General features: G+C 36.8%; 9 protein-coding genes across 15 annotated transcripts in view; 4 read left to right on the top strand and 5 right to left on the bottom strand.

The window, feature by feature from the left end:
* Positions 1 to 573: 573 nt before the first annotated feature.
* LOC137046199 (phosphatidylinositol-binding clathrin assembly protein-like) lies at positions 574 to 18587 on the bottom strand. 5 transcript variants are annotated; one of them, XM_067423312.1, is made up of 19 exons: positions 17812 to 18587; positions 15155 to 15297; positions 14821 to 14896; positions 14634 to 14736; positions 14384 to 14477; positions 10823 to 10934; positions 10516 to 10622; positions 9461 to 9502; positions 6952 to 7037; positions 5440 to 5473; positions 5147 to 5289; positions 4880 to 4977; positions 3289 to 3405; positions 3162 to 3192; positions 2908 to 3055; positions 2694 to 2717; positions 2524 to 2580; positions 1362 to 1478; positions 574 to 1261 (listed from the first exon to the last, which is right to left on the bottom strand). In XM_067423312.1, the coding sequence occupies exons 1-19, from the start codon at positions 17939 to 17941 to the stop codon at positions 1247 to 1249; spliced, it is 1677 nt and encodes a 558-aa protein (XP_067279413.1). In that variant the 5' UTR covers positions 17942 to 18587; the 3' UTR covers positions 574 to 1246. The 5 variants fall into 5 exon arrangements, with proteins under 5 accessions (XP_067279413.1, XP_067279410.1, XP_067279411.1 ...); XM_067423309.1 differs by having other exon boundaries at positions 3289 to 3421; positions 4881 to 4977; XM_067423310.1 differs by having other exon boundaries at positions 2908 to 3040; positions 3289 to 3421; positions 4881 to 4977; positions 17812 to 18586.
* A 228-nt stretch (positions 18588 to 18815) lies between these two features.
* Positions 18816 to 22774, bottom strand: rab38c (RAB38c, member of RAS oncogene family). The gene is made up of 3 exons (XM_067423532.1): positions 22208 to 22774; positions 20859 to 21139; positions 18816 to 19440 (listed from the first exon to the last, which is right to left on the bottom strand). Exons 1-3 carry the CDS (start codon positions 22398 to 22400, stop codon positions 19273 to 19275), a joined length of 642 nt encoding a protein of 213 aa, XP_067279633.1. The 5' UTR covers positions 22401 to 22774; the 3' UTR covers positions 18816 to 19272.
* An 827-nt stretch (positions 22775 to 23601) lies between these two features.
* Positions 23602 to 33672, top strand: rab39ba (RAB39B, member RAS oncogene family a). Of its 2 annotated transcripts, none has more exons than XM_067423319.1 (3): positions 23602 to 23943; positions 24653 to 24874; positions 31192 to 33672. In XM_067423319.1, the coding sequence occupies exons 2-3, from the start codon at positions 24660 to 24662 to the stop codon at positions 31616 to 31618; spliced, it is 642 nt and encodes a 213-aa protein (XP_067279420.1). In that variant the 5' UTR covers positions 23602 to 23943; positions 24653 to 24659; the 3' UTR covers positions 31619 to 33672. The 2 variants fall into 2 exon arrangements, with proteins under 2 accessions (XP_067279420.1, XP_067279419.1); XM_067423318.1 differs by having other exon boundaries at positions 24649 to 24874.
* Positions 33673 to 35887: 2215 nt separating this feature from the next.
* slc7a3a (solute carrier family 7 member 3a) lies at positions 35888 to 56610 on the bottom strand. The gene is made up of 12 exons (XM_067423317.1): positions 56494 to 56610; positions 44203 to 44648; positions 43959 to 44120; positions 42723 to 42894; positions 42463 to 42581; positions 42118 to 42340; positions 41878 to 42017; positions 41421 to 41523; positions 40448 to 40674; positions 39274 to 39440; positions 36262 to 36370; positions 35888 to 36162 (listed from the first exon to the last, which is right to left on the bottom strand). Exons 2-12 carry the CDS (start codon positions 44567 to 44569, stop codon positions 36017 to 36019), a joined length of 1935 nt encoding a protein of 644 aa, XP_067279418.1. The 5' UTR covers positions 44570 to 44648; positions 56494 to 56610; the 3' UTR covers positions 35888 to 36016.
* Positions 56611 to 61463: 4853 nt separating this feature from the next.
* Positions 61464 to 69601, bottom strand: snx12 (sorting nexin 12). Of its 2 annotated transcripts, XM_067423321.1 has the most exons (5): positions 69204 to 69601; positions 68644 to 68739; positions 65833 to 65957; positions 65568 to 65658; positions 61464 to 62764 (listed from the first exon to the last, which is right to left on the bottom strand). In XM_067423321.1, the coding sequence occupies exons 1-5, from the start codon at positions 69366 to 69368 to the stop codon at positions 62759 to 62761; spliced, it is 483 nt and encodes a 160-aa protein (XP_067279422.1). In that variant the 5' UTR covers positions 69369 to 69601; the 3' UTR covers positions 61464 to 62758. The 2 variants fall into 2 exon arrangements, with proteins under 2 accessions (XP_067279422.1, XP_067279421.1); XM_067423320.1 differs by lacking the exon at positions 61464 to 62764 and having other exon boundaries at positions 65556 to 65658.
* Positions 69602 to 71799: 2198 nt separating this feature from the next.
* Positions 71800 to 100363, top strand: afap1l1b (actin filament associated protein 1-like 1b). The gene is made up of 19 exons (XM_067423839.1): positions 71800 to 71929; positions 86284 to 86409; positions 87317 to 87400; positions 87648 to 87736; positions 88910 to 89024; positions 89105 to 89203; positions 89291 to 89502; positions 89644 to 89823; positions 91335 to 91427; positions 91566 to 91644; positions 93492 to 93647; positions 93736 to 93947; positions 94028 to 94173; positions 94290 to 94356; positions 95859 to 95961; positions 96108 to 96275; positions 99304 to 99479; positions 99570 to 99698; positions 99792 to 100363. The coding sequence occupies exons 1-19, from the start codon at positions 71908 to 71910 to the stop codon at positions 99816 to 99818; spliced, it is 2283 nt and encodes a 760-aa protein (XP_067279940.1). The 5' UTR covers positions 71800 to 71907; the 3' UTR covers positions 99819 to 100363.
* Positions 100364 to 100933: 570 nt separating this feature from the next.
* grpel2 (GrpE-like 2, mitochondrial) lies at positions 100934 to 107278 on the top strand. The gene is made up of 4 exons (XM_067423406.1): positions 100934 to 101083; positions 102737 to 102896; positions 105428 to 105509; positions 105609 to 107278. Exons 1-4 carry the CDS (start codon positions 101007 to 101009, stop codon positions 105941 to 105943), a joined length of 654 nt encoding a protein of 217 aa, XP_067279507.1. The 5' UTR covers positions 100934 to 101006; the 3' UTR covers positions 105944 to 107278.
* A 147-nt stretch (positions 107279 to 107425) lies between these two features.
* On the top strand, positions 107426 to 108743 carry nhp2 (NHP2 ribonucleoprotein homolog (yeast)). The gene is made up of 4 exons (XM_067423408.1): positions 107426 to 107701; positions 107846 to 107915; positions 108010 to 108115; positions 108215 to 108743. The coding sequence occupies exons 1-4, from the start codon at positions 107551 to 107553 to the stop codon at positions 108338 to 108340; spliced, it is 453 nt and encodes a 150-aa protein (XP_067279509.1). The 5' UTR covers positions 107426 to 107550; the 3' UTR covers positions 108341 to 108743.
* Positions 108744 to 136935: 28192 nt separating this feature from the next.
* Positions 136936 to 139130, bottom strand: part of foxi3a (forkhead box I3a) — a 2230-nt gene continuing 35 nt past the window's right edge. The window contains exons 1-2 of the mRNA XM_067423478.1: positions 138020 to 139130; positions 136936 to 137916 (exon numbers count right to left, since the gene is read on the bottom strand). The exon at positions 138020 to 139130 is cut by the window's right edge and continues 35 nt beyond it. Of these exons, the coding sequence (XP_067279579.1) occupies positions 137402 to 137916; positions 138020 to 138572 (1068 nt within the window). The 5' untranslated portion in view covers positions 138573 to 139130 and the 3' untranslated portion in view covers positions 136936 to 137401. The remainder of the gene's footprint in view (positions 137917 to 138019) is intronic.

The raw sequence follows: 139130 nt of genomic DNA, 5'->3' as shown, positions 1-139130 counted from the left end.
GTTAGTGAGTGAATTCAGACAGCGCTTAGAGTATGTATTCTCTAGTTGTTGAGTGTGCATTGGCTGTACACTCGTTATTGAGGTGCATTATGGGAGTGAATGAGTGCACATAATGTCCAATGCTATGGGCCCTGTCCTAAATGGCACACTTCATGTGCACTTTCGGTCTTGTGGACTTAAAATGGCTGCTGTGTATGCATGTCCGTTAAGTCCACAAGACCTTAGGGTGTCCCATTCGTAATTTAGGCGTAAAGAAGGGTGCTCGTGAGCGCCCCCCTTTGCGGCGGCTATGCAGCCTCGATGCACACTTCAGCTGAGCCCGCAAGTTCGCAAGCTATGCAGAGGACTTCTACCCGGCAGTCAAAGCGGCATTACGTTGTGAAAGTGCGGACTCAGAGGAAGACTGTGAGGGTTTAGGGTGCCATTTGGGACGAGGCCATGGTTTTGGACATCACTATAAACATCTCCTCAAATAGTGCGCTATATAATGTTATATGGGGTAATTTTGGACACGACCACAGTCATCGCCTTTATCTGACGTGCACTTTTTGCCAGATATTTAATAAAGAAACATTCTGCTGTATTTTACTTTAATCCAAACAGCCATACCTTACCATACCTGAATGAGGCATTACAAGTCATGTAGAAACAAATTGAACTTTTAAGGTGAAATCCAAAATATTTGGGGACAAGACAAATGTACGAAAAGTGACCTGTACACATTTCTCCAAGACTCAAGAAATCGAGATGCCATCCGCTGTGGCACAATCAACATTGACAGTGGTTGATTCGAAACACTATTCAGGCAATGTGCATACAAAACCTTGGCTTGGTTTAGACATTATAAACATTGATTCAAGTGTGCACAATTACAACAATCACTTTTCCAAACAGGGGGGAAGGGGAGGGGCTTGACATCATGACAACTTTTCATTCCACTGCAATTCACTGTACACTGTCATTCCGTTTGCATCAGCCAGTGACATCATCAAAGAGGGCTGCCTAAAAACACTAAATTTTGACACTTAGAAATTAAAGGTAACATGTAAAATGACGGAGGACTGTTATGTCGCTGGATGGAGGGAGCATGTTACAAACACACGGGCTAAGGGGAAAAATGCCACATGAACATCTTCAGTCTCTGAGCCATTTGAACCATTTCTCATGTCTGCCTTGCCATTTTTGGTTTTGGATTGGTTGATGTTTTTCCTCGGGCGTATGTGTCAGTTCAACATGCTCCTCAGTGCTACATGAAGTGCATCTGGAAAAAAGGCATCTTATTATCACAGATCACATGCAGAGGTACGTACAGAAGAACAGCCTTTAATGTAACAAGTTAGGACGCTCTTGGTCGGGAGTACCTGAGCTCCAGGGATTGGGGTGAAAGGATTGGTGGTGCGGAGGATGGGCTGGTTATATATCACAGGCTGGGGAGCCATCAAGGGCATTGAGCCCATCTGCCCCACAGGAGGAGGAATCTACAGAGCAGAAAGTTCAGCATGAGTGTTGGTGGAAGTAATGAATACTTTATTTATCAGTGATGGATTAAATTGATCGAAATACATAACATTTCTATTTAGAAATGCAGTTCTTTTGAACTTTGTGTTCCTCAAAGCAGGGTTTCCAAAATGGAGGGCTTCATGATAATCGCGACATCGTTTTCTGGGGTTATCAAATCAAAGTGTGTAGTCTGACGCATGCTTTTTGAGTGAAGCATGCAGTGAGTTTCATTATAATCAAATAATCGTTTTTTATTTTACAGTACACCAGGGTTGTGCAGTCCATATAAGGTGCGAATGCTCTGCATACCCAAGCCATTCGTGGACACACTAATATGAACTATAAATTACTATATTCCTTCGTTTGAGATGTACCACAAAGCTTACATGATACAAAAATTGTGTAATACGTATGCGACTGTCTATCATTTATTTATTTGCCAAACAACATTCATTTTCTGCAAATCTGCCAGTTACGGAGGGTTTCAGGCAAGCGGATCCACAGCAGCTTTGGTGCACCTGCTTGGTTGTTATGTATCGTCATCATTGAGCTGTGTGGATTACTTTTACAATGGATGGATGCACTTTTATGGGCTTCAAATTTTGGGCTGCCAGTTACTGCCATTATAAAGCTCGGATTAGTCAGAACATTTTTTGAATATATCTCTGATTGTATTCGCCTGCAAGAGAAATGTCATATACACCTAGGATGGCTTGAGGGTAAGTAATTATGAGATCATTTAAATTTTTGTGTAAACTATCCCTTTAAAACATAGGACAACAACTACTACTAATAATTATTATTATTATTGACATCAGCGGATGTGTTGCTAAATTATACTTCTACTATATATATATATGCTATAATACCTATATATCTAAGGGGTTCAGGGGGTCCCTGCCTCAAAGAGTCCTGAACATTTTTTATCAGGGTTTCCATAAAATAATAATAATAAATGTTTTTCTTATTGAAAAACAATAAGAACATGATGAGAAATGATCTGACATGATGAGAAACACATACCATCCCATACACAGGCACTTGGGGGGTTGTCATCGGAAATGCAACCGGAGCTGGTGCCTGAGACAGACAGAAAAATGTCAGAATTAAGTGTGCAGAAAAATTTGTAACTGGTTTATTTTGATCTTTGAATTTTGTTGATTAAATCGTGTTTATGTAGAAGCAGGACTTACATAGCCAGTATAAATCATTCCATTCTGTATCATAACAAAAACATGCAGAAGAGAGAAAGGCATTACTGACAATCACACAGAAATTATGCAATAATTAGTTGCATAGGCCGTCGCTTGGATTTGGAATCGCATACATATTGTATTCAAATATAATTAATAATGCTTGAACTTTTCTAACAGATGTATGCCTTGAACAATGAGTCAATTTCCATACCATCTGTGGCATCGGTATGGGAGCGGGGGCCAGGTGTGTGTGGCTCCAGGGTGCCGTCCCGTTCATGGCTTTAGACTGCCAGTGAGAACCTCCAGACGCTTTCTTCTCCAAATGAGTCCAGTGAACTTCTGGCCTAAAAAAAAGTGTACTTCATACATTACGTCAGACTGTAGCTGTACTTCACATTGCATAAATTAGTGTTAATGTTGTCTATAAACCTAAAATATCATACGCTTCACATGATAAAGCCTTACTTTTTGGCCGGGGGTCCTCCAAAATGTAAATCTATGACAAATAAAACATGCATTATGAGCGCAGGTATCATAGTCTGTAGTTTAATTGCCATAGAAACAAAATAAATTAGACGAGTGAAAGACTCACTGCCCACAAGATTAGCCAAGGACGAATCCAGATCATTAGTAAGTAATTTTCCTCCATTGTACAGCTGTGTGCCTTGACTTTGGACCTGCGAGGAGAGGGTGGGCTTCAAAAGTGGCCCTACGGGAAAGCCAATCTGGAAAGATAAAAACAAGGAAACAAGGCAATTATTTTTCAATATTAAAGCTGACAAAATACCAGCTCAATATGCACAGAGACATATAAAGGGCTGGGTATCAATTTCTCAGTTCAGATTTGATTTGATTTGATGCAATGCTGAGACGCATTTCAGACTGATTTAAACCGAAAACTCATCTTTTTCAACTATTCATAAAAGAACACAAGTTGTAAGAGTTGTTTGTACCTAGAATGGGGCATACGTTTTTAAGGAGGGTGAGTTTTTGATACACTGATGAGAACCGGTTGATAAGAGTCATTTATCCATGAATTGTACGACACTGGTCATGCTGTATGTTTTTGATTCACTAAACAGAACAATTTCACAAGAATAATTTATTTGTGAATTGGACTACACTGGTTGGGGTGTTTTCGATCCAATAAAAATAACTGGTTCATAAGAGTCATTTATTCATGAATCAGACTACACTGGTTGGGCTGTCTGTTTTTTATTCACTGCAAAAGAACTGGTTCATAAGAGTCATTTGTTCATTAATCGGACCACACCTGGCAGCACTGTATGTTATTGATAAAATAAAAATAACTGGTTCATAAGAGTAATTTGTTCATTAATCGGACTACACCTGGCAGCACTGTATGTTTTGATTCACTAAAAGGAACTGGTTCATAAGAATCATTTGTTCATTAATCGGACTACACCTGTCAGCACTGTATGTTATTGATAAAATAAAAATAACTGGTTCATAAGAGTAATTTGTTCATTAATCGGACTACACCTGGCAGCACTGTATGTTTTGATTCACTAAAAAGACCTGATTCACAAGAATAATTTATTTGTGAATTGGACTACACTGGTTGGGGTGTTTTTGATTCCCTAAATAACTGGTTCATAAGAGTCATTTATTCATGAATTGGACTAAACTAGTTAGGGTGTGTTTTTGATTCACTAAAAAGAACTGGTTCATAAGAGTCATTTATTCATGAATTGGACTACACTAGTTAGGGTGTGTTTTTGATTCACTAAAAAGAATGGGTTCATAAGCCTTTTATTCATGAATCGGAATATACTGGTTGGGCTGTATGCTTTTAAATCACTAAAAAGAACTGGTTCATAAGAGTAATTTATTCATGAATAAGACTACAATGGTTAAGCTGTATGTTTTTGATTCACTAAAAAGAACTTATCCAAATACAGGTGTGTTTTTGGGGTGGAATTATCTGTTTTTCTGAATTGTTAAATTTAGCTAAAGGTTAAAAAATTACACACTTTAAAAGTCAATTAACTCATTATAACAATATGTAAAATACTCACTTGGTTGAGTCCCAAACAAGTGGAGAATGTGCCATATAATAAAGAATTTAAGAAGAGCAAGATTAAAATTGTGTCAAAGAAAAATGCTAAAACACTCAGAATATAGAAATAGTAAAATGGACTGTATTTGGCCAGTTTAATTACCTCCCCAGCTGTTGTTAGTGGCTGGCAGGGTGGTTGTCTGAGCAGGGGTGCTGGAAATATGTTGGAGATCAAAATGGTCATTGGTGAAGTTGTGCACACTGTTCAGGAGAATGAAGAAAGTCCAATTAAACATGGTAACGGGCAGAACAATCAACTCTTTGGATAAATGCATTTACTAAGTGGATAAATGCACATATAGCAATACAGAGCAATGGTATTTCATAAAGAAGTGGCACTAGAAATACTCCAGAACATGGGCTCATGTACCCGTTTGTGATGGTTAAATCAGGTGGACTGGACAGAAGCTCGGTGGCACCGCTGCTGGTGCAGCTACTGTTGGCACTGCCCACAGACTGCCCGCTGGGGGATACTGTTGGGGTCTGCATGCCAATGTCTTTGAGCTGAACAGCCTGCAGAGCAGAAATAACAGCATAAACCTAACAGCAACATTGATGCTAACAGTTTCAGAGAACATGTAATTGTTTGGATGAACGAAAATGTTCATGCTGTTGTGAAGTCTGTGCCTATTAGCAATTTGACAGAGAAATGAGATTTTGTACCTTTGCAGGCTGTAGTCTGTCACCGTCCACCTCCCTATGAATGCAAAAAGAAAATGATTTACTGGAACGTCTGATCGCAGTGGATACACAAACTAACAAATCAATCGCTCTGTTTAGACAAGTTTCAGTGGGTAGATTATGAGGATCTGTAAAAACCTTACTGTAGGAACCACAATCTCCATGACAACGTTGATTATGAGCAGCACTGTCATGCCCATTCAAACTGGCACCTGATTTTTGAGCCAAGTGCTTTTGAATGCAGCTTAAAATTCCCTCTTAGCTAATTTAAAAGAACAATATTTTTTGCAGTAAAGTCGAGTATATTATATATTTGTTTACATTTTGAGTGTATTACTATTTGTTATTATTTGTTATTATATGTTGAATTCATGTTTTTGAAAAAGACGCTTTGGAGTTACGTATAACGACCATTGCTGTGTCTGAAGAAATCTTGCATGGTCAAAATCTAGCGTGACCACGGCTTAAAAGGGTTAGTTCACCCATAAATAAAAAATTGATGTTTATCTGCTTACCCCCTGCAGGGCATCCAAGATGTAGGTGTGTTTGTTTATTCGGTAGAACACAAATTAAGATTTTTAATTCCAACCGTTGCTCGTATAATGCATGTCAATAGGGTCTAATTCTAACACCTACATCTTGGATGCCCTAAGGGTAAGCGGATAAACATCAAATTTTCATTTTTGGGTGAACTATCCCTTTAAGACATGCTATAGCATACATGAATTACACGTAGCAGATCTATACAGGTGGAGCTGGGGAAGAAGGAGGGTATCTGAAAAGAGTGCTACAACTGCTACAGCAAAGTTGACCAGTGTTTAAAGGCTGAGCTGCAAGCTCATTGGCTACTGTTACAGCAGGAACCAATCAGCTGTTCCCTATGGATAATTTAAGGACCTATCAGCCCGCGCCATCAAGAGTTTTTATTAAAAACACAAAACAGATAGAACCTATTACGACCCTCACAACTATGTGTTCAGGTCTGTAACTTTAAAAATGTATATGAGATCTTTATGGAAGGGGATGTTTGGTTCGTGTCAAATGGATTACCCCACTATTAATAAATAAAATAAATAAAATGAATTAATAGAAAATAGAAAAGAATGTTTTTTTATACACAGATGATATTAAAAGCAGTGGATTTCAAAGAGGGGGGCTCAATTTTAATTATTTTTAAAAGTGTGTTTTCTCGACCTGGAAATGTCATGTAAATTAATACAATATTACATATAAATTGAATATACATTGTTCTGGTTGTGCTAGAAACATTTTTTTAAAATAGTGTTGCGAAAAATGAGGGACGTTGGAATCAAAAAGGTTTAGAAACAATCAAAATGCTGGATTAGATTATTTGTTTTAAATGAATGAAATCAGCATGAATACAAAGAGTGCAATTACAAGAACTCAGCCGTTGCATATAAACTAGATTTTTCATTCCTCGCAGTTGTATTTGTCAATGACCCTTATACAGAATCCCAGCGTATATTCAAGTACCTGCTGACAGTAGAAGCCTCTTTCATTTTCTTGCCCTCCAGAGAAGCCAGATGTTGTTCCAGAGCTTCTAAGAGACTGTTGGGAGCCTGGTGGTGAGGTCAAGAAGGGATGAGGCAACACAGATTTTAGGCAACACAATAAAATGGTTAAAAGTAGCAGCAAAAAAATGATCAAAACAAAACACACACACACAAACATTTGCACCTAACATACTTCTATGTAGTATAAAAAAAGGAATTGATATATGTATATTCTACTGTTCTGTCTTTTATTCTTTCTCTCACACACTCATACCTTCACACACACAAAGGCTGCGTAACTAAGAGAACCTAATAGTGGTTATGAGTCTCTGAAAACAAAGGGGAAACACAACAGAAGTAATTCAAGTGGAAAGGGCTTAAGCTTAAAAGCTACACATGCAAAACAATATTGTTTCCCATGCAAGTTCTCCGACAGGCCGTTTAAGACCTGCGAGGTCAACTGAGATCACTTGAGGAAGAATTACTACTATGAAAAACAGAAAGCAGATTGACCTACAAGGAGAATGTTCTAATCATGCACAGGATATAAACACACATACTGCACAGGTATCAAACGCCACAGCGGAACCTGCTAACCTTTGGATTCCACTTGGATTTCTTGGAAATAAATCAGGGGTAAAATTATAGCTATGCCGCTTTTAGTGCTGATTGCAATGTCTGCATCGACATTTTGATAGAAGCCCAAACACTTGGAAGCCAAAGCAGGTTAACCGAAGAAAGGCAAACATTGAGTGAGACCAGACCACGCTGCCAGTATTTTATGCTTGTATTGCACTTTCGTCCAAAAAAGAGCAACGTCAATTGAATCGAAATGTCGGCCGAAAGGATTCGGCACGCAGGCACGTGCGTCTGTCCTTATACAACGTTTGCCTTTGGGCCATGAGCTGTGTCCGGTGTGCATGCCAATTCAGAGGAGGAAATTTCATGAATAACAAAAGAGCAGATTTCTCAGACGTGTAATTTGAAGGAAGACACAATAGAGGGAGCATTCTACTGAGAAATCTGAAACATATGCAACGAAACAACACACTATTAAAGGAGAGATAAACAAGGAAGAGAAGTTAAGACAAGGGTACTACAGGAGCAGGAGTATACAAAAGGCCGTGATTGATATCTATCTTACAGACAAGAAAAGGCACTTAAAATAGGACTTAGGAAATAAGCCTAATCAATGGTGCTAATGATAGAGTACTTGAGAATAGAACGCAGGCCTTCTGAATACTGCTTCAGCTTAAGTAAACAAGGCACTCCTTCCAATAAAATGTTTTGTTGACATGGTTGAAGTACCACTTTGTAGTGTGCCAGCCCAACACCTTCAGGAGTCCCTGTCCAATGTAAATGAAAATGTCAAATATGCCAAATGGTGGCAAACTGAAGGGGGACGTCAATGCCCGGCACCCCAGCAGAATTGTTAAGAGACGCAGGAAAAAAGCAGGTCTATATTTGGCAGCGCCGCTGACTATAAAACTTCGGGAGGTGCCAGGCAGAATTTAGTCCCCAGCTCCAGTTTTAAGGCATTCGTTTTATTTGTGCACATTCACTGTTCTTCCCAAGAAGCTATCCAAGCAGAATACCCTACCAGTACAGAGATATATGGCAAAGGTGAGTGCTTACAGGTTAGGAGATGTCTTTGTTTAGCGAGCCCGTGCCCGCGCCGTCAGACTGGCCACGTACAACGTGGCAGAGATCATCGCACAAGCACCGTTTAGCCATATATCAATCCGTGTAAAAGCCGCCTTTTCGCTGTCTCTGACAAACGACAGACCGGAAGTCATTCATTCCCGATGGGAAATTGGACTGGATATGAGCTTCGTTTGAGTTTCAGACAATTTCAACATCTGCGATTAGACTGCATGCAACGGCCGTTGTGTATTCCAATCAAATTATCAGCACGACGTGAGAACTCTCAGTAAGTATTTTATATATTGTATATTGTCATTTACATGGACAAGCAGTGGATCAAGATTTGTGGATATACAATTATTCCTTCCAACCAAAGTGATGGTGAATAAGCGGAGGGTAAACGCTGTTGTGTCAGAGACAGTGAAAACGCGGCTTTTGTAAGTACAAGCAGTCAAATTTCTCATGGGTATATGCCAGTAAGAAATGGCTTGAGGGGCAAGCACTAAGCTTTAATGAGACCTTAACTGACTTTTCATTACTGATCAAATGTGGCTATAATCAAGGCAACGGCTATCAGAGATAGCACCTGTAAAAATTCACATAGACTATAGCTTTGGTACCCATTTACCTCTGGCGACAACAGAAAATGCAAAACAGCACATCTGATTCCTTGGGAGTGCGCGGGTATGGAGTAAGATTCTTGAGGCCCCTATCCTAAAAGTCTGATAGATGAGGGGGAAATCAAAAGAAATCAGGGCTGGGGATGATGGTCTATGGGGTGAGGCGTGAATGAGAGATCAGGGTGAAGCCACATGAGAGAAACTGAGATGAAATGCACCACTAACCTGTGAGAGATCTGGGATGTCAACCTGATCAATTCCAACTTGCTGTGACACAAAAGAAAAGGAAGGGAGGGAGAACGGAAAACAAAACGTGAAACCAAACGGTAAAAAGAGAAAACCGAGGTACGTGGAGAAGGGAGAAAGAAGAATTAAGAAAAAGAGCCATTACTCCATGCAGTGTTATGAGAACCAAAAAAGAGAGTATGGACGACTGGATGTTACACACACAGACATTGAGGTTCTGAGGGTGGCGTAGATGATGAGTGAGAAGACACTTGTAGGTCAATGGTGAGATATTTACATGACTAGGTGAGAAACATCCAAAAGAAACACACAACTAATGTTGACTTTGGAAAAAAGACAAGAAAAACAAATGGCATACACACATTGTTATACAAAGAAAGAAATGTGCTCTTAAAGTCAACTTTAGTCAGTTTTTGGATAGCACTTCACCCTTTTTTCCTGAAGAGTCATATTATTCAGCCAGAAAGCAAAAGAAGGATTTAAATAAAGAGAGAGAAGAGAAGAAACCAAACGAAAAACTCAAGAAGGATGTGCTTAGCATTTTTCCCCATGTATGCCTCCATACACATCAAAATAATGGGCTTTACAGACAAAATTAAACAGCTAAGTTCCAACCATCACACTGGCACAGTTGTCAAAAATATCAGGTGCCCGGTATTCATTCGTCTTCTCTACAGTAGCAAAGCTTTATCTTTGCAGCTTATCTTATCGTGTCATTTATGCAATTGTTCATCCAAAATTGACAACTGTGCCTGTATCCAAACTGCAAAACAAAGGTTCAACTCATCGTTTGCACATTTAAGGACTCGTTGCAATCGTGTCATAGCTCTGTTCTTGCTGTTGTTGAGAGGGACAGATAGATAGAGAGACTTTCTGCTAAGGCATGCAGTGCAGGCACCAGAACAGGCAGCATGAGGGGGGGCCTCTGATACAGGTTCTTGGACCAAAAGGCAAGAGGGACACTTAGCAAAAAAGGGCCTGAATAAGATGAGCCCAACCATCCCATGCATGGATTAGATCTGGAGATGTTTTACCTCTGCCACCTTGAGAAACTCGGAGAGCTTGGTCATCCGGATAAGAAACCTCTTGTAAATTTCCAGCGCCTCTTTGCATTGATTCTTCTTCATATTAAAATATTTCTCTTTGAAGTGAAGGAAAAAAGTCCATTTAGCAAGTTGCAGTCAACGTCTCTTTGAAGTACAAAATATATTTTTAATACACATAATATATTCCAATATAAAAGCTGCTGTGACCAACAACGTTTGCGCTGCATACTCATAGGAGTACACAAACTACTGAATGACTAAAATAAAAATCTTTGCTCTGAGGTGAATGTATTACCTAGCAGATTAATGACGCCCTCGTTGTAAGCAGCAAAGATGCGGATAGAGTCCTTGAAGAGCAGCGTGAAGGCACAATTGATCACCCCATTGGTCAGTTCATTAGAGCTGGCCTGCAGGGAAGCACAAAATCACAAATGTAATCAAAACATGAGCCTTTAAATGCCAGCTTGCTGTTTTTCTGCATTCCAACTAGGCGTCTGTAAATCATCAAGCAATCTCAAGCTTCTACAATCCTCCTGCTGTTGGTACAAAAGCCACATCTGAAGCACCATAAAGGGTACAAGAGTTGTATCTCAGAAGCTGTACGGGTTTGATTGCACAAATTTGTGTTTTCTCAAGCAGGGCTTCTGTAAGACCACACTGGTATACAGTCAACACAATACAGGGATTTTAATTCAGAGGTTGAATTATCTTTTAATAACAGGAATGTTTTTCATAAATGCCAGAGTGTTTTTATGAGCTTTATATATTTTTGTATTTTTTTAAATATTTTATAATAAAACAAGTTTGGTGTTGTAATAATATTTGCATTGTTTTTGAAAGTCTCTTATGCTTACCAAGGTTGCATTTATTTGAAAGTAAACACTAATATTGTGAACTATTATAACAATTTAAAATAACAGTTTTCTATAATTAATATATTTTTAAATGATGTACCTGTGAAGGTAAAGCTGAATTTTCATAAAACCTTGATAAGAGTTACATAAACCTTTAGAAATCCTCCTAATACGCAGATTTGGTGCTCAGTTTTGTGCAACTTAATATTTTTGCGGAAATCATGATACATTTTTTCAGGATTATTTGATGAGCAGAAAATTTGAAATGATATAGATATCTTCTGTAACATTATAAATGTCTTTACTGTCACGTTTGAACAATTTAATGCATTTAACCGTCACAGTTAACTATAGACCCGAAATAGTCCGACTATGAGTAACCCACTTATAAATAATAACCTAAGCCATAAATTAAATAACCTTGAATTTAGCTACATGTTGTTTTTGCCAAAATAACATGCGAGATGTGTGATATTCCATCATGTAAGCAAAGTCAACAGTGATCACAATGTGTTTGGTTTCATTTCTACGGTTAGACATCTATTACATTTTCACAGACAGCACAAATTTTGTTTAAGCCTAGACGTCAGGGCTGTGTTTGGACGGCTATTAGACGTTTTATTAAAAAAACGTCTAATAGTCGTCCATTATTAGGCAAAAGTGCCCCTATTATGCAATTTTCCTAATTTAGTTTTGGAGGTCTCCTACAACAGGTTTACATGCATCAAAGTTCAAAAACACTTTCATTTTCTTATAATATGCATTGCACATCACCAAAATGTTCAGTGATTCTCAAATGACTCCACGGATGAATCAGTCTCTCTAAATCCCTCCTTTCCGCGAGCCTTCTCTGCTCTGATTGGCCACTCGGCCCAGATTGGTCTACCGCTTACAGCGCATGCTACGGAAGCTAAAATATCATTACCATAACTGAACTCCAGCTCTGGAGGCTTCCTCAGGCCTCAGTGTTTACACACACTGTTAAGACAGTAACAATGGCGTTGATTTTACCATATTAATCCGAGCACGAATCAGATGATGAATAATTGGCAGAACGAGTTATTCACCCTGAACTTCCATCGCAAGGACAACTCGAGCAGGACGTTCCTCAGTGATACGGTACTCAGTTTGATGTACATTATGAGATTAAGCAACTGTAATCAACATCAACAAACCGATGTGTATATTTCAAATGTATTTCTAATTTCGCACATGTGGGAACCTTATCAATAACGGTGCATCTGTTAGCCGAGGACTAACGTGAATGACTGATGTAACATTAATGTTTGTAAAACAAATCTTGCTTCATCCTTTATCTTTACTCAAAGTAGTAAGAAGAACAGACAATCTGCATTAATAGACACAGTTTTAGGTAATAGTGGCCCACAACGAATTTGCAAAACTATTTCAGTAAGAAAGTAATAAACCAAGTTAGCTGGTGACCTGCACAATGTAAAACACAAAACTATGTAGGTTATTTTGAACACCTAGTAGAAAATGTATACATCAATAATTATTCAAAGGTTGTGATTCTGAGGAGCAAGCTTTTCCAAATAATCTGGGTACTGACAAATCTTTAAAGTGGAAGCGTTCACTGAACTCAAAGATTTGAGAAGCGGTCGTCAGTAAAATGACAAGTTTACAGGCGGGTGAAGTTGTTTGCGGGTGGACAACATAGGCAGGCATTATGCAAATACAATTTCTAGTGATGTAGAACCATAATGCAGTGAGATTCAAATTACAGAAGACTTGTTTATGCGGTTAAGAGTCAATTCTTTCTTTTGGGAGAAAAGCTGTTTTTTATTTATTGTGCACTTTATAACTTTGTAAGAACGTTTACATTCACAAACAGCTGTATTACACACTGCATGAAAGGGAATATTCAAAAAACATTAATTTAAACAATGCCCAATTGGCACTAAGGGGCCTAAAGTGTACCAAGTAAACATCCCCCACACCATTACACCACCACCAGCCTGCACAGTGGTAACAAGGTTTGTTGAATCCATGTTCTCATTCTGTTTACACCAAATTCTGACTTTACCATCTGAATGTCTCAACAGAAATCGAGACTCATCAGATCAGGCAACATTTTTCCAGTCTTCAACTATACAATTTTGGTGAGCTCGTACAAATTGTAGCCTTTTTTCCCTATTTGTGTGGAGATGAGTGGTACCCAATGGGGTCTTCTGCTGTTGTAGCCCATCTGCCTCAAGGTTGTGTGTGTTGTGTCTTCACAAATGCTTTGCTGCATACCTCGGTTGTAACGAGTGGTTATTTCAGTCAAAGTTGCTCTTCTATCGGCTTGAATCAGTCTGCCCATTCTCCTCTGACCTCTAGCATCAACAAGGCATTTTCGCTCACGGACTGCCGCACATTAAATGTTTTTCCCTTGTCACACCATTCTTTGTAAACCCTAGAAATGGTTGAGCGTGAAAATCCCAGTAACTGAGCAGATTGTGAAATACTAGCAACCATGCCACGATCAAAATTGCTTAAATCACCTTTCTTTCCCATTCTGACATTCAGTTTGTAGTTCAGGAGATTATCTTGACCAGAATGCATTGAAGGAACTACCATGTGATTGGTTGATTATATAATTGCATTAATGAGAAATTGAACAGGTGTTCCTAATAATCCTTTAGGTGAGTTTATATTTTTATAAAAAATAAATTGCTGCTGAAAATTCTATAATAGGCTGTTTGAAGACAATATACCCATTGAGACATCTAACCCCCAGACACTGACAACATGCCCTGTAATTAGGAACATATGTGTTTTTATTAAGGAAAAATTACTTTTTAAATTCAGTGTGTAAAATTGCAGAAAAGGAAGGCCAGATTGAGGCAGAGAGACTGAAGAACCGGTAGATAGTAATCAGTAGTCATAATTACACTATTCTACCTACCATAATACTGATAAAAATCATGCATTCGATTTGTTTTATTCCCACACAATGTTCACTTTTAGATCTGGAAACTGAAACATATTGTTCTCTGTACCTCAAAGTCCAGAAGAGCGTCCAGTTGATTCTGAATGATAGGTAGAGTCTTCATCAGCTTTTCTATGCTCATGGTGCGCATCACTCCATCAGTCCTGTGCAGAACATATTGATGTGTGAGCTTACACATAGTTGAAACTGAAAGCTGTGACCAGTGACAACAGGTACACCTTCAAAGGCTGCCGTTTCAAATGTCGCCATTTGTCTTATTTGTCTTATTATGGACTATTTCCCCAGAGCAGATGTCTCACCCTCTTTTCATCTTGGTGAAATCAACTGCAACGAGTCTGTAGGACAGAGCCCTCTCGGTCAGATACCTGCTGTAGCGTCTAATGTAGATGGACATATCGTAACCTAGAAGAAACGTTCAATAGTACAATTTTTTTGCCATCTGGTACATGAATGCACTTATGCTGAAGTATTAACAATAAAAAATACCTTGTAATGCGCCTTTATCTACAAAGTTATTCAAGTTAAAGAGTGTGCTTCTTGATGCAAGGTACTGGATAAACCTCTGGATGATGAAATGTAAGACACAGACAAGCAAGTGCAGGGTGATCAATAAAGCAAACTGAGTAGAATAATAACAATATATACCTTCCGAAAGAGTACAAAAACAAGGAATTTTATGTTTCGTAGCTACCCGAAAGATAAAAAATTTCAAAAATCTGACAGAATGGTCCTGTAAAGTACTGTTACATTGATTTTGTGACATACTTTGGTCCACTGAGAAACTGACAAGAACAAGAGGAATTCAACCAGCAACTCTTACCTCATTGCCATACATCATGAGGTGGTGTGTAGTAATAAGAGCTTTAAAGACCACCACCCAGCTTTGATTCGCTGTCCTCTCAAACAATGTGTCAGCCAAGTGAGGTATATTCACGTTCAGCTCATTGGTGCAGTGCATTAGATCTGTGCAAAACAGGGCAGGAAAAATGAATGTACATGATCCAGAACAATTACGTTGAGGTTGAATAAGTGTGTGGACCTACTTATTAGATGATATACACTACCACTTCAAAAGCCTGGGGTCAGAAAGATTTTTTTAAAGAAATTAATACTTACATTATTCAGAAAGGACGCGTTAAATTGATCAAAAGTGTCAGTAAATATTTTTACGTTGTTACATAGAATGTATGCTATTCTTTTGAACTTTCTATTTATCAAAGTATCCTGAAAAAAATAAATCACATTTCTATTGAAATATTAAGCAGCACAACTGTTTTCAACATTGATAATAAGAGATGTTTCTTGAGGACCAAATCAGCATATTAGAATGATTTCTGAAGGATCAAGTGACACTGAAGACTGGAGGAATAATGCTGAAAAAAATCAGCTTCGCATCACAGGAATTCATTTCATTTTAAAACGTATTCAAGTAGAAAATGTTTTTTTTAGATTACAATAATAATATTGCGCGACCAACAATTTTTGAGTAAAGAAAAACTAAAATATAAAAAATCCATAAAAATTGGGCACAATGTACTCTATTAATTTGACTGCATTTTCCATATTTATTTTAGACAGGTGTTTTATCTGTATTTTGAAGTTTGAACTTGTGTTTTAGGGTTAACGGAAGTATATGTAAAATTACTGGATAATGTCCTGGTAATTTTCTGCCATGATCCATTTTCTTTATGGAATTGTTCACGGTGTGTGATACTGTACAACAATAAATATGGAACAAATCTGGCTATTTCAGCTACACCCACTACTAGCAGGTGCATAAAAATCAAGAAAAGTCGTTGAATGTACTCGGGTGTACCAATGCCCCTGGGGGTCCATAAATGTGGAGTCCATAAAGAAATTATGTATGAGTGAGTCTTGTGAATAGCCTATGTATCTGGGCTACAAAGCCCAGACCGAAACCCTTTTGAACGTCTTTCGGATGAATTGGAAAGCTGACTACGATTAAGAGATGCTCTTCTGGAGCAAATCCATGCATTCATGTTCTAACGTCTAGTCTAAAGCCTTCCTAGAACTCACTGTTAACACCAAACTAAATGTCCACATACCTTTTCATTCTATATTTAACCAATAAATTTGGCAAATAAGAATTCTAAAGGCATTACCTACAATGTTTATCTGTTGTCTACTTCAGTGGTTCATAATTATATTAAGGTAAACTGCCAGAAATGCGATGTTTCGCCGTAATAGAACAATCCGTAGTGATGCCGGTCTGCTATCTGACATGACATTGCTTGAATAGCGGTTACTCAAAAGTTACACTTGATTTCTCCCTAATTAACTGATGATAAAAGCTGTGTCAGTGAATGCTAGCACATATTCAGAGAACACCTGCTACCTTTATTACTTTGAAGGAGCGTGGCAGTTTATTAGATCTGCAGGCTGGTTTCTTTATGTCCCCCCACAGGACATCTGCTCTGGTCTCATTAACTGACAGCTTAATTGATAATCTGCTCCATTAATCAACTACACTTAGTTATTATTAGTGAACTGAAAAAAAACTCATCGTGACCTATAAAGAAAGGCAAACCCTCACATCCGTACTGGTGGGGATGATCCAAAAAAACACACCTGACCGCAAATATTAGTCCTACCATGCCAAGATTAGCAATAGTATTTCCATTTCAGAATCAAATTAATCTCCGTCATTGTGACTCATATCTGTAGATAGGCTAAAAATATCTACAATGTCATTTTTTGTTGTTGCATTTCCCCATATTTAACAAATGTCTACTTTAACAAATGCAACACAGAATATATGTACAGATAAAACAGATGAAGGTGATGCAATATGAAACACCTAAGCTACAAACATCACTGCATTGATACTGCTGTCACCTTCAATGACTCACACTAGGATAGCAAACACTGTAAGTCAACAATGGACAAATAGCAACAACACCATTGAAAAAAATTGAAAACAGGAATAAAGGTTAAAGCCACGAGCAATTTGCACCTACGCAAGCGAATGTTCATCATGCTATGCCCTTGACATTGTGTGTTTCCTGTAAGGAATCAGCCATAAAATGATTTGTACACGTTGTCTACATGAGACTCTGCTTAATTATTTAATAAGCACCTAGTTGTGATATCTCAGATGTGGCATGCATAGAGTCCGAATTTAAATGTATTTCGAAAAAAATAAAAAATAAATAAATAATCGGTCATGAGGTCCCTGTCGTATGCAAATTGGTCAGTGTGTCAATCACGCATTCTAATCAGCATTACGTCCGTTCTGGACTGTGAACGTGCCACGGTGACCTTCAGTTAATTGATGAAATGATCTCTAATAATGGCTGTCAAGAAATATAAGGCTAATTTACTGTAATCATGGGTTTGGCTGTAGCTAAATAACAGCAAACGATCGCCCGGCAAAGAGTGATTCTAAATGGAAGCCGAAGCACAGTGCAAAACACAACGGGTGACATTTCGCTGCGTTTTTTTTCCGCTTTAACCTACAATCAAGGTGCTTCTTCTTGGGCGCGCTGACTTCGTGCGTAGTGGCCTTGCACACGGCTTTGCTGATGGCAGATCCGGTCATGCTGTGCTGAGCCGCGGCGATCCGGTCCGTGATGGACTGTCCCGACATATTACGATTTTCAATAAATCGTCTCTCAAAAAGATCTATTCACTGCAGGGGTGTGTGGGAGCCCGCTCCGTGGGTTGAGTCGGTTCTTGCGGAGAGCGCTACCCTGATACGAACCGGACACGGGCGAGGATGCTCTGACATTCAGATAACGGCAATCACCGCGCGCTGAAATGATGACAATATAATGACAGATCGTTATTTAAATAGGCCTACCCGTTCAGCACGCGCAAAAAAGGACACTATGTTACTCGCTAGCCTCCGGTGTTGCCGGTTAACCATGTAATTGCTGTTTAAACGAAGCTGGCTACGAACGAAAACGGAGCAAAACCGGTTCAAACGGAGCGTTATTGATGTCTAGGCGCGGAAAATCTCGCCCTGATTCATTGCACGAGCGAAGTAGGTGCATCACGGAATTTGATACCAAGCATCATTGCCCAAATTCCTTCAGCGCGCGTTCGCGTTATATAAATGCATGCGCTACTGAGAATATGAAATAGGATATTCTATGGATCTAATCCCAGTCAAACAGTTGCAGCAGTGGTCCTAAATGTGAAAATTCAGCATCTCGTCGATGACATCTTTGATGAAGCAACAATTCCAATTTCCTATAGTTAACAGTCGGACGCTCCGCGCAAAATGGCAGTATCAGAATCAGGTGACTGGAGAGGGGGGCGATTGGCCTGTGTCAGAATATCTGGGGTGGGCACCTTAAGGTGGAATTTCCGCACTGCTTTAAACCCCCTCTGAACATACATAAGAATGCATCAGACGGCCATTTCAGAGTCTTTAACGGTGCGTCTTGCTTCTTTTCATTGCACAACCCTGGATTGCGCAGGACTACAATAACACATTCAAGAGCTTACATGGAGGAAAAATGCTGCATGCTTTATTTTTAATGCAAGAGGTTGCAGGAGAACATTCCTACATACTGGAGCTTAAGCCATTCTGTGTGCACACATAATAGTTTTCAACTGAATCAGAGGCCACGTTTGAATAAATATTACACCCTTTACAAAGTGTCCAAAAAATACATATTTGACCTAGACTTGTGTGATGAAATAGTTGATACCTGGCTAAAATCGCAGAGCATTCACCTGTAAACAGAACACTTATGAGTCAAATGGTTCAAACTGAAGCGGAACCAACACTGTCTAATTTTGAGATTTCATGCTCAGCACAATCCTTTTTTCACCGTCCCTGCCATTTTGTTGCATTTCTTGTCTCTTGAAGATGAATCTCATTGTTTTGGGTACCATTCAATGGCTGAGTCCGCTTAAATCTAAAACAAACTGCTATATATTTTCATTTCTTTCTCACTGACTTTCATTCATTTAAGATTTGGAACACGCCGTGCATTTGCCTCGGACCCGCTCTTTGGTGTTGTTGTTGTACCCAGGGAGGGCCACCACATCTGGGTCTGTGTTGCTGATGATGTTCTCCTCATGGGCTAAAATGTGATCCACCAGACATTTAGCTGCCGCCTCGATGTTTGTATTCTCCTTCGGTGGGCATAAAATGAAATACAGAGAATATGAGTGTCATTCAGGCAATAAGATCACAAAGCACAACCCTGAATTACGGTCACATGCATGAAATATATACATCACCGTTCAAAAGTTTAGGGTCAGTAAGATTTTTTAATGTATTTGAAATAAGTCTCTTATGCTCAAAAATACTGTTAAAAACTATTATGAAATATAATTCATAATTTTGTTATTTATTTGATGGCAAAGCTGACTTTTCAGCATCATTTAGCCCAGTCTTCAGTATCACATGATCCTTCAGAAATCATTCTGATGATTAGCTGCTCAAGAAACATTTCTTATTTTTATCATTATATGTTGAAAATGTGTACATTTTTTCTGAAAAATTATAATTTTTATTCAGGATTCTGTGGTGAATAGAATTGTATTTGAAATAAGGTTTTGTAAGATTATAAATGTCTTTACTGTCAATATCAGTTTAATGCATCCTTGCTGAATTAAAATATGAATTTTCTTAAAAATCTTACTGATCATAAAATAATGAAATATTATTCTAATGCATACTTAACTGGATATGCCATTTATGTATTGCTATCACATGCAAACCTCATTTTGTCACTTACATTTATTATAGCGCATGCACATTTTTGGTCAGTCATATGTAAGGAAAGCACTGTCTATTCAGCTCAGATCATGTGACATTTACACGAGGATGAATGCAACAGTTGTTATGGCATAAATTTTAATGCAACCCTAAAGGTCCATTAACACCAAGAACGATAACTATATATATATATATATATATATATATATATATATATATATATATATATATATATATATATATATATATATATATATATATATAACTGTTCCAAATATAAAATAATAAATAAGAATAAGAATAAAAGCACACCACAACTATAACAGCACAGTGAAACGATATTGTTGGAATCATTTTCAGAACAATTTTTTCTCTCCCAGAAGAATGATTAAAACATTAGCAGCCAATCAGAATCCATCCTGCTTTAAGAGCTTGAGCAGAATAAATGATATGGTCCGCTGGTGTGGATGTTAATCCAGTTATCATTATTGTTCATGGTGTGAAGCTTATGTTTGAAAATATATATAGGCAAGGCAGTTGTAAACGGCCTGGTAGAAATTATTAGAAAATGGTATTAAAAATAGAATTGTGATGTAAAAATCAAAAGTGCACAGTCATAATGTGATTAAAGGTGATCCAGAGTTAAAATGTTTCAGACATTCGGGTGTTAAGCCATTTATTCCAGGAACCACTTTATAGCCCCATCTGCCTTATGCACACCAGTCCCCTTTCACACACAACTGCGACTCATTAAAGTGAGCCTGTAGATGGTAAACAGAAGCCTTCCTGCTAATGAGAACAATGCATTTTTGCTAAATATACCCCTCACCTTTGCAGATGTCTCAAACCAGCCCACAAATCCATTCTCTTTGCAGAACAAATCAAGCTTCGGAATCTGGGAACGCAGCCCCTCGCGTGATTGGTCGGATTTGTTGGCTAGAAGCACAGCTGGGACAGGTTTGCCATTGCTGAGAGTAACCTTCATGTCCAGGTCGTCTTTCCATTTCTGCACCGCATCAAACGTGGAGGCTCTGGTCACATCAAATACTATGAGGGCTCCCACGGCCTCCCGATAGTAAACCCTTGTCATGTTCCCATAGCGCTCCTGTCCTATGACAAATGTGGGATGGCAAATTGGGAGGTCAAACATCACTCGGACATAAATAGCATCATGTTTTTAATCATTGAGTGTGTTATTCTTATAATAAATCCTACAGTATGAGAGCCCAATGCATTTATCAAAACTGTGTGTGTGTGTGTGTGTGTGTGTGTGTGTGTGTATTTGTTAATATTAGTAGTAGTACTTATTAGTAGTACAAGTAATATAAAACTGAGATCACCTACACTGTGTATGTAATGTAATTTATAAACATAGCTACTAAATTATGTTTGTTTTTTTTGAAAATGTAAAAATGCAGATTGTTTCCTGTTATGGGTAGGTTTAGGTGTATGGGCAGGGGCAGTGTAGGGGGATAGAATGTACAGTTTTTACAGTTTAAAATCCATTACACCTATGGAAAGTCGTCACAATTCACAAAAACACAACATCAAGGTCAAACATCCCTCGGACATTAATAGCATCATGTTTTTAATCATTGAGTGTGTTATTCTTGTTATTCTACAGTATGAGAGCCCAATGCATTTATCAAAACTTATCTCTCTCTCTCTCTCTCTCTCTCTCTCTTTCTCTCTCTCTCTCTCTCTCTCTCTCTCTCTCTCTCTCTCTGTGTGTGTGTGTGTGTGTGTGTGTGTGTGTGTGTGTGTGTGTGTGTGTGTGTGTGTGTGTGTGTGTGTGTGTGTGTGTGTGTGTGTGTGTGTGTGTGTGTGTGTGTGTGTTTATGGCCTCAAACTCTCATGTGACTTTAGCACGAGTATGAGACTAGCTGAGATTAACACAAGACACATTCCTTCACATTCACAGAAGACAACTCATTGGGAAGAGATTTCAGAGAGGCATACTTATAATGATTTGTCTTACTATACGGACGTACATTCAAAATAACTATTGACTGTTGACTAACTAACTTGTCTAATATATCATATCCATTACTTAATGCCTTTTGATAAGCACCTTAAATAATGTAATGTAGCATCTAAAAATAACTAAAGAAACAGTGTGTTAAAAAAAAAGTTGAAACATAATTTTTTTACATTAAACATATTAATGGGATGACGTACCTGCTATATCCCATAACTGCAGCCGGACCACCGTCTGACTGTCCCAGTGAAGGACTTTAAGAGCAAAATCCACTCCAATAGTCGCGCGATAATGTTGAGAAAATATCTGATGAACGTATCGCTTGATTATTGACGTTTTTCCAACTCCGAGGTCTCCGATGACCAGAACTTTGAACAAATGTTCTTTCTGCATGATGACTTAAAAAAAGGCAAATAAACAACCGGATCATAAACGCAGTGACCTACTTTTTGTACAGTTTGTAGCACATGAGTGCTTATGTATCACAGCCTATCCATTGATCATTGTTGACGGATTACAGTTTGTAAGAGGCACGCGCTCTTAAAAAGTTTATATAATGCTCAAATGTTAGGTCAAACTGTTCCCATGTTACTTCGAAACGGTGCTCCTTCCTAATATAGCACACAAGCACAGGTTGTGTGTTTACCCTATTTAAATCCACATATGAGAAAGAAAACAAATGAATAATAATAATAATAATATGAATATAAATGTATAAGTGTTTTCTCCAAAGAACAGAACTGGTAAAAGCAACGGATGAACTCAGCTTCTTCAGATACTGTCAAGTATAGAGTGATGATGGAACGTGCCACGCCCATTAACTCACGCTGCCTGCGTCATAGCCACGCCCCGTCTAAAATGGTTTGATTAATATTATTCAATTTGTTTTAGCCCTTCGAGAGAAAATAATTAGTAATAATAATGAATTTTATACTTTAAACATTTTATATATTAAAGCTATACCAGACGTGAGGGTTGCAACATTTTCCAATGTAGCCTATGTCCAAGTAGGGTAGCCTACCAATAATATTTTGAGTAGGCTACATATTGATTAGTTAAAGTTGGTCTTTAAACGTATTTATTTTTCTATTTCAGTCCATGCTGCTTCAATTTCTTGTGTTTTTTTTAACAATGGTAATTCCTGTTTGTTATTTGAGGAGGTTCGCACACTCAAATAAACTATCTATCTTTATTGTTTTAGTGTAAGCCAACAAAACTATGGTTTATGATAGTTTTTAAATGAACATTTCAATTAAAATGTTTCTATTATTTTCAACTGAAACTATGCTTACAATGAAATGAAGTAGAAGACAATACTTTGTAATACTGATCTAAAAAAAAATATATATATATATATATATATATATATATATATATATATATATATATATATATATATATATATATATATATATATAATCTGTAATTCAACTAAATAAAAACAACAAGAAAAATTAATAAGGTGGAAGCACAAGTGATGGAAAATCTGAATAATTTTGAACAAGTAGCCTCCATGGAAGTGACAGCAGAGATTTGAGACACGGCCAACAATGCGTCGCTCTAGCAGTTATTACGGTAATGGTACTGATGAGGGATGAGTCAGGCTATATGATGCTGATACTGCCATTTCATCAGCACATTTTCACAAACATCTCTTTATCTCTAATCATTCGATTGACAATATGAATTTACAAAGAATGTATGGGCATTCTGAAAGTAACAGGTCTTAATGCAAACGTTACCAGACGATTATGGTCATTCGTTTGGTCATTTAGTACCTATTCAAAGCGCGACTAGTTGCACATTTATCCACACACACATTCGGGTGTGCTTGGATGCCTTGCCGGGGAACGTCACGGTGATACACGCTTTCTGACGGAAAGACAGCGAAGAATATGGGGCTTGCCGTCCGCAGACATTGAGACGCTTAACCAAGGTAATAACTACACAAAAGATACAATAATATGCATTCACAGAGCGATTTCTCTAAACAAGTGCGATGCTAAACTCATAGGCCTGCAAGCATGTACTATGCTTTAGCTAGCTTGAGGGACTCGTTATCAAGAGACGCGATGTTGTTATGAAATTCTTTATCTTTTGTTTACTACTAAAGATGTGTTAAACAATTCATTAAAAGCAGGCCTATTATTTTATATCAAAATGTAATTTAAAAACACAGGTCTGATTGCTACTAATACAACCACTGAAATTTTGTTTCATTACAGTTCGATCAATTTTCTGAATTTGACTTCAGTTAGGCTATACAATTAGCAAAATCATTCCGATGTATAAATATATTTAATACTTTGGACTTGCATACAAATGAATGGTCACGCATCATATATGTAATAAGGTAATTATACATAACACCTATTTAAATGATACTACTCATCCATTTAAAGATGGAGGCTCAGCTGTTAGTCTGTTCTAGTGCTCATCTACATGATCTGATCCTCAAAACATGACTTTCAGAATAACAATGTCTTTGAGTTGAATAAAGCAAAAATCTAAATTCAAGGATAAGTGCATTTTGGCAGAATTGACATTTTTGGTTGAACTACTCCTCCAATTAAGTACATGGTTAGGTTTACTCAGTAATCTATCTTTTTCTCTGACAACATATACTGTTATTCCTTGACAGATAGATAAGACATGGAAGCTATATGGCTGTACCAGTTCCGGCTGATTGTCATTGGTGACTCGACGGTGGGGAAGTCTTGTTTGATCAGACGCTTCACAGAAGGACGTTTTGCACAGGTGTCTGATCCTACTGTTGGCGTAGACTTCTTCTCCCGTCTGGTGGAGATTGAACCAGGCAAACGCATCAAGCTTCAGATCTGGGACACGGCAGGCCAAGAGAGATTCAGGTACATCTGATGGTATTTGATTGCATTTATTTTAAAATCTTATTGCATGAGAAGGAAGTTCATTTAAGAATGGCCTTCCATGCCAGTTTTTATGTGTGTGTTTCAAGGCCATAACCATGTCTTGAACATTGGGGAGGGGGGATTTTTATTTTTTATTTTTAATGAAGCATAAAGAAACAGAACAGTGAAATAAATTCTAGGTCTAATTTTAGTTTGAATTTGAATTTGCAAACATTTGCATTAATTTGTGTCAAATGTACGTGGTCTGGGGGTAGAATTTCCGTTAACCATGACAAAGGTTCTGAGTTCTAATTGGCCTTTGTATACCAGTAGGTTTTTTTTCTTCATTAAAATCAAACATGTTCATCAATGATTGTATATTAGGAACAGGGACACGTTTGTGTGAATTTTTATTTTGCGATTTCACAGAGAAGAATAGAGTCTCTCTCCGCAACGGCATTAAGCGATAGATTGACGCGCGCTCGTCTGTGTATGAACTAGACTGTGGGCACGAACCAAAAGAGAACGATATCCCCGCCTACTTTGATTTGATTGGCCATCTCAATCATTTTGACATTGAGGAGTGCCGCTAGACCTGAGGCAAACCCAAGGGGGTAATCTAGCAGTCGGAAAGGGTTCCTCCCATAGGGGCGGCCATTGCTAACCAAGCCATCACCTGCTGTTAGCATCCCATTGACTCCCATTCATTTTTGCGTCCCTTTGACAGTGAATAACTTTACATCTGAGGCGTTTAAAGACTCCATTTGTCCATTGTTTAGTTAAAAAGAAACACAACACTGCATAAAAGGCTCAATTACCTTGTATCTTACAGTATCGCCCCGTTGAAACTATTTTTGTAAAAATAGGCTAACAATTGCTTCATAACCAACGCGACTCTGTCGCACAGTTGAGAAATTACCGTATAGACAGGAGGAGACGCTCAGATGCAATCTTTTACTGTCTATGAGACAGTCAGGGGGACGTGGAGACATAAAGTCTGATAAAGTCAAGGGAGAAGAATGGGGAGAAGCCCATAGTGAGCTAAATCGGGACAAAACATTTAAACAACGTGATTCAGATTTCACTTTCCACAACAACTAGAAGACCTAACTGTCAGACAGGTTGCTTACGTCACATCTACGTTGTCAAGCTCAGTCTGAGCCTGCGCAGTTCGCTCAGCCATCAGGAAGTGAGTGCCTCTTATTGACCTCCTTATCCACCGTTGAAATCTATGGGATCGCTGTGTCGCTGTGTTCTTTTACTGTCTATGTGCAAACAAGACTAAAATACAACTTTTAAAACATTTGTCATCCTAACATACAGAATGCTGCGTAATGAAGCGCAGCAGAGCAGTGCAAAAAATGTCAAATTTTGGCCATTTCTAATTATCGGGGGGGACTTGTCCAATGTCTCAATGTCTATGGTGGTTAAGGCCCTGGTATGTTTTCAAATAAACCTTAGAAAATAAGGGACCCCCATATCTAACCTTTCATTTCTACTTAGTTACTCACCTGTTTCAATTTCTGTTGATTATCTTTCCCTCAGTCCCCTGTGTATTTACAGTTGTAGTCAGAATTATTGGGACCCCTGGTAAATATGATCAAATATGGCTGTAAAAAAATCTGTTTTTGTTTTTTATCCATGTTTACACCAACCCTTCTGGTGGGTTTGCTGCCGGGATTGTTGCCGGTCCCTGTTGAAGTTCCAGTTGTATCTGACTGATTTGTTTTTGGATGCGCGAGAAGGATTTTTCTTTAAACCCTCCCGAACAACACGTGGTGATGTAGGGGTTGTTTGATTTGTTTTAGGCTTGAACCCCAAGACTCGATCTCTGCAGTTCTGTGATCCTTGGAGAGTTTTTTGCCACTCAGTCTCTCTCTTTTCGCTGTGCATTAGGACAATATAGATACACGTTCTCTTCCAGGCTGATTAGTAACATATTTATTAAAGAGTGTAACTTCTTAATTATTGCCCAGGGCTGTATTTCCCGAAACCTTCTTAACACTACGTCATTCTTAAGTTATACCTTAAGGTATCCCTTAACGTTAATATGTGTTTCCCGAAATGAACTTAGTTAAGAATACCTTCTGTAAGTCATACTTTTGTAAGGTTGGTCTGGACCACTCTTAGCTATACCTTATCACTATTAACAGTTAATTCCACTAGTGGCCACCACTGTGCAAAAAGCTTCTATATGTCAGTCTATACTCTCCACCAATCAGCTTGTGTGTGGTGAGCATTCTGGTGCAATATGGCTGCCATTGCATCATCACGGTGGATGCTGCACATTAGTGGTGGTTTGAGGAGATTCCCTTTCTATGTAAAGAGCTTTGAGTGCCTAGAAAAGCGCTATATAAATGTAACAAATTATTATTATTATTATTATTATTATTATTATTATATGAATATAATTCCGAAGTTGTAATATATACCCAGTGTTCAAATAGGCTAGTTGAATTTGTTTTTTTGTTTTTGTTTTTTTGTTGTTGTTTTTTTTATGCAAGGATTAAAATTGTCATAAAAAATGTCATTACAAACACTAATGGTTGTTAGCTTTTTAATGATATTATCCAAAGGTAGCCTGGATGCCAGCCAAATTTAGCCCCACCGACAAAATGTTTAGGTCGGCGGTTCGGTCTGGCCTCGCTCCATAGAGGAGTAATTATCTCCGAACAGAAACTGATTAGACCAATGAAATCATCAGGGCGGGCGATTTAGACGATGACGGACAGATGATCAACAGTAACGTAATCATGCAGGTCATCAAAGGGGCTTGGATTATATTTGTTCAAATCTTAAACAGAGAGCTTGTTTGTATATGCATTCACCTTCACTATTTCTCTCAAAAATGATGATCATGTTGGGTAAGTACTCTGTGTAGCATTAAATTCTTTTATTTTTTTACAACACTGGCAAAGATCATTTATTCCAGCGCGTGTGCAGCCAGGGTTGCCAAGTTTTTACAACAAAACCCGCCAACTACTAGTACAAAAACAATAGCTTCTCGGGGGGTTCTCCGGGGGAAAAATGGTGTTTGGGGGGTAAAATGTCTGTTATTTTGGCAAGGTTGCCTTCTAAAATTCGCACTCATGGGTCTATATATCACATAAGCCCCGTTTCCACCACAGGAACTTTACCCAGGAACCAGGAACTTTGGGTGGTATTCGGTGTGTTTAGACCGCAGGAACCAGGGTCTAAATGAAGTTCCGGGTAAATATTTCCCCCTCCAAACGGCCCTGCTCGCGGGGTAGTACTTTTTCAAAGTTCAGGAACTTTCGAGGGCGGGACTTGGACGCTGAACATGCTGATTGGTTTAGCTCACGCAGCATTTTATTTCAACCGGCATTTTTAAGTCTTTTGCGAGGTTCGGTCTACGTTCAGTAAATATCAGTCTTGCTCTATTGCCCCAGGCAGTTTTTACTTTAACTGCACCTGACAGAAGATTTTTTTTTTTCTGAGATGATTATTACACTTTACAACAAATAAATAGCTATAAATAATACTGTATTATTCCTGGTGGCCGTTAAGAGTTGCTATGGCTACAGTAAACACATTCCAGCTGCTGGAGAAAACAGCGTTGACATTTTTGATGCGGCAGACAAACTCCATGTGACAAAATGATTGCGATTGAAAGTCATCATGTAAACACCAGATCGGTTTAGATAACGTCTCATGTAAACAGTCCACTAAATCTTTCAGTCGGTACACACAAAAATGATTACTGTCCGTCACTGACTTGGAGGAGCAGTCGCGCGCAGTACATCACTGGACTAATTTGCCTAATCTTCTCGGAACTTTAGATCACGGTGGAAACGCAGACAGTTGCAGGTTTGTGGGGGAGAAAAGTTCCTGTAAAAAAAGTTCCTGGTACAAATTGTTCCGGGTAATTTTGGTGGAAACGGGGCTATAATAGTCGCTTCAACCCGCGAACATAGAAAACAACCCGCGGGAAAAAAACGTGGATTTGGCAACACAGTGCAGTTGAACTCTGTTGACGTCGCTTGGTTGCTCTGATTGGTTGTAGGTCTATCCAATTGAGGTCTTTCCTGGTTCGAATGAAACACGCTCCATAATCACACCCCAATGGAGCAGTTTCAGACTCATATTCTGACTAGAATTGAGTATGACCATGTCAGGCTAATCCAAAGGTACATCAGCTGGCTAACCATTAGACAGGAGAGGCTTAGGAGCATATTTAAAGGGAATGATTGTGGAGGGGAGTTTTGTAGAATTGTGCTTAATCAAAGACGGCGCCGTCCGGTGAGCCATTTAGTGTGTGTACACTCTGGTGAAAACTTTAATCCCCTGGCTAACATGTCAGAAGCTGCTATTCAAAATAAATTTCGCCTATACCATGACAGCAAATTCAGCAGCTTTTAGGTCTTGTTGGACCAACTTTGTAGAGACAAACTAGACGGAGCTACCCCCTCAGCCCTGAAATCCAGCTGCTGCTCTCCTCTTTCTTTTTTCTCCGCCATAGTAGCAGCTGATTATATGTTTTGCGTGTTGCGTTTTTATTGACTAGGCCATCTAATAATATCAATTAGTTATTTACACAATAATGTGATGCAGCTGCTGCATGGGCAATCATCCCTGGTTGTGGAGTAAATCAAGACACTATGGAAAATATATTGTAATAATTTAAATGACGCGTGATGCTCATGATGCGGTTGAGCATGAGATTGCTGGTTTGTGCAATCATTTCAGAATTATGTCCAATTTAGGTGCAATTTTGTATGATAAATGAAAGTTCAACTATTACTGAAGTGCTTATTTTATAAAGAACATACATTTTTTGCATAACGCAAAAACAGCCCCTGCATAGAGTAAATAAACGATTCTTGAGCCATCGATATAAGCCAATTCAGCATCGCCGCCACGGACAGTACCTGCTAACATCCACTTAAGAAGGTTTACCTTAAGCAACCTCCTAAGGTATAGTTCGGGAAGCACGCCTAGAAATGGTATACCTTCAGTTAAGTTATACCTTTAGAGTCTTTGTAGCGCGCTAAGAGACAACATTATCGGGAAATGCAGCCCTGATGGTGGAAATAGGGATTTTCAATACTTTTTCTTACAGCTACTTTCTATTTTGTGAAGCTCATCAATCCTTTGCTGCACATCAGAACTATATTCTTTGTTTTTTTCCCATTGGATGAATGATTAAGGGAATTTGGCATTTGAGTTTCCTCATATTTATTATACTCCCGTGAAACAAGAAGCCATAACTAGATAATGTCATGTTCCTAGTCACCCTGGTGTGCTAAAATTAAATTCACAAGTTCACACTTACATCAAATTAAACAGAGTAAAGATTATGTGTATTTGGCGTGCTGTCCGGGGGAGGGCCCGGAATTTGGCCCGAACCCAGAGTACCCCTCTCCCCCCGTGATAGATACCCTACAACTAGACTGAAGTGTATTATAGATTGTGTTGACTTCTAATTAGAGTTTGTTAGAATCAAGTGAGGACGGTGGAGGGATGCTAAAATGAAAATGGTCAACGAAAGAAGGTAAATCTGCAGAATATATACACACCCCTTTATCGTTGATTAGCTTGGTGTGCTCCACTTGTGTTTAATTGGGTTTAATTATCTGAACATGCTCCTCCCGAAATTTTGTTATTAAAAACATCACTAATCGTGTTTTAGAGAAAAAGTTTTAGTTTTTTTTTTAGTTTCATAATGTGATTTACCTCTACTTTCAATTAGTTTTCTTCAATGAAAGGTTAGGTTTTTGCAAATTTTTGAATTGCTAGATCAAAAGGATAAACAATGCAGATTTTTTTTTAATAATATTTCTTGATCATATTTACCAGGGGTGCCAGTAATTCTGACCACAACGTTAGGTCCTGAGTTTAGTTCTGTTCTTTGTCTGGTATTTTATGAGATGTTAAACTATCCTGTGATATTCAAATTAAAAGTCTGCTGCTAATATATCCCTTCTTCTGTTCATCGTTTATTTACAAAGTGATTTTCTTTATTAATCGTTCATAGGAGCATTTTGAAAAATGTCTTATGTTCACATTAGGGATCTCTGTTCTAAGTGGAAAAATATAATCCACTTATTCTGATTCAGAATTTCTCAGATTGTAAACAAAGATTTGTTATTCCATCGTTTATTTCTGGAACTTCAGGCTCAGGATTTTCCTGTAATAGCTTTCTAACAGGTTACCAGCAAAATTTCCATAACGTACTTCCGTGCTAGTTTTAATATTATTTAATAAATCAATTTATAATGTAAATGTGTAATGTAATGTGCAATGTGTTCCCCCACTTGTCTGATATCATCTGCTCTTCTCCCCTGTATGTGATCTAGATCTATAACAAGGGCTTATTATCGTAATTCAGTGGGTGGCCTTTTGCTTTTCGACATCACCAACCGGCGCTCCTTCCAAAATGTCCACGAGTGGCTGGAGGAAGCGCGCAGTCATGTGCAGCCGCACAGCATCGTCTTCTTACTGGTCGGCCACAAGTGTGACCTGGAGCAGCAGCGGCAGGTGAGCCAGCAGGAGGCAGAGAAACTGGCAGCCGCTTACGGCATGCGCTATGTGGAGACCTCGGCCCGCGACGCCATAAATGTAGAGAGGGCTTTCACAGAGCTGACTCGGGATATCTTCGAGCTGGTCAAATCTGGTGACATCAACATACAGGAGGGCTGGGAGGGCGTCAAGAGTGGTTTCGTTCCCAACGTTGTGCATTCATCAGAGGAGGTGACCAAGAGCGACCGCCGCTGCCTCTGTTGATCAAGTGACTCCTGACGCCGTATCAAGCTCCTTCACTGCAAAACCAGTGCTGTCGATTTCCCTTAGCTTGACATTCCCACTACTGCAGCCCCACAAATACTCTCATCCCCAAAATCAATGTTTTCTGCTTTCATAGTTACTTCGAATAAAGTTCTTATTCAATTCAAATAATGACTTTTAAGATAAGCAAATCTGAATTAACTGGAGCTTTGGCGAGTCTTCTCGGTATACCTGGGAAGATGGAACTTGGAGAACTGAGTTGTGAGAACTGTTTGAGGAGCAAAGACAGACAGACCAAAAGTTTAGCCAGTAATGAGGAATCATTTGGGAGCATGTATAGGAGGACCATACCAATCCAAAAATCCCATTGGACTAAATAGCCCCTAATGTGTTCACTGAAGATACTCATGAATAATAATTTCCTGTAATTCCTTTTTTACATTTTATTTAAAGAAATTAATAATGTTATTCATCAATGATGCATTAAATTGATCAAAAGTCACAGTAAAGACAAGGATTTCTATTTCAAATAAAAGCTTTTCTTTTGAATGTTCTCTTCATCCAAAAATCTGGAAAAACTACATCATGGTTTCCATATGTTGTTCCATTCCACAACTGTTTCAACATTGATAATAATAAGGAATATTTCTTTAGCAGATTATCTGCATATTAGAATGATTTCTGAAGGATCATGTGACACTGAAATCTGGAGTAATGATGTAGAATATACAGCTTTGCCATCACAGGAATAAGTTACAGTTTAAAATATATTCTAATACAAAACAGTTATTTTAAATTGTAATGGTATTTCACATTTTTGTAATGTATTTTTGATCAATTAAATGCAGCCTTGGTGAGCATGAGACTTCTCATTGACCCCAAACTTTTGATTGGTTGTTTATGTGCAACCTCTAGGGGGAGAAATTCTGTTATGATGTTATTGTTATTATGATCAAACCTCATTGCCTGACAAGGAGAAGATGACAGATTCCACCTGCAGATGTCATAACAATCACAGGGAATGTGGCAAGTTATTCTTTCTTTTAAAAGGCACCCTCGTGATTTAAAATGTTTTAAATTATTCAATACGTAAATCTAACGACTAAATAGGCCTAAAAGTGAAACATTTTGAATGGCTACATTCAAATCTTTGATAGCCTACCTATTGACGCTCGTTTCCGCCAGAGAATAAAACAATAAAAAAGGTAGGCTAATTACAACCAGTTTTTTTTTCAATGACGAGTGCACATTTAAACGTCTGATATAAACTCGCAATTCCGATGTTATAACACAATTGCAAGTTGTCTTGTGAGATACAAACTCGCAATTCTAAGGAAAAAAGTTTTTCCCCCCTCATAATTGGACTTTAGGCTATAACTCGCAATTGTGAGATTAAAAAGTCGCAATTATCTTTAAAAATGTTTTATTCTGTGGCAGAAACAAGTTTCCGTACATATATAATCTATAAGACTTCCAGAAGACATGCAATTATAGAGAGCCACATTTAAGTTTCCCGCCTTTACTCATGTACAGTGGGTCATGATATCCCTAGACACTTTTCCAGGACTTTACCAACATAGGCTAGCCTACTTTAAAGCACCAATAAATCATTTTTTTCTGGTTAGGTTCTTATGGAATCTTGTTTCCGCCACAGAATAAAAAAAAATATCACATCCTTCCCCCCTCACGCAATTGCGAGAAATATATATATATTTTTTTTTAATAGAATTGCGACTTTATAATATGCAATTCTTACGTTAAAACCTCGCAATTGCAACTTTATATCACGCGATTCTGAGATAAAAGGTCGCAATTACCTTTTTATTTTTGGTCTGTGGCGGAAACGAGCTTCCACACAGGTTCTTCCTAGTGAAGTTCACTCTTTCGTAACTGTTGCCTGTCACTTAAAGTTATAGTAGCTGCTGAAATAATGTAAATTTTTTGACTTACAGACTAATACAATGTCATTTAGCCGACTGAAATGACTATCAACTGTGTATTTATTGATCTTGTGGGAGAGGTGAGATGAACTATCAATAAAATGTGTGACAATATTTTGTGTCTAAAAATGATTTTCTTTTGCTTTAAAGCCACAATGAATTCAGCCTCAGTTGTTTTTTGTGTGTAAACATTTTATTTTAAAAAAGAACAGAAAAAACATTAGGAGAATATTTATAATACAGCTAATTTTCTTTGTACATGGCATGAATATTTACAGTTTAAAAAAAAACAAAAACAAGGACAAACAAAAAATACATATTCATATACTGATAAACAATCACAAGTGTAGCTCAAAGGCAAATTACTTGGTGTATGTTGATATCTACCAACCATCTTTGAGGTACATTTGAAACTTCAGGCACTGACGTCTCCAAATATAAATCAAAACTGTAATGCCTGGGATCAGACACCGATGCATTTACATGCTAAACTTTACATGTCTGGTACATGTAAACAAAACTATTTTCAGCTGATTGTAAAACACAAATATAATAGTAAAGCTATACAAAAATATGCTTCTAAATAAGTCACAATGTTAATATATTAAAGACAAAAAAATGGGTTTACAAATAGTGGTTTTAAACAACTTCTATTCTATTCTGTCCTGTCCTGTGTAGACAAACCTCCATTGCTCTCCGATTATCTGATTACACTTAGGTTACACAAAATGTTTTTGCACAACCAACCAAAAACGGCTGAAAAAGGGAGCTGAATTTCAGCATCCCGAATAGATAAAATATTTATACTATAATATTATCAAAAAGGTATGATAGGAGCACAAAGTAATTGACAAGTAAACTAGTATTACACTACATTAAAAGTTCTCTACAATAAAGAATACAAGTAATAAAGGTACATGAGCTCAACAGCCAAGCTGCCAAGAACAAGTTTCAATGGAAACTAAAACAAAAAACATAACAAATCTGGTGAAATATAGTGACACTTATTTCTCAAGTATCTACACCTTCAGATATGAAAGAAAGGCCCGTTTATTTAGGTCTTCCACTTCAGGCAAGTTTAGGTTCAACCCTTGACCTATGAGTTGTTTATTATTGCAGACTAATGCTCAAATATTACAGCTAATACTGTTCAAAATAAAAGATCATTATGGGATATCCTTCAAACAATATAAGTAGCTTTCAAAATCGTTCAAGTCGCAGCGGTTTTTATTAAAGTACTAGTTGGTAAGGATAACCATAGATACACAAACATTCAAAAGTTTGGAGATTTTTTAATGGTTTTGAAAAGAAAGAATGCTCACAAAGACTGCATTTATTTGATCGCAAATTGTGAAAAATATTTTAATTCAAAATAACGGTTTTCTTTTTTAATATATTTTATTCCTGTGACACAAAGCTGAAATTTCAGCATCATTACTCCATTCTCCATTCGAATTACTTCTACTTCAAATAAAAAAGAATAATACGGACTCCAAACTTTTGAACGGTAGTGCAAGTCGTTTTGGCAGAAACAGCAGTTATCAAGGAACTTTTGATAAACATCGTCTGGAAACACAACTGTTAGACAGTTAGTTTAAGAAAAATGATCAAGTTTAAGGAAGTTGGATGGATGGGTAAACTATACATGTTTATATAAAACAGCTTTTCTTTTCAAAAAATAATTTAGTATTTTGTAAAACTGAACATTTTCTGGCGTAACCTCATATGCTCCATTCAAAACTCGCACACACGCTTAAAAAAAACCTCATTTTATACCCAATATCATTATCCCAAAATACAGTATTGCTAATGCCACACTGTCATTCTTAGGAAATGGAAACATTTTCTACCCATGCACTCTTTTAGTCAACTCTCATACACGTGATTCTAGCCATGCCAAAATACCTAAAAAGCTCTTCAGTTTTTTTTCAGTTTCAATTCTTCAATTCTTCTGACAGTAACCAATGACCACAAATACTGTCTAACGGTTTCACATTCTGCATGGTGAACACTAGGGGTCCCTGTTGTAACTCACAACCTCGCACTGAAAATCCAGGAGGCAGGAGGAAACCATTTTGGATTCAGAATCCAAATGCTTTAGAGCACAAACCATGTGCTTGGAGTTCGATTTATGAAAACAAAATACCCTGTACACAGTCAGCTCATTGTCCACCAGACAATATGGCCATTACAGTACTAGTGATTACAGCAGCAGCCACAGGGACATTTAAACCAGCATCTACAGTACTGAAACGCCAACGCTCCACAGCGACCTCTAACGGAAAACTCTTTTCTAAGAGGAACCAGATAATTTTTTGAGAGGAAGAGATTTCCTTTTTTTTTTCAATTGAGATGGTCGGGGGGAATCTCTTGAATAAATGAGCCATTATTTTCACAACAAATCTGCAAAGTTATACAAATATTTGTAGGACAATATGCCCGTCGTTCTCTCTCTCTATCAAGGGGAAATTCCCTCCACTTCACTCTCCTCAACGCCTAGATATATAGGGCTTTTGTTCTGTAGGGCTGGCTCGTATTTTCGGAGGGAGCTGTTCATGGCCTCTGTACTGTTCCGGATACCATAGCCGAAGTAGATTATGAAACCTGGGAATGGACATGAGAGAAGAAAAATGGGAGTTTTGGAATGAAGGAAACAAACAGAGCGCTATCGCAGCCACAAGCTAAATAAACAGATGTACTCACCGATGCCCATCCACACGGTGAAGCGGCACCAGGTGGCCATGTCCAGCTGCATCATGAGATAGATGTTGACAAAGATACTGAACAGAGGCAGCCAAGGTAACAGAGGCACCTGCACACAGAAAGATTTAGAATTAAAGGGACACTTCACTCAAAAAAGATTCTGTTATCATTTCTTCACCCTCATGTGGTGAGGTAAGACTTTTGTTCATCTTTGCAACACAAATAAATTTATTTAAGTGAAGAGTGAGAGATTTCTGTCCCTCCATTGACAGCTACACAACTACTTTGACGCTTCAAAAAGTTCATTAAGAGATTGTAAAACGAATCCATATGAATTAAGCACTTTAGTCCAAAATTTCTAAAGAGACAATCGCTTTATGTAATAAACAGACTTAATTTAGGCTTTAATTCACAAAAAAACATCAGCAAACATGGAAGCTCATGCTTGCTTGATGTGCAAGAACCAACGAGGTTCATTCTCATGTGTTACGCAGCACGTTTGAGCTTCAGCAAGAACCAACGAGGTTCATTCTCATGTGTTACGCAGCACGTTTGAGCTTCAGCAAGAACCAACGAGGTTCATTCTTGTGTTACGCAGCACGTTTGAGCTTCAGCAAGAACCAACGAGGTTCATTCTTGTGTTACGCAGCACGTTTGAGCTTCAGCAAGAACCAACGAGGTTCATTCTTGTGTTACGCAGCACGTTTGAGCTTCAGCAAGAACCAACGAGGTTCATTCTCATGTGTTACGCAGCACGTTTGAGCTTCAGCAAGAACCAACGAGGTTCATTCTCTTGTGTTACGCAGCACGTTTGAGCTTCAGCAAGAACCAACGAGGTTCATTCTCTTGTGTTACGCAGCACGTTTGAGCTTCTGAAAGAACCAACGAGGTTCATTCTCATGCGTTACGCAGCACGTTTGAGCTTCAGCAAGAACCAACGAGGCTCATTCTTGTGTAACGCAGCACGTTTGAGCTTCAGCAAGAACCAACGAGGTTCATTATCATGTGTAACGCAGCACGTTTGAGCTTCAGCAAGAACCAACGAGGTTCATTCTCGTGTTACGCAGCACGTTTGAGCTTCAGCAAGAACCAACGAGGTTCATTCTCGTGTTACGCAGCACGTTTGAGCTTCAGCAAGAACCAACGAGGGTTATTCTCTTGTGTTACGCAGCACGTTTGAGCTTCAGCAAGAACCAACAAGGTTCATTCTCTTGTGTTACGCAGCACGTTTGAGCTTCAGCAAGAACCAACGAGGTTCATTCTCATGTGTTACGCAGCACGTTTGAGCTTCTGAAAGAACCAACGAGGTTCATTCTCATGCGTTACGCAGCACGTTTGAGCTTCAGCAAGAACCAACGAGGCTCATTCTTGTGTAACGCAGCACGTTTGAGCTTCAGCAAGAACCAACGAGGTTCATTATCATGTGTAACGCAGCACGTTTGAGCTTCAGCAAGAACCAACGAGGTTCATTCTCGTGTTACGCAGCACGTTTGAGCTTCAGCAAGAACCAACAAGGCTCATTCTTGTGTAACGCAGCACGTTTGAGCTTCAGCAAGAACCAACGAGGTTCATTCTCGTGTTACGCAGCACGTTTGAGCTTCAGCAAGACCAAACGAGGTTCATTCTTGTGTAACGCAGCACGTTTGAGCTTCAGCAAGAACCAACGAGGCTCATTCTCATGTGTAACGCAGCACGTTTGAGCTTCAGCAAGAACCAACGAGGCTCATTCTAGTGTAACGCAGCACGTTTGAGCTTCAGCAAGAACCAACGAGGTTCATTCTCATGCGTTACGCAGCACGTTTGAGCTTCAGCAAGAACCAACGAGGTTCATTCTCATGCGTTACGCAGCACGTTTGAGCTTCAGCAAGAACCAACGAGGCTCATTCTTGTGTAACGCAGCACGTTTGAGCTTCAGCAAGAACCAATGAGGTTCATTCTCATGCGTTACGCAGCACGTTTGAGCTTCTGAAAGAACCAACGAGGCTCATTCTTGTGTAACGCAGCACGTTTGAGCTTCAGCAAGAACCAATGAGGTTCATTCTCGTGTTACGCAGCACGTTTGAGCTTCAGCAAGAACCAATGAGGTTCATTCTCGTGTTACGCAGCACGTTTGAGCTTCAGCAAGAACCAATGAGGTTCATTCTCGTGTTACGCAGCACGTTTGAGCTTCAGCAAGAACCAACGAGGTTCATTCTCATGCGTTACGCAGCACGTTTGAGCTTCAGCAAGAACCAATGAGGTTCATTCTCATGTTTTGCAGCAAGAACTAATTTTTAAACCAAAATTTTACGATCTCATTATGAACTTTTTGAAGCATCAAAGTGGTAGCTGCATAGACTCAATAGTGGGACTGAAAGCTCTCAGATTTCATTAAAAATATCTTCAGTTGTATTTCAAAAGATGAAAGAAATTCTTAAGGGTTTGGAATAACATGAGAGTGAGTAATTCATCATTTTTGGATGAGCTAACCCTTTGAGGCTGGAATACACTACATGACTTTTAAAAATCTAAACAGATTTTAAAGCACCAGGCATCATACATCAGACTTTGTAAATGGTTGCAGACAAGCATTTGGCATTATACACTAGCATTACACACTACCAGACGTCACATAATTTTAAACACAACAAACTCGCGCAGAAACATGACAAATTATTTATAAAATGTGTTATAAAATTGGCTCAAAACATCAAAAAAAATGTATATCGTCAGACTGGATGGAGTCAACTTGTCTGAAGCTAGAAAAAGTCAAAAAAGTTGTGTAGTGTATTACAGCCTTTAATGTGGGGCAAGTATTTGGTGTTCTGCTGGAACGAACATGAGAATATAATGACATGAGGGTGACTACATGCTGGCACAACCCTCATTTTTGACAGAACTCTCCCTTTCAGTCTAAGAATTTGTGTTCTAATAGCACATTTCCTTTTACGTCACTTCAGTGCTTACTTCAAGTCAGGGCAAAGATTTATAGCATAATAAAAAGGCAAATTCAATAACAAGGACATCTGGTACCTTGAAGGTGAGAGCTTCCTTGCTCTCAGGCTGCCTCCAGATCACAATGACACACAGGATGCACAGCAGGACCAGAATGACACACGTCATCACCCACACAATCTCGAGATTCATGATGGCTTCCAGACGCAGAGCCAAAACCACACACAGCACGGTGATCAGCACAGCTACACAGACAAGAGGATATTGGAATTAGTCCATCAGCTGATTACGGATCAGCCAAATCACTGCCAACTACATCACTGAATCAGATAAATACAAATAACACAGAAACAAATGTAGGTCTATGTAGAGTTTAAATACACTACCGTTCAAAGATTTCTTTTTTTATGTTCTTGCAAAAAAGGTCTCTTTCTCATCAAGGTTGGATGTATTTGATTAAAGAGTAAAACTAATGAACAATTGAATATTATTACAATTTAAAATAACAGTTTTCAGTTTCAGTTGTATTTCATTTAATAGCAAAACTGAATTTTCATCAGAAATCATTGTTAAATGCTTATTTGGGGTTTAAGGAAAACTAATTATATTATTCTCAATGTTGAAAACAATTTTTGTGGAAACCATGATACATTTTTTCTAAATTATTTGATGAATAAAATTGTTTAAAAGAATGACATTTATTTGAAATAGAAATCTTTGTAACATTAAAATGTCTTTACTGTGACTTTTGATCTATTTAATATGTCCACACATTCACACACCAGAGATATTTCAATATTTCTCTACCATATCAGTTTGAGCAATATTAGTTTTTTACATTCTGATTATTTTGTGGTTACACCTTATTTTAAAGTGACAGTTACATTGTACTTACTCTAGTAAGTAAAGAATAATATTACATAACTACATACTTGCTATAGAGTTACAGTTACGGTTTGATTTTGGGATAGTTAATTGTAGTTATGCACAATTTACTGTAGTAAGTACATGTAGTAATGTGTAACTAAGTCACCTTATAATAAAGTGTTACCTGTTTTGTTTATCATTTTTCACTCACAAGTTAATATTTAAAAAAACACAAAACATGTAATAACACTTAAATTATACTATTATACTTAATATTATTACCAAATATCAAAATGAATATCCATTTTCAGTCTGTACATGTTGTGTTGTGATGCTTCAACACACTTTTTTTTAAACAGTTTTTGAAAGCAAAATCTTCACTCACAGATAATAGCAGTTGTGCAGTAAACAATAGTTCCAGACATTTCAGTTGGCGAGTCCTTGGAGGGAATCAGGAGGAGTTTCGGAGAGAATTTTTCTTTGCGGGGACTGTCATCCAGCTCTATGCCATATTCATCTCCACTGTCTCCACATACGGCAACTTTCTCGCCACCGACCAGTTCCACCAGTTTCTCAGTCTGACTGGAAGAGCTCAGATTTCCTGGTTGGTATCTAGAGACATAAAGATTGAGTACAATTACATCCTTGACATGACTGCAAACCCACAAAATTAAGCACCGTTACATATAGTAATATTCAAATGTTTGGAGTCAGTAAGATTTTTTTGAAATACAAAAAAAAAAAAAAAAATTCAGCAAGAACATATTAAACTGATCAACTGACAGTAAAATATTAATATTTCTAATAAATGCTTTCTAATCATAGAATCCTAAAAAATAAAAGAAATCACAGTTTCTACCAAACATTTTAAGCAACACTGTTTTCTACATTGATAATAATAGGAAATGTTTCTAGAGCAGCTAATCAGAACATTAGAATGATTTCTGCTGAAAATTCAGCTTTCATCGCAGGAATAAATTGCATAAAACAAATTTATAACTAATTTATTTTATTTTATAATTTCTATAACTAGAAAATAGTCATGTAAAATAAAATAATGACAGCTTTTGGATTTAACATTATATATAAAAATTCTGACCCTTCCCTCCCTATTCTAGCTTTTGCTACTCTGAGTAATATCCAAAACTTGGTATTTAAGGCACTTTTTGCATTTTTGCCTCTTCATGAAAGATCGCTCCCTGTACTCCATAGTTGTAAGTCGCTTTGGATAAAAGCATCTGCAAAATGCATAAATGTAAATATATTCACAGGAAAACGTTTTGTTTTGACAATATGGCCTCCCTAAAAACTTTAGTCAGTATGTAGCTGTAGACTATATGGTGCAGGTTTTAACATACCTGAGAATGAGGACACACACGGCCACCAGAGAGTATGCAAGCAATGTCCCTATGGACATAAGGTCAACCAATGCAGCCAAATCAAACAGAAATGCCATGAGAGCTAAAAGAAGACAAAACAAACAAGTTTGAAATTTAATCTCACTATAACATATCAAATATTAACATTATCTACTACATCCTAACTAGATGCAATGTGATAAAAGCTACCATGTAAATCTGAGTTTTTAATCAGAAACACTTGACAACAACAACACACTCTTCTCATACATTTCTGCAGTGTTGCACTGGGTGGCCCCGCACACAGTGAAATCTCATTGGTCCAAAATCCACATACAAGTATGTTCTGATTGGCTGTTGTTGTGCTGTATCTCTTAACAAAAATTATGAGACGCCTGTAATTTGTGCAAATTTAGGACTAATGTTGTATAACAAACAAATAAAGAACATCGCTCACATGCCACTATTCCAGACACCACAGTCGCCAGCAGTGGAGTTTTGGTTCTCTTGTTCATCCTGGAAAGGGAACGGAAGAGCAGCCCGTCCTCAGCCATGGCGTAGATCACTCGAGGCATTGGGAACATGGAGCCCAACAAACTAAGATAATAAAGAAAAATAAATGAATTAAAAAACAGATTCAGATAAATGGAAACTGTTGAATGAAAACACAAGACAAACAGAAAAGTCCTTGATTTACCTTGTCGAGAGGGCACAGAGTGAACCCACAGCTACAATATAGCGTGCCGGTGCCCATCCCACATAACTGAAAGCCTCTGGCAGGGGACTCTGAGTGTTGAGTTTGTAATAGGGCATCATGAGCGTAAGAGCAGCTGACACACCGAAGTAAGCGAAGAAGCAAATGAGCAGAGAGGCCACAATGCCAATGGGGATGGAGCGCATCGGGTTCTTGGCTTCCTCACCTACCGGAAAATACAAGGTTAAAGGAAATCACATACATTTATGACTCACCTCACAGATGGTAAAACAAAATGTTCAGCAATTGGTATTTGTGCTCTATAACAGCGACATTTATGAGACGTACTTGTTGTAGCAATGCAGTCAAAGCCAACAAAGGCGTAGAAACAGGTGGCTGCGCCAGATAAAACGCCACCAAAGCCGAACGGAGCGAAACCTCCACTTCCAAATATCTTTTCCACCCGTCTGTGAGAACAAAAATTTGTCAAATCTAGCACAAGAAAATCACATTATCCACCTCACAACTGTAAAAGATCCTCATTTGCTCCATTTTAAAAGCAGCTTGTGGATGAAACATTGAGCTGGATTTTGTCATGTCGAACTTACTCTGGTTCGGTGATATTTGTATCATTGACAAAGTCTTCATATGTGAGGTTCCAGTTTGCTGTGTTGCCCTTGACAAAGCCAGAGATGATGACAAAGCCCAGCACAATCAGGTTGATCCCAGTAAAGATCTTGTTCACCAGAGCAGACTCACTTACACCAAAAGCAAGCAGCCCTGAGGAGTAAATTGCAATTTTTTAAATTTATGATTTAACACCATATAAGCAGCAATGGCTATATTCATGGCAATCAACAGTATTTACATTTAAAAAAAGTAATTATGAGTACAATATCACAATACATCACTTACAGTAATTTAACTATTTTGTCTTAAAAATGATCAATATACAAAAACATACATTTATACCAATAACAACAACAGTAATAATAACAATTACATAGAATCTTTCCATTTAATATGTGAAATGAATTATAAAATTATTCCAAGAGAAACCTTTTTAAAAATGTCCATTAATACATTTTATGAATAAAACTTATCTAATTTCATTTAAAAATGGACATTCACTTAAAATTAGTTTTACCCTCAAGAAATTCGTACATAGATCACAAACTGGTTTATTAAATTGCGAAAATCAGAAATGCCTTATTTAATTATTTACCTTTCAGTTTGTTTTTCACTCACATGTACATAAGTATAACGATTACTCTGATTAAGCTGAATTATTTAGGGATAAATATTCATCGTTTTAAGATGTCAGTGTTTAAATGTATTACCTGATAAAAATTAGCGAAAATATATTCGATTTTTTTTATGCATACACATTTCCATTTTTTCCCAGTCATTTTTTTCCATCATCTAACGTTCATTTAAAGCTAGTATTTAACACGTTAACTTAATAATCTTTCATCTTTAATTTAATAATAACAATGTAAATGTAATCTTTAGCCAATCTCCAAATTAAATATCCATATTGTTGTGATGTTGTTTGATTCTTGAAGCATTTCAAACTATTGATTTTATTTGCTAGTATTTTATTTATTCACACAAAATAGTATAGAATTGTAATCAATAACGCATTAGTTATTGGCTATAAAATATTAGTTTTGGCTTATGGGTTTTAGGTCTTATGGTTCATATTGATGTATCCCTAATTATAAATAATATAACTTTTTTATAAAAAGTTTTAACATCTTATTGTATCATCTTAGTGTTTGTGGTTGATCTGTTTATCTCTACCTTTCTGGTAGCCTCATTTAGATGAAGATTACATTTCTCACCAGTCAGTAGCAGGATGAGAATGAGGGCAAATAGGTCTGGATATTCTGCAAGAACCTTTCCAGGAACCTTCATGGCCATGGATGCTCTGAAGAAGATAGAGATCTTCTGCTCGATTAGGTTATCGAATGTAGAGCTCCAAGCTCGCGCCACACTAGCTGTGCCTGAAAACAAGAACCAGCTTTTATGTTTCAGTTACTGTGGATTTCTTTAAAAATGGATCATCAACTAGTACAATACACTTACCTATAACATAAGAGAGGATGAGGTTCCAGCCGGTGATGAAAGCCCATATTTCTCCCACTGTTACGTAGCTGTACAAGTAAGCAGACCCTGTCTTAGGGACTCGTGCACCAAATTCTGCATAGCACAGTCCAGCCAGCATGGAGGAAAGTGCGGCCACAAGGAAGCATAAGACTATAGCAGGACCTGCCTTCTCTCTTGCAACCTCCCCAGCCAGCACATACACTCCAGCGCCAAGTGTGGAGCCCACGCCGAGTGCCACTAGATCAAGAGTGGACAGACACCGAGCAAACCGTGTTTCCTCCCCAGAGCAGTCCAGAGCCCGACGGCGTAGCAGCGCATGTCCAAAAGAGGCCATTTTGTTCACCATGGTTAATGCAGAATGAGGTGTAAAATCTGATGAGGTTCTTGGTTGTGCTGGTTCTTAGAAGCTCTTGTTACTTATATGTCTGAAAGAGCACATAAAACAGGAAGGAAGAATTAGAAACATTTGGGTGTGTGAGAGTTATTGCGTAAGGCAGTATGCTTAGGTTGGATCTTACCGGTCTAGTCAGGACATAGTGTATTTGTTTTTCCTGTTGAACTTGACTGCGTTTATCACACCTTTTGCCAACATTCATTCTCAGAATTCTTACCACATAAGGAAGGATAAAGCTGCCCAGAATTCTCAGAGGAGTGTCTCAACTCTCCAGATTTATGCCCTCTAATTAAATAGTTGGTTACGGTCAGATTTAAAAATGGAATCTATAACACATTTATCAAGTAAAAAAGTATTCCTAGAGGAAAGGACCGGCAACACACCTCATTACATGAATGTGGAAGTTTTATCCACAATCAAGGGCACAAAAAGTGTACAATTTAAATACATTTTTCAATATATAATTAAAAAATAAAAAACAACATACACTACCATTCAAAAATGTGGGATCAGTAAGTCTCTTATGCTTACCATTTATATTGTGAAATATTAATACATTCAGAACATTATTAATGTTGAAAACGGTTTCATATATTTTTGAAGACAGTTCAAAAGAACATCATTTTCTAATTTTAAATAAACAAAATAAAGATATGATAGATAGATAAAAGAAGATAAATAAAATAAAGATTATTTTGCAATATTATAAATATTGTCACTGTTACTTTCAAATCAATTCAAATGAATGCATACTTAAATAAGTAAATGTATTAAATACATTTTTTCTAAAAGTAATAATTCCCCAAATTTTGAATGGTAGTGTATAAAGTTTTCATTTTCAAGACAGCCAGTTCTGAGGTTTTACTGCCATGATATAAGGCCTAGTCCACACATACATGGGTATTTTTAAAAATAGAAGATTGAAAATTGGTCTGGGGAGTCTGCTATGTATATTTATCTACTCCACAAGAGGTGTGATAAACAAGCATAATTCAAATGATAGTCCTTCAACCAGTCAGACCAACGATCTGGGTGATGTACTTTGCAAAGCCGGTCAGTAGTTAGGCAAACACACACTTCTTTTGTAGGAATTGTTCCAGGGCAAGTTTCTGCTTCATTTTCAAAGAAAACTAGCCTTTGAAATCTTTTAAAACAGCAGCGAGTGACAGCGGCATCAACTGGTTGCTGCGCTTCGGTGGCCACCATGTCCAATATAAACAAAAGGCTGCACTAACCCTACCGATCAAAGAAAACTATCTGCATTTTTACATTTAAAAAAAAAACCTCATTCAGTGATTTATAATCGTGCTTCCTTATTAGGGACCTCAATTTATGTCCCCACAGTGACAAAAGTCCCCATGAGTCAGTGTGCATTCAGGTTGAAGTGTGTGCATTCACCAGGATAGAAAAATATGAACACCCGAACACACACAAAACTGTATTTACAGTGAAGAATTACACCACTCCTGAAATGGCTTGGATCTACCAATAAGATGTTACCGTAGAATAGAAGAACCATGACAAATGAGCTCAGCAGTGAACTCCCTTTCTCAGGAAGAACTGTGGAAATATGACTCTGCAATCCGAAGCTCAGAACTCAAGTATATCCCTAGAAAATGAACTCAAGTATATCCCTAGAAAATGAACAGGATAGACAGATCTGCAATCCATCTCAATCCATACAAAGTCAAAGTCAGCTTTACAGTTAAATGCACTTTAAAAGTGCGGTCAAATTTACTGTGTATCTGCAAATTACCGCAGCCAAAATTCAATTTCAATAGGAATCCACACGACTGGGAGTTTGAACAACCATGAAGGCCAAATATTTGCAACAGGTTCAAGTTGGTCACACAAATTTGCTGCATTGACCAACAGAAAGCTGCTTGATTTGGAAGTGACTTCTGTGGGTAGTGCTTCACTACACTTTTGACAAGAGACAATGGACCTTTGATTGATGGACCTTGAAATTGAATCCTTCTTAAATTAATATATTGTCATTGTATTCTTTAGACTTGCCTACACAAAAACGAGTTTTATCTCAATTATAACCACATGTAAACTAACTGTTGCACTCTACCAACAAGATTCACAATGTTCTGTGTGAACCCTTCAGTATCTTATTGACCCGCTCGGCTCCTTATCAGAGCTGTCTGATTCCAAAGCACTGCTGCAGCAGCATCATGTTACATGGTCATGTTTATGTCTGAGCCAGCGGTAGTACTATAGTACACTGTTGATGTTCCAAGCAGTTCTTTACCTAGGTCATCATTCTTAGTGGTGACGTTTACAGTGATGTCTAACAGAAATGATTTGGAAACACAAGCACGAACAAGGTCACAACATAACCTTGAGTTGCAGCAACAGCTATCAAAACCAAACACTGATGCAATGACAGTGAAGAAAATCAGAACATGGAGTGCTCTGTCGATTCAGTGTTCTTACATTTCGCACAAACTACCATGACGACTCGATTTCCCGTCTCACGGCGGAGATCAATTACTTAACATTTATAGCAAAAACTTGTCACATAAACAACAAAACTAGAACAATGAAATCGCTAAAAATGGCCTCATGAAAGTTGTGTGAATGCTTGCAAAGAATCCTGCGTCTTGGATCAAAGACAGGTTTGACAAAGAGGACAGAGGAGGGGGGGAAACAAAAACATCCCTGTAATTCACTGTACAATAGAGGGGCTGAAATAGACTCTTTTTATCTATAAGGTGGTTTGTTTCACTTGGCACAGCAGCTGGCAAGATTCTTAGCAGGTTGAATCGAGCTCAGTCTGGGCAGGAGCTCAGAACTTTAAGCCACTGTTGAGGTCTTGCACAAAACACACAATGGCTCCTTTCTTTCACTACTTGCTGCTTTTTGTTATCTTGAAATGAATATACGCATACAGCATATTAATGTGGCACTGATATATCTAGCAGTTGAGAAAGCTTGGAATCATATCTTTCTTTGTTTCAGGTTGGAGCGTTGACCAGTTGTGGAGGTTATAGGGTGCACCGATATCAGTTGCCTTGAAAATGTTCCCTACCAGGAGATTCTTTTTGGGCTGTACAGTGTTTGATAGGCCACAGTGAGGGCGGCTGTACTAATCTCTTTCTTGTGGTCTCCACGAGGATGGCTGGGTGACACGTAGGCGAAATTAAATCTGTAAGGCTTTTGATCTGGCCATGAGAAATTCATGAATGCCATGACGTCTGTTATCCTGAGGAAACTGGCACACCAGCGAGACCTACACATTTCACTGTAACATTTCTGATTACTCAATACTGATGACACTTGACATGGGAGGAATGAAATATAAGAATATTTCCATAATACAAAAACAAAATCTTATTATAAAGTAATTAATTGTTTCCAAAGTACAGCGAGGACCTGTACAATGAGCCAAATTCCTTGCATTATCTGGAATTTGAAAACCTACTTTACTTGGAAATTAAACCTGATTCTGATAATTAGTTTAAAACACACAGGTGGCAAGTTCTTAAAAAAAAGTGCCCTTTGTATGCAGCTTTTATAAGGTTTTGCTAAACTTTCATACCATTTTCAAGAAACATTGACACTTAAATGTCATGTGGTGTAACCATTATTATACAGAAATAAATAAATTGACATTACTAGTGTGATTTTAAGATTTTATTATTCAAAAAAAAAAAAAAATTTTATATATATATATATATATATATATATATATATATATATATATATATATATATATATTCAATTCTAGTATTTTCTAGAATTCTAGAAATTCAATTCTAGTATTTTCAAATATTTTGAATTAACTTTTAATATTTTCCATTTATTTTGAATGCACACATATTACTTAGTAAAAAAGTAAAAAATTACACACACACACACACACACACACACACACACACACACACACACACACACACACACACACACACACACACACACACACACACACCACCTGGTCAAAAGTTGTTAGGTTTTTAAGCAAATGCTTAAGAGTCAATAAATGGATCTTTATTGCAGTGATTATTATGTTTTTTGCAAGTTATATGTTTGAGAACAGTTTTCCTAGCCCTAATTGAGGGAGTGTGTAGCATTCATTTCTTCAACACCTCAGAAGACAAATCATGGCATATTCCAGGATGACAATTTCAAGATGCATCAGGCACTCAAATTGTAAAGACAAGATTTTGAAAGATGTAAATTTTTGGTCAAGATCTTGTATTGACAATGCAAGAGTCCAGCACTCTGTAAAGTCTCTTCCAGCACACCCCAAAGACTTTCAATGAATTTAAGTTCTGGACTCAGAGGTGCCAATTCATGGTTGAACATGATTCTTTAGGTTCCCTCTCAACCATTCTTTCACAATTTGAGCCTGATGAATCTTGACATATGAATTTTTATGTACTTTTAAACAAATCAATAGTTAGGGGAAAAACAACGTGTCATATCATTGCCCTACTTCAAGTTGTAACACTAGATGTGCAGGCTAGTAGCAACAACGTTGATCAATGAATGCACAGGGCAGACTTAGACATGAAGGAACAGCGCTCATCGTGTCTGGGTTTATGTAACCCATACATTAGTGTGAGATGCTAGTGTTTTGAAGTGACTCACTGGGCTTTTCTCAAAATAAATACCTCAATGGATTCTAAGAGGCTTACATAAAGACCCACCAACCGGTTAACCTTCTTAACAGGAGAGTAAGGACTTCTATTGGTTTACATTAGGTGTTGTTGTTGTTTTGGTTCTCTTTTTCGTGGAACAGATTTTGTACGGCTGCAACTCAGTAAATGTGTTTTCCCAATATCTGAACTCTCAAAACAAACCCCACTAACCCCCTATTCAAGGTTTAATCAGTTTCCCTTAAATAAAAAAATTGGGCAATTCCATTTGTGACCCTTTGAGAGACATTAAAGGCCTATTCAGCCTTATTACTGTTACTTCTCATGACGGGATTTGAAAAAAAAAAACATGGTGGGAACAACCATTCCCAGGCTCATATTCTTACTAACTCAGGGTCACTATTACTTCTTGATCATTCTAATAACCCTTAAATTTGATTTAGCAGTCTGATAAGACCTACACAAATAAAATGATATCTGTGGGTAAATGGACATTTCATAGTCTGCATGCAGAGCAAATAAACACAGAACGGGAATATATATCTTCTCACACCAAACATCAAGATATGCCGTTGAGGAAGGAGATACTACGAAACTGTTTAAGGATCCACAGGATCCACTGGACACTGGTGCCATATTACAAGCAGAGACCAGCATGAGAGTTTCATTCTTTGAGAACTCAACTGTTCATGGTTATGAAACGGACTTAGTCAGGCCTCAGGGTGGCACATGCCGCTGTGAATGAACCTGGCAACCTCTCAAAAAGGTGGCTTAATGCCATCACACACCCCCATTTAGTGCTCCACAGACTGTGCAAAATACCAGCCAGAGATGATTTATCATACTAAACAAGCTTGAGGTTTTCACTATTATTAGTGTAATTATTAACTGACAATTACCAATTTCTTCAACCAATATTATTTGCAAAAAAATAATACTAATATATGTATATAATATTTAAGTCAGAATGAAACAAAATGCAATCGTCCTTAGAGAAACGGTATCTTGAACAAAAAATGTTGGTCAGAACATGATTCTATTGGTCTATCAGTAATTGAGTGAATGGATGGTTGTGGTTTGCTAATTGCTGTGATCTGACGTGAGTGACAGGTTTCCCCACCCTCGTCATCAGAGAAGAGAAGAAGTTGCAAGATTAAAGGTGTTGCATGTAATTTGTTTTAACTGTACTAAAGCACAAAAATAACATTATATGTTTGCAGATATTTAGGAATGACACATACTTGTTTCTCTATACGGCTAATTTCATGCCAACTGTGAGGGGTGAATTTTTTTTATTTGTTTGCATTATATAAAGCCTTAAAGTTCTGCATAATTAAGGGTGTGGTCACTTTGAGTGACAGGCGGATAGCCATTGAGCCGCTGTCTGTTAGTCATTGCGTCACCTCAGCTCCGCCCACGTCTGGCCTCTTTGCCCATTTTCTGTTATCCGGGCGTTATATGGCGATGGCCAGCTCGTCTCTACTTCACGCTTCAGAACTGCTCTTCGGAATCCTATGGGTGAAGTCAAGGACACTCTACATCAATTTTTTTTACAATCTATGGCAGGGGTCGGCAAGTATATTTGGCCACGGGCCAAAAAAAAAAAAAAAAAATCACCACTAGGCGGGCCAGAATATAGTCAAGGGATAATTTAAGAAATAAATAACTGAATAATACAACTAGAATTGGCTGACATATTGTAAAAGTGTCTTTTGTAACTGGCAGTGAGGTTATAATTTTTTTAAATAAATTAATAAAGCAGTCGCCTAGTAACATGTAACTTGTAAAACATTGCTGCAAAAACGTTGCCATATTTTTTAAAGGCAAAATCACTGAAGAGAAAATTGATTAAAAAAATCTAAATTGTAAGTAAATGTTGTTATAATTTCCTAGGTTTGCACCCGCAGGCCGGCAGTTGCCGACCTCTGGTCTATAGTTTCATGTCAGAATGTCTGTTTTTGTTTAGGTCTCTGTGATCCCGCCCACGGCCAATTTACCTAATAGTATTTCGACACCCTGGGTTGCCAGATGGTGGAAAACACAGCATATTGTAGCTACGGAAGCCAGCAAACAAACTAGGTCAGATATCGCTGATTCTACCCGTCCTAAAAATCCCTGGCATCAATCTAAAAAGTGCTACATCCAGAGGCATACTAAAATACAGATAAATCAACTCATCAGCTTACAATGCAAGCCTCATTGCTTTCCAATTGCATTTGTTCTTGTTGTGTCCTCAATCTGGCAACCACCATCAAGTCTGTGGAGGAGGAGGCAACAGAAACAACCCTCTCCTATATTTTGAATTTGGATTGCAGTACCCATTTCAACCACTAGAATATATTAAGTTGAATATACGGCCCAATATTACATACTGCACCTTTAAAGATTACAATGGCACGTTAGTTTTTAAAAGCAATAATTATGTGCACAGACAAATAATTTAAAATAAATACTGCAATATTCCATTAAATGTATGGGTTCTTGTACAGCTGTCTAGCACTTTTTCCCTCATAATCTGTGATTAGAAAATATGAAAAGTTGAGTGTTTTTTTAAACATTATTTGCACATTTCTACTTAACGGTAGGGTGTGATATAAAACACTTTTGTCCAAATTTGTCAATACATAATTAAAATTTAAGTACTCTGAAAAAGAGAGTATAAAAATCGAGTGACCCTAGACTTTTTAATCTGCAATAACCACCGCTCATTATTTTCGTTCGGGACGAAACAAATGATTGGCTTGGGCGACTGTCACGCTCTCTCGCTACCATGGCTACAGGATCTGCCCACATGCGTGCGCTAGTTTGATTTGAGCAGTTCAAGAGGCAAGAAACCTAGGCAAAATAATGGCAGAGAAAGAGCATTCAAAATTCCCAGTGCAGGGTTTTACAGTCAGGCAAACAATGCAAAAAAAGGAAGACAGTACAAAAAAAGGCATTGCACAAAAAGTTTTTGGATAAACAAAGAAATCAAACGTGAGTAAATATCTGCATGGCTTTCCAACGATGTTGAAAACTGAGGGACCTAAAGGGGCTGAAAAAACGACTCATTGCTGGCTGTATTTCTGCTGGACAGGTAATCTTTCATTTTGATTATACATTTTTTTGGTTTGTGTTTTCATGAAGCATGTATCAAGAGCACATGAAGCTGCCTAATATAGCTAACACAACATTACTTAGCATAGTTACAATGTTGTATTGAATTTCGTGTTGAATTTCGCAAAATGTAACTTTTAGATAACAAAATGCATGTGTAAAAGCTAGTACACCACATCCAGGAACTTTTTTTTAGAACTAAGTTAGCTTTAGCTACTACTACTCAACAATGCTTTCATCATGGAAACTCTTACATGCAAAACACAGTTTATGTTATGACTCTTACATAGAATTCATCTTCATCACAGTAAAACTGATGTTATTGGAATAACGTATCGTCAATGCGACCCATTTTCTTTGCCTTATAAATATAACTAAAGTTAGCTCGTTATCGAATCAAACAAAAATATATTTTAAACTTTACCAGTATCGGTATTCTAGCTTGATAGTGAGTACTAAAAGATATCTTATTTGTTTATATTCATTCTGATAAAGTTAGATTTTTTATAACATGTGATTCTGACATGATGTGACTACATACACATCGCCAGCTCAGGTAAATAATGCGTCTTCCAGCTGAGCGGTCGGTGAGGCGCGTTCATGTATTTTGGGGGCGTGGCTTTGGAAAGAGCCCAGAAGGGAGAAGGTGGAGTAAATGGAAATAATGAGCTGTCTTTAAAACAGTCGTGAGAGGTCTACAGACACTCAATGTTTATACTTTCTTTTTCAGAGTACTTACATTTTAATTATGTATTGATATTTAAAGAAAGTTTAAACAAATTTGGAAAAAAAGTTAACCAATTCTTACCTACCCTACCTTTAACCGATTAAACTGATCCACAGCCAAAATGCTTCTGAAATAAATGTAGTCAAACTACACTAATTCTACGTCACTAAGAATGAAAATTATGCTTAATATTGTTTATTGCTCTAGTTATCAAGCTATGAGTCAGTATATGACCCTTGTCTTGGGGATAGGTGAGTAATGAAAAAAAATCTGGTTTTGGGCAGCTTTGAATGATGCAATCTGAAGCTGGTATTGCATCATATATCAAATGAATCACATTATATTATACCCAGAAATCATGGATGATGCAATCCTGAATGAAGCGTACATCACTTTACTAAACACATTTCCCTATATCAGCTGCAGAAATCATACCACAGGGGTGCAAAACTCAATTCTTGGCAAGCCATAGCCCAGCAGAGTTTAGTTCCAAACCTGCTCCAACACACATACCCGTAGTTTTCAAATAAGCCTGAAGGACTTGATGAGCTGAATCAGGTGTAAACTCTGGAATTTTACACGCCTTTTAGTGTCATGTGTAAATTTCAGTTTTGCCAAAGAGAGCAGAGATGCCTCATACTTGTATGAACAAATAACTTTAAATAAAGCCCATCAATGTTTGCAGACTATTTCTGGACAGTCACAAGATGCCAGTCAATGAATTCAAGAGACAAGCCAAGAAACAGAGTATACACTGAACAGGAAGTATGTACATAATAGTTGTTTTGTTTCATAAGAAATTTGATCAAACACTTTGCTGATTTTAAAGTGTTAAATAAACAAGAAATACTAAAAAAAATCTGTTGAACGAACAATTAAATTAAGGAAAACTTTTCCACAAAATTGAATTACATTTTTAAAACAAAATAAAATTGGTTTTAAATAATTTGTTGTAATCTTGTTTTATAAGCTTAAATTAATTTAGTCAAGACTACTACTAACTAACAGTGTTATTCCTACTATATAAAGTAGGATAAAGAGGGGTAGAACTGATGACCATATGTAGACTATGGGAAATATGTCAATCAAATTTACTTTATTTATTTCTATAAAAACCATTAGTCAACTCAACACTTGTGCACTGCACATACTAAGTGTAACATTCCATAGCATGTAAGTAATGATCAAGTGAAAACCTTCAAATCACTGGAATTAACAAAGAATAAACACTTTTAAATGTCAGATATAACATCAAACTTTAACAGGTCTTTTCATTTACTAAAAACACATAAACAGCACTTAATTTCAACATTTACTTTCCCAATCCATACCTAGGAAAAGCATGCAGGGAACCAGAAATCCACTGCCCAGTTTCAGTCAGTGGAACAGAAATGATTCATGTAGTCCAATACAAATGTTTTAGGCAAACTTAACATTTTACGAATTTTATTGCAAAAAGTGCAAAAAGTAAAAAAGACCAAGAGGTGTGTTGTTTCAGCTTATTGTATTTAAATAAACTGAGAAAACAGCTAGAAATGTTTTTTGAGTGATATCTACACAATTTACATAGAGGTGAAATGTAAAAAAACGTATGATATCTTGGAAACAGTAGACAATCAGTAGTTTTAATAGTCATATTTGAATTCAGCACATAAAATACATAATGAATAGCACGTGATCTATGACGCAGAAAAAAAAAATGCAGACCAGTGTTATTGGCACTGTAATATTATGACTACCAATGTTGGATGGTCTCTAAAGAATAGCACCCAAAAAAATCATAACACCACTGTTCAGTATCCTATACATTTAATTTCTTAAATAGTAATTATTATTGTTGTCAAATGATTAACCAAAAGAAAAGTTTCTGTTTACATTATATATGTGTGTGTACTGTGTATAATTATTATGTATATATATATATATATATATATATATATATATATATATATATATATATATATATATATATATATATACACACACACACACACATGCATTTAAAAATTGCTATATTTATATGTAATATATATATACAGTATATACATGCAAATATTTCTTAAATATATACGTACGTATATGTGCGTATTAAAAAATATACATAATGATAATAATAGACATATATTATGTAAACTCAACCCAAATTTTTATTTGGGATGTAATTAGTCGCGATTGATCGTTTGCCAGCCCTATTTTACATTCATAGGATTTAATAAAATAATGTGTTATTTGCAACCATTAATTCTCAAGTGGCCAATATGTAGTATTAACAGTAATTAATATTATTTAATTATGTACATAATGTGCATAATACGTTTTCTGTTGTGAAATCTAAAAAAAATGTGTTTAAAAGCTGTGTAAAAAATAAAATATCTGATGCAAATTATACCTGCAAGAAACCGAGTTTTATCTTCCAAAAGGGTACAATAGATACGATTATTTTAACAGAGCGCCTATATTATACCCTATATGACAAGTCACACAAAACACAATAAACGTCACGGGATGAATAAGGTACCCCTCTGACGTAATATTCCAACAGCATCATTTGTTAGGTTTGAGATCTGGTCTGAACTGGTGCCAGTCAGGCAGTTCTGGGCTGATGCAACTGTTACAACAGATAAAAGTACAACTTCCGGTCAGTGACGCCGTCGTAGCGTGTCTAACGATGAGCGGGAACTCGAGTGAATGAATGAAAACACGACGCATAGAGACTAAAAACAGGAAGAAAAAAATCTAACACATCAAATGTCGGAAACAAAACCGAGGCATATTGTACATTTATATAGACAACTTGTATAACATTTAAATGAGCGGTGTTCGTTCTTCCCAGAGCCATTGGCTCTGGTTCTTCCAAGCTCGCGACGGCAAACATATGTTTCACTTCTCCGAATAATAATCCTGCAAAATAACTGATTAAGAGACGGGCGAATGGTTGTAACCAACATAATTTGAGGCATGTCATTGCATGTCATTTTATATTAAGAAATATCACAATTCATCAACTGTAGGATATACAGTATTTGCAAACATAATTAGGCTACATGTAGGACTATTTCGTAGGAATCGTATGAAATATTAATTAGTATATTGACAATTGATGCACAAAAATAATTTGTTCCAATTGTTCTGCTGACAAGAGTGCACTAGCCCAATATACATTCTACAAATATTTAGTTTTTTTTTCTTCTTTTTTTTTTTACAATTATACGTTTAATAATTGCATGCAAATATTGCATTCTCGGGTTAATGTCCGTCTGTAGGTTTATTTGTAAAAATGATTACATGCACATTTCGATTGCATCAGATATTTTACCATATAACGTTAGCCTAGTGGATCCATTCTGCACCGTGGAGTCAAGATGGACTAAATCGATCTTTTAGTTATATTAAAAGCCTAATATATGTCTAATATATTGCAAAGGAGTAAAAGGTTGAAAAGTTACCTCTTGGTATCTGATGGGAAGGTGCCAATAAGTTCAGTGTGTTGTATTTATCTCGCCTGGCTGCGTGCGTGCGCCCTGTGCTCATCCTCAGCTTCTGTGTCTACGTTTAGACGCTCGATGACGTGAGTATAAACAAACCCTGACAGTCTCCGCCCATCCGCTGAAGGAACCAAACAGCTTTGAGGGCGTTTCCAAGCGTAGTATTTCAGTAAATTATTATTAATAATAATAATAATAATAGATTTTATTTATAACGCACTTTTCATTCTGAAGAATCTCAAAGTGCAACAAAGGGAAAAAATAACAAAAAAATGAATAACAAGTAAAAATATAGAATAGGCAACAAACAACCAACACAGAAAACAGAGAACAGAGCTGATGGTGAACAGAAAACAGTTTCATATCGACAAAACTACGTAAAACACGCAACATCATTAGAACTAGTTTTCTCAGTGTGCTATAAAGAACACAATTTTTCTTATTTTTTAAGAAAAGTTTTTTAATCCTTTAGATGCCAAGGACCATGAAATATGCCTTATGCAAAGAGACATGCTCAATTTATACTGTGAAAAATAAATGTATATTATAAATATGTGTAAAATTCTATTTTGAAACTTTTTTTTCTATAGCCTAAACAAATAGGCTATACATTTATGTACAAATTTAATCTGATCTTATAGCTGATTTTATAGTTAACTGCATCAAATAGTTAACAATTGCATCAAAGCTGCCGCTGAATTCAGTTAAGATTTCCATGGTGACAAGTTTCAGGGTGTGTCCCAGTCCTTGAGAGTATTTAATGGACTGTAAACCATGTTAACCAAAAATACCTAATGATACCATAATGGGAATTACTTTGAGCATAACCTCTTTGGTGTACAAAACTGAAAGTATCAAAGCAACCTTGTGTGCACTATATTAGACATAGGGCCTACTGTATTTATTTCCACAACCATATTTTTTTACTTACAGAGAAAATCAGGTAATGGCATTAGGGGATCTCATGGGTGGATACTATCCTAGCCCAGCAGGTTTAGTATGGTCTCCGCTTTAGCTTTGCTGTTAAATAAAATAAACTTTAATGTGGGATCTCGTTCTGTGGTGTAGTGTATGGGAGAAGGTTCTGTTAGTGTTATGAAATACATTTCCTCCTGTCGGCCTTGATAAAGTTCAGATTGCTCTCCTAAGCAGGGGGCCCATTATCTGCAGAAACATAGACTTAATCAGAAACTTTTCCAAGAAATGAAATTGGCCCTTGTATGGGTTTTTTCCCCTTTTGAGAGTGCAATTGGAGGTGCATATGTACAACAAACAGGGAAACATGGATCTGTCTTTTATTAAATGTAGCCTAATATAATAAACATTGTAAGTTTTGTTGGTTCCCGTCCAGACAAAATGTCTGGTGCATATCCTCGATTCTTGTTTAATCTTTTTCCATCCCGTCAAGTTGACTAAACCATCATAAAACAATGGTAACCCGTGGAAACCAGGTCATGGCCTTGTATTCTGTGATCTCATCCACTGCAGTTTCAGGGTTAACAAAGCACGTGTAATCTCACTTCTGTCCATTCGGCTGCTTCTTTTAGCATGTTTTCATAGGGAGGGTTAAAGTCTGTGCATCAAAGAAAGCTTTGTGGTCTTTGACATCGGTCAGTTTGTGTAGGCATCAAATATATCCCATTTGGCTTCCGCTTCATGGACTTATGCATCAGTCATGCGTTAGGCGCAAACTCATTTCCAAAGTACTGCTCCTATTTTCACAACGTCAGATAAAGTCTATTAAAGTGAATGGCAAGTGCAAATTAATGAATATGCAACCCTTTGCAGTGAGAATGGGTGATACTGATAGCCCTCCTTTTACAGTGTGAACAAAACAACTTTAAATAAAGCATTTGTGCAGCCTATAAACATTAAATTATAGCCTATTTCCTTAAGTTCTTCAATAGGCTATTACAATAAAACACTGCATTCTATTACTTTTAAATTACATTTTTGAACTTGTTTATCCATCCTTGTGTCTCACACCGCCAGTTCGTCTAAACTATTAATATATATCCAAAAGTATCCAGGATCTAAATCAGGAACATATTAATCCTCTTAACATGCCTCTTCTCTAGTTGTAAGAACTAATGGTGTCAGTTTATCCACATTCAAGCAGCTCTTACACAGCTTACATGACAGGCTCATTCAGGTAGACTTTACCTGCTCGCCAACCCTTTCCCTCCCCCATGTCTAATCCAGGCTGATGGATGCAATTCACACAAGGGCAAGCAGGCCTGAAAACACAGTTTTAATCAATACAATGGTCTTAGAGTAAACTGGGCACACCCAGAAAAGAGTATCTTGCTCACCAAGGCAAAACAGAAAAATTGTGATATATTATTACAATTTAAAATGTACTTTTCAGCATCGTTACTCCAGTCTCACCTAATTCTTTAGAAATGATTCTGATTGTACTAATTTTGTGCTCAAGAAAAACGTATTGTTATTATCAAAATATATTCAAAATATCACAATATATATATAAAATAATATATATATATATATATATATATATATATATATATATATATATATATATATATATATATATATATATATATATATATATATATATATATATATATATATATATATATATATTTGGCAGGAAGTGAACATGTTGTCCTCAAAGTTGGCAAGTGTAAGGATTTGGGCAAATTTGACAAGGGCAAAAATTGTGATGGCTAGACAACTGGGTCAGAGCTTCAAAACTGCAGCTCTTGTGGGGTGTTTCTGGTCTGCAGTGGTCAGTATCTATCAAGAAACAGTGGTGAACCAGCAACAGGGTCATAGGCTGGCCCATGTGGTCTGATCAAATAGACAAGCTATGTAGCTCAAATTGCTCATGGAATGAATGGTTGTTCTAATAGAAATGTGTCATGACTGCATAGCCGTAGGCCAGTCAGGGTGCCCATGCTGACCCGTCCACCGGTTCGAGGAGCACAAATCACGAGTTTGAGGTGTTGACTCGGTCTCCAAATTCCCTAGATCTCAATCCAATCGAGCATCTGTGGGATGTGCTGACCAAACAAGTCCGATCCATGGAGGCCCCACCTCACAACTTATAGGATTTCATTTATCTGCTGCTAACATCTTGGTGCCAGAACCAAGCACACAATCAGGGGTTTAGTGGAGTCCATGCCTCGACGGGTCAAGGGCTGTTTGGCAGCAAAAGGGGGACCAACACAATATTAGGTCATAATGTTATGCCTGATCAGTGTATATAATCTGAAAAGAAAATGATCATGGTTTCCACAAATATATTAAGCGCACAAAAACTATTTAGGGCAGGGTGTTTATGTTCATGCAACATTAATTTACAGAAAATGATCATTTCTGTTATTTTAACTGCAATCTGAATGGTTTTGAGCGCTCTCTCCCATCTCACTACCAACATGTCATCAAAATTTGTGGGGGAAAAAACTATTTCATGAGTTCCTTTTCTTTGTATTTATAACATAAATCTATGTTATAGGCCAATAAGTTATCACACAAACAACAGTGCTGTCTTTCCAAACATATCCACTATTGTTTTATAGAATTGTTGTATGCAGTATATGAATCACATCAGAAGTAAATGTAAATGACAAAAAAATTAAGAGTAATTCCTTACTTCACTTTGAAAATGCAGTAATAGTCAATTAATGCATTACACCAACACTGATTATGCATCTGCAAATTCATCTGAGTTGCATTAAGTGTAAATACATTAATAGATTTTGTTGATTACATTACATGACTTGTCATGTAACATACTGTGTCTTCTTATTCTGATTGAATTAATTGATTTAATGTAAGAATCTGAGATAAGAGGACACATATATGCCAATACATTTAAAAATACCATTCATCTCTGGCTTTATTGCTCATTTTTTCACAGTTTTGATCTTTTGACTGAGAGACACATCCCTTTATTGTATTATAATATACCTCTAAACTTATAGGCTAGGCATGTTGCAAATTAATTGTTCTAGGAACTTAAAAGTATATTTACATTTTTGTGTAATTTTTGCTTCTACATAATGATGTAGTTGAGGTCATTTGTAGCGCAGTGCCCATACATAAACTTAAGACCATGGGGCCCCCAAACCCTTCCCCGATTCTATTTATTTGTGCTATTGCTTGCAATTTGTTCTAACTGACTGTTGACTTGTCTTAATATTTATTAACATACTAATACAACTTTTGCTTGTGGTGAGGCCAGTGAAAATGTTTGCAGGGCAAGTAAAAATCTGGACCACAATAAACCTGTAGAAAAGCTCCTCTGCATTGAGCCCTCTAAATATAGTTCCTTTCAAGACCTGCCTCTTTTGTTATTAAATGGTTTTGTTATTGGGGAAAAACATATGTAAAAATTCTGGGACGAATTTCACTTGACCCACCCTTTATCTCAAAGCTGGAGCCAGGCCTGTTTTATTGCATTTTAATCAAACGAATGCAACCCAAATAAGATGTGGGCTAATTAAAAACCATAGCCTAAAAATTCATAGAATTGTTAATTGAATATTTTGACCGGTAATTCTCTCGAATGAAATGATGCTGATTGATGTTTTCTGAAGTTTTCTCAAGCATGCAACCTCTCTGCAGCGCTGCCACCTCGTGGTTACATTCAAGAAAATAGCCTTTTTGAGCCGTTCAATTAATTATAGTATTAAAACGAAGTTCAAATATGTCGAGATGTAGGTCACTGCACACACACATAAATATATATATAAGCTACACGCGCACACACACGAGTATAATTACTCGAATGGAAGTCTTCATAATAATAAATATGTGTGTGTATGTATATATATATATATATATATATATATATATATATATATATATATATATATATATATAAAATTGTTATGACGACGAAGACTTACAGTTACACTTATCAAATATAAATTATACGGTTTCATCGAACAGAATGAGAAAATACATTGAAGGAGACAGATAGAGGTTTATTCATGGATAGAAAGGATGGCTATCGGTTTAAAAATCTAATTAGTGCCCTTTTCTTTACACACAGTCCTGAAAATAACCAGAATGGAAAGAGCCAGAAAACAACAAAACTCATTTTAAGAGATGGCATATAGAAACATAATAGCAAATGTAACACATCTTGTCGTAATGGAATTCAGTTTTTCACAGTGATTGAATATATACATTCCCAAAGCTTGACTCGTTACACTGACACTAAACAAAGGAAATACAATTAAAATGTCCGTGAAAGCCTTGTTATAACATATGCAAAGTCAAAAGGATACAAATGAAATACGGAATGTAAAGGAAGACGTTGTCGAGAGGCAATCCCAGTTTTAGTTTTCTGAAGTGCTACATTTAGCGAGTTAGCTTGATAGAAAAAAAAAATTGTTCTCTGGATTTGGGATGGAACTTTTCTTTAGGATTTAAGTGTTGCTTCAAAACCAATTAATCTTAGACTTTTAATTTTAAATACACTGAGGAATTTCTTAGTGGCCTGACCAAATTCTCATTTTCAGTCGATTGCCTGAAAGGTTTAAGCTAGGTGTTTAAACCAGAATAAACACAAAGCACAATTTTTTTTAAGGAAATTCATATTTATCTAAAGATATGCCCCACAAAAAAAAGAAGAAAATTGTTTCTTTACTCAAAATGAGTACATGAGGTATAAATACAGCATTAAGATGAGTTCATCCTCAGGGTGAAATAGGTGTTGTAGTCTAGTTCTATCCAGGAACAGAAATATATACAGGATATCATGGACAGCAGCTGTGAAAGGCTTTGACTGATGTGCAGAAAAGAGCTGGTAGAGCAGATGGGTCCAGGACAGGGAGGGGTTTACCAAAACCTTTGGATCACAGGCCAAAAGACATGAAACAAAAACAGTTAGAGATCTTGACAACTCATGCACTCCATGCTGCCTCCTTCATATTCTATTTTATTTGGACAAAAAACTTGATAATGTTAATAACAGTGTTGTTTGCGTGAAACTGAATCACTTAAGAAACCCGAATTTGCAACACAAAGCATGCAAATCAAAACATGCAGCCGACAGTAATTTCCCATGACAAACAGGTGCAACATAAAAATTAGCAAAGCAACAGGATATAAGACGAAACTGAAATGAGTTTTGTAAGTGTGACAGCATTTCCCCCACAATTTAACCAATTTGATTTAATTAGCATTCATGCACACATTGTTTCCCCACATCAGTTACAAACATACTGAGAGTAAAAAACAAAACTTACTTTATTCACACCTAAAATGGAAGAGAGAATAAACAGAATAAGGGAAAAATGTAATGATGTTATAAAATCTCCAGCCGGTGTTCTCTATTTCATTTTACTTTATTTACAGACAAATGTCACAGGCACAAATCGATGAACACAGGAGATCACATAAATATAGTCATTCTGAGCAAAATGACTGAACTTTGGCAGGGCAACTTTTACACAGTTGGCACATATTTTGTCCTCTCTTAGAGAGCTGTTTTTGAATCGTTCACACAATCGACATGTTCAGAATGCATCCTGGAGTTAAGCCTGCACTCACATACTATACAGGTCTCATACACTTTTACCAAAAATAGGTAGATTTGTTTATCTATTTACATGGGAAAACTCCATATTGGCTAACAAAAGGAAATACTATAGTACTTCAACTCGATAGCAGTTTATCGACAGAACGTTCCTTCCAATTACTAAATGCCTACTATTGGGTAACGCATATTAAAAGGATAGTTCATCTTTAAATCAACAATAAGTCTCCCTCATGTCATTCCAAACCAAGCCTGCAGTCTCCCTCTCATTTACTGAAGCTTTCGCGCCTCGATCGCCCCCCGGTGACCGGTCCCAGTATAGCCGCCCCTCTGTGTTTTCTAATGGACGCGAGGCAAACTAAATAATAAAATTACACTTCAAAAAATGTTCCCCAAAGTTAGTGTATGTCACTGAAGGCAGTTATCATCACGATGATTTCATTTCAGGCGTTCGTTTTAAAAATAAGTTTACTTTGAGTTAGTTATTTGATGCTATAAAAACGGGGGGTGTGACGTCATGATTGACAGCTGAGACTGACGGCTTCTCTGAGTGAAGTTGTCACTGAGGCACTAACGGACTTTTTTCGAAATTTTTGGGAGCAGATTAGATCTTTAGCTTTAATTTCTACATTTCCATAACTGTTTATTTCACACCAACATAATTAATTGTTCTGCATCTGCGAGAGTGTGGGCGGGCTTTTGAAATCGCGGCTGTACTTCCTGCTCTACTTCCTGCGCTCTACTGCGCAACTCCGGTCCCGAAATCGCTACTGCGCAGACTCGGTCCCAAGATGTCCGCGCCGTGCAAGGGCGCCTGAAAGCTTCAAATCTGACAAGCGGAAACGGATGATGTCGAGTCGTCCATATTTTTTTACGGTCTATGTTCCAAACCCATTTCTGTTTGTCTTCAGAACACAAATGAAGATGTTTATGACATCTGAGAGCTTTCTGTCCTCTACCCTCAAACATTCATAAAGACATCATAAAACTAATCCATACAAATCGAGCAGATTACTCCATTTTTTCTGAAGAGACTCGATCGCTGTACATGATAAACTTTTATTTACATACAAACACTCATTGACGCACACATTTGTTATGGACGGTTAAGCATGTTTGCTTGATGTGCAAGAACCAATGAGGTTAATTCTCGTGTTAAGCAGCAAGTTTGAGCTTCAGCAAGAACCAATGAGGTTCATTCTTGTGTTACGCAGCACGTTTGAGCTTCAGCGATAACCAATGAGGTTCATTCTTGTGTTATGCAGCACGTTTGAGCTTTAGCAAGAACCAATGAGGTTCATTATCAAATTACACAGCACATTTGAGCTTCTGCAAACAATTACGTTTTTTTCTTGCTTGTCAAGCTGGTTCGGTTTAGCTTGTTTGTGCACAGATCAATGTTTATATGTGAATAAAAACCATAACTTAAATCTATTTATCATATTAAGCGATCGTGTCTCTTCAGAAAATGTGGACTAAATCACTCAATTCTCCTTATTAACTCCACTCCAAGTCAAAGTGGTAGTTGTGTAGCTTTTAGATTTCATCAAAAATATATATTTTTTGTTCTGAAGACAAATTAATGTCTTGCGGGTTCGGAATGACATGAAGGTGAGTAAACTATAACTAACCGTGTAACAGGCATGATAAATAAACTTGATATTTAGTCTTTTTTGGATCTTATTTGTTCACTAACAGACTTTTTTTGAGCAACAACATAAATCTTCCCACAAATTGTTTCCACATAAAATAAGAATTAAAAGGCTCTAATCTCTTCATGATCCATGTGGCGGAATTTTTTTTAAAAGTCTGAGTTAATCAGGCTGAAATACAACATGCACATTTTGTATAATATAGTCATTTAAATTGCATTAAACGACGCGATTGGGCAGTTAAGGGAGCAACAAGCAATAGCACCAAGTTCCGTTTGTGATTCTGAATACTGACTAGTATTTTACAGTACTGCTGATGGTCATGTGAATACAAATAGAAGTACGACTATGAAATATATTAGTTTGAAACACATCCCAGAACATTTTTTTGAGCTTGCTGCTGTCAACAGTGTAACGCTTTAGATTTATGACAATTTTTCTAATCCGCTGCAAATATCCGTCTCCCCCTTTACGTTGTGGTATTTGGAATGACAAGCAATACACCTCAACTCTTGAACTTGAGAAGCACGTTCTCTCAACAGTCACCAGAGAGGACAAAGATGAGCCAACCCTCTTTACTTTACAGTGCTACAGCTTAATGTAGTTATATAATGTATACGCGCACACACACTAACAAGTACATTGTATAGATAAAAGAAATACAATGTGTGTGTAAAGAGAAGCTCTCAAAAACACATACAAAACATGATCTGTTAAATAAAAGTCCTGCACGGTTCATCACGCATCTAGATTTTGCTCGGAGTAAAAATAAATGTTACTCTGCACTGTTTGCAGATGATTGGGTTTAGAAGCTGACAACCGAAGAAAGAAGACCCTCCCTCGTCCCAGTTTGGAAAACCCTACTGCCGTACTTTTCCTGGAATGTAGTTCCGGTCAATACTTTCGTCCTGCAGGAACATGTGAAGACAGCGTTCGTTCTGGGCCAATGGATGACCTGCAATTCTGAAGAGGAACATGAACACAAAATGTATACATGCAATCCATGAAAAATCTTTTTGACAGAAAATGTGAAAAAAAGAAACCTTGTAATCATCTTTTTATACCGTCCAATATTAATTTGTGTCTTGTACTTTTATAATTTAGCAGTGTCCGTTGTGCATCATTTCGATGGCCAACCTGTTGATGAACTGTTCCAGCCCAGCTCGTCTCTCCTCAATGAAGGACTCCTCAAAAATGCCCTCATCTCCACGGAAGGGGAGCTGTCTCTTCAATGCCTTTCCAGGCAATGGAGGCACAACAATCTAGGAGATATTTTCATACATTTTAAAATTATAAATGCATTTTTAAGGCCTAGAATTATCATCACGATTAAAACTTTGCTAAAAAATCTGTGAAATACAATCTTCAACATGCCTTCTGCCCTCTGATTTATACTTCATACTTCATATGAAGTATACTTTATAAAGGCTAAATGTGTCCACCTGCAGATCGTGGTACATATCTTTTTGCACTGAAATCTGTGTTCTTTAATTTGTGTGAGGTCAGTAGATCATGCGCTTAACTTTCCACTCCCATCATTGTATTTTTGGAAATGCCCCCTCACGTTCATTTGCCTTATTTATTAAATCTGGCCCTGATCATGTAAATATCATCTTACATGGTACATTTACATGACAACAATATGCTTAAAATAGCGAAGTTTTTCCTTACAGGCGACATCCTTGTCAAAATAATCCGACTAAAACGCTGTATTCTGCTGCCAGGCCATTAGATGGCAGTTAAACACTATAGACTGAACATGTGCATGACGTCATCGTTTTCATAGGGTGCTTCTCAATATCCCCCCTCGTTTTCTCGCTCCTCCGTCCCATGAACCGGAAACCGATGGAGCTCAGCCATCTTGGAGGACATCTCAATTCTCTAATTGACCTATCGGTAAACCCCTCCCCTCGAACGCAAATGAGCCAATAGCAGTTGAGCATGGTTTCAGCGCCATAGAGAAGCATTGGAAAATCTGATGCTTTCATCGGTTTAATGGTGTTTCTGCTACAAAAATGGTAAAACAGTGTTCCTGGGGTACTGTAACACTGATTCCAGGTCTCCTGAGAGGATTTTTTTTATGGTTGTCATACTCTCATTAAGTTACGATTAAAGTTAGTGATAAGTAAATAACTGTTTTCATGTCATGTAACGGTCTAAGTTAGATCAAAAACACATAAACGATGGTCTACAATACATCTCAGTGCATCTCTCCATATTAAGATGGTTACATGTAAATTAATTTAATCTAACCCTGTGGTACATGAACAGTGTTGATCCTGGATCTGGATCCTATTATCTGCGATCGTAATATGAGGCTCCTCCCGCTTGCATTGTGATCTGAAAACCCTTGTTTCCAAATTAATCTCCCATTATATTTATTTTAAAATATTTTATATATTTTAGTCCCACTTGAATGTTGCTTACGAGAGGCCCTTCTGTGTCACAGACTTTATTGTATTAATCTAATTAATTTGTGTATATATTTTTTGATATTTCTGTGAGTTTAAATATGTTTAAGGTCTACACTGTCTGTCTTACTATAGTTAAGGGACTCCTATTTTATTGGGTATTATAGTTTACGGGTAGTGAAAGGGAGAGCTTGCGTGCATTTTATCAAAGTTGTTTTGCAGATACAGATTTACCAGTTATACACTGCACCCACGAAAATGGACAAGGTCTGTATACGTTTGTTTATTGTTAGTTGTATGAGTGTTTTTGTGTAATTTGCTGTGTATGTTAATGATAATGCAACAGAAAAAGAGAGTTTGTGAATTAGACGTTAATGCACACTTCATATGCTTTGATTGTTCAGCTCTTACAGTGATTTTTTAAAAGTGAAAAACAATGTTATGAACTTCATAAACAATTAGTAAAGTTTGGTCATCATTCAGACGGGGTATACACTATATTTTGTGTCCAAAAACATCTCGGGATAAGATTTCAGGTTTTAGAAAAAGTAACTAAGGGGGGGCGGGGCTTACCGATAGGTCAATTGCACCGCGAGGAGGCGAAGATCGAGGAGTCTTCCTGAGGAGTAGTGAGCGAGGATACACTAGAGTATCCTTTGTGGAAGTGTTTTATCGAATAAACGTCATGCATGCATTAATTCTCCTCCCCCTTCACATCGTGCCACAGTTTATTCATTATTATTGTTTACATGTACAAGACACTAATGTATGTCAACAACAACTGCAGAATTATATTAAAGCCTAAGAAAATGAAAAAAAAAAAAGATAAACAAATAGAAACTAATACTATACAACGAACAAAAAGCAGTTAATAACTGGGAAGAATTCATTGTTAAAAATAACTAGTAATATTAAATAAAATATGGATAAATGCGGTATTTTGTGGAGGTTGAAGCTTACAATATAAATAGTTCTCTCTAATTTTCAAGAGTCAATCCCTCCGTCCTTGCATCCTTCCCTCGCATCCTGAAAGGGTGGAGCTAAGGCGTGAGGAAAGGAAGTTACGAAAGTAAATGAGGATGCGCAAATAATAATTGGGAAGCACCCACAGAGTACCATTTTTGTTGTTTACATGGAGATCGTTTTCCAAAACGTGCACTTTGAAACCCGATTTCAAAAGTTCGCATTTTCTGGCACTAAAAATCATCTGGTCCTCTGGTAAAAAAAAAAAAAAGCCTTCTGGGGTAGAGGGTGTTACAAGCAGGGTTCTCCTGCTAAAAAGTTTGCTTCAACAGCGGACATGAAAAACAGCTGGACTTGGCAACACTGCATATTATTGAGACAACTGATACTTATATGCATAAAAAAAAACTGACTTCATATGCAGGGCTTTATAGTACATGAACTCTCTCTTAAAAGCTTTTTCATTAAGTAAAACATTTTTCATGTCTGCACAGAACACGTAAAGACAGCATTTGTTCCGTATGTGTAATTTATGGTGCAAAGTGGTTCCTTCAAGAGCTCCTGGATGTCATACCTTGCTGTCTCTTTCCAGCTCATTCTTCAGCCACTCGAAGTCGCTGTATCTTCGTCTGACACACGACTCCTTCAGTTTAAAAATGGGAAGATTTGTCTGGATTTCAACAGAGAAAGCAAAACAAGTCACATGATTATTAAATAATATATAGATGTGTTAGCTGGGTACACGATGCAGATGATTCTCGAATACATAATTTGACAAATATTATCAAACCGATGCAATTAAGTTTTTGTAAGTTAATAGTAAATCATCCACATGATTATCTTAATGGCTTAGATGAAAGATAACCAACTCGCTAGAGACTGTTGATGGGTGACAGAGTAACAACAACAGCTAATTTAGCTCAATCTCTACCCACCAAATTCCTTAAATCTAGCTTGCTTATTTAGTTCAAAACCTTGCAGTTCATAAAACAAAAAGCGTGGATAGGGTAAAGACTCTTTCACGTCGAATGAGGCGTTAGTTAGCATGTTAGCACGCAGGCTAACTAGGCCGAACCGAGCCGCAGCCTCTCTGACACACACATACAATCACATTCATTCACTGGGCCAGCCTACCCTCATCCGGACTTCGTAAGTGGTGAAGCGATTGCGGCCGACTCCTATAGTCTGCGGGTCGTACACATCGATTTCCAGAAAGTTGCTGGGAGGGCCGTAGGCGTCCGTCAGGTCCTGCGGTTTGGAGTTTAACCGGCGAGTATCGGCCACTGTGGGTTCGGACATTTTTGATGACTTCTTTCAGACTAACTACGTCGAGGTGTAGTCTAGGGCACGTACGAATGAGATGGTTTTGATTAAGACATTAAATCGACGGAGGTTAAAATTGGGCTAGGTAACGTTACTTCTGCGAATCTAAAACTTAAATGTGTCCAGTTCAGCAACACCACAGGAAATCCTGCGTTTCTCCCCGATGCGATGATATGTGCAGCGGTTTGGGAGACGTACTTCTTGACCCAACCTTCATCACCCAGCTAGCCAATAGAAGTTCTGTTTCATGATGATTGACAGGTAATTGACCTATAATATTCGAGAAGACTGTGAGGGGGGTGGGCTCTTCAGGGTTCCATAGAATTTCATAACTGGAGGAGAGACTGGAAAGGTGTGAATTGATCAAAAATGTCTATATTTTAAATTTATATTTTGGCTCAGATTGCCCTTTTCAAGATACCCTTATAAATATTAGCACACTTTACCGTGTACTGTTTATCATATTTCAGTTTATTTATCTCTATCTTAACTTATTTTCTTTTGTTATTTTTCACTTTTATTCTGATGACATTGTATATCATAAACATGTCATCGCTATATTTTTTGAGATTCATAAAGTAGTGACACAAATATCTGAAAAATAATTTCAGAAAAAAAGCAGAACACGTTGATAATTTAGCTAATGTAAGCAATTTTTTGCTCTAAGGTGTTTTATAAAAAGATGCACTTGACTTTAATTCATTTTTGTGTCTGACCAAAATCCTAAATGTCTTTTGGTCAGGTCACATTGGCAGACCACATTGGCTATATGCGTAGAAAATGTTTATGAATGGGTGAATGGATGAATGGATGAATGAAGCCTTTATATTGAGCTTTTCTTATGTAGGTCTACTAATAACCGACTACCTAGTATTAGTATTTTAATTGGCTATATTAAACAACTTGCTTCAAAACATGTAAAAGAACCAAAATGATACATTGATGTTTTAAGAACACATATGGTAGGCTTACCTTTATTTCACCCATCTTTATGTTTTAATAATTATTTAGTTTTTAAATTTATTTTTCACACCAAAATACAAATGTAGTGGTGTGTGAAAGTCTCCAGACAGTGTACACAATGGTTAACAGGTAGGCCTACACAGTACAAACATAGCCTATAGCCTACAGAATGTACACAGTAGAAAATATAAACAATACAGGATTTCTACAATACAGTAGGCTACAGTATATAAACATATACACACATTATAGCTACAAACTATAAAATTACACCTTGAAAATATCTCAAAATAACGCAATGTGGAGTTGATGCAGAGTATATTGCCTAGCTAATAGTATAATCATAATAATTTTATTAATATTTCAAATAATTTTATTTTTATATTTTTCCTTTTCAATTTGATTTGATTTTAGTTAAAATTTTAGATGTTAGGCTTTTATTTTAGTTTTTGTTTCAGTTTTAGTTATTGTGTGAAATATATATATATATATTTTTTTTTTCAGTTAACGTTTATTTTCATTTCAAATAAAAAATAAAATTAAAAAAATGATAATTGTGTTATACGGGACATTTTGGATTTTGGTCAAAGACACAAAAATGAATTAAAGTCAAGTGCATCTTTTTATAAAACATCTTCTAAAAAATTTGCTTACATTAGCTAAATTATCAACGTGTTCTGCTTTTTTTCTGAAATTATTTTTCAGATATTTGTTTCACTATTTTATGATTCTCAAAAAATATAGAGATGACATGTTTATGATATACAATGTCATCAGAAGACAACTGAAAAATAACAATAGAAAAATAAGGTAAGATAGAGATAAAAAAAACTGCAAGATATTAATCTATACATCAATTACAATGTACAAATTAAACAACTTACACATTCAAGACATACTGAAGATTCTTTTTTTTTTTTTAAAAAAGGGAAAAACTGGATTGTTGTTGGTAAACTTACATTTATGGATATAAAACTGGAATTAATTTTTTTTAAATAGGCTAAAAAAAATTATATGGCTATTTTTAGTAGGGTCAGAATCAAAGTATCCACAAACAATGTTTTTAAACATTATGGTTGTACCTTTCTGGATAATATGTCAATATTTTTTCTATATGTTTAACTGGTAGGCTACTTAATATTTAAAACTGTATGAAGACCTCTACCTCTGGAGGGTGCTAAACTTTACCATCAGCCACTATCTCAGTGACCATATTTGATGTTAAATCAAAATCACCATGGATGAATACATTTGACACTGAGCCCTTAACCGATTTTATATGACTGTCCTCATTACATTTTGTGTGTTTTATATGACAGCATAAGACCAAATACCAGTAGGATGAATGATGTTGTTTACACCTATAGGAACTAGTCGTTAATTTGTCGAGCACTAGGACCCGGATTAGTAGCGATTTGGAGTGGTCTGCACGCGCCCCTGTCAAAAGTGTAGTGTTGGCCACACGCGCGCTGCATAAGATGCTGGTGTACATTACAGTCAGCGGCTGCTGAAGCGTGTTAACGGAGTACTCAAGAAAAGTATTCTCCTCGTCATGGAGATCACCGAGTCCACTTGTAAGTCTGAAATGTTATTCATACTAATCTAGCCTTACAGTAACAGTCTTCGAAATAGGTTCTAATGCAATATTTTAGCTTTTTAACATTCTTAAGTTATTCTTTTCTGTTTACCTGGAAGGTGAATCACATGCTAAGCTATAACATAACTCTCTGACCTTTATCGTGATAAAAAGGATACCTCATCAACGCACTTGCACACTGCACAGTACAGTTTGTTGGTGATGCAATAGATGGCTAATATCATAATGAATGAATAAGCTATGTGTGTCAAACTTAGGCTAGCCTATTGAAGCGACACAAAATGTATGTTTTTCACGAAATGACCACAAGTGTAAACAATGATTTTATTAGGCTTACTACTTTGGTATAATTTCAATTATAACAATTTCAGTATAGATGTTTTTGAATGTAACATTTATTAAACTATTCAACTTTGCTATTATGTCCCCAGGATATGTCAGTCTTGTTACAAATTAATAACTCCCCTTTATTGAACAGATGTACAATTCCATAAAAAAAACACAATGACATCATAATGACATCATCACTTTATCAGCATTTGAACCTTTCTAGTAGGGCAAGAGTGAATACTTTTATCATAATTTTGTACAGTAAATAAAACTATACATTTCTACTAAAATTGTGTATTAACTCTTGCATAAATTGTCTATGAATAACATATTAAACAAGTTCACTTAAAAACAAATCACATTTTTAAAGCCAATTTGTGGAATGACCCTTAGATAGACTGAACTAAATATTGTTGCTCTCATATTTTCTTTCAAATTATAATTTATTAAATGCCCAAATATACATGTCTAGTGAAAGGAAATCATAATGTTTAACAAGTATCATAACTACATTTTAACACCTCATATTTATATTGAATCAAGAGTGCAAGATCTTTCACAGCCAGCGTTGCTAAATATTTAAAAATATCTCTAATTCTCTCATCCTGTATTCTTCATGTCCCTAACTTTCCATTGACCCAGCTATCAGCTCCTTCATCCTGCTGTTCTGTCTGAGTTGGTTGAAGGCCAGTTCAGCACGATGGCTATTCATGATCTGAAAGAAGACTTCCTTGCCTCTCATGCAGGAAATCCGCTTGAGAATGTGTTCAACTCTGAGTTTGTTTGCATGGATGCCAGGAAAAAACAGCCCATCAGCTACTTGTTGCTGTTTTTAGTCATGTTAGGATTGGGAAATGCCCTCTTATGTGTGTAATTGTTTATTGTGGGGAGCATTAGTGAGTTTAGACATGTAGGTGAACTTTATACCTTATTTTATGAAAACCAGTTTGCTGTTGCTAGTTTGGAAAATTGTGTCTCACAAACTTTATTGAAATTCAGTCATTTCAGATGTGTTAGAACATTTTCGGACTTGAGCAGTTACGCTAGTTATTTATTTAGAATGATTTTTTTTTTTTTTACATGATTACCAGATCTAGTGTGAGGAAATAAGCACAGAAAGGCCAGATCCAGAGCTGCTGTGGTGTTAGCACATGATCACACTCCCCATCCTCCTCATCGAAGTTCGCCGGTGTAATCCACATCTGGTAGCCGAGTGTTTTTCTTTGATCAGGTTTTTTAACGAAAAAGTTTAAATCGCTTAAAACAGATGCGACTGATTCGAACAAGTGATGTTCCACAGTGGCATCCTGCTTCACCGTTGATGCGCTGTCGTCATTGTGTAAAGCCATCCCCAACATTTCTTATTGGTGCTGCAATTTAGACGGATTAGAAATGGGCTTGAATGAACTCTTTGCAGAACAAATCGAAATTTGCCAGAAGTTTGTGCCCAAAGCTGGTACTGCAATCACTTTCAAATTACTGTAGAGCGGTGAATCCCCTCTTCCCCTCACCCTTACTCGAGGTTGCCAGATAGGCTGCAGGATCAGCAGGAACATTTGTAGCTGCAGCTGTGGTAACTAGAGCAGATCTGGCAACCCGGATGCCGAAAAACTACTGACTTCGTGATTGGTAGATAGGTGGAGGGTGGAGCTTCAGGCCAAAACACAACATGTCAACATCATTATACGTTGAGGACTTCAACAACTTTTAAATGACAATATTCTGGCCGGACTACTGTTGCCAGTGATATAAGTATTTGAAATTAACATGATTTCTTAATGTCTACTGACATACAAGGGAGGCCATTTTATGATTAATTGAAATACTTTTCTTACATACAGTTCCTTTAACTTTTTTGGTTAGCCACTCAGCATTTTTACTTGGATCCATTATATTGTTACACATGCGTTTTCTTTCTCCACCGTTTACCTGCAATTAACACATAACTGACTGTTCAAGTGACTACTCGCCAAGATTTGGGTGTGAGCACAAAATCTGCGGGAATAAGTACCAATTTTGCGCAATATGAGCAATCATACACCGAAATTCAAGCACCTTGACAACAACAATATTCACTCGGAGCAAATGAAACAACTTAATGAGGGGAGGTGGGTTTGTGTGTCGACTTGTTGTCGGAGAGATGAGAGAGCGAGAAAGCACAGCTGATATTGTGTATCTGTTCTGTGCAAAATTAGTATTGGAAGCATTTCTGATTTTAGTATCGATATGTATTGAAAAATGTATATTTTTGACAACACTGCTTTTCACAATTTATTATTTCAGCTGCATTTTTAAAATAAATGTAGGCTATATATTATATATAAAATTCAGCTCGCCAAAGTTGCTAGCAGGCGAAATCCACCCACATTTGCATTCGGCGAATTGGCATGCATTGTCAAGCCCAGATTATCAATGTAAAAACAGTTGTGCTGCATTTTTATACATTTTTCTTGATAATGTAAAATAATGATTTGTTTTTCTTAATTGTTACTTAATTCACAGATTAATTGATTTAAGGCAATTATAGTCAGATATATGACAATATGCTTTGATGCAAGTCAAGACGTAATTCAAACTGTAAAAGATGGGGGGGTGTTCTCCTCCGACTCCTCCGGTTCCTTATGCACATGGATTACATCTATAAATACCCATGGTCAAATAGACAAAGGCTTCTCTCTTCTGCAGTTTGCGAGCCTGATGTGTCCGCACAGGCCTGACACTGTCTCTCACTCAAGCATTCCTCGGACCGAGCCCAGCCGTCAAGGGCGGCTCTTGTCTGTAGTGAAATCACACAGGGTTATTACGATACAGAGGGCCCGGAAAGGTCTTTGTGTGCGACCCTGTGGGCCCTTCCACACTTGTGTCCTCAAAGAGTAGAAATCAAAGCCAGTCATCACAAGGCTTGATGTGGATGACCAATGTATTAACCCTTAATGAAAGGAGGTCAGGCTGAGGCCCAGGATAAGGCTGGAAGAGCTTTTCCTAATCAACCTTCCTCAATCCCATTAGTCATGCCAAAATAGTAGCCAAGATATCGGTAGGAGCATTATGTCTGAAAGATAAGAATTTCAAGAAAGATTTGCAAGCATGTCTCTTAGTGTTTTATGTCAAAAAGTCAGTCGTGTCCAAAACATTTTTCCAAATATTTTCTTTTGCATTCCACAGTATAAAAGACAGTCATACAGTTTTGGTACAACATAGGGCAAAATAAGTCATTTGTATTTGAAGGATAATTCCAAACTGTCCAATCTTACACCTGCTAGAGGCTCATATCAGTTTTGTTATTGTTAACTAAAACTATTTTAAAAAAATCATTAATTGAAATTAAGCTAAAATAAAATATGAATATTAGACAAAAAACTTAAACTGAAAAAAAAACTTAAATAAAAATAAAACAAACCAAAACATTAAATAAAAAAAATATATATTTAAAAAAATGACAAAGGGTGTAAAATTTATTTAAATGAAATCTGAAAATATTAAAATAAGTGTTAATACAAATATTATTAAATCACTTTGAAATAATACACAAAAAAAGAAAAGTTGACATAACTTAAAATTGTAACTTGCTGCACAGCTTTTTTGAGTTCACTCAACTTTTAAAGAAAGTAGTTCACTTAACTCAATTAATTGAGTAAGGTCACATGTCTCCCAATTTAAAATCTTTTATTCAGCTCAGTTTTTATATATATTTTTTATTTTGTGTTGAAAATTGTTGTATTTTTATTTTGATGTCACCATCATGGTGATTATTGTTTTCTTTAGTTAGATAGTTTGACAACTTTTTAATGTTTGACAAGACAACACACAATCAGATGCTGTCGTGTGGGCGAAGATAAGAATATAATCATTGTGTAGTGGCTTAATTTACTGATTTTATGAGTTTAATATAAGCAATATACTATTAACTTTGTTTTATGGTGATTCTAGAAAAGATTCACCGCCTTATCAATTAGAACAGCTGACTAAGGTTTAAAACAGATTGTACATTAAGTATGTTGACCTCCTGTGAGATTTACTCCAACAGACATCAAGAATCAGCCTATAAATCTCAACAATGGTGACATGTTTCATGCCGCAATGCATTCTGGGAGCCATGGATGAGTTTTGCATAATGCACCCGGAATGCATTGTTAACTAGTTGCAATTTGTATTCTTGCTAACATGCATTTACAAATCAAATTTACAATTAATGTTGAACCAACTTCTTTTCACTGGTTAAGCCAACTTTTTTGCATTTAATTGTACAGTAAACTAAAACATAATCATTAGTCTAAATTTTTCGGAGTTCGATTTTTTTTACAGTGCCGGATTTAAATCGCAACTTAAGTATCCGATGCGAAATTAAGTGCTGGTGATAATGTTGATGTCTCTCTAAAGAAAGGTCACCTGAATGACCTTTTTCTGTATACAATTCTAAATAATGACAGTTTAAAAATGCTCATTTCATCCAAATCAATCACACCAAATCACAGATTTCTCATGTCACAATCAAATATGTTAGTTGCTTGTTCATGAGAAAACAGTAAAAGATTAGGATTGTGTAAAAAAAAAAAAAAAAGGTCCTGGTAAGTTTCACAGCCGGGGTTGTTGTTGGCTAGAATGTACAAATGCAACTCTCATGACTGCGTGCCTTAAGTCTTATGACTGCAGTGTAGAAGCAGAGAAGACGGTGCTAGATATAGCAAAAGACTGCTCTGTTCTTTCACTATAAACCTTCTGGTTATTAACAGACAGTTCTCTTGTTTGATTTTGATGTACTTTGTGCTGATGAGCAGGTTAGTCTGCCGACTGGCATTCACTATCTATCTATCTATCTATCTATCTATCTATCTATCTATCTATCTATCTATCTATCTATCTATCTATCTATCTATCTATCTATCTATCTATCTATCTATCTATCTATCTATCTATCTGTCTATCTGTCTATCTGTCTGTCTGTCTGTCTGTCTGTCTGTCTCTGTCTAGATTATTTTTTCACGTTTCTATGGTAGCCTATACTGGAAAGCAATGATAATCATTCAGAAGTTTTAAATGCTTTCATTAGCAAAACATTTAATATATGCAAAAAGTAATTACAGTTTTGACCCTTCTTCTTCATAACCTCTACAATTTGCTCTGACATGCTGGATATCGGCTCCTGGGCCAAATCCTGACTGATGGCAATCCATTCTTGCCTTATTTGTACTCAGAGTTGATAACAGTTTGTGGGCTTCTGTTTGTCCGTTTGCCTTTTGACCACCTGTTCTCAATGGGATTACGATCTGGGGAGTTTCCTGGCCAGCCACGGATCCAAAATTTCAATTAAATGATCTCTGAGACACTTCATTATCACTTTTGCCTCATGACATGGTGCTCCATCATGCTGGCAAATGCACTGATTATCACCAAATTGCTCCTGGGTCGATGGGAGAAATTGCTCTTGCAGGACTGTTTGAGTCCATTCTTTATTCATGCATTTTTGGGCAGACTTGCGAGAGAGCCAACTCCCTTTGGATGAAAAGCAACCCCACACATGGATGATCTCAGGATGCTTCATTGTTGACATGACATAGGACTCATATAGCGTTCACCTTTTCTTCTCCAGACAATCGATTTTCCAGATGTCCCAATCAGTCGGAAGGGAGGTGAAAATATGTCAGAGAAAATATGTCTTCTGCTTTCCAAACCCTGTACTTCCTGCATAATTTCAGTCTGTCCTGATGTCCTTGATTTTTCTGGGAGAGAAGTGGCTTCTTTGCTGCCCTTCTTGACAGAAGGTCATCGTTGTCCAAAAGTCTTGGCCTCACTGTGTGTGCAGATGAACTCAAAACCACTTGCTGCCAATATTGAGCAAGCTCTGCTATGCTGGTGACATAAATAAATAGCTGACACCTACAGAAGAGACAGTCCTGATGCTTGCTGTATACTCTGGGACATCCTAAAACCTTCAGTTGAACATCTCTCCTTGAAGTTCTTGATCCAGTAAATTGTTCTTTAAGGTGCAATACTCTTTGAAGCAATTTCATTGCATGTGAGGCTGATTTGAGGCATGACTTTCTTTGGAGGTAACCAATATCCATTGCTGACACAAGAACACAATGATTGGAAAAGTTGTTCCCACTTTTTTATAATCAATCAATCAATCAATCAATCAATCAATCAATCAATCAATCATCTCTGTTCATAAGGCCTATAAGCCTTAAAAAACTAAATGTTGAAACCAGATTTCTTATTAAACATTGGTTTTCTACTTAAACTGCAGTTGATACATTTTTTTGAATTGGAATTTAATTCTGAATGGTGTACAGCCCGGCTCAGCATGTGTTCAGAACAACCACAATGTGCACAATGTGCACAATGTTGCAGGAGTATTTTTCCCCGTGCCATTAAGCCATCAATAACCATGTTGTCATCCTCAAAGCCTTCATCCTTTCCCTTTCAATTATGTGGCCTGTTGTTCCACTGTAATTGCCCCCACAAGCTCTCATCCACTAAAATAGTGAGTTTTAAATTATAGCCATCTCGACCTTATATCCATGTGGCCTCCATGTGACCTTGACTGGTGTTCATCAAAGCTTCTTCTATGTTTCAGCACTGCTTGTGTGTCCTGTAGAGCTATGGCACGTGATGTCCACCCACCCTAAATCAGACAGCTGATAAGCTTTTTTAAGGATTGTGTGGTCACGGCATTCTGCATATGATGCTTGTCGGATTTGAGCCTTCATTCCTCACTGATACAGGAGAATCCCAACATGGTCTGTGGATAAGACCTCTAAACAGGCACAGATGGTGTGTGTTGTAGAAATGTAGTATGCTATAATTTTTGTAGTGTTTTGTTGGACCTGGTCCATGTGGGAGGGTCTGACGCTGAGAGAGAGCGTGCTTGTTAGTGAAGGACGGATGGTATGTCATTTTTGGGGGTGTGTGGAGGAGAGGAATAGGAAGCAGAAGGTTAGGGATGATAGAAACTGCTGTCGTCAGCCCAGACAGGAAGCTGCAGCTGCAGGACATATCCCCTTACCCACAATGCCCTTGCCTCAAGTCCGTACAGCTGCTTTCTCTAGGATTTGTTTTGCAAGTGTTAGTGTAGACGTGATTGTTTTCAATGATGTATTTGGGTGAATGAATGTTTGCACTGCATTTCTGAATGCTACACACTGCATTGTCCTCTTTTCCTCAAAGGTGATGTCATCATGTAATTTTGGACCTCACAATGCCACATTGTCTCGCTACTTTGCCGAGCCACTCAAAAGTTCAGTTGGAATGTTGTTTAAAAATGTGCCAAGTCTATACAAAGAATGTCCTTCTTTCTAATCTTTTTTAAATATAAGTTGCTATACTTGCAGATTCCCAGTATAAAATTGTTGTTGGTATACATACTCTCTTAATGTAATTATATTTATTTATAATTAACATTTAATTTAAGTAAACAAAACATGTAAATATATGAATTGGTTCCAGTTGAATGCATAGTGGTGTAATGGAAGTGTTGGGGTTTATTATTGAAAGACCTACCCATATTGAAGAACCCATTTTCCTATATCGACTAATATGACTAATATGTGTTGATGAGAGAAGTCTTTGTCTTCATTTGGTCTTTCTTTGGTCACTTTAAAGTTGAATTCAATATGTCTTTGGTCTGTGAGAGTCAGCAGACAGTATAGAAGTATTCAAAAAGCCACTGAAGCATTTAGATGGGGTTCAAAAAGCTCACATTCCCACACATTACACACATTACCCGCCACAGCAAAAACAACCAAGCCTTCGGAATAGTTGTAACAGAGCTGACTGTGCTTAGTTCCACAAACTTGACCCAGTTTCCAGAGAGAAACATGGCCAGCAGAAGACACAGAGGAACAGAGGGTGTTGTGTGGGAACTTAAGTTGCTCGGAAAAGGGACGGGTCACTACCTCGCCCGTGTCAGCGAGTGCACACCCAGACAATGGCCCTCTGGAGAGCTGCGGCCCTGGAGTTGTGATTGTGCCTCTCTCAGTACAATAACAGAGTCATCCTACTCTCTGCTCTTTGAGTTTCCGCCTCATACTCTTCTTCCGCCCCTCTCTTTTTCTAATTTCCCCTTATGGACCTTTCCTCCTTATTTGGGAGAGAGGAAAACTAGGAGTTTACTGGCCATTAAGCCAATTCAGTGAAAGACAACTAAAAGATAGCTTATCGCAGGCTGTGTGTTTAAAGTCGGCATGAAACTGAAGTTGCGATTAGTCTTTTACCCTTCTCTTATTACATATATATGGGTGAAACAACTTCTCAAACGAGCTAAATGTAGGGCAGGGCTTGATTTTGGCTATCAGGAATTGATTGGATGGTTGTGGTTCGGACAAATTGACAAATATTTCATAAATACAGCAATTGCCCATTTTTTGATTTCATGAAAAAAAGGTACAGTGCTGTCACTGGGGCAGTTCCCTAAGGTACAAAAGTAAAAAGGACCTCTAAATGGTACATATTAGTACCTTAAAAGGTACATATCAGTACTTTAAGAGTGCGTATTAGTACCTTAAAGGTACATAGTAGTTCCCAGTTGACAGCTGACTTTCCACACAGTTGAATACAGTTGAGTGTAAAAACTAATTTAAATTGTATATAGGCTATACACTGCTAGCTGCTTTTTGGATTTAAATAGGCAAAAAATAAATTTTGATTGGATCATTATTGCAGTGATCATTATGTTTCTAGCATTTTATATGTTGGGCAACAGTTTTTCAAACCCTAATGGATGGAGTGTGTTATTTCTTAAACAACAATGTAGGAAAACACATCATGGCCATATTCCAGGATGATGTCAAGATTCATCAGGCTCAAATATTGAAAGAATGGTTGGGAGGGAGCATAAAGAATAATTTTCACAGGCACCTCTTTAGCCTGACGTGGTCATACTCAATTCTAGTCAGAATATGAGTCTGAAACTGCTCCATTGGGCTGTGATTATGGGGCGTGTTTCAACCGAACCAGGAAAGACATCAATTGGAGACCCACAATCAATCAGAGCAACGTAGCGATGCATTGTCAAATATCAACAGAGCTCAACTGCACTGTGTTGCCCATGGTGTTGCCAAGTCCACGTTTTTTCCCCCGTGGGATAAAGTGACTATTATGTGATATATAGACCCATGAGTGCGAATTTTAGCAGGCAACCTTGCAACATTTTACCCCCCCAAACGCCATTTTTTTCCCCCGGAGAACCCCCCGAGAAGCTATTATTTAGGGCTAGTAGTTGGCAGGTTTTGTTGTAAAAACTTAAATTCATTGAAAGTCTTTGGGATGTGCTGGAGGAGACTCAGAGGGTTGAACTCTTGCATTGTTGTAAATACACGATCTTGACCAAAAATTGATGCACATCTTGAATTAAATAACATTACAAAATTTATTTCCATCAAGAAATGCATCAATATTTGATTAATATTGCATCAATATATATTTAAAAATTTTTTTTTAAATAATTTAATATTTTAATATATAAACTTTTAAGCGTTTATTTACCTAAGAAACTGAGTACACGATTTACCCATTAGGTTTAGGGGTAGGTTCAGGGTTAGTACCTAGTTATTACCTATTATTGTAATTACTATAATAAATACAAAGTATGTACATGGGGAACAGGACTGTAAAATCAAGTGCTTCCAAAAATCCTCCTCAGCACATTGCAGCACAGTTTTGTTTTTTTCTGAAAATGGTGGGTTTCTCATGTCCTTCAGCTGTCGGTGAGCAATTCAGTGGTTTGCTTTCTTTATCTCTCTCAGCTCTGTGTTTGTGCTCTGCTGACAGAACTGCAAAGGAATTTGAAAATATGCATTGTGAATTATACAGTTTCTCTTCTGTTGACAATCAACCAGGGCTGTGTTTCCCAAAAGCATTGAAGGCCTAAGTAGGTCCATTGCCACCAATGAGTCATAGAGTCCTATGATCAACTTAGCTCACAATGCTTTTGAAAAACGAAGCCCTGGAAGGTTCCTGTCCTAGAGTTATATTGATTGAGCGATGATCTGATTTCTAATAAATAACTTAGCAGTAGGGGTGGGCGATATGACTATCTTATATCACAATATAATTCATTTTATCTGATGTAAAAATTCAATTGAAAGGTCATAAATCTAAAATACTAGTCTAACTAACAAAAATGGATAAATAAAAGAAAAAGGAAAAAAAAATCAAGCTCATTGAAGACAAGTAAACAGTCAGTGATAAACAAGGTAAAAATGGAAATAAATATAAGCAATTGGACAAAAAACGTTGTCCAAAAATAGACCTACCTGAAAAAACTTTAAGCACTAGAAATAGTTTACTAGGTTTATTAGGCTGCTGTCACTTGAATGCACTGATTTGATATAGCCTTTCTTTCTCAATCATTTAAATTCACTTAAAAGACTATGTACACTCTAAACAAAATGGTGCTATTTGGCACTAAAAGTGGTTCTGGTTTGTAATATCTTTTGATGCCAAATAGCACCATATCTTTAAAGGTGCTCTACAGCAGTGTGTTCGGCAGTGGTGCTATATAGCACCTTTACCACCCCAAAGAACCACTGAAAAACCACTGAAGAACCATACAGGTTCTGTGTATGGTAACGGTGCTACATAGCACTACAGTCTTTCTAAAGAACTGGTGAAGAACCGTTAAAGAACCACTGAATCACTAAGATTTGGTGCTATAGAGCACTTAAAGTGGGTCCCCTATGATTACAAGCCAAAGAACCACTTTTAGTACTATATAGCACTGTTTTTTTAGAGAAATATTTGCACTATGTAGTCTTCTTGCAGTAAAATATCCAAAAACCACTATACCAGTGTTATATATTTTATTCATTTGAGTTCTTACAAAACCCCAAATGTTTCCAATTATTTGTAAATTGTGAGAAAATTGCTATTTTAACCAAGGAGCTGGGACGTCTTATGAAGTTGTCTGTCACTTGCATCACATCTGCGTTACCGTCCATTTCCGGTTTATTCTGCAGAAACGCTTTACTCTTAGCAGTGTGCAACAAGTGTCATAGCAGCCGCCAAGTGAACGCCCAGAGTAACATCATGACATCATTTTAAATACACAAATGTATCTAATATGATAAACAGATGTTACCTCATACTCATGACCGGATGGAAAAGCGGAAATGAATAATTAAAGTCCCGTTGCTCGTGAGATGTGTGTTTGGGTAAAAATCGCTCCAGCTGTCTTGCTCAGATCCACAACACTCGGTCCTGCTCTGCTTCATACTACAGTAACGTTAAGAACCGCATCCATGAACATGATTTCTATGTGAGTCCTATTTTTTACTGGCTGTGAGGTGTAGACCACATGTCCCAAGATTCTGATCTCATGGTGTCATCAAACTACGCCTTTGTTTTGTGCCCTCTAGTGGAGGGAAAAATTACACAGTGCAGCTTTAATAAACAACTGCATTTATGAAGAAACTCGCAAAGACAGGAATTTTGACATATAAGTACATGTGTTTGACTGTTCAGCCCAGTAAGGTGCTAAAATTAACTGAAATCAAATCAGTGGTTTAGTTTTCACTTTTTTTTTCAATATGTTTGTATACTGTGGTGTTTACATTTGTTAGCTTGTTTGACCGTTTCTCTTGCATCATCTTACATAGGGTTTTATTTTTTTAAAGAGGGTTTTTGTTAAATAACTCACTGAAGAGCAAATTTGTACAGCCCTCTAAGTAAATATGCTGACACAAGTTCTCTTACAGACTTTCATTGATGTTCTCTATTCCTCACTGTGCTGCTTACAATTTGAAAGTAATGCTAAAATGTTATTGTTTAATTTTTGCAGCATAATTATTTTAAGTCAGCTTTTAATTGCAGTAATTATATATATATATATATATATATATATATATATATATATATATATATATATATATATATATATATATATATATATATATATATATATATATATATATATATTAGTATATTTTAATATATTTTAGTTGCTATTTATATTAAAAGTAGTGTGTAACATGGATTTGGATCAGGACGATTCTCAAAATAGAAGTGCAAATGCAGAAAAGATCCGTTATTTTGAATTCCGCCTGTTTGCATAGCGGTTTGCGACCCTCACTTCAAAGCAGCGTTTGTTTTTCAGAGCGGTGAGGGTCTAGAAAAGAAACATCATGAGCTATGCAACAGGTTTTTGATCTGGTCCAGAAAGATAGAAAAAACGCTCTCAGGGCAAAAGAAAAAGAAAGGTCACATATTGCAGTAATTACTTTTGGCCAAGAATAATAATTCCTGGTTCAGAAAAGCTAAATGAGTGGAAGGTATAGCCTTGAAAGAGGGACTTTTCCGTTCCCATCCCTCTCTCCAGTCGGGGTGTGGTGTGAAGTGCTTACATGTGAAAGATGTGTGACTCTGATCTGATCTTTGAGAAAGGGATTTAATTATTTTTGGAATGATCAGAGGGACGCATAGACTTAAAAAAATGAAATAATCCAGCTGTCATTTTGTCAGATAAACTCTATTTTAAATAGTGAATCTTTGAATGAACTATCAAATTTAGAAAAAGTTGGCATTACGCAAAATAATTAAAGGGTTCCTATTATGACCCTTTTTACAAGATGTAAAATAAGTCTCTGGCATCCTCAGAGTGTGTGTGAAATTGTAGCCCAAAATATTAATATATACATAATATTTTTTTAGCATGTTAAAATCAAGCCTGCAGCACGCCTCTCAGGAACTCAAGCTTTCGCACCTCGATCGCCCCCCCCCCGGTGACCGGTCCCAGTATAGCCGCCCCTCTGTGTTTTCTAATGGATGCGAGGCAAACTAAACAATAAAATTACACTTCAAAGATTTTTTCCCCAAAGTAAGTTTATATCATTGAAGGCAGTTATCATCACGATGATTTTCATTTCAAATTTCATTTCAAGTGTGTACGTTTTTTAAAATAAGTTTAGTTTTACTAAACTGCTCTGAGTTAATTTGTCACTGAGGCACTAACGGACTTTGAACATAAAAAAGTATTGAAAATACAGGACACACAGTCACTTGAATGAGCACAGAAAAGCTCGTTCTAGAAAAATACAATTAATGTCTGACAATAAAAACGAGACAATAAAAAGCCAGGAATTTACTTTTATAGTGTTTAAACCAGTTCGAAAATCGAAAAAGTTGTGAAAACTATTGATTTAATTGCTTACATTATTTTAAAGATTGAATTAAGATTGAATTACATTATAAATAAATATTTTAAACTTTTTTTCCTGAGCTCTTTGAAACCCTAAACATATAAGTAATGGTTAATTTTTGGACTTATCACATGTTAATGTGAAATTGTATTTATTATCAGTCCCCATAACATTGTGACAACTATGTTTTCATAGTTTAAATGGCCAGTAAATGTTAATATAACATATATAATAATATAAATATAGAGTTTTAAAACCAGCATCTAACTCTACATTTAAGGACTGCAAATTCAAGCTACTTTTCCACAAGTTTCCTTCTTTAAATGAATAATGAGACCTGTCCGCACCTACAGACAACCAATGCTGTTGCATTGTTAAAGCGAATTCCAAATCCAAGACTTTCTAAAAATGTTGTTTCTCTGTAGGGGGTTCCTTGTTTCCTGTGTTTGTTAGGCCATTCATAACACTGCAGCTATTGTTCACCATACACAGATTTGGAAGAGCACTACCATAAGAAATCAATTCAGGTCATACCCCCTTTCTTTGCTTGTTTATTGCATTAAACCTTCGGGATATCATGTTTGGCATTTTGGCAAGGTTTCATCAACAAACAGCCAAAGAAATCAGATGTCCAACAGCTGAGGCCTCCTGACGGATTTTAAAAAGGTCAAATGGACTGAATGAAAATGCCTAGTAACTCCGATTAAAATGCTTAGAAACTATTTTAATAAAGGTTGTGTGTGTATTTAGACCATCTGATGAATATAAATGCATGGGGGTCCAAAAGTCTAAGACCATTAGTGATTGTCATCTTCTGCAAATATGTTTCTGGTCACTGATCCTGTCCTTCTCTCGATTCTCTGTGCAGGTATGGAGCACCTGGTGAAGGAGCTGAGTTTGCTTCTCAAGCTGCTGGAGAACGAAAGCGTGAGTTCAGCCACCGCAGAGAAGATGAGCGTGGTCAGGAACTTGGTCAAACAGCTGCAGCCATCTGGTGAGACTGAATAGCAAATAGATAACAGCTGAGCTGAATCTATTGGCCATTGCACTGCTGAAGTGATTCACATGTTAATAATTATAGCAATGTATAGGTATTTCAGGTAGCAAAGTTACTCTGAAGAAAATTACTTTTTTTTTTTTTTTTTGTCACAAAACATGTTATCCTAAATTATAGAAATAAAGTATATTATGTAAGGAATAATTGACGACGGGCTGTTGGCTGTTGACCCGAGGTGGTGCGGTAATGCATTATTTTTCAATAATTCAACGGCCCGGAGTCATTTATTCCATTAATTACCACACCTCAAAACACATTGTTCAGATGATGTATTGCAAGACTTCTGGCAGGTTTTTATCGAATTTCTTACGCTATCTAATATCTAAACCCAAGCCTCTGTTGCTAATTCCAGAAAATAATTTTAGAGCTAGCAATGGAGTTTTCAGCCACTGATAGCAGCCTAATGCAGTTATTAATGCAGTTATTAGAGAGAGAGAGATTAAGCATGAATGAATTTGAATCTGTCAATTTGGAATGCATAATATAACTTAATTTTGTGACAAAAACATGAAATAATTTGTCATTTTTATCCTATTATAAACTATATTTATTTGCTTGGTCATTGTTGTTGTGGGCTTATGGTCTTTTGCTGTGTTCGGCTGTAGATAACATTTGAAATAACTGAAATCATTTGGAATTGTAATGCGGTCAAGACCTACCTGTAACCATGCTTTTCCCTGAAAATAATTGGACAAATTAGAATGTTCGTCAACCAATCAGAATCAGAACAGCCCTGTAGCATAAGATCCGTCTTTACAATGTTCTTTGTTCATTTCATGTAAGAATGTATTTATAAAGGGTAAATAACACCTTTAAAGTTGCAAATGTGTTTATTTATTCATAGTGAATGGATCTGACTTCATATACATGAACACCTCTCTCTATGGAAATGGTACCAGCTTTGTTGAATCATTGTTTGAAGAATTTGGTAAGTTAATTAAATACATGTAGTATTATTATTATTATAATAAACATTTTTTACTTATAATGACATTTGTTTTGAAAGTTTTGCAAACTGCTCAAAAGTGCCGACAACATTGTAATACATAAAAACATGTTGTAGGTGCTACAAAACAGCAAAAAAGAAGGGCAGTTTTGTTAGTTATAATCATTTTCCAAGGGTGTCGTATGAATTGCATGTGTTGTAATTGTTCAGTTTCGATGTTTGTTCTCAGATTGTGACCTGCAGGATCTCAGGGACTCGCCTGAAGAGATGAAAGATGTGGAGCAAGAGGAGGCATCCAAGCACTTGCCCACAAAATCGGTACCAGAATATGCAACAAATCCAAAAACATATACTACCATTGAAAACAAATTTGGAAAAAATCCAAGTCCAGGCACTCAATAGGATGCAAAAAGTAAAAAAGCCTTTAATGGTAGGGCTAAAACATTAAAACACCAACGCGTATCGGCCCATAGGCCTTCATTAGGGTGTTGGTACTACTTAAAGTTGCATTGGTTTCAGGTGTGCTACTCTGGCACTTGCAACACAACTTTTTGCCACTAGAGGCAATAGTTCGGATACTGGCTAATGTCAAAAGTTAAACCATACAAATACAAGGAAAAATAAGAGATCTCCAAGTGGTAAAAATAGGAGTGACACCAATACAAACATCTTGTGTACTCTATACAGTTATGTCCCCAAAGTCAATAAATGTGAATAGGCTAGTTACCCATCTTACTTCTGAATTCAATTGTCAAGATAGTTCTAAAACAACAAAAGAAAAACAACATCCTGATGAAGGCCTATGGGCCGATACGCGTTGGTGTTTTAATGTTTTAGCCCTACCATTAAAGGCTTTTTTACTTTTTGCATCCTATTGAGTGCCTGGACTTGGATTTTTTCCAAATTTGTTTTCAACATTTAACCCTTCCAAGAGCACCAGAGGGTGAAAGGGATTCCAGCAGCGCTCCAGTTCTCTTTTGTCATATACTACCATTAATTTAAAGTGTCAGTACAGAGATTATAATGTTATAAAAGATTTCTTTTTTTGAAATCAGGAATGTTCTTTTGAACTTTCTGTCTGTCAAAGAATCCTGAAAAAAAGGTTTCACCGTTTCCACACAAATATTACGCAGCACTTAAAGAAGTATGTCAATTTAGCTTTACCATCAAAGGAATATTACCGTTTTTGCTGTATTTAGAGTAGCGTATTCCTTCTCTCACAGCAGCTGAAATAATTTTAAAGTGTTTATAATTTTAAACGCTAGGGCTATTTAAGGGCTAAAATACACAAGAAAAGTAATCAACATTAAACAGAACATGTGCTGGAACTAATTTACAACCAAAGGAACTAAGGAATGCAGGACACAGGCAAAACGGGGACAAAGAACCGACTGAACGGGAAACCAAATGCAGCGAAACTAAACATAACCCTGACAATTTCATTTAAACATGCAAAATTGAATTAAATAATTATTGGTTTTGTTTTGTCAGAGTCCTACAGACACACCTCCTCCCCCTCTGCCTACCACACCTCCTCCTGATGATTACTATGAAGAAGCTGCCCCGCTCGGACCGGACACAGCACCCCAGTATATAACTACACGCAGTAAGTGCAATCACATTCAAGCCTAAGATGGCACAGTAACAGCCAGCTATGAAACCTAACACAGTATATTTATTTACCAGACAATTCCAGCCCTCCAAACTCAATAGAGGATGCTTATTATGAAGATGCTGACAACAATTACCCGACAACTCGTCTGAACGGGGCCAGCAAAAACTCCTGTAAGGAGCCTGTGCTGTTTTCTTATGCTTGTGCATTCTAAATGTTCTATATTTGTGTGGAGTTTTAATAATTGTTAATGTCAACAGACAATGATTCAGATGCACTCAGCAGTTCTTATGAGTCCTACGATGAAGAGGATGAGGAAGCTAAAAGTAGAGAAAGAAGGCATCAGTGGCCCTCAGAGGAGAGTCGACTGGGCCAAATGAAAGACTGCCGCAAATGCGCCTTCCTGCTGCGCAAGAAACGCTTCGGTCAGTGGGCTAAGCAGCTAACAATCATCCGCGAGAACAGACTTCAGGTGAATGAGAATCATCTCACTGAGAATGAGACAATCTATATTTGAAAACATCTGAATGATTTTTAATTTTTTTTGTATGCATTTTGTATTTTATGTATTTTTAATTTGCCAAGCTCTAAACTCTGCATTTATTCTCCACAGTGCTTCAAGAATCCCAAAGATCGCTCTCCACATGTTGACCTGCCCCTGAATCTCTGCAATGTCATCTATGTGCCTAAAGATGGACGCCGAAAGAAGCACGAGCTTCGTTTCTCCATGCCGGGAGGGGAGGCTCTAGTGCTGGCAGTGCAGAGCAAAGAACAGGCCGAGAGCTGGCTCAAGGTGCTTCACTGCAAAATATAACATTATATTATGCATATTCACAATTTATATAAAGTCCTAAAATATTGATTTGATTTGAAATTATTTTTACTTTTATTATTAATTATGTGTGAAGATACAGAAGGTCATAAAACATGCACAGATTTGTTAAGAAATCCAGGGTTCCTATACCGTGGAAATACCAGGGAATTTAAAATTCTATCCTATAATCTAAATTTCTAGGCATGAAATTAAAAAAATCATGGAAAGTCATGGAAATGTTATAGTTTATTCTCAACAGTGTTATTTTAGTATGATTTATAGTATTTATACATAGTAGTTCTAATTAGATTTAATTTAATTTTATATATATTCAGTTTTATTTTTTATTTTTTTAAGTTTTAGTGCATTTTCTGTGAGCTTTTATCATGTTTATTCGTTTTTTAAATATTTCTATTTACCTTTCATTTATTTATTTTTCGGTTCTAATTTTAATACTAAAGCTTTTTTCAGTTATTTGCCAAGGCGACTTTTCTCAATTTCATTGAAGTTTTTCATCTAATATTCAGATGTTATTTCATTTCAGATTAATTTCAATTATTAACAATTACAATTATTTGGTGTAATTTTAGATATCATTTTTGTTAATAGAATGTGACTGGTGCTCAACTCTAAAATATTTATTTGGCTAGAAATTGGTCTTTAAAGAGCAATATTATAATTAAATTAATAATACAAATGTTTTTTCTTGAATGGCAGAAAAAGTTAAACACTTGATGAGCACAAATCATTTGGGGCTCATTATGCAAAAATATTTGATAAATCAAACAAAAACAGGTCAGTGTATACCAGTCATGCATGTAAACCTATTGACTTTAATACTCTGACTTGTTTTTTTTTTCTATGGAAGCTTTGTTTATTATAAACTTGCAATGAGAAAAGTAAGTAAGAAAAAAGTAATTATTGTGAAAAAGCATGTATTGAGAAATCAAACTTTCCTTGACCTTTTAACATGTAAGGGGTCATTATACTATGAACACATTCTGTAAGTTTTAGATGTCAAAACTTACTTGTTAGTCCAAAAACAGCTTTTATTTAAAAAGAGCTCTTTTCGGATTTGGTTACATTATGACTTGCAGTCTGAATAGTGCGATAAAAGACTGCTCCGAATCAAATCAACGCATACTTCTACATCATGGTGTCTTTGGCCCCTCCCACTGGTGCCTTAGTTATGATCATTGGACTAAATATAACATTACATTCCAAAAGATCCTAATGCTAGGAACATTTATTTATTTTTTTTTCAACTATGTGAATGTCTTAGTATAGCCTTTGTTTTGGTACATTTCACTGTGGATTCTTTGGTAAATCATGGATCCCTTATTTACATTGTATTTGCATTGTTAGTTATGATGTAAGCATTTATATATATATATATATATATATATATATATATATATATATATATATATGTATATGTGTGTTTATACATATTTTTAGCTGTATGACCTGCTTCTTTTAAAACTGTTTAGGTCATTCAGGAAGTAAGCAACTTGGCAAACAACATTAATGGAAAAGAGATTTCGTCCTCTCCAATGATACTGCGAAAACTAGAGTTGGATAAGGTAAGTCTGAACCGATTACTAGCCTCCAGTAGCCCAGAGGACTCTAAACACCTAAACTATAATTGATTGCAATGCTGAAATTAACATAACCATGTGGTGGTCCCTATAATTGTTCCATCTGTTTCCTGGTCACTACAGATGATGTCATCAGATAAACACACTTCTGATTCTGACAGCGCAGCCAATGGCGACGTTACCCGCGAGATCTGTGAGAACGGTACATATAAAAACGATTCTTTGCTAAGCGTCTTTGCTTAGTGAATGCTTTTGGGGTCAGAGTCGGTTTTCCAGGTGCAGCAGGTTTCCTCTTGTTAGTTTTGTGATGTCACTCTGAAACAATGGCATCAGGAACACAGGAAGGATATAGCTGCTCTCTGCAGTACTTCCTGTGTCTTTGATGTGTCCTGAGGTTAAAGTTTAGTACCATATCCTTTTTTCCTTATTTTTTAGGTTTTTGTATTGGCATGCACATTATATTGGTACCATATCAGATATCAGATTAAAGGGTTAGTTCAACCAAAAAAAGAACATTCTGTTAATAATTACTTACCCTAATGTCGTTCGACACCCGTAAGACCTCCGATCATCTTCGGAACACAAATGAAGATATTTTTGTTGAAATCCGATGGCTCAGAAAGGCTTTCATTGACACCAATGTCATTTCCTCAAGACCGATAAATGGCTCTAAAGACGTCGTTACAAAGCCCATCTCACTACAATGATTCTACAATAATTTTATGAAGCGATGAGAATAGTCTTTGTGTGCAAAAATAACGACTTATATAGGGATGGGCTGGTTTCAAAACAAAGATTCGAATGATTATGAATCAGTGTATCAGTTCATGATTCGGATCGCCAATGTCACATGATTTCAGCAGTTTGCCGCTTTGACACGCGATCGAATCATGAATCAATACATTTGAAATCGTCTCATCACTATACTAGTCGTTATTTATTGTTTTTTATGCATAAAAACTATTCATGTCGCTTCAAAAAATTATTGCAGAACCACTGTAGTGAGATGGGCTTTGTAACGACGTCTTTAGTGCCTTTTATCAGTCTTGAGAGAGGAAATGACATTGCTGTCAATGAAGGCCTTTCTGAGCCATCAGATTTCAAAAAAAATTATCTTCATTTGTGTTCCGAAGATGATCGGAGGTCTTACGGGTGTCGAACGACATGAGGGTAAGTAATTAATGACAGAATTAAAATTTTTGGGTGAACTAACCCTTTAAATTATTGACTAATTCATTTAATAAAAATGTTTTTTTAATAAAACTGAAATCTAAAATCTATCAAATTAAAGGTTCACAGATGTTAAAGGATAGTTCACACAAAAATGGAAACTAGCCCATAATTTACTCACCCTCAAGCCATCCTAGGTGTATTTTACATTATTCTTTCAGACAAATAGTTACATTCAGAGTTATATAAAAAAATGCCCTGGCTCTTCCAAGCTTTTCATCCTATGCCTCTCATGAACGCATGTACGACAGTTAGCAGAAGTTAGAGATTACCGTTTGTAAAGAGTTAAATATGGATATTTTATACACAAATACATCGCTTTGCTTCAGAAGGCCTTTATTAACCTCTCGGAGCACTTTTATGATGGATAGAGGCACTTCAAAACAGAAACAGCCATTCACTGCCATTGTAAAACTCGGAAGAGCCAGGACATTTTTTAATTTAACTGTGATTGTATTCATCAGAAAGAAGAATGTCATCTACACCTAGGATGACTTGAGGGTGAGTAAATCATGGGATAATTTACATTTTTTGGGCGAACTAACCCTTTAATAACACACACCCATAGTTTGCTTATGTTCATTACTGTTAGTGTAACAGATGGAGTCTGATTTAAAGCATGCATAAAAACACTTCAAAACTCAAGTGTTGCACGCAACAGCCATACACTTAAATGTACTGTTCGTTTTTTATCAACTTAACATTGCCAACAGAAGAAGTCAAAGACATTTTCGTAAATAGAATCCAAACATGTGTTTCATGTCTTGTCCTTGCACTCTATGCATCCTCTTATGATGCTTCCTGTGCTTTTTCCTGTAGGAAAGGGCAAGAAAGGGACATTCTCTGAGCTGACTGGATCTATGAGTCGAGCTGCTGGCAGGAAAATCAACCGCATCATCAGTTTCTCCAAGAAGAAGCCGCCTCTGCCGGGTGAAACCAACACGCTTTCCCACCTGGATGACAATCCCCGCTGTGGTGAGGAGACATACATCCCTTTGCGATTAGCTGTTAATCTTTTTCATCTGTTGAGACTTTCCTGCAAGATGTATTTTTCTCTTCCTAGGCTACTTGAATGTTCTGGTGAATCAGTGTTGGAAGGAACGCTGGTGTTGTGTGAGGAATGGGACTCTATATTTCCATAAGGACAGAGGGGATATTCACACCCACGTTAGCTCTTTAGCCCTTCATGGTGTAGACGTCTTACCCGGTCTTGGGCCCAAACATCCTTTTGCCTTCCGTATCATGCGAGCGAGCACAGAAGTGGCTGCCCTGGAGGTAATAAAATGGATCTCTGATACATTTTAAGGTCTTTCATTAAGAAAATATTGGTAATTGTGTAACATAATGAACCTCAGGCGAGCTGTTCTGTGGAGATGGGCCGCTGGCTGGGGGTTTTGTTGGCTGAAGCAGGCAACGCCACCACCCCTGAGGCATTGCATTATGACTATGTGGATGTGGACACCATCAGCAGCATCCAGAATGCAGCACGACACTCTTTTCTGTGAGTAGACTTGAGTATATTTAGAGTATATTTAGTATATATATTATAGTTAATGTTGGGATGTGTATAGAAATGTTAGTATTTGTATGCTAATTCTATAAAATTGTATTTGTTAGGTGGGCGAGCAGCAGCCCATCCACAGACCCATGGACTTACGATGAAGTTCCCTATGAAAGCGTGTTGGTAAGGTGCTAATATTGATCAAATTTGTTTAAAAAATGTTTTTTAAATAGGTCACAGTTTAGATTAGGGTCCAATTCTCACTATTAAAGGGATAGTTCACCCAAAAATGAAAATTACCCCATGATTTACTCACCCTCAAGCCATCCTAGGTTTATATGATATTCTTCTGTCAGACAAATAAAATCAGAGTTATATTAAAAAATGTCCTGGCTTTTCCAAGCTTTGGGCAGTGGGCCTAAAATTTGAATCCCAAAAAAGTGCATCTCTCCTTTATAAAAGTAATCTATACGGCTCTGGGAGGTTAATAAAGGCCTTCTGAAGCAAATCGATGAGTTTTTGTTAGAAAAATGTCCATATTTAACATTATATAAAGCTTCCGTCGGACCACCTTCCGTATTATGAAACTTAAAAAAGCATAACTGATGTGACAATGATGTTGGACGTACAATAAGCATTTTGAACTGTGAGATACATTCTACAGGACATTTTTTAATATAACGAATGTATTCGTCGGAGAGAAGAATGTTGGATGGCCTGAGCAGTAAATTATGGGATAATTTACATTTTTGGGTGACCTATCCCTTTACCTAACTATTAACTATGACTTGTGCCTCAAACACCTAATTACTGCTTATTAATAGTTAGTAAGATAGTTGTTAAGTTTAGCTATTGGGTAGGATTAGGGATGTAGAATAAAGTCATGCAGAATCAGACATTGATATGTATATACTTTATAAGTACTAATAAAACGCCAATATCTTAGTAATATGCATGCTAATAAGAAACTGGTGAGAATTGGGCCCTAAACTTAAGTGTTAACAAAAAATGTTGTTTTGCTTGGTTAAATCGAGCCTCTCGGTAACAACTATTCTATTTTAAAATAAACATGTTTTTTTTTTAGCTTCTTGAGCACCAAATCAGCATATTAGAATGATTTCTGACACTGAAGAAATGATGCTGAAAAAGTCATATTTGCCATCACAAGATTAATTTACATTTTAAAATATATTTAAACGAAAAACAATTTTTTAAAATTGTAATTATATTCACAATATCACCATTTTACTGTATGTTTGTGAGAAAAGACTTCATTCACAAATATTTGAATTAAACTTTCAAACACTATTGTACTTTCATACTCATAGTATTTTCTGTGTGGGAGGTTAGTGCAGGTTTCTGCCCATATGGGTGTTGTTTCTGCAGTTCAGCAAGAATAACCACCGTCCTCTTAGAGTTTAGTTCATTTTTTATGGACTAGGCAGCAACAACCACTTCTTCCTATGTTGGGTGGTAATGTTGTGCAACTGTCTTTGCTGTCTAGTCAGCTACTAATCTTCTGTCATTGTAAGCAAGTTCCTTTATAAAAAAGGAACTTTTTCGAAAATTCTTAAATAAGCACATTGTGTATAATGTTTAAATAAATACTGTCATAAGGGAAGCCAAGAAGTTTGTTTTCACACAAACTGTAATTACTCCTCATGTTTTCTCCTCTTTTCCACCAGCAAGTAGATGAGAATCAGTCTAAACTGAAGCGTTATTCCTCTATGTCCAGTGTGGATACAGCCACGGGTGACACACAGATCACAGTGAAGCGACACGGTTCCTGTAAGTTTGTTTTCATTGGAAAATCACTTTTTTGGTTGAACTTTGAGCATCATCTGTACAAACACAATCATAGTCTCATAATTGTACTGATTAAATTCTCTTGAATTGCCATTTATGACCAATTCTGTCTTGTTTTTGTGTTGTAGCTGTGAATCACTATGGTAAGTATGGAAAGACGAGGGCGGAAGAAGATGCAAGGCGGTATCTCAATGAGAAAGAGCAGCTAGAGAAAGAAAAAGAAGAAATCAGAAAGAGTCTGCTGTCACTGCGCTCAGAAAAGAGAGTGGTGAAGGAAGGGCTGAAAAACGCAACAGGTGACCGACTTTAAAAATGAAAGAGAAACTTGTCTGAGTGTCAATCAGGTGTTGTCCATAACATGCTAGTAGGTTTGTTATAATTTTTTTGCAGTATCTGGCGCCACCTGTTGACAATATTTTCAAGTTACACAAGCTGTTCATTTAATGTTCCCTATTATGCAATTTTAAATAACCCTATTTTTATTTTGGAGGCCACCTACAATATGTTTACATGCATCCAAGGTAAAAAAAAAAAAAAAAATCTCATAATATATATTGCAGTACAGTGTCTGATAAAGGTTTAAGTCTCTCTAAACCCCTCCTTTCCAAGAGCCTACTCTGCAATCACATACTTCTCTACCAGTGTTGCCATGTCAGTGACCCCAAAGATTTGATATTTACCCCAGAGAATGCGCATTTTAGCAGGGGAACCCCTCCAAATTTTTTTTTTTTTAACAGATTTTGCCGCGGGTCCACCGGACCGTGATTGGGCTCATTTTGAGTAGCAAATTGGGCGGGTTTTGCTGTTCTCTACGATATAGTAAGCGGAAAACCAAATTCATAGTACCTTTAAAAGTGTAGTCAAAAAGTACCCGAATGACCTACTACTTTCAGAGATTCTGAAGTGTGCATTTGATGAACACTTTACTATCCCATTAGGCCTCGGGAGAGGATTTATCAATGACAATGCTAAGGAAGTGCATTTCAAAAATGTGAACCAAACTCTCCTAGGCATTAGCTACAACTACAGTGTTTGAGGGCGGGTCAAAGTAAACGTTTGTGGAATCCAGTGAAGTCCATACCCACATAGGAGGGGATGTTCTCGCGACCTTGCACAACATTCTCTAAAAGTTCTCTTAAGGTGATGAAAATTCAGAACCTTTACAGAACATTAAGGACATTCCTAAAACGTCCTCTTTTGGCTATGAAAGTGCTGCAATTAAAAGTTTCTTATATTACTTTAGGGGGGCATTCCATTTTGGTTATTTTATGGTCACATAGCAACATTACAAACAGGACATTTACAGAACGTTCCCACTTTTTGTTATTCTATTGTCACAGAGCAACATTACAAAGAGGATATTTTGGACATTAACAGAACGTTCCCATACAGTTCCTTGTTAGTCAGATGGGGACGTTTCATTTGGAACTGCGCTGCAACATATCTTGTTCAGTGCAGTGGTCTCTATACTACATTACCATAATGTTTGCAGGACCTTCAGGAGACCTATTTAGGTCCTTCCATCATGTTTACTGAATGTTTTCAGAACATGTTCGTGTGAATCACTGGGCTGCTTTGTAAATTAGGCTCAGTAAAACACAGTATTTGAACAAAGTTGCTTTAATACCAACTGTTTGTCCATCTTTATATTTAGAACATGTAAGTACTGCACATTATATTTTGTGAATGTACGCAAATCACCTTTGTGAATGGATGCGATATGGTGGCTAAAGTTATACTATTGTCTCTGTATTCACAGAAATCAGAGCTATGTCATTAGCATTATTTTCAAGAAGTAATAAAAGTGCGCTTCTGAATTGTACAGGGGGTAAGCATTTTTGGGTAAAAAATAACAAGCTTTGGTCTCTGTGAATACAGAAAGAGATAGTGGTAACTTTAGCATTAGCACATTCAGAAAGGAGGTTTGTAAACACACATTGAAGTGCAGTACTTAAGTGTTCTGGATATGAATTTGGATCACAAAAAAATACATTTTTAGAGAAGATTTTTTGGGTGCAAATCCTTTGTTTTACTGTATACGTTCTGGGAACGTCACCAGGTCTTACCAGCATTACTTTGATTAGTTTCTGGGAACATCAAATTTTCTAATAAAATATGGTCCCTTAAACATTCCGAGAACATCTTGAATGTTCCGTGAAGTTCTGCCAATTAACGTCCCAGAACCCTTTATAGAATTTCACATCATGACCGTCTCGGAACGTTCTGGGAACGTTACTAGGTGACGTCCTTGACACCAGCGGGGAGACATTCTAAGAACGTAAAATTTCTAGCAGGGTAGGCTGGTATTATTACACAAATTTGTTACAGACCCATGTAGGTTTGTGTGGAAAGAAAGGCTGGAATTACTGATGACTTGTTTCAGGCAGTTCAGAATGCAAATTGATCTTTAAAGGGTTAGTTCACTCCGAAATGAAAATTCTGTCATTTATTACTCACCCTCATGTCGTTCAACACTCATAAGACCTTTTGTTCATCTTCGGAACACAAAGGAAGATATTTTTGTTGAAATCCGATGGCTCAGAAAGGCCTTCATTGACACCAATGTCATTTCCTCCCTCAAGACCCATAAAAGGCACTAAAGACGTTGTTACAAAGCCCATCTCACTACAGTGGCTCTACAATCATTTTATGAAGTGAAGAGAATAGTTTTTGTGCTCAACGTTTTAAATAACGACTTATATAGTGATGGGCCGATTTCAAAACAAAGCTTCCTGAAACTTTGTGGCTTAAGGAATCAGTGTATCGATTCAGGATTCGGATCGCGTGTCAAACAACCCCCCCCCCCCCCCCCCCCCCCCATCCCCATCCCGCCAAAAAATGAAATCACATGACTTTGCCAATCTGAACCCCTAATTCGATACACTGATTCATAACGGTTTGAACCTTTACAAAGCAGTGTTTTTAAATCGGCCACCCCTATATGTCATTGTTTCGTTTTTTTGCGCACAAAAATGATGTAGAACCACTTTACTGAGATGGATTTTGCAACGACAGCTTTAGTGCCTTTATGGATCTTGAGAGAGGAAATTACATTGGTGTCAATGAAGGCCTTTCTGAGCCATCAGATTTCAACAAAAATATCTTCATTTGTGTTCCAAAGATGTACAAAGGTCTTACAGGTGTCGAACGACATGAGGGTAAGTAATTAAAAAATGAATTTTCATTTTTGGGTGAACTAACCCTTTAAAATTTGCAGAACTTTCACATTCACAGCTTTATAACACTTCATGGAAGGCACCATCATTTTCGAAAAGCATAATAGGGGCACTTTAATGTTATATGTTTTGTACATATGTGCAACAGATAAACAGCACAAAGCCATGGAGCAGCATCTGGCCCAGCTGGAGGAAAGCTGCCGTCAGAAGGAAGCTGAGCGAGTGGACCTGGAATTGCGACTCACGGAGGTGAAAGAGAAACTCAAGAAGTCTCTGACTGGAGGAATTCTGGGGGCACCTGTGGAAAGCAAACCCATGATTAAAGTACATGCATTCTTGACTCTAAATATGTTTTTCCCCTTTAAAGTAAAAGGAATTTACATTGAAAAGCATTTTGTATCTTAATACTTGTAGGTTCCTGTTAAAAAAAAGGAACATATTTACAATGATGGCACTGTGCCGGTCAACTGTGCATCTGAAATGAAGAAACGTCCCCTGTCCATCTATGCGTCTGCCAAAGGAAATGTCATGCAGAAAGCCAAGGTAAATGATTGACCGAATCGCTAAATTAGATTAAATTAAACATTCAAAACTGATGCTGTTTAATTCTGTTATTCTGTATTATTTTATATTTAGGAATGGGAGTCAAAGAAAGTGATGTAATTATACTGCTGCCATCAAGAGAGTCTGAGGATCTTGGTTCCAAAGGAAATATTTAATCTGTGATCACCCTAGCTGTCCACTACACTACACTAATGCACAGGACAGTTGAACAGTTGATCATGTATTTGATGGTAGTCTGTATGTAAATAAAGATGAATGTTAAATAAAACTTGCATGAGGATGGCAAGGATAAGGGAATGTTCAGGAAGCAGTGTTTTATAAACATATATCTGTTTAATATAAATGTTTAAAAAGGTGCCTGAATTCTGTGAAATAGTGTTGTTTCGCTTCTTATTGTATAATGCCACAGGATTCTGATTGTGGTTTCCCTGCTGATTTGTTTGTGCAGTCCTGAGATACAATGTTAATATCTCCCTCTTTTATGTGTTATGTGAAACTCAAAGGACCCCCCCCCCCCCTTTTTTTTTTAATACTAGGGCACTTAATGTACAAGATTTATTTATTTCTACTTTGTACATAAAACCATTTGAAAGACAACAATCATTGTTTTTGTGTTTTTTCCCTCTGCAATATATTGATAACTGTAATAAATGTGTTTTCAAAAAAATATTTGTTGGAGTTTTATTTATAGAAGAAATACTTTTATATATTAATGGTGGATAAAATCAACTACAATAGGCTTTGCTTCTGAAATCAGTGAATTAATTCACTGACAATTTATCGAGCAGATTCAGGGTTGTCCACCGGGAATCCATGAAGTTAGGCTACTGCACTGCAGGGGAGTTTTCCTTAAAATACATTCTACGTCTATTTTCAGTGTGGATAACGTGGAGAGTTAATATTATTAATGCTTTTTGACACTGTGCTACGAATAAAGTCGACCACGTTATATTAGGGGATCTCTGAGTTGGCTGTTTGTCTGGGTGGGTGGTCCTTGCCATGCCTGGGGCACAAAAGAATTACAACCCCCTGAAGCAGAGTTGTGTTAAATGATTCAATCAGTCGTTTGGAGTACCGAAGGAAAAAACAACAACACCTGTCTGATTTAATGGTTTTACGATACGATATAATTGACCGTAGTTGTAGGATTGCAGTTTTTTGCAGCACCAGTAACGTGAGATTCATTTTTAGAGTTGTTTTAGTGAATCGACTCGCTGATACTGAACAGTGACTCGTCGAGCAGGTCACGCGCGCACGTCCCAACCACCCACAGACGCTACTGAGGAAATGGCCGTGCGCTTTCTGAACGCTACGAGAAGATATCCCATCGATTTGTGCAGGTTAACACCAAGCGCGGTCACCAGGTAAAACATGATTTATAGATTAATATTTAGACTAATGTAAACATAATACGAGAAATAGAAGGTTTCGATCACACTATCGCCAGTTAAACCGTTTAAAAAGTGTTGTGGGGGGAAGCGTCGCTGCTAGCCGGCTAACGTTAACGAGAGAGTTTACGTTAACGGTTTAGTGGGACTCAAACCTTAATGTGATCAATGAATACAACCAAGAATGTTTTAAATTTGGTCAGAAAGGACGAACACGTCGACCATTTGTCATTTTGTAGTTTAATTTATGTTTAGCAAGAATACTTCATCAATCACATCTGTCAGCTTTAATATCACATCTGTCTCTCTGTTTTTTTTACTTTAAAATGTTTTGGCCTTCTGACGGGCAATGAAATGTAACAATGCTATATATATATATATATATATATATATATATATATATATATATATATATATATATATATATATATATATGTATATATATGTGTGTGTGTGTGTGTAATGAACGTTACATTGGCAATATTTTTCATTTCAAGGTTTGTTTTCGTAACTTTACTTTCCCTTTTGTACGTTAAGTTAATCATCAATCCTAGGGCTCATTTACTTTCACAATTATTAATGTTTAATGGAGTAAGTTAAACGTGTAATTACTCGAAATGATTGATGGGTTTTATTGCATTCCTGTGGATTCTCTTTGTTCGCGGTACATACCGACATAATCCCACTATTGTCCAAATAAACTTTAGCCACCTTTGATCCTTTTGATCAAATTGAACCCGCATTAAAAATTCAAGAACGTACATCACCCCCACCCCGTTTCCCATTTTTTTAAAAAAAAATGCATTTAATAGATACTGTGTACACTAAAATATGAAATAACTTGAAATGAATGATTGCTTGAACTGATAAATTGTATGTATATGTAAGTTCTGTAGTTGTACCACCTGAGATGGAAAGTGTGCATACTTAAAATAGTTTTCTTCAAGTCTGTTTGTTTATTCAGTTGCTCCACTGACATTTTGTGGGGTTAAATATAGCAAAATATTTATTATTTAAATGTACTTCAATTAATGTACTCAAACTAAATAGGTTTTATAGAATATAGTGATACGTCATGAATTAATTTTAAAATGACATAATGCACTTCGACATCATGTCATTTTAATTTAGTTAAATCATACCAGTACAACTAAATTATTTATAAGTCATGGGAGTGAATTCATAATTTTTTTGTTTTGTTTTTACCATGCATGTCTTGTGTGGAGCTCTTAATTCTGTTACATTATTGTACATTAAATTAAATTTAAGTTTAAGTTTAAGGTGAAAAAAAAATCCAATATTCACCAAAAAACCTTTTATTCTGCCATAGAGAACTGTGTGATTTTGGCAATGTAAAATATTTTGGGATAATATATATATGATATATGATGTGTTGTTTCTTGTAATATTACTTTGGCAATCAGATATGTTTATGCTAAAATAAACATGTTACATAAGTATTGCAGTATTGTGTTCAGCTTCAGCATAATGCTGAATACGAGTCTTTTAACTGTGGTGTAAAAGAGGGATTTTGATATACGTGCTTTAGAAGCTGCCTAATATAAAATACATTTTAAATTTAGATGCAGTGATCATGCTGAGGAATTTATTTATTTTTCTTTCCTCCAGGTCCGTTGTAGGGCTCTTCAGCACTGCGGCGGAACAGCGTAGTCCTGGTGACGACTGCCATGGTGACGATGGAGATGATGACAACAGTCACTCTGTGACACTTGTCAGGACGTTGGAGTTGAGAGCTAGAAAACTGGAGGAGCAGGTTCACGACCTTACAGTAAGTTCACATTGTTGTTTTTTTTATTTAATTTAATTTAATTCTCCTGAGTGACTAAACTAAAACACACACTAAACACAAAAACATGACAAGGTTGACTAAATATGATAAAAATTAAAAAGTACTTTAGTATTAGTCCTGTCAAGAGTAATATTTCGTTTTTTTTAAATCATATTTAGTCAACTTACCTCCAGATAAACAGACCAGGCTTAACGTAGTCAGACTAAAATGTATTTTTGAGCTGTTTTAACTGAAAGCACCTTATACTAACAAATCTTAAAATCACTCTCATTGTTTTGTCTTAAGACCCACACCAGTAATGTTTTTTCTAAGGCATGATAATAAAAGCTACTAAAATATCCTAATTGAACTAGGGCCTAATCCTGGCTCAGCCTAAACCCTGTCTGTGAAACCGGGCCTATAAATGTCTAGGAATTTATTTTTAATCAATGAAAACTATGAACACATTTTCATCATGCTGCATAATGGTTATCGTATCAGGCAGTTTATCATATTAATTAACACACTACATAATGAAAACTGGCAAAACAAACTTGTCATAAATTAAAGCAGTAAATTCCTAGTAATATTTCTAAATTATATTTATTTTGTTCTGGTAAAACAACGGCAAAAAAGACTGTATTATTGTCACACAGAGGTTGCATAAGTGCATTTATTCAGTGACCACATTTGCAAATATAGTCGAGATCATGTTTGGATTTATTACAGTTTATCACTGAGAATGTGACAGAACAGACTAGTTGAATGACACTACCATTTAAAGGGGTGGTTGCATACGATTTCACTTTTTTAACTTTAGTTAGTGTGTAATATTGCTGCTTGCGCTGAAAGTTCAATGCAAACGGAAATATTGTCTTTTAAAGTTATGGCAGTTTATTGCCTACAAAAACGCCGGTTTGGACTACAACAAGCTTCTTCCCGGGTTGGTGACATCATAAACCCTTGCTAGTCACAGCAGATGTGACTTCTGCCCGTAATGGTAAGGGTGTGGCGTTTCCGGACAACCTGTGCTTGGCACTTCAGCCAATAAAAATACATGAAACTACATTTGGCCATCTAACCAATCTAAGCCCATTGCGTTTTTCGGAGGGATGGGCTTAATAGAAGCAGGAAGCAAACGAGCCGTTCAAAGGACAGTGGAGACTGCGGTGTGGAATAAAGGTAAAATATAAGAAAAATACGGCTTTAAAATAAAAAATAAGTATCAAGACATGTTATACTGCTCACCATAATCAAAACCAAGCAGAAATGGAAGCACCCCTTTAAGCAGAATATCTCAAATGAGATTGCTGAACTCCAGCTTACTTGTTTGACTGTGTCTACATTAGAGGATGGAGGGTTCGGACAGATATTTAGAAATAACGTTCAGGTTCGGGTCGGGCTCGGTCACATCAGCGCGATAAGGCATTGAACCTTTTAAATTTAAAACTGCTTATTATGCAAGTAGCCAATGGGCCTGTTTAACTTGATGCAATGGTTTGTTTTTGTTTTTAAAATAAATGTAAAATATTACCCTAACATCCATCTTCCTGCATGCGGAAATTTGTTTATGTCGCCGTGACAACAACGCGCAACACATGCTTGCATATTGCCCGCAGCATCCTTGTCATTCCAGTGAGCGCAACTTCAGCGCTGCTGGCAGCAGGACAGCCTTGAAGCCATCCACAGTTGATGCAATCCTTTTTCTGCATAAAACCTCGATTAGCCTAAACTTTGATGGATAGATTATGTAAATAGATCCCATGTTGCAGTTTAGGAACCATACAGTTTGAGAAAATTGGTAAGATGACGTTCATTTCAATAAGCATTTCAATTGTGTTATGTTAATGTTTTGTTCTGTTAGCTTGGGCCATTTTTAGCAGACCTTTGTTCATTTAATTTCAGTTGGCTATTTGATTGGGCTCTGTGTAACGTTTGCTGCCCCATGCGCGTGCTGATGCGCTCGTCTGTAAACATTTCAGAATGCCTTCCTACAGTTGCTTAATAAAAGCGGGCTTTCCACACAAACAAACGTACATGTCAATAGTAACCTAGGGTCGGGCTCGGACATAAATATTTTAATGCCTGTCGGGCTCGGGTCGGGTTCGGTTACTGCTCTGTCGGACGCGGGCCGGGCTCGGACAGAAAAATGCGGCCCGATCCGCACTCTAGTCTACATTGGCTCTTCTTCCGCAGTGTGGAGAGAGCGCTTGCACAAGATTACCAGATTGCAACGATTAAGTAAAACACTGGATGGAAAATGTATCCTTTTAAGGGAATGGCTCTGATTGGGGGATTTACCTTTGTGTTGTCTTGTCTTAGTCATGGAGGGGGAAAAAAGGTTGTCAACAAACATTTTTTTATCATAGATTTCATCAACAAAATTAACAATAATTGTTGTAAATAAATTGTATACGCCTATCTGTATTATTTTTGCCATCAGGTTTAATCAATGTTGTATCTGCAGTTTGGTTGTTGTTGTTTTTTCATTTTTGCTTTTGGCATTTGTTAATTGAAAACTCTTTTCACAGGAGAGATACAAACGAGCCGTAGCTGACTCGGACAATGTTCGAAGAAGAACACAGAAATTTGTAGAGGACGCCAAAATATTTGGTAACCTCCTTTAATTTAGCTACACACATTGCTGATATGTCATCGCATATAACAGCACATTGCTCTAGCAGTTTTGTATTAAAAGTTATGCTCCTGCAGGGATTCAGAGTTTCTGCCGTGACATTGTGGAGGTGGCAGACCTGTTGGAGAAGAGCTCAGAAGTCGAGGAGAGAGATGGAGTGCAGCAGCTGACACAATACCTGGCACACATACAGGGGCGGCTGCAGGGCGTCTTCACCAAGCATGGACTGGAGAAGATGAGCCCTGTGGGTGCCGCCTACGACCCTTATCAGCATGAAATAGTCTGCCATACTCCAGCAGAGGGAGTGGAGCCCGGCACCATAGCTGTGGTGAAGCAAGACGGTTACATGTTGCATGGACGTACTATTCGCCATGCCCATGTGGGTATTGCTGTGAAGACACAGGAGCAGTGACAGGGCCTTGGTTCAGTCCTCTCTTGCTTATTTTTTTACACTCTTAGTATCTCTAGACAACTACACATTTGACTTACTCTTTAAAGTAATGGTTATTTATGTCTTTGTAAATGTTGCATTGTTTTTCTAACCTGTAATCTACACAGATTAATTAGGCATTTTTATTTGTGTTTTAGTTTTGTCTTGAACCCTGATTTACAGAATGTCAAATGCCCATTTAATGTTTGTAAAGCTGAATTCTTGAATCGTGGTGTTAAATTGACCCGGAAAAATGCACTTTACACCCTTGTCGTGGTGGTTTCTGCAAGTGATTAATAGTTGACAGTAATGACTTCTATTAGAAAGTTACTACCACATTATAATAATGATCTATATGTTTAACACTAGTTAATGAAGTAGGCATCATAAAACAGTCATGTTTACAACATTAATTAATGTTAATTTAAAAATAGACTATTCATTCTTCATGTGAATTCATTATGCATCATTTTAATGTTAAAGAATGGTTCACCCAAAAATGAAAACTCATTTACTCACCCTCAAGTTGTTTCAGACCTGTATGAGTTTCTTCAGCTAAAGACAAAAGAAGATATTTTAAAGAATGTCAGTAACCAAACAGTTGATGCACCCCATTGACTTCCATAGTAGGGAAAATACTATGGAAGTCAATGGGGTGCATCAACTGTTTATCCCCTTATTCTCCAAAATATCTAATTTCAGCAGAAGAAGGAAATTCTTGAGGGTCAGTAAATAATATATAAAAATTATATTATATTAATTTTGGGGTTAACTATCCCTTTAACGCAATATTAACAAATGCAGTAAACGTGTTGGTTAGTTAATGTTAACACAGTCCATTATTGTAAATATTTTTTTTTGTTTTCTTTTTGTTTTTTCTTAGAGAAGCCTACAATTGTAAATTATTACAGTCTGGTGGGGTTAAATAATTTTGATTGCAACTGTTTTTCCAACCCATACATGCATTCACTTAGAAAGTCATTGGCTGTTGTTGAATGTGTAAAGTAAGTGTTATAGGCCACCATTACCCAAAAACAAATGCTAGAAGTCTTTTCTTTTTGAGGGCAGATATATATATATATGTGTCCAAAGTGAAATTGAAACTGTTTTTTTGGGAGATGACGTTAACAAAAATATTTATGTATTTATTTTGCCCTGATAGTTTCCTTTTTTGGAACTAAGAAGAAACTGTAAGCTATTTTCATTTAAACTAATGTTTTTGCAGATGTATTCTTTGTAAATGTTGAAAACGAGCAGTTTTGAGTGTATGTGTGCGAGGCCGAGGCGTTGACTGAATAAAATCTTTTCATTTGTTCATTCTCTAATGTTTTTGCAGATGTATTCTTTGTAAATGTTGAAAACGAGCAGTTTTGAGTGTATGTGTGCGAGGCCGAGGCGTTGACTGAATAAAATCTTTTCATTTGTTCATTCTCTGCACTAGGGGTCAGTGTTTCCAAACGAACTCTCAGTACATAACGTCGAAATAGTGTGGCGAAAAAACACCGGAAATACGTTCAGATTCACCGCACGTGTTCATTCTACTGCAACAGAAAATCACTCTTAGTGATAACTCACATATTTAGCAAAAAATGACAAAGGTAAAGAAGGAGAAAACAGGCGAAGAGGAGACCGGGGGAACGGAGAAATCGTATCAAGAATTAATAGCTAATATAAATCCCATCGCAAACCCGCTTGCATCGCGTAAACTAAGCAAGAAGCTCTACAAATGCGTCAAGAAAGGTAAATATGTTTCCCCCCACTCACGATAATCGTTAAATATAGCACTCTTGGGTCTGAATTAAAGTATACACTTAATACGGTTGCAGTTGTATTGTTTAAGAGCGACACGTGGTTGTAGTCAAGTTAGTCATTGTTTTTTCACAGCTGCTAAAGTCAAACAGATCCGACGAGGAGTAAAAGAGGTACAGAAGTTCATCAACAAAGGGGAGACTGGGTAAGATGGTTTATTTTCCTCATGTTTTAATATCATGGTCACTGGTCCACAATACGTGTGTTGTTTTTAAGCACCATTTTCTCTCATCTTTCAGTATTGTGATATTTGCTGGAGACACACTTCCCATCGAGGTGTATTGCCACCTACCAATCATGTGTGAAGACCGAAACATGCCCTATGCTTATGTTCCATCTAAAGTTGTAAGTTTAGAAGTGTATATAATATTATATTTCCCTTTGCGAATAAAATGTAATGTACAGAGTGACAATACTCATGTGTTTGTATTCCTCTGTTTATAGGATTTAGGCTCGTCAGCTGGATCCAAAAGGCCAACCTGTGTTATCATGGTCAAACCGCATGATGATTATAAAGAAGCCTATGATGAGTGCCTGGAGGAAGTCACATCTCTGCCTAAACCAATCTGAGGACACTGGACTTGATATATTCATATTCAATCATTCTATTAAAAATAAAATACAATGTCAAATGGTTGTGGGTGACTTTGCATGGTGTAAATGGTGTAAAAACACCAGTGCATCTTTAAAGTAATGTAAAGACTCAACCCAGTTCTGTATAGCTGTTTTCTTTGTGGACTTCTTCATTTGTAGAAGGGAGCACAAATGTATGATAGCTGTTAACATGATTTTGTTTAAATGAAGCTCCAGTTCATGTCTCCAGACTGCATGAAGCTTTATTCAGCCTGTTGTTTTTATCAGTATTTGACACTGTTTATCTTTGTAATGCTTTCTCTATTGACTGTATTTGATTTTGGGGCAGTGAACCTCAGAGAGCTTGGAGATATTGAAATAAAACTTTTTTTGTACTGTTGTTTTCACATTGTTACTTTGGACACTATTTTAGGTGTTTGAAATCCAATGATGCTTGACTTTGAAGAATATGAAATTATAAAATGTATGTAGCATAGAATTGCCATACATGTGCATTCTGGATGACTACATTGGTGGCCTTATTCAATTTGCATGTGTTTGTATAGTGCTTTCCACAATACATTGTTTTTCATAGCAGCTTTACAGATAATAATACCCATGCCTGGATTACAATTTAGAGTAATTTGTTATCAGAGCCTCCTGTGTACATGTCCATATGTCAGCCATCTAGTTCTAAAATAATACGACTCATGCAGTTAGCCAATATCTATTCTAACAAAGAACAATATTTGATGAAAAAAATAAGTTTTTTCTCGATTGCTAAGACGTTTCTTGACAGCTGCTCTTCTTTTCTCTAAACGGTGAACACAAAACCCCAATTCAAGCTACATTCACAAAACCTCCGACTCTGCTTGCAAAACCAACCTTTCCCCTTAAAACAATTCAATCTACTCAAAATGGAACAACATTTTGAAACTGAATCACCATGCAGCACGGGTGCATCACAATGATAATGTGTAGGCAAGCTGTGTCTAAACAGGTGAAAAGTGCTTATGGGTTTGCCAAAAGAGTGATTGATTCAATCAGTGGATTCAGGCAACTGAGCATTTTGTTCAGACAATAGGGTTTGGTGTTTTAGCAATTGAGAAAAACTGTAAGACACATTTGAGTAATTCTGTGTGCATAAAGTTAATGAGAAATAAAAACATTTTCTAAACATTTGTGTTATAAATTATTCAACCCAAAAAGTTAAATTGTGCAGAATCTTTTATTCTTTATAACCTGCAATACATGCTGCCTGTAAGCGCTTAGAATCCCCTGTTACCTCTCTACTGCAATCTCGGCCTATTCCTCACTGATAATCTTTGTTTTTTATGTTATCACTGCTTTCTACAACTGATCCCTGAATCAATATTTAAATATTGATCATTGATTATCAAGCTCCAGTCTCTGCAACAAAGCCCTCACCGTCTTTGCCAAAATAGCTTGATACTTTTAAGATTTCATAATATGCTGCATACAGTCAAGATTTTTTTTTTACTTTCTGTAACAGCAAAGCTCCCAAAGTCCTGGGTTACAGGACTGGACTGCCTTCATGACTTTGGAGATGATGGTCTTCTGCTCATATGCATTGTCTTTATTTATATAGCGCTTTTACAATCACGATTGTGTCAAAGCAGCTTCACAGTGTCAAACAGGATAATATTGTGACAAAATTAGATTTGGCTGTACAGTCGTACTGGAGAAAACAGTGGTGTTATCAGCTTATTTTAATTTATCATATAGCAACAATGTTGGCAGATCAGTATTTAAGTTTATAGAATTAAATAAGACCTAATTCATACATTTTATTTGTATGTTAAGTTGAATAACTTTAATCATATTTTTAGTGTCCCCAACTGAGCAAACAAAGCCAAAGGCGACATGGGCAAGGAACCAAAACTCCATCAGGGCGTGATGGAGAAAAATAAACCTTGGGAGAAACCAGACTCATTCGGGGTGCCAGTTCTCCTCTGGCCTATTAACACACCGTGTAAGATTATTATTCTGGCAACCTTACAGGTCAGAAATCATATTAGATTGGAATATTCAAAATTTCAGGGTATCACGGAAGAGACCGATTTATTTGGAAATAAATGATGGGATGGGGCGTCGATTACACAAGAGTATGAATACACGAAAGATCGGAATTATTGCGCCGAAGACGGGTTTTGAGCATGTCGTGCCAGTGAGGCAAATTCAGAGGAGACACCGATGGACACGGCTCAGCAGACACTCCAGGATGAGCTGGTCATGTCCAGGCAGGTCCACCATCCGATCCGGACAGGGCCCAGATCCGGGATAAACCTCGGGATAAACAGAGAGACTAACATTAGCGTAGATGTCACTCTTTTTATGATGTAACGAGTACATCAGGTGTTATGGGAAGTGTTCCCGGTTCCGGCTGACCTAGTTAATGCAGCCTAACAATCAGTCAATTGATCTGAATAATGAAAGTTAAAAATGTTCTATGTGTATGCCAAAGTAAAGAGATGTGTTTTTAGTCTAGATTTAAACTGACAGAGTGTGTCTGCTTCCCGAACAATGCTAGGAAGACTATTCCACAGTTTAGGAGCTAAATAGGAAAAGGATCGACCGCCTGCAGTTGATTAAGATATTCTAGGTATTATCAACTGGCCAGAGTTTTGAGACCGCAATAGACGTGATGGAGTATAATGTGTTAAAAGCTCGCTTAAGTACCGGGGAGCTAAACTATTTAGTGCTTTGTAAGTAATAAGCAAGATTTTAAAATGTATGCGATGTTTAATAGGGAGCCAGTGCAATGTTGACAGAACTGGACTAATATGATCATACTTCCTGGTTCTAGTAAGAACTCGAGCTGCTGCGTTTTGGACCAGCTGGAGTTTGTTTATTAAGTGAGCAGGGCAACCACCCAGTAGAGCATTACAATAATCTAGCCTTGAGCTCATGAACGCATGCACTAACTGTTCAGCATTTTGCATTGAAAGCATGTGCCGTAATTCAGATATATTTTAAGATGATAGAATGCGGTTTTACAGATGCTAGAAACGTGGCTTTCAAATGAAAGATTGGTATCAAAGAGCACACCCAGGTTCCTCACTGACGTCGAGGGCTTGACAGAGCAGTCATCAAGTGTTAGACAGTATTCTCGGTTACTACTTGTGGAGCTTTTCTGTCCAATAATTAAAAATTCAGTTTTATCTGAATTAAGTTGCAGGAAATTACTATTCATCCAATTTTTTATATCAGCTATGCATTTCGTTAATCTTGTGAATTGGTAGGTTTCGTCAGGGCGTGAAGAAATATAGAGCTGAGTATCGTCAGCATAACAATTAAAACTAACGTCATGCTTCCTAATGATATCTCCCAGTGGTAACATATACAGGGTGAAAAGAACAGTCCTAACACTGAGCCTTGCACTACTCCATACTGAACTTGTGATCGGTGTGACATCTCTTCATTTACTGCTACAAACTGATAATGGTCAGATAAGTACGATTTAAACCATGCCAAAGCAGTTCCACTAACGCCAACATAATTTTCGATTCTATTCAGAAGAATATTGTGATCGATAGTATCAAATGCAGCGCTAAGATCGAGTAACACTAATAGAGAGATACAACCACGATCAGATGATAAGAGTAAATCATTTGTAACTCTAATGAGAGCCATCTCAGTACTATGATACGGTCTAAATCCTGACTGGAAATCCTCACATATACCATTTCTTTCTAAATAGGAACATAATTTTGAAGACACAGCCTTTTCTAGTATTTTTGATAGAAACGGTAGATTCGAGATTGGCCTGTAATTGACTAATTCTTTAGGATCAAGTTGCGTTTTTTTGGTTGTTTAATTATAGCCAACTTAAAAGTTTTTGGTACATATCCTAATGTCAAAGATGAATTAATGATATTAAGCAGAGGATCTATGACCTCTGGAAGTATCTCTTTTAATAGCCTAGTCGGTAGGGTCAAGCATACATGTTGTTGATTTTGATGATTTTACAAGTTTAGCCAATTCTTCTCCTCCTATTGTAGTGAATAAGTGTAATTTTTCCTCAGAGACACTACAATGCTCTGTCTGAAGTGATACTGTAATAGACGGCTGCATGGTTATAATTTTATTCCTAATATTATCAATCTTACTAGTAAAGAAGTTCATAAAGTCATTACTGCTGTGTTGTTTACAAACATCAGAAGCTGAAGCTTTATTTTTTGATAATTTAGCCACTGTATCGAATAAATACTTAGGGTTGTGTTTGTTTTCTTCTAAAAGAGTTGAGAAATAAGCAGATCTAGCAGTTTTTATGGCCTTTCTGTATGCAATCATGCTCTCTTTCCACAAATTGCGAAAAACCTCCAGTTTTGTTTTCTTCCAGCTGCGCTCCATTTTTCTGGCTGCTGTTTTAAGGGCCCGAGTGTGCTCGTTGTACCACGGCGTTGGATTATTTGCTTTAATCTTCTTTAAGCGCCGGGGAGCAACTAAGTCTAAAGTGCTAGTAAAGAGAGAGTCAATAGTTTCTGTTGCAGCATCAAGTTCCTCTTGGCTATCTGTAATGCTGAGGAGATGGAACTGATGAGGAAGATTATGTACAAAGCAATCTTTAGTCGCAGCGGTTATCGTCCTGCCATATTTGAAGCGAGGGGATGGCTTTGCAGCCTTAGGTAAATTAAGTATACATGATATTAGGTAATGATCCGAGATGTCATCGCTCTGCTGCAGAATTTTAACAGTATCAACATTTGTTCCATGTGACATTATTAGATCTAAAGTATGATTAAGGTGATGAGTGGGTCCCGATACGTGTTGTCTAACTCCAATAGAGTTTAGAATGTCTCTAAATGCCAATCCCAATGCGTCTTTTTCATTGTCTACGTGGATATTAAAATCCCCAACAATTAGTACTTTATCTACAGCTAATACTAACTCCGATACAAAACCAGTAAATTCTCTGATAAAGTCTGTATTGTGCCATATGATATCACTCCATAAAACATTCTCCACAAGTATATCCAAAGGAATTTTACTATTTTAAAGTCAGCCTGTTCTCCTTGGGCAAGAGTGGCATTCGGCATGATGTCCCGACATGAAGGCCATGCTATAGTTTTGTACTCTGCACTGAAATGTGTTTTCCTTCTTTCATCAGGTCATCTTGCAAGTCTTCGGCAGTAAATGGAAGGTTTTTCTCAGTTGCTCTGATCAAACATTTTATTCTCCGAAATGATATTGTGCTTTTTCTTCAAACCCATGGTTTTCTGGTACAACACATTTTAAACTTCTGAATGCTGCCAGCTGAGTCTCTAGGAACATTCAGTGTTTTGGATCTTCTTGTAGGCTACTTATAGACTTTCTAATGAAATAAAGCAATTTGTTCTCTATATCTTTTGTTAGAGCTCTTTTGGTTTGGCCATATTTGCTACTCAGCTTGCTTTAGCATACTCATGAGCTAAAATCAACAGCACAAGCTAATTCAATTTTGTTATAGAGTTTCTAAAGGCTTAATTGTGTTTTAACAAATGTTGTAACATACCATACAAATGTGAGTTAAAAACAGCAGCGTTGAATAGTGATTGAATTATGACAGCTTACAAAAGAATCCTGTGGATACAAAAGAATCCAGCATTATATTATATTGACATTTGCCACTAAACTATTATAGATACTTACATTATTTTTCTATAGACAGTGTTAGAATGCGGTTTTCCGGTTTCATAGAGAGAATTTTGTCGCTTGTGTGAGTCATGTTTGCGGTCCAAATAGCTCAATATGAGAGGCAATGTGAAACGCGATTAAACGTCATCATTGCTCGATAAAGTGGTGGAAATAACGGATGATGGGCACAGACAGCACAGTAACAAAACAGCCATTTACAGTTACACCACCACAAGTGTAGCGTGCGAACTCAACACACCAGCAACACATCAGTTTAAATAGATCTGTGTGTGGTTTGGGTTTCAGAGATGTTTGATAGGCTAACTACATGTTCCCTATAGCAGCTACATCTATTTAATTACTTCATTTTTGAAAACAAATTGAATATACAAATTATATTAGCCTACTTCATTTTTGAAAACAAATTGAACATACAAATTATATCAATTCAATTGATATAGGCCAATATATCAATTTAAATACTTTAATTCGTTTTTATATTAGCCTATCCCTTACGCAACAAAAATATATTTCTCAATATATTAGTTGACAATATATTTCTCAATATATTAGTTGACAATATATTTCATGTGTCTCCATATATTGTGAAATTTACATGGTAATATATCATATGATATATTATATAATAATATATTATATATGCAAGTCATATATTGCAATATATGGGACAATACTGCAATTATTGCCGTTTTCATATATTGACTAAATACATATCATTATACTATTCAATATATTGCTATGTATATTGAAATATATCCTACAATATATGAAATTATATATTGGAAGAGTCATTGTATATATATGTAAATATATATGTAAAAATATATGAGATAATATACCTCAATGTACTGGATAATATAATCAGATTTATATGGGAACATATGTCTTAAATATATTGATTTATATTACATAGTATATAATTATCATATATATTGTATACATGGTAAATATGAAATAATCTAATGTACACTGTCTGTCATATATTTTAAAATATAACAGATTAAAATATAATATAGAAATTAGGGCCGCGACTCGATTAAAAAAATTAATCTAATTAATTAGAGGCTTTGTAATTAATTAATCGCATTTTAATTGCATATAAATATTTGACCTGAGAACAATGAGAAGTAATTTTTCACATGTATTTTTAGTATACCATTGAATAATGACTGAATACATAAGCTTAATCAACAAAATATTGTTTATTTATTTCAGTCCAGCAGACCAGTGCATGTTTGCCAGTTTAGCAAAAGCATTTTTGTGATATTTGAGGCTCAATGTGCTGCGGTGATACGCGAATTCCTTGTTGTACAGCTTGCACACAACCATGCTCTTGACGACGCTTCCATTCTTTCGTTTTTTAAAACAAAATTTCCCATCCACGGGGCCAAGCAAAGCGGTCTCATCAGCTTGTTCCATAGCTTCGTTCATGTTCACATGGTTCGTTGTTGTCGTGACTCCGGAGCGCTAGTTGGTGTTCCAGTATAATTGGTCCGTCGAAACTCATTCATTGAAAAACGTTCCGCGGTGCAAAAATAAGTGTGGTAAAAAATTTTTTTTTTTTTTTTTTTGCGTAATTAATTAACGCGTTAAAGTCACGTAATTAACGCGTTAAAGTCACGTAATTAATTAATCTTAATTAACGCGTTAAAGTCCCGGCCCTAATAGAAATATTTTCTAAATATAGAAAATATATTGAATGTCATGCACCATCATATTTTCTAAATATAGAAAATATATTGAATGTCATGCACCATCTGATTTGGGCTATTGTTAATCAACCTCTGTAAACATATGCAGGAGCTTGCTTAACTCACAAAAAATACTTTGTTTCAATAAACATACATGAAATAATTCAGTTTTGTTTGTATATCAATGTATTTTAATATATGAATCAATATATAGCAATAGGCTGTCCATCCATATATTGCTATATATTTTTAAATATATGAGGAAGTTTCTGATACATTGAAATATATTTTCTAATGTATTGCAATATAAATTCTAGTATATTGCAATATATTTTTGTTTCGTAAGGGATATTATAGGCGGTTATAATGACATTGTAAGCATAATAAAGAATTCATCTCACAAGGGGATTGTTTAGGGATCCTTGCCATTAAAATGTTTTTTAACCCTGAAAATCTTGGAAATTCATAAGCAATAAACAAACATATAAGTTTGATGGTTTAACTCTGCCTACCGCAAATAAAAACAATTTCAGTGTAACTGCATATTATATTAGGCCTAGCCTCTATTAAGCTATATGATATTTAATAATTTTATTTATTAATAAAACGTATTTATCTTTTAAAGAAGTTAACAGAATTGTAAAAAAAAAGAAAAGAAAAAATATCTCAGTCAAATTAAAATGTGCTTAAAGGAACTGTAAGAAATGTATTTCAATAAATCATAAAATGGCTTGATATGTCACCAGACATTAAGAAATCAATTTAAAATAGGCCGAATTATATCACTGACAACAGTATTCCGGCCAGGATATTGTCATTTAAAAGTTGTTGTTGCAGCCCTCAACTGATGTTGATGTTGACATGTTGTGTTGGTCTGAAGCTCCACAAGTTTAGGTGACATGGGTGTTTCTACATAATTTCATTTCACTCTGATATTAGGGATAAGTTATAACTTATGGGTAGGGTTAGGTTCAGGGTTAGAGATATTATGGGTGAATTTTCGGACAGAAAATGTGGTTCCAGGATCCACAAAATCAGGACGTGTGGTGGTTCTGGCAACAGCCTTATGTATGTCCACATGGTGGCAGTGTTGTCTATCTAGAAACTGTTCTTCCGTTAGGGGGTTATGCCTCTTAGTATTAGTAACCAAACAAACCGATCCTGTACACACTCCTCACTGAAAATCATTGTACAGTGTGCTGTATTTTGTATCAAAACATGACAAAAATCACTCATCATTCTGATATATTTACTTAAAGCTCCTGACTGAAATGGAATATGGCCATAAGTAGAGTAGGGCCTCTTTGTTTGATGAGGCAACACAGTGTGTTAGGTGTTGAAACTGATAAACAGACTCCACTGTAAATGTCTTTCATTTCTTTAGGCCCCGATTCCTGGTGCTTGTTTAGTCTGTGTTGACATCTTAAATATTTAATACAGAAATGCTCTTACTCCCATGATGTTTGTTGTTTTTTTTCTTTTGGCACATTTTACTCCCAAATCATGTATATAAGCACAAGAGAGGGGTTTCAGTCCATCCATTCCTTAAAACCAGAGAACAGGACAGGACTGCAGGCACAAGCATGGAAGACATGGATAACACAATTTTGTTTGCTTCACATTTGATCATTGTATTGGATTACGCAAGATTTTCTTGTCTCTTGAGGGATCAAGACCACAGTTAGTCCACCAGATATGATGAGGTACTTTACATCCACAGAGGAACTTCTTTGCTGGAAGAACAACAGCAATAAACTACTGACATTTTTCTGTCACAGTTGTTATGGGAAATGCAAAGGAATTATTTTTGGATGCTTGATATTTTGATGCCTGAGATTCCCATTGATGAGCTTATTATAATAGGCCTGCGTTTGTAGGACGCAGGGATTGGCTAATGCAGTGGTTCCCAACCCTAGTCCCGGAGGACTCTCAGCACTGCAGACGTCTGAAATCAAATACTCTCTTGAGTAGGTACTTATTTTGAATGAGTAATTACTTCACGGTCGCTAAAAAATTATGTTCTAAATAGTATAAGTGTGTAGTATGAATGTAATCCAGACATACTACGTCTGCCATTGTAGCTTCACTGCCATTCACAAATCCTCTCCCGTGGCCTCATGGGATAGTAAAGTGTCCATTGTATAGACCGTTTGCAAGAGAGAAACAAGCACACAGCCATCTTTAGAATTTGTGTTTAAACTTCTATTTTTGCGGTAGCTTTGTATATTTCTACGGCATCGCTAATAGTTATAATTAGCTTGTGAAGTGGATTTACTTATTGTAGAGCTAACAAAAGTTATCATGAGAGCAGATGTGATAACAAAGGTCAGTGTAAGTGTAATGTGTAAGATATAAATATTCTATGTCTTATTCCGTTGTTGAAGACGCTCAGTGAAGCTTATCCAAGCATGCCGCACAAGTTCTGAAAAGTGAAGTCTATGAGCTAAACACAGACATTTATGGTTGCAAGCCACAGACTGGACTGATTAAACCTGCTATGGTAAATCTACTATTAAATAATAGATCTACATAATATTCACATATTCATTGGGGCATAATAGCTTTACAGTTACAGCATGAAATAATTTTCAACATAATGTTTTATTTAATTATAAACATAACATTTTTAGGCCTTTCTCACATTTTTCTTGCAATTACAAGTTTATATCACATTTTTAAGGGGAAAAAAGTAAGATTTGGGGCATATAAACCTGCCTTTTTCTTCCAGCAGGAAAACATCACGTTTGTTTGCAAACACCCAAATGCTTATTCACACTTTAGAATCCCACTAGAAGTAGTAGGTCATCCAGGTACTTTTTGATAACCCTAACCTTAATTGTCCATGACTTCTCTTATAAAACGGCATTTTTTTTCAGTGTAAACTCTAGAGATAGATCTAGAAAAACTAATGTTTAAGAGTAGGGCCGGGACTTTAACGCGTTAATTAAGATTAATTAACTACGGGACTTTAACGCGTTAATTAATTACGCAAAAAAAAAAAAAAATTAATCGCACTTATTTTTGCCCCGCGGAACGTTTTTCAATGAATGAGTTTTGACGGACCGATTATACTGGAACACCAACTAGCGCTCATGAGTCACGACAACAACCATGAAAACAACAAACCATAGTGAACATGAACGAAGAAGCTGATGAGACCGTTTTGCTTAGCCCCGTGGATGGGAAATTTAGTTTTAAAAAACGAAATGATGGAAGCGTCGACAAGAGCATGGTTGTGTGCAAGCTATACAACAGGGGTATCCAAAGTCGGTCCTGGAGGGCCACTGACCTCCTGCAGAGTTTAGCTCCAGCTTGCCTCAATACACTGCTAAAGTTTCTAGTATGCCTAATAAGACCTTAATGAGCTGGTACAGGTGTGTTTAATTGGGGTTAGAGCTAAACTCAGCAGAACAGTGGCCCTCCAGGAGCAGGATTGGACACCCCTGCTATACAACAAAGAATTTGCATATCACCGCAGCACATCGAGCCTCAAATATCACAAATATGCTTTTGCTACACTTAATGGCAAACATTGCACTGGTCTGCTGGACTGAAATAAATAAACAATATTTTGTTGATTAAGCTTATGTATTCAGTCATTATTCAATGGTATACTAAAAATACATGTGAAAAATTACTTCTCATTGTTCTCAGGTAAAATATTTATATGCGATTAAAATGCGATTAATTTCGATTAATTAATTACAAAGCCTCTAATTAATTAGATTAATTTTTTTAATCGAGTCCCGGCCCTATTTAAGAGCAAATATGTTAAAGATTAGCTAGTTAGATGATAAGCTGTATTTCCACAAAAGCAGCTTATTCAGCATAGAAGACTCTCCACCATTGACATCCATTAAAAAATGATAATTAAAATTAAAAATGTCTCCCTAACCAAACACACCTGATTCAACTAATCGAAAATGTGCAGTGTTGTGTTACTCCAGGTCCAGGTTGGGAACCACTATGATAATAATCTGTGAATCTTAATGAAAAGATGGGTGGCACAGAAAGTGCATTAATGCAGAAAGAAAATATGTGACAAGGACATGCAAATGTCCTTCCTGAAAGCCACATTCCAGGCCACGTGTTCGCCTGTTTACTCCCAACAGAGGGACTGGGTCTGACATGAGTCACCTGTGTCCAGGGGGATGGTGACACAGCCAGTGCCGTCAGTTTACCAAACAAGCCTTAAAGTTCAGCCATGTTTTAGTGTACACACTTCAAAGTGTGGCCAATGTTTTAATATGGGCGAAGGAGGAAAAACAACTGAGGGAATGGAAAAATCCAAGTAATTAATTATTTTAGTCATAGAGATGTGTTATTGTTTGCCTCCATTGTACCATCACTAGTTGTTCTTGCTAAGGTAAGCATCACTAATGGCTATTTGAACAAATCCTGACACATAAGTCTTACAAATTTGGCGCTGGTTGACATTAAAATAAATAAAATAAAACAATCACCCTGCTGGAATCTGGGGAATTTGGAGGCCAAGTCAACACCTCAAACTTGTTGTGCTCCTCAAACCATTCCTGAACCATTTTTGCTTTGTGCCAGCATTATCATGCTGAAAGAGGCCACAGCCACCAGAGAATACCTTTTTCCTGAAAGGCTGTCCATGTTCTGCAACAACGCTTAGATAGGTGGTATGTGTCAAAGTAATTTCCACATGGATGGCAGGACCCAAGGTTCCCCAGCAGAACATTGCCCAAAGCATCACACTGCCTCCGTCGGCTTAACTTCTTCCCATAGTGCATCCTGGAGCCATGTGTTCCCCAGGTAAGTGATGCACACACACCCAGCCATCCACGTAATGTAAAAAAAATATGATTCATCAGACAAGACCAATTCTTCCATTTCTCAATGGTCCAGTTCTGATGCTAAGGTGCCCACTATTGGTGCTTTCGGTGGTGGACAGGGGTCAGCATGGACTATGCAGCCCCATACACAACAAACTGCGATGCACTGTGTATTCTGACACCTTTCTATCAGAACCAGCATTAACTTCATGAGCAATTTGAGCTACAGTAGCTCGTCGTTTGATTGGACCACACGGGCCAGCATTCGCTCCCCACGTGCTTCAGTGAGCCTTGGCCGCCCATGACCCTGTCGCTGTTTCTTCCTTGGACCATTTTAATAGATACTGACCACTACAGACCAGGAACACTCCACAAGAGCTGCAGTTTTGGAGATGCCCTGAACCAGTTGTCTAGTGATCAAACTCACTCAAATCCTTACACTTGGCTATTTTTCCTGCTTCTAACACATTAACCTTGAGGACAAAATGTTAATTTGCTGCCTAATATATCCCACCCACTAACAGGTGTCGTGATAAAGAGATAATCAGTGTTATTCACTTGACCTGTCAGTGTAAATATATGCTTGCAACTACCCACAACACAGTAACACTGTAGTAGTACATTTTGTACTACCTCAATGTCAAGCTATTACTCTGCATAAACAGAAATAATTGGAGGATGGATAAAACCAATCTACAGTTGGTTTTCTTCCACACACTTGCCTATCATTTTATGTTTATCTTTATCTCCCATTCATATCTTCACACTTTGTTTTCTTTTTTTCTCTCCTAACATTTCTCTGTTGACATGTTTAACGTACCAAGTTGGCTGTTTGAGGTGGAAATGCAGGAGGATGCAGGTTCTGGCTCAACTACTTTTCTCGGTATCTTAGCCGAAATGTCTTTTTTAGGGCTTGGCACTGTCCTTGGACATGTTTAGGGTATCAACAATGCACCTGCCGCCTGCCGTCCCCTCTGGAACATCAGCACGTGCCACCGTGACACCCCCTCACCTCTCACCCATTTCACCCTAATTCACCCTGCCAGCTATAACCGGTTCATGCCTTATATCATTCTATAAATCAACACGGCAGACTCATTGCTGTCTGTAGCTACAACTGTAGCATTACTGGAACTCCAGTTCTGCGCATGTTCTTTTGTGGCCCATCATCACCTTCCCATCACTCTAAATAGTGGGACAGTTTCTATTCCAGACAGGTGCTGCTGGTGATACAGCAGGTGTAGCAGGAGATTTACTGATTTCATCATATTCTGTTGAGCAATAATTCTGAGCCTGGGGCATGAGGCAGGTAAACCCTCCGACCGCCTGCACCCGCTGACTTTTTCCATTGAGGACTGACAGCAAGAGTAATGCCCCTGTCAGCACCATATAGAAAGGAGGAGAACCTTTATATATTTTGCTGCCTGGCCTATTCTATGACATTGAGATAAAAAGGACATTACCAGTTCCAGTTGTTCAGTTTACAAATTAAAATATATGTAGGCCTACACTACTATTTAATATGTTGGGATTCTTAAGACTTTTTATGGGATTGAAAGAAGTCTGTAATGCTCATTAGGGCTGTGTGTAAACAGTAATTTTGTTCAAATTTTATTACAATTCAAAATAACTGTTTTCTACCATATTATATTTATACATTAAATAAATGTAATTTATACCTGTGTTGACAAAAGCTTTTACATCAGAAATATGCTAATTGGTGCTCAAGAAATGGTCTTATTATTATCAAAATTTAAAACAATTAGTATTCCACAATATTTTGTAGAAATCATGTCTCTATTGTCACAAATGTATCCTTGTCGAATAATCGTATAAATCTATCCGAAAAAAACCCATCTTACGGACCCCAAACTTTTGATTGCATACTTTTGATTTTTGGTTGTGTTTATGTAGTCAATATACAATTTTAATATACAGGCCTATTATATTATATTATATTATATTATATTATATTATATTATATTATATTATATTATATTATATTATATTATATTATATTATATTATATTATATTATATTAATTATATTATATTATATTATATTATATTATATTATATTATATTATATTATATTAATTATATTATGTTATGTTATGTTATGTTATGTTATGTTATGTTATGTTATGTTATGTTATATTATATTATATTAATTATATTATATTATATTATATTATATTATATTATATTATATTATATTATATTATATTATATATTATATATTATATTATATTATATTATATTATATTAATTATATTATATTATATTATGTTATGTTATGTTATGTTATGTTATGTTATGTTATGTTATGTTATGTTATGTTATATTATATTATATTATATTATATTATATTATATTATATTATATTATATTATATTATATTATATTATATTATATTATATTATATTATTATATATTATATGGATCATTTAATATGGAATTTACATTTTTTTTACCTTTTATTTTCCAGTTCTACACAAAATGTATATTTATAATAAATATAGATTATAGAAATATAATAATATAATACATACATATACATTAATATATATATATATATATATATATATATATATATATATATATATATATATATATATATATATATATATATATATATATATATATATATATATATATATATATATATATATGATATTGTCTTAGTGTTAAAATCTTGAGATACTATACAATGAAATGTATTATATTTATTAAAAAGTCAACCTTAAATCTCAGTGACTTCATGTTAAAAACTTGTCATAAGGGATTTGTGTAACAACAAAAGTCTAAGACTGTGTTTGAGTAAAAAACTATTAAAGGGGTTGTCTGTCAGGCTTAAATGTAGAGGCCAAATATTTACATGAAAAGAGAAGAGACATGAACATATAATAGAAAGATCAGAGGGCAGTGAATTATAATGCTTGAGTGGTTCGAAGCGTATCGTTTAGAGTTGGCTTTTAACACCAAGATGTCACGTCAGGCTTAAGATCACAAGATCGTCATAAAAAGCAGCAGCTTGACCTCTATTTGCATAACAGTGACATTTTTGTTTGTGTTCCAAAGCTTTTGTTTGTGTGTGTGTGTGTGTGTGTGTGTGTGTGTGTGTGTGTGTGTGTGCGTGTATCAGGTTATTGGGGTGTCAATGTGCCATCAGGACAGCCTTGGGGCGACCGGGGGCCTGTGGGGACATGTTCTCCACCTCTGACAGCTTTGCAGTTCATAAACTCCTGTCAACCCTGTCATCCAATTCACACTTGAGTGCACCATGCACGCCCATTTGGAGATCAGCGCTGAAATCTAACGGGTCTAACAAGAGAAAGCCACCAATGATAAATGAGAAACCGCTAGTGACAAGCATCTTTTTGACTGATAAAGCATCCATTTGACGCGACCAGAAGCTCACTATACGATACTGAATGTTCCAAGAGCAATTAAAAACAAATTGATATCACATATCTGCTTGTCATTCTCTTTGGGAAAAAAAACAAAACTTTAAGCCACCCCTATCATAAATGCCTGGGATTTTATGGAAATACTTCATGCAGACATGCAAAACTTAGCTCCTCTCTTTTACATTTTAAACGAAATCCATTTCAAAGCTATAGTGAATTTATGGTTTTGGATGTTAGGCGAATGGCACACGGCCAGATGTGTGCCTGTGAACGACAGATGGGTAGAGAAAATGATGCTCTGATTTATCTGTAGCCACAGGCTTTAACAGAAGACCCCAGTCCTCCATTATAGGAATCTAGGAAGAAAAAAAACGGGTGTTAACGGGTGTGAATGTGTGTCTGTAACTCCAGGTTCTGACACTTGTTCTTTTGTACTTTATGACTTGATGAAATGAAAATATGGAAATGAGTAGCTGCACAGAGACCAACGTTTGCATGTCCACCTGCACAGACTTGTAAAGATCCCATAAGGAGTCATTCGGAGTTGCATTTGGAATAATACGAGTCTCGCTTATGTTTCTCCGGCCTTCCCCACCCAATATTCCAGTGTCACATTTCATAGACAGTTAGGAGGTCTGAATTATAATCCTTTACGGAGATGATAAGAAGCTCGTCTTTGTGCTTTGACGGTGTGCTTTTGCATAATTCATCTTTCATGCTTGATTTTTGTGATTGCGGCATTTGGGTGAGAACATTTATTGATATAGCCTAGCGAGACAAATCTGTTGACGCACAGTAAACCTAATCCTTTGACCAGACGATGACAAGCCAGGATTCATGAAGACTGTCGCCGAAAGCGTCTGAAAGTGTGAGAGATTGTGTTTGTTTTACCCGGTCTCTCTCAGGCGTCCTGAGGGAAACCCGTGGGACTGGTGCTGTTCTATAGGGGTAGAGAGCTGGGTTATAGGGGTTCGACAAGCAATCAACGAAAATGAGGCATGCTGGGGCAGGACATGCGCCACAGTCAGAGCTTTCTTCATATCTAATCTAATGTGTTCAATTCAGCGCCTTACACAATCATCTGCTTTAAGAATAAACGCTCTTACAGTTTCACTTGCACATTTCCTTCCTTGTATGGGCCACGGCTTTAGAAATAGATTTTTCATTTAATTTCAAAATACAACGATGGCTTGTTCCTCATTTTATAATTTTTATAAAAATTTTAATACAAATAGGCTAGTGTAAACATTTAGAAATGCTGTGTAAAAGGGGCTGCTTACTTTGTCTCGTAGCTTTGGTATTTTAAGCTTTTGCTAAAATTATAATTTTTTTTAATTATATTTTTTAATGAATGTGTATGGGGTAGGCTATGAAATGAAAATAAGTTTAACATGATATATATGATAATAATTGTGTCTTTAAAAAAATATAAATATAATACAAATTTAGTTAATTATTAAGTTGCTTATTTCTTTATTAATTAGCTTAATTTTTGTATATTTTTGTGTTCAAGTTAAAATAATCTTTTGGTAAAAATGCCATGAGCATTCTTGCTTTTAAAATATTGAATGTGCATTTAATAATTGAATGTATTTTTCTTTGGCAGGGGTTCAGACAGAAAATTAAGCTCATCCTTCTCCGTTCCAGCACCAATTTTCCCTCCTTATTTACATGCAAAATAGCACTGTAATTATTGTAAATTTAAGAGAAGAGAGAATCTGAAACACAAACCATACTAGACAGACTGTGAAAACTGCTGTTACTTATGCTAAATCAAGCACTCTCTCTCTCTCTCTCTCTCTCTCACACACACACACACACACACACACACACACACACACACACACACACACACACACACACACACACACACGCGCACACACACGCACACACACACACACGCACACACACACACACACACACACACACACACACACACACACACACACACACACACACGCACGTGCTGACCTACCCATCACAGGAAACATTCTACATTTTTACTTTCTCAAAAAAGCTCATCCTGTATGATTTATAAGGCTTTTGAAAAGTGGGGACCGTTGGATGGTCCCCACAATGTAGGTAATCTCAGGTAGGTTTACTATCCTTATGGGGACATTTGGTCCCCACAATGTAATATAAACAAGGGCACACACACACACACACACACACGCACACACACACACAGTGTCCTTAGGCAACTCATGCATTGGATTGCTGTGACACGTGAAAACCGTCATGGTGAATGTAACAGTTTTGCACAGACATGAGCTGTAACTGAATCTTGAAGTGCGCTCATCAATAAACATGACAATTTCCAAGAATTACTGGGGGTTTGTGCTATTTTACTCAGAATAAGGAACGACAAGCAGACTGGTGAATGAGACAGAAACCATCTCAGATAATGAATGAGCAGTAAAGCTCCCTGAATGCAGACAGTTCAACCCCACATTCAATCACAAACAGTCAAAACACATTGACATAGACATACTCAATGAATGTCTAAATGTCAGGAATCCAAATCCTATGTATTTATTGTTCTTACAGTACACACAATTTTTTTTCAACATTTATAAGGCTGAGAAATGTTTCTTCAGCTTTAAATCAGCACAATGATTTGTGAAGGATCAAGTGAATAAAGTAATGATGCAGAAAATTCAGCTTTGCCTTTAGGAATAAACTACATTACAAGAGAAAACACTTGTTGCTTGAATAGATTTTCCTTCATTTGCTCTTCCAGCTGCAGGATCTTTCTTCCACTGACCATGGACATCTCCTCAGGAACATCTGCTCAGATGGATACAACAGGTTTTCTCCACACACCTGCACTTGATAGGGCTGCAGGGCATTTTTAATCAAGTTGTCTCAATCTATCTCCCCATCAGGCCTTTTGTTTACAAGCAACACTGGCCATTGATGTGGCATGTGTCAGTAAACAGTAGGCACACTTACAGCGTCGTTGGACAAGAGACAGCTCTTTGGATCTCAATAGAGTAGCCACCTCAACAAGGCCAGACAGCACTGAAGCTATTGTATGTGTGAATGGAGATGAAGGAACGTGTGTATGAAGGCTGGGCGAGGTCTCTAGGGTCTGCAGATTGTGTGTGTGTGTGTGTGTGTGTGTGTGTGTGTGTGTGTGTGTGTGTGTGTGTGTGTGTGTGTGTGTGTGTAGCGGCACATGCCAGGTTTATCAGCCGATCTGTGATGTTCTGGTGATCATGAGGTCTCTGTTGTCATGCACAGACACCAAGACTGAGAGGTTAACGTTTCTTTAAGTGGATTTAAATGAGCAGGGTAGCGAAATTTCACTAACAGAGATATTTCAAGTTAACTGCAGTCAATGGCATAATGTTTGTATGAAATCTGACTAATTCCATCAAATATGTCCGAATAGTAAAACATATAAAGCTTATAAAGCTTTCAAAAATGTAAATGTAAGTAAAATCCCTCTGCAAATTAAACATACACAATTTTTTACTGGTTAATTTAACTATATGCAACATAAACACAGTATTTTTACAGTATCACATACATTAAGTCACAGGCAATCCGATGTAGATCAGCGCAGGAGACAGCAGCTCAGGCACCTGGCTATAAACACACGGCACACTCTCTGTGTTGATAGATTCAATCGATTAGATCAAAGTAACACATCTTTGTAGAGTCAATCTGTTGTAGAGAGACAGTGAATCATGTGTTTTGACAATAAACACCTAAGGAATCGAGGGCTGGAGGGAGGGATTGGATGTTAGAGGCAGATATGATTGGCATATCTGTATATCAGTGTGTCCTATGCCGTCATGCATTGCCACAGGGTCATAAATCTTGACCATTTACACTGGTAAAATAGGGCATTCACTCAAGTTGTGAGTGTCATTATGCTTCATTATTAGATTATTCCTTAACTGTGGGATAGGCCTATGTATTAAAATGTAATTTAAATATAAAATCAAACTCCTTATGTTACAATCGTTTGTCTTGATGTGTAGAAACACAAGAATGCTTAATATATATATATATATATATATATATATATATATATATATATATATATATATATATATATATATATATATATATATATATATATATATATATATATATATATATATATATATATATAAAATTAAATTAAATCTAAACTTGAATATAAAATTCCTCTAATTATGGGTGAATGAAGATGTCATATATATATATATATATATATATATATATATATATATATATATATATATATATATCACCTAAAGGATTATTAGGAACACCATACTAATACTGTGTTTGACCCCTTACGCCCTCAGAACTGCCTTAATTCTACGTGGCATTGATTCAACAAGGTGCTGAAAGCATCTCGAAGCTCCCGTTCCACCACATCCCAAAGAGGCTCTATGGGGTTGAGATCTGGTGACTGTGGGGGCCATTTTAGTACAGTGAACTCATTGTCATGTTCAAGAAACCAATTTGAAATGATTCAAGCTTTGTGACATGGTGCATTATCCTGCTGGAAGTAGCCATCAGAGGATGGGTACATGGTGTTCATAAAGGGATGGACATGGTCAGAAACAATGCTCAGGTAGACCGTGGCATTTAAACAATGCCCAATTAGCACTAAGGGGCCTAAAGTGTGCCAAGAAAACATCCCCCACACCATTACACCACCACCACGAGCCTGCACAGTGGTAACAAGGCATGATGGATCAATGCTCTCATTCTGTTTATGCCAAATTCTGACTCTACCATCTGAATATCTCAACATAAATCGAGACTCATCAGACCAGGGAACATTTTTTTAAGTCTTCAACTGTCATTTTGGTGAGCTCGTGCAATTGTAGCCTCTTTTACCTATTTGTAGTGGAGATCAGTGGTACCCAGTGGGGTCTTCTGCTGTTGTGAACCTCAAGGTTGTGAACCTCATGTTGTGACTTCACAAATGCTTTGCTGCACACCTCGGTTGTAACGATTGGTTATTTCAGTCAAAGTTGCTCTTCTATCAGCTTGAATCAGTCTTGCCCATTCTCCTCTGACCTCTAGCATCAACAAGGCATTTTCGCCTACAGGACTGCTGCATACAGGTTGTTTTTTCCCTTTTCATTCACCATTCTTTGTAAACCCTAGAAATGGTTGAGCGTGAAAATCCCAGTAACTGAGCAGATTTTAAAATACTCAGACCGGCCCGTCTGGCACCAACAACCATGCCACGCTCAAAATTGCTTAAATCAGCTTTCTTTCCCATTCTGACATTCAGTTTGGAGTTCAGGAGATTGTCTTGATCAGGACCACACCCCTAATGCATTGAAGCAACTGCAATGTGATTGGTTGATTAGATAATTGCATTAAGAAAAATAAAATTGAGAAATTGAGAGTGTATAAAACTTTTTGAATTTGAAGATCAAAGTAAATTTTCTTTGTCTTCCAGGAAACATGTAAGTATCTTCTTTTGTTTCCGTTGGGCAGTACTATATGACAAAATTTGTTATTTAAACAAAATAAGACACATTTGGAAATCCTGTTTAAAGGTTTTCACCCCCAGCTCTTAATGTGTCCTGTTTCCTTCTGGCGCATCAGTGAATGTTTGAACCTTTTAAGTTGTGTTTGAGTCCCTCAATTGTCCTCAGTGTGAAAAGATGGATCTCAAACTCATACAGTCACTGCTGGAGAGGGTTCAAATATGCAAAACTTTCACACGTGAAGTTAATAAACGTAATTTCGGGAGGAGTATGCCCATCTAATCTTTCAAATAATACCAAGTAATAAAACCAGCAGCTTACCTCTTCTCCTTTTTAGTTCCTGAAGCATCCCTCCTCCTCCCCTGCTCCTCCCTTTTGTACAATTTGTATACCACATTGGTGGTGGTTGAGGAGAGATCACTGACACGAGTGTAAAGCGCTTTGGGTGTAGTACATATGAAAGCGCTATATAAATGACTCATTCATTCATTATATTTTATTCATTCAATTTGCCTGTTATAGGGGGGCAATCGGAGCTCGGGTAGAATATTCTCTCCAAGCCCCTCTATAGCAGACAGCAAGCCAAATCTGTTTACCACTTTCTCTAAGATTATATGGGCACACAAACTCGTGAAATAGTTTTATCAATTTATACTTATATTGCAATTACCATAGATTTGTGGATTAAGTAAATTAATTGTCATGAAGCCCAAACACAAAGCTTACATCCACGACAACCTGAAATATAATATTGCATTGGTTAGATACATTTAAAAAAAAGAACTACTTGTGTTATTACATTAAGTGGAACATTATCCAATTTACTATGCAGACATTCTTAATGAGTGGTTACAATTTTATACATATTTTTTTTAAAGTTATGAGGTGGTGGAAATGACTGGGTGTTGTGGAAATGACAACAAATGGACGTCCATGTAGAAAAACAGAAAACATTTATTTGAAACCCAATTGAAAATGCATTGACCACACACACACACACACACACACACACACACACACACACACACACACACACACACACACACACACACACACACACACACACACACACTGACACATTTTTCACATTTTCACTTTGTGATATTGCAGCCATTTGCAATGTTATTGCAAATCATTTAAGTTCATTTTTATTCTAATTAATGTACACACAGCACCACACATTGACAGAAAAACACAGAATTGTTGACATTTTGGCAAATTTATTAAAAAAGTAAAACTGAAATATCACATTGTTCTAAGAATTCAGACCCTTTGCTGTGAACCCCATATATTTAACTCTGGTGCTGTCCATTTCTTCTGATCATCCTGAGATGGATCTACACCTTAATTTGAGTCCAGCTGTGTTTTATTATACTGATTGGACTTGATTAGGAAAGCCACACACCTGTCTATATAAGACCTTACAGCTTACAGTGCATGTCAGAGCCAATGAGAATCATGAGGTCAAAGGAACTGCCTGAAGAGCTCAGAGACAGAACTGTGGCAAGGCACAGATCTGGCCACGATTACAAAAAAACATTCTGCAGCACTTAAGGTTCCTAAGAGCACAGTGGCCTCCATAATCCTTAAATGGAAGACGTTTGGGATGACCTGAACCGCAATCGGTGAGAAGAGGTGAAGAAGAACCCAAAGATCACTGTGGCTGAGCTCCAGAGATGGAGATGGGAGAAAGTTGTAGAAAGTCAACCATCACTGCAGCCTTTCACCAGTCAGGGCTTTATGGCAGAGTGGCCCAACGGAAGCCTCTCCTCAGTGCAAGACACACGAAAGCCCACATGGAATTTGCTAAAAAAAAACAACACCTGAAGGACTCCAAGATGGTGAGAAATAAGATTCTCTGGTCTGATGAGCCTTAATTCTAAGCGGTATTTGTGGAGTAAACCAGGCTCTGCTCATCACCGGTCCAATACAGTCCCAACAGTAATGCATGGTGGTGGCAGGATGTTTTTCAGCTGCAGGGACAAGACACTGGTTGCATTCGAGGGAAAGATGAATGCGGCCAAGTACAGGGATATCCTGGACAAAAACCTTCTCCAGAGTCCTCAAGACCTCAGACTAGGCCGAAAGTTCACCTTCCAACAAGACAATGACCCTAAGCACACAGTAGGGCTGTACAATATATCGAAATGATTGAAATATCGCAAATTCAAATATATATTTGTTGAAATGCCTTTTCATCTATTTTTAAGATGCCGTGGATGTCAACTGGAGAAAGGTCTCAGTCCTATAGGGACATACTAAAAGAGGACCCTGTCAAATATGAAGAGCAACTGAAGAGAGACAGGGAGAGATACAAAAATAAAAAAGAGGGGTTGTAAAGCCAATCGCAGATTTGTCAAAATGCGAACAATGCAAAAGAAGACAATGGAGAACCAATAGTCTAAGAATTGCCCATATATACTCTGTTGTATTGCAGCCATTTGCTAAATCATTTAAGTTAATTTTCTCAAGTTTCATTTTCTCTAATTAATGTACACACAGCACCCCATATTGAGAGGAAAACACACATTATTTAGTAGAAGCACCCTTTTGATCTAATTCAGCCATGAGTCTTTTTGGGAAAGATGCAACAAGTTTTTGCAACACCTGGATTTGGGGATCCTCTGCCATTCCTCCTTGCAGATCCTCTCCAGTTCTGTCAGGTTGGATAGTAAATGGTGGAGGACAGCCATTTTCAGGTCTCTTCAGAGATGCTCAATTGGGTTTAAGTCTGGGCTCTGGCTGGGCCATTCAAGAACAGTCACAGAGTTGTTGTGAAGCCAATCCTTCGTTATTTTATCTGTGTGCTAGTGCTGTGCGATATTGAAGAAAAATGCGATATGCGATATCTTGTTAAATAATGCAATATTCGATATGCGATCATCTAAAGCATCACAAGAAAAAAGAAAGAAAGCATCGCTACAACTTCTGAAAGTGACCAGCTGTGTTTTAGCCAACATTTGTGTCACATATTGTTTGACACACGTTTCGGTGCGTGTGTGTCAAACAGCGCAAGACTACAAGTTATTGGTTTTCGCAATTTATTGTGTTTAATAACTCTTTTTAATGTCAAGCAAGTCACATAAGTAACAATAATGTGCCCAGACAGTTTTCATGAAGTGATTGTATTTCCCCATCATCCAACTCTTTATGCTTCTATCCCTTGATATTAAAATACATTTTTGAATGTGTTGCAATGGAAGGGCAAGAACATCTGCCCTTCCCTTTCACTACAAACCTCGCTTTTCACATGCTACAAATTATTTGAGCAGTGATCCAGTAAAGAATCTTATACAGAATTTCTTATACAGTCTTCAAACTCTTAAAATGTAGACCTAGTTTATTTCTAAATTTGTATGTCTCAGATTTTCGCTGTGGTCAGAGACTTTTAACCCCTCTGTATTGTGGAAGGGGATGTAACAGGTTTAGGGAACTGAAAGGTGAAACCCCGGCTGAAACAGGCAGTGAACAGCTGACTCACTTTTTTCTAATCCGAAGGAATGATCTTCCTATTTTACATCAGTGTTTTATTTTCTGCCATACCTACAAATTCCTCATCCAAATGAGCCAGTAGAAGCAGAGTGCATGCAGTTTCCCTCATTTGGTATGAGGGAGCGGGACTAAAAGACGATTCCCACGGCCGTAATTAGTCAGCAGTTAACCTCAGCATTTCTGTGCTAAATTGACTGCTTTCATGAACACAGGGGACAGAACACTCATGTAAACCAACTGGTCCAAACTGCTTCAATTTACTATTCAAATTTGCTTTCTTTTTATCTGCACTCCCAAGTCTTGACATGCAATTAAAAAAAAACACACCAAGCAGCATGTCACATACTATATATTCTGCTTTTTAGTGAATACCAATCTGTAGATTGACTTCCCTAGGGAATAAACGAGTTGGGTGTATTGCAAGATAATGTATAATGTTGTCCTATATGTCACAACACATTCAGTCCCAACATGAAGAAGTCAAGGTAACCTTTTGGAATGTAGTTCAGTAAATAGCACTTAAGCACTATAAGCACTCAACAAAATTCGTAGAGCCAATCAGAGTAGAGTCAAATGATCAGATTAAACAAATTAGTTCAAACTAACTTTTATCAGTATTTAGAACTTTCCTTTTCTTTTAAGTTCTGAAAACTGACACATTTAAAGTAATCTGAATTGTTTCATTGTTTTGAGTTTTTAAACTTGTATCTTTTCATTTAAACTAGATTAAATTTAACCAAAACTGGGCAAGGATTCTATTTCCCAGCATGATTTGTCACGAAGTTAAGTGATATATATAATGGTTTTTTTTTTTGTGCAAGATTAATGTTAAGTGGGATATTTAGTATTGTTTAATCTTTTGTTATGCTAGAAGAGTTTTTTGGAGGGCTACCATGGTGACGACTGGACCAAAAGCAGTTTGTGAACAGGCTAAAATGTATTATATTGCTATCCTATTTCAGCTATGCTAATGCTACCAAAGCATTGTGTAACCAATTAGCAAGGTGCCATTTATTAAATTAGCTAAAGCTAGTTAAGTTTCCATTACTAAAAATGTAAGATTTCATGACATTGGACACAGATGCAGCCAGATTGTTTCTATAAGGACTGCTAATTTTTCACTGCGTGTCTTTAAATTTTGTAAACTACGGACAGTACTTTTTTAAGTAAACAAAACTGGTAGATTTTTACTTTGTACTCATAACTTATTTGAGTAAGCTAATTCATAGATTTAACTTTAAATTATTATGTAATCTCAACTTTTAGAAACTTGGCTTGCCTTAACTAGCTTATTTAATATATTGCTGGTATCGCAATGCTTTGATATATAATTAGCATAGTATAGCAACAGCAGAATGAGTATGACATTGATTCTCAAACCAAATGAAAGCTAACCCTCCACACAACACACAACAGAAACTCTTCTAAACTAGCACAGCAAAAAATTAACGACAAGTAAATTTCCTACACAAAAAGCAATTTTACACTTAAAGCTACCAACTTTTTTAGTTTATTCTTAGCTAAAAACACTTAGTTCTTTCAAAAATATATGTGCTCATTAATGTATATTTACCTCTTTCAAGTAATAAAGTATTCTCGTAAGTTTATAATATACCATTGAAAATACATACGGGTGAGGGGTTCGAATGCTGGTCGCCATGTTGCCCCTCCATCTTGAAAGTACATTAGCCAAAGAGGGGCATACCCGTAAATTCAAGCTTCGCGTTTCGCGTTTTAACACTTGATGGCTGTCATGAACGAGGTCAAACTGGAAGCCATGTTAATCTTGGACTAAATCGGCCACCGTACGAGTTAAAACGAAATCGGAATTGAGAGGAACAGAAACTAATATTCACTGGATTGTCATATGCCTTTACACCGCTACATGGGGGAAAATATCACACAGTGTAGCTTTAATTTTAGCATTTACTCTCGAGTGCCATTGAATATCATTAAGTCAGTCTAAATGAAAAGAAACAATTGATAAAACACAAAACAATGAAACAACTGAAATTACTTAAAATGTGTCCGTTTTGTGAACTCAAAAGAATAAGAGAAAGTTCTAAATACTCATAAAAGTTCATTTTATTGAGCGAATTTGTTTAATTTAAGTTAAACCAATTCATTATTTTTAGCCTTAGCGTTTACAGTATAGCCAAGGTGTAAATGATTTAAGTCTAGAGAAAACATTAACTTAAAGTTAACTTTGTTGTGATGACAGTATAATGCAAGATCCTAAAATAACTGTAAAAATGATGACTTGACAACTCAAATAATTCAAGTTAGTACTTTTACAAAATTCATAAGCTTCACATTTCTGCTTTCTCCCATTTACTTACATTGCAAGTACATCAACATAATCATAGTGTAAAAAATTTTTTTGGGATCGAGGTTAACTTGCATTAAACCAGGAATATTCTTATCTGACATATTTTGCCAGATATGTTTGTAAATAAATTCATTCTCTAGAATAGCTTGTCTAATTCCAATGAAGATGTAGTCTTGTGAGGAATATTGTCTTTCATCTGAGTAGCTGTTTGCAACCAAAGATTTTGAGACCCTGAGGAACAAGTTTTGTTTCTTTTAACTTTTTTTTTTTCGTCCCTCTGGCTGTCAAACCAGTCTTTTCCTCTCGATTAGGGTTTGTTGTTTAACGGTTCCTTTAGCTGTATTCCCCCTCACCTTTCTTTTACTTGGGTCAGTGGCTGTAATGACAGACTGCAGGTAGTTTTGACAACTGAGGTGACAATCACTTGTTGGTCTCTGTAGGCTTGGAGTGTTCTTTCCTTTTCACACATTAGGCATTTGTGTTTATTGTCCCTTTCGCAGTCTTTTCTTTTGCCTGACCTCCTCTTTAGTGTTGATCAGAGTGAATGGACATAAGTCAGCCAAAAGCACTGATAAATACGACTTGCTCTCTTGCTGCTGATGGCTGTTTCTTCTTGTGTTTAAGGCGTGTTGTTTAACGTCTCCTTTATGTGGGATGGATCACTAACTCTATTGGCAGATAGCAGGTAGATCTTACTTTGATTCAGCCTAAGCGTTGATGTTCACATCTTGATAAGCACTGAATGATGAACCTGACTGAAATATGCGTGAAGGTTTTGTGATGCATCTCTACCGTTATTGAACATTCAACAATTTTCATTTAGCTTTTGTATATGACTTGTTTATTGGTTCAGTCTTTAATTTATAGGGGAACATGTTCAGCTCCATGTTATGTAGCCACAATAGCACTTAAAGGGACAGTTCACTTAAAAAGCAAACAAAAACGTCATCATTTACTCATTGTTATAATCCCGTATGAATTTGTTCTGTGAAACATAAAAGATAATTTGAATGAATGGAAATTGGTTCCAAAAAAACAACACTGGCTTTAATGGAATGGAAAAAAACAAATATATTCCTAAATATATTCTTTTGTGTTCAGCAGAAGAAAGAAAGTCCAGTTTTGAAATGACATGAGTATAGTTTTAAGTTTTATATTTTCATTTAAATTTTTGTTTACATTTTAGAATTTCGTTATGGGCTTTTATAATTTTTTTTGTATTTATTTATATACCATTTATTACAGTTTTAGGTTTAAAAACTTTAGTGCTTCCACTTATTTTATTTCAGTTAGGTCATGCCAAAGTAAGACTTCTATTTTTGGTAACACTTTACAATAAGGTCTCATTTGTTAACATTAGTTAATGCATTAGCTAACATGAAATAACATGATAACATTTGTTACTGTATTTGTTAATGTTAATTAATAAAAATAGTCATTCATTGTTTGTTCATGCTAGTTCACAGTGCATTTACTAATGGTTACAAATACAGTTTGTTTAATAATAGTAAATATTAACATTAAAAGATTAATAAATTCTGAAAAAGTGCATTTCATTATGGTTTATGTCAACTAATGTAGTTAACTAACTGTAACTAATGAAACCTTATTTTGTTTATAGGGTTGTATATTTTATATAATAATGTTTCCCTTGTTAAAGATATATAATAAGGTTATATATTTCATACGATAACAGCACATTTTAGGTTAACTATCCCCATATATGACCATAAATATGATAGCAATAAGGATGGTAGCAATTGTGAATATGCATGTTTATTATGGCAAATACAGTATATATTACAATCACAAAATATATAAATCAAACAACACAAATACAAAATATTGAACAATGGACAAATTCTTATTCATGCCAAAAGGCAGTGCATTTATGTGTGTTCCAGGCTTACATTTTTACAGATTTAATGTGTGGCAAAAAACAACACAAAAACCACAACACAAAAAACGGGATTGGGAGCAGTAGCTCGGGGCGATTACTGTTGTCTTGCAGCTACAACATGAATTAGATAATGTCAGCAAGTCTGAGTCTGAGAATAGCGTGTGAGAGCATTCACACAACTAAGCATTCTCATCAGATAGAGAGAATCTCCTCCGTGTCCACTCGGACCTGCTGAATCAGGCACTGCGGTGGGAAGGTGGCTCACGGTGCAGGCCGACCGCTCCCTCAAGTGCCTGTGGCCACAGTTCATACCTGATGGTGCTATGTCCAGTGCTACACCTCTGTTCCCTCACGTGAATACAGCAAGTCAGAGGCACCCAGCACTGGATAGAGCTGGCTGGTGTACTGGTTGAGCATAGTGTCACTATAGCTGTCTGTGTATGGAGCGGGCGATGGGGAGATGTCGGCTGTGACAGGAGGAGGGATGTGGGTTTCCCATTGCGGCACGGTTGCGCTCGGCGAGTACGAGCCATATGCCCCAGTCGGAGAAGATCTTTGGCTTGCCAGGGGAGATGGGAGAAGAGCCTCTCTTGAGCCTGAAGCCACATCACCCATTTGACTTAGGAAGCCTTTGAGACATGGTGTCAGGTCTGTGGAGACAGGAGAGTTTCCTCTCTCGGAGGTGTCGCTGGGCTCTTTAGGACTTGATAGAGCAGAGTCTGATCCAGAATAGCCTTTACCCTCCTCTTCGGCCAAAGAGTCAGACTTTCTCTTCCTTTTGCGACGGAAGTTGCCATTATCGAACATCTTCTCACAGTTTGGGTCAAGGGTCCAATAGTTGCCTTTACCTGTTCAACAGAAGTAACTTAATGTTATTTTGGCAGTTAAAAGTGAACTTAAACTTAACTAAAACCCAAGCAGTAACACAAAGAAGTTCGAGCATGTTCTAACCTGGGTCAGCGTCATCTCTGGGCACTTTCATGAAGCAGTCGTTGAGAGAGAGATTATGCCGGATGGAGTTCTGCCAGCTGGCTTTGCTCTTGTTGTAGAAGGGGAAGTTGTCAGCCACATACTGGTAGATCTGGCTAAGAGTGAGCCGACGGCTTGGGGCTCCGTGTATTGCCATCGCAATGAGTGCTGAATAAGAGTACGGAGGCCTCACGAGTTTCATCAGATCTTCTTGGGAAGGCAGGGAGAACCAGCTGATGCTGCCGTCCGAGCTGCCGATTCCACCTGCAGCCATGTACGGCTTTGTCATCCCGTAGTGCTGAGGCCCTCCGCTGAGACAGGGAGCCGTATTGAGCCCGGGTCCGTTGAACCACAGGTAAGGGTTGGAGGTCTGTCCGGCATATTCTCCAAAATCGTACGTGGACGGCAAGGTTTGCTGTGGACTAGGCACAGACTGAGTGCTGTAGAAGTTTTCACCGTACAGGCTGAACTCTTGGGACTCCTGGCCCATGCTGTGGAATTGAGGTGAAAGGGCTTGTGGAACAAATGACGTCATGCTTTCCTCCCTTCGTTCTGGGAGAAATTACCTACTGCTGCTGCCTCTGTCTCACACAGGTGGATTGGTCAGGTGCATCACAAACTGACACCTGTCTCACCTGAACTATTTATACAAGTTTTGTAACACCCTCTCTGCTCTGATTGGCTGTCACGGTCACACCTCAGCCCTCATTTGTTTGGCGGGTGGGGTGGTACCTCTGGGGATGGGTGGGTGGTTTAGATAGGCCTATATCAGTGAAATAACTTAAGTCTCATGAGTGACTCATGGATTGATTAACTTAAATTCCTTAAATCTTTCATGTCATTATGCAAAACACAAAACATTTTGAATATCAAAAACGTTGACTTTAGATACATTTAAACTTCTGGATCAGTTAAAATGTGCACAATTTGCCAGAGTTTAACTAATCATATCTAACATTATACAAGTAGATTAGCCTGTGTTTTAATCTGAACTATTAAAATGAAATTAGGTGTAGTAAATTAATTGATAGATAAATAAATAAATTAAACAAATAAACAAATCTTGTCCAATGTCCTGACAAATTTAGCCTAT

The sequence above is a fragment of the Pseudorasbora parva genome, chromosome 18 (assembly GCF_024679245.1).
Source record: "Pseudorasbora parva isolate DD20220531a chromosome 18, ASM2467924v1, whole genome shotgun sequence".
Taxonomy (NCBI): domain Eukaryota; kingdom Metazoa; phylum Chordata; class Actinopteri; order Cypriniformes; family Gobionidae; genus Pseudorasbora; species Pseudorasbora parva.
Note: the sequence above shows the minus strand (reverse complement) of the source record. Positions and strands in the feature narration are given on the sequence as shown.

Excerpts from the sequence above, each read along its gene's own strand:
- grpel2 (XM_067423406.1), top strand. The coding sequence starts at position 101,007 with ATGGCCGTGCGCTTTCTGAACGCTACGAGAAGATATCCCATCGATTTG. Across the intron at positions 101,084-102,736 it reads ACACCAAGCGCGGTCACCAG|GTCCGTTGTAGGGCTCTTCA; the intron begins GTAAAACATGAT and ends TCTTTCCTCCAG. Across the intron at positions 102,897-105,427 it reads AGCAGGTTCACGACCTTACA|GAGAGATACAAACGAGCCGT; the intron begins GTAAGTTCACAT and ends CTCTTTTCACAG.
- rab39ba (XM_067423319.1), top strand. The coding sequence starts at position 24,660 with ATGGAAGCTATATGGCTGTACCAGTTCCGGCTGATTGTCATTGGTGAC. Across the intron at positions 24,875-31,191 it reads GCAGGCCAAGAGAGATTCAG|ATCTATAACAAGGGCTTATT; the intron begins GTACATCTGATG and ends TATGTGATCTAG.
- slc7a3a (XM_067423317.1), bottom strand. The coding sequence starts at position 44,569 with ATGGTGAACAAAATGGCCTCTTTTGGACATGCGCTGCTACGCCGTCGG. Across the intron at positions 40,675-41,420 it reads GTGTGTGTCCTCATTCTCAG|ATACCAACCAGGAAATCTGA; the intron begins GTATGTTAAAAC and ends TTATGTCTCTAG. Across the intron at positions 36,163-36,261 it reads CACCGTGTGGATGGGCATCG|GTTTCATAATCTACTTCGGC; the intron begins GTGAGTACATCT and ends GTCCATTCCCAG.
- afap1l1b (XM_067423839.1), top strand. The coding sequence starts at position 71,908 with ATGGAGATCACCGAGTCCACTT. Across the intron at positions 89,025-89,104 it reads CCAGTATATAACTACACGCA|ACAATTCCAGCCCTCCAAAC; the intron begins GTAAGTGCAATC and ends TTTATTTACCAG. Across the intron at positions 96,276-99,303 it reads AGGGCTGAAAAACGCAACAG|ATAAACAGCACAAAGCCATG; the intron begins GTGACCGACTTT and ends TATGTGCAACAG.
- snx12 (XM_067423320.1), bottom strand. The coding sequence starts at position 69,368 with ATGTCCGAACCCACAGTGGCCGATACTCGCCGGTTAAACTCCAAACCG. Across the intron at positions 65,958-68,643 it reads AGCTGGAAAGAGACAGCAAG|ATTGTTGTGCCTCCATTGCC; the intron begins GTATGACATCCA and ends AATATCTCCTAG. Across the intron at positions 65,659-65,832 it reads CTGGAACAGTTCATCAACAG|AATTGCAGGTCATCCATTGG; the intron begins GTTGGCCATCGA and ends GTTCCTCTTCAG.
- LOC137046199 (XM_067423309.1), bottom strand. The coding sequence starts at position 17,941 with ATGTCGGGACAGTCCATCACGGACCGGATCGCCGCGGCTCAGCACAGC. Across the intron at positions 10,935-14,383 it reads ACGCTCTTCTGGACTTTGAG|GCCAGCTCTAATGAACTGAC; the intron begins GTACAGAGAACA and ends GCTTCCCTGCAG. Across the intron at positions 3,056-3,161 it reads GGAGGACCCCCGGCCAAAAA|TACACTTTTTTTTAGGCCAG; the intron begins GTAAGGCTTTAT and ends TAATGTATGAAG.
- rab38c (XM_067423532.1), bottom strand. The coding sequence starts at position 22,400 with ATGCAGAAAGAACATTTGTTCAAAGTTCTGGTCATCGGAGACCTCGGA. Across the intron at positions 21,140-22,207 it reads GCAGTTATGGGATATAGCAG|GACAGGAGCGCTATGGGAAC; the intron begins GTACGTCATCCC and ends CATTTGTCATAG. Across the intron at positions 19,441-20,858 it reads GGTTTGAGACATCTGCAAAG|GAGAATACAAACATCGAGGC; the intron begins GTGAGGGGTATA and ends TGCCCACCGAAG.
- nhp2 (XM_067423408.1), top strand. The coding sequence starts at position 107,551 with ATGACAAAGGTAAAGAAGGAGAAAACAGGCGAAGAGGAGACCGGGGGA. Across the intron at positions 107,702-107,845 it reads CTACAAATGCGTCAAGAAAG|CTGCTAAAGTCAAACAGATC; the intron begins GTAAATATGTTT and ends GTTTTTTCACAG. Across the intron at positions 107,916-108,009 it reads ATCAACAAAGGGGAGACTGG|TATTGTGATATTTGCTGGAG; the intron begins GTAAGATGGTTT and ends CTCATCTTTCAG.